The sequence below is a fragment of the Lissotriton helveticus genome, chromosome 5_1 (assembly GCF_964261635.1).
Source record: "Lissotriton helveticus chromosome 5_1, aLisHel1.1, whole genome shotgun sequence".
NCBI lineage: Eukaryota > Metazoa > Chordata > Amphibia > Caudata > Salamandridae > Lissotriton > Lissotriton helveticus.
This window is the reverse complement of record NC_136065.1, coordinates 398,939,020-399,083,198: the sequence shown is the minus strand read 5'-3', so window position 1 is coordinate 399,083,198 and position 144,179 is coordinate 398,939,020. Positions and strand designations below refer to the sequence as shown.

The 144,179-nt window shown below is 43.2% G+C and overlaps 1 protein-coding gene across 1 annotated transcript; it reads left to right on the top strand.

The window, feature by feature from the left end:
- Nucleotides 1–51,282: 51,282 nt before the first annotated feature.
- Nucleotides 51,283–133,917, top strand: LOC144752482 (claudin-16-like). Its single transcript, XM_078640400.1, has 6 exons — nt 51,283–51,413; nt 72,060–72,195; nt 124,477–124,603; nt 126,471–126,632; nt 129,661–129,725; nt 133,711–133,917. The coding sequence occupies exons 1-6, from the start codon at nt 51,283–51,285 to the stop codon at nt 133,915–133,917; spliced, it is 828 nt and encodes a 275-aa protein (XP_078496526.1).
- The last annotated feature ends 10,262 nt before the right edge of the window (nt 133,918–144,179 follow it).

Below are 144,179 nucleotides of genomic sequence, written 5' to 3'. Positions count from 1 at the left end.
GGTACCACCATGGTCCCCAACGGACATCACTGGGTGCCATGGGTGGGACCAGGGCACCCACACTGTAGTTCGGGCCCCAGGGGATAGTGTCCCCGGGGCTGAAATTGACTGGGGGTGGGGTCACGCGGCCCCTCTTCTCTATTATAAATAATAGACAAAAAAGAAAAGGGAATGGTAGGGCCTCAGGGGTTGGGGTCCCCAGGGTCCAAAATAGGCCTGGAAGGGGAGTCACACGCCCACCTCCATTTCAAAAAGGCTAGGCCCGGGGGGAAACATCCATTACAACGCAGTACAATGACCTACCTTTACAACACAATTGTTACAACGCAGCTGCCTTTACATCGCATGCCAACACAATGCATGTCATTACAATGCATGTCACTACAACGCATGCCACTACAATGCATACCATTACAACGCATGCCTTTATAACACATTAAACGTTACGTATTGGAGATTATTTTAGTATTAGGGTGGGGTTTTGGGGTACATGGGAATACTAATTTTTACTCCTCCACTATTCAACACTTACCCAACTGGTGCACTCACTGGAGTGAGAATGGTAATTTTTACCCCTACACTATCCAACACTTACCCTACTGTTGCCCTAAAAGTATTATGCGTTGTAATGGTATGCGTTGTAATGGAATGCATTGTGATGGTAGTTTTTAAAAATGTGTTGTAATTGCATGCATTGTAAAATCATGCGATGTAATGGTAGTTGGGATATAAAGACTGTGTTGTAAAAGCATGTGTTGTAACGTCATATATTCGGCCCGGGGAATGGGGTCCAGTGGTCCCCCTCCCCTAATAAAAAACATAATAAAAATATGCTCCCCCCGCCCCCTTTTCTGAAACACTCTGCAAAGGGGCCTCCTGCTGCACACCTTGCTGGGGGAAGTCCCTTGGCTGCTGAGGGTCCTTGGGGGCCAACAACCCTTCCTGTTACAGTCAAAAAGCCCCAGACAACAGGGTTTCTGAGAGCTCGTGGGAGGCCTGCCCCCTTTCTCCACCTCTCTTCAAATGCACCTCCTGGTGCACTACTGTTTGGGGGAAGAAGTCCTCTTGGCTGATGAGGGTCATTGCAGGTCAACAACACCTCTTGTTACCTCCAGTACATCCCACAGAGCGGGATAGCTCAGAGCTTGTGGGAGACCCGCCCCCTTTCTCCACCACTCTGCAAACATGTCTTCTGGTGCACTACTGGTTGGGGGATGAAGTCCCTTTGGCTACTGAGCATCCCTGGGGGACAACAATCCCTCCTGTTACTTACAGTAAGTTCCACACAGTGGGATTGCTGGGAGCTCATGGGAGGCCCCATCCCCTTATCACCACCACTCTGCAAACGTGCCTCCTGGCACTCTACTGGTTGGGGGTAAAGTCCCCTTGGCTGCTGAGGGTTCTTGGGGGCCAGAACCCCCTCCTGTTACCTCCAGTAAGTCCCACACAGCAGTATTGCTGAGAGCTCATCAGAAGCCCCGCCCTCTTTCTCCACCAATGCACCCAGTAGCTAAACAAACATAGAAATCCACTTAAAAACCCAAGGGTTACAAGGAAGTTGTAGTTAGGAAATAGTTTTTCAAAAGAACATGGAAATTCACAAAAAAAAACAAAGGTTACAAAGACATTATAGGTAGGAAATAGAATTATCAAAAACCATTGTAATTCACTGAAAAAATGAAAGGTTACTGGGACATTATAGTTGTCAGGGATCAAACAAGCACTCTTACCTGTAGGATGTTTGTTAGTAGTTTCCCAGAGACGCTATGAGCCAACTTCCCAATACCCTACCTTATAACCTGAGTTTTCAATAATTCACTAAGGCTACAGGGTGAGGTTTAGGGAGGAGGGCCGGATACAGGACACTGACGTCTCCTTGTTGTTGACCTGGGAGGCAACAAGATCAACATTTAGTACCCTATTCTTTAATCTCTAGTGATGCACTAAAACTAGTTTCTACAACAAGTGTTGTTCACCTTTAAGACAATCTTTTTTCTTAATATTTCCTACCTGCGATATTTAGGGAACATAGCGTAGTATCCTTGGAGTCTCGTGATGGCGACCAGTCGTTGTGGACGGGTTGATTGGTGTGTGGATGTTAATGTGCGATTTTGATGGTTTAGTTCTGTGAGGTAATTAGAATAAACATGAATAAGTTACTATATTTCTTATACCTATAAACAGCTTGTTTTCTTTACATTCACCTTAAGGTTCAACAATCACTTACTTGAATTTCCACTGACTGTCTCCTCCATCACATACTCTTTTTGAAGATTTTAAAGGTACATATGCACATATGAAATCTTGATCCTAAACAGTTATAACTATACAACTACTAGATTTCTGTATATTCTGTTTACATATTTTTCTTGGTTGCAGTCTTTTCTCCTTTTAACAATACTTCTTGCTAAAATGTAAATGTTCTAAGAATTTTCTTTAGTTCTGAGATGCTTTCTTGCGATGGATGCCTTATCTCTGAAATAACATCAAAAAGAAATTGTTCACGCAAGTGTAAGCATTAAGTCAAGAAAAAAAGGTCATCCTCCCCTGACAGGTCGGGATCTAAGAAGCCTGCTGATACATATGATAGCTCTTTAACTGGTGTGATGTTGAATGTCTCTGAGATGAATCTAAAGATCTGATTCCCATAATTTTGTAGCATAGGACATAACAGAAGCATATGTGTTAAATCACCTGTATCAGAGTTGCAGTTCCAGTACAGTGGGGATTGTGTTAGCTTTAGTTTAAATAGTCTTGCAGGGGTCCAGTATGTCCTGTTTATGATCATGAGTTTTGTTTGTGACAGAGTAGGGGAGATTTTGTGTTTGAAGGGCGTTGTATGTATTCGCTGCCAGTCCAAAGAAATTATTTTGCTGTTTGGTTCTGCCTCCAACGTTGTCACATTACTCAAATGTTGCTTACCCAGTAAGGAGAGCAGTAATTTGTATATCTTTGAGACTGTGTGACCAGTACTCATTAGTTGGGCGAGTCTTGAGGGGAGTGAGGGGGGGTTAACAATAGATTTAAGCTTTGAGATCTGGACTTTCAATTTCAGAAAGTCATAGAAGTCTAATTCAGTTAAACCTTTATAATTTTTAAGTATAGAGAAAGGTAAAGGTGCAGTCTTGGTATATAAGTCCTTGAAGAAGTTAATACCCTTGTGTGACCACTTTTTCCAAAAAATGGTTTCTTTATTTATTTTTACAGCGGGGTTGTACCAGATTGCTTGTAAATTAGAGGCACCCATTTTTGTTATAGAGAGTGTATCCAGACGCGTTAATGCATTTTTAGTGTTTGCTATGATGTATTTGGAGTGATCCAGTTTAGTGGTCTGCATTGTCATGATTGCTTGGAGGGGAATCCCTTTAATGAGGTTTATTTCTACATCCACCCGTTGGGGTTGTAATTTGGGTTATCTATATACCATGCAGTTCCTTGTTTGCAAAGATATGCTATTTGATAAATTCTGAAGATAGGTGGGCCTACCCCTGCATTATTTTTTCCTACCCTCAACTTACTTGTGGAGATCCTTGCTTTCCTCCACTGCCATATGAAATTGCCAATAGCTTTATCTACCTTTTTTAAAAAGTTATCCGAGAGCATCATGGGCAGCATGCTAATGGGATAATTTATGAGAGGCGAGATCATCATCTTAACCGTTTCGACTCCTCCACCACAATAAAAATTTGGGTGACCAACCTTGTAGGAGGTCAGAGATTTTTTTATATGTAATGGTTTCATTTTCTTCTAAAGTAGAGATGAGATCGTTCCTGAATTCTAGGCCCAGGTATTTTATTGAGCCCGGTTGCCATGACAGTCCTGACTCGCCTCAGATCTCCTTGGAGCCACAACCGTTGAGTAGTTTTACCTCAGTCTTGTCCCTGTTGAATGTGTAACCTGAGACTTCCGCATAATCGTGAATCGATTTCATAAGGGCTGGAATGGCTATGTTTGCCTCTTTGGACACCACCAGTATGTTGTCCGCATATGCTGCTACTTTAAATATATTCTTCCTGAATTCTATTCCCTGAATGTCCTTGTTGGCCCATAAGTGTTGGAGCAGAGCTTTAATGGCTAGTAGAAATAGAAACGGGATAATGGGCAACCCTGCCTGGTGCCCTGTTTTAAAGGGAAAAACTCAGAAAGAGCTCCTCCGGCTCTCACCCTAGCCCTTGGTTCATAGTATAGTGCCATGATCATCGTGATCAAATTCTCTCCAGGGTTGTATTTTCTAAGGGACGCTCTTAAGAATGACCAGTCGACTTTGTCAAACGCTTTTTCTGCGTCAAGCGTTATTGCGACTGTTGTGGACTTCATTAGTTTTGCTTTCTCGAATGCGTGACAGAAGATTCTGGTGTTGTCACTGGACAGCCTATGTTTTAGAAATCCAGTTTGTGATGAATGTATGAGTTTAGCAATATGTTTTTGTAATCTGGAGGATAAAATCATCGCATATAATTTGCAATCTAGGTTTATGAAAGAGATTGGCCTGTAGTTTTTTGTCAGTGTATTGTCCTTCCCATCTTTTGGAATAACGGTAATTATAGCTTCCGATGGAGTGCCAGTTATTTGTCCTGTGGTTGCGAACTGATGATAGAAGAGTAATAGAGGGTCAGAGAGCTGTCTTCAAAGGACTTATGAAAAGATGCATTTGTACCCGTCAGGTCCCGGGCCTTACCAGTTTTTTTTTAAGGTTTTTAATTGCCGTTTTAAGTTCATCCATCATAATTGGTCCATTAATGGAGTCTCTTTCTTGGACACTTAGTGACTTCAATCTTACCCTATCCAGATACTCTGGTATTTTATGGAATTTCACCTCAAGGTTACGACTATATACATTTTTGTAAAATCCCTTAAATGTTTCTACAATTTTATTAGGGTTTGTGTGGACCGATCCTTTTTCATCCTTGATTGCGTATCTCTGGGCTTTGAATTTTAAATAGGATACCACGATTTCCCGGCTTTGTTTGCTTCACATAGGCGAAGGCTTTTTTGTTTGTGTATCCAGATACCCGCTCTCTTGCTAATGATCTTGTAGTAGCCGTATTTTTTATTGAGGATTTCTGTCAGCGTCTCAGGGTCGTTATTAACGATATGTGCTTTTTCCAGTTTTGATATATCTTCCTCTAGTTTCTGTAATTCCGAGTTTGTCTCTTTATTTATTTTAGATTCTTACAGTAGATTTTAGAGCTTCCCATCTAATAAGGTGGGAGGTGTCATTCTCTTTGTTGTCAGTTAGGTAATTTGTGATAGCGTCTTCTATAGTTTTTTTGTATTCTGGGGAGGCTGGGACTTCATCATTGAATCTCCAGAGAGACTCTTTTTTTTGTGCGGATGAGTCTGTAAGGGTTAAAGTTATACATGAGTCATCGGAAACTACTCTTGGCTCAATGTTTGATTGATCAACCCTACTTATGTCGTTCCCTGAGATCAAGAAGTAATCTATCCGTGAGTATGAGTTGTGGGAAACGAGTAAAATGTGTACTCCCTCTCAGTGGGGTTCTGCAATCTCCAAGCATCAAGTAAGTTGAATCTTTTACATAGGTGAATAAGTGCCTTGTGTGATTTGTTTACTTTAAATTTACAGGAGGTGTTCCTGTCTAGGCAAAGGTCCATCAGCAGGTTAAAGTCTCCCGAAACTATGAAGAATGCAGAGTCCGGGATCGTGCTAAAGTTATTTTCTAGGTCCTCCCAGAACAAGCTATTTTTTTGCGATTATCCATCTTCCTTGATTATCAGTAGTGTGAGAAATTAATTCTAGTCTAGAGTTCTTTGCGATCATAGTTATTACCCTATTCTTCCCCACCGTGCTGGAACTAAGAACCTATGTGTATTGATTGCTTTTCAATAGAGTCTGATAATTTATTGTCCAGTTTTGTCCCCTGCAGGAGAACGATATCCGCTATTTGCTTGCCAATGTAGTCCATAATTTTCCTCCTTTTTACTGGGTGGTTTAGAGAGACTATTTTAATCTGTTTGATTCATGAATTCATTGTTGAGTGTCTGAGGTTTCATAGAGTATCTCGTCGGAATCTATCACAGGGTATCGAATGGTCTTCCTCATTTCTGATACCTGAAATACACCACGGGGTATTAGCATAGACTTCCACAATAAATAATCTAGTAGCAAGGAGGTAGAATCATGTATGAGTTCCCTTTTGAATAGGTGGACCCTTGGAGTCCATTGACCACCGAGCGGAGAAAGAAGGAAAGGAAAGAAGAGAAAGAGGAAAACGCGAGAAACAAACAGAGGAAAAGGAAGAAAATGTACAGGAGGAACCTGGCTAGCTTTTTTAAGAGGTGCAGACAATATCGCCTTAAATACCTCCCCTTGGAAGCCCAGACATAGGAGACTGTGGAAAGCACTTGATTCTACATCTAAAGTCGTTAGACCCCCCTGAGTTACCAGCCACAGAGGCTCCCATATCACGCCTCCTCATGGTCCCCATCACTTATGAATCCGACCCTTTGGTATTAAATCAAGGTTCCCTTTTGAAAGTAGCTGTCTCCACGTTTAGACTTTTCCTGTGACCCCGAGCTCTAGCTTCTCTCTTCTTATTCTCACTTCTTTCGTAACACTACTACTCTCTACCTACCTACTCTCACCTCTACCCCTTTTACTTTTGTCTCTATATCTCTCTAGACTCAAGCCATGCTAGAATATGGACTTTCGATAACACCCAGGACAATATGACATAGCGGTTCATATTGGAGAAATGCATTTTTCAAACTAACTTCTCTTCATCTGGGCTACCACGGATCTACCAGTGTCAAACATGCTAATACCTTGGTGACTTGGACATTATGGTTCGATTACTATCGAATGTGTACCCTCACTAAATGGATATTCATGCATCTTTCCGTCTACAATGTAACCCCTGAAACACCTTTCACTGTCCTCTAGCAATGGTGACATGGATGACTTGATGTACCTCAATTATTTGTACTGTCTTTTATTTATTTTGTGTTTGAAAAAGTAACCAATAAAATTCTTTGACTTTAAAAAAAAAAAAGAAATTGTTCACTTAGCTTTCTTTTCTTTTTTCTAGGATGACCTTTGCAGTTTGCAGTACATAAAATGGTGCAGTCTTGATTGGGCGGATGAAGAGGGGTAAGCACCTCAGTGCTGGTTGGGGGCCTGGCTGCCTTCTTCCCCTGGGTTTTATGTGATTGGTTCCAGGGTTTGATTGTCTTCATTGGCAGCCTTTAGGGCGATCCTACTCTGGTGCGTACATTTTCCCAGTCTTGCTCGTGTGGTCGTGGTTGCTGAGGAAAAGCATCAAGGATTAATGCTGATTAATGTGCTCTAAGAACAGCCCTGTAATGGTGAAAGCAATTTTTTTTACTACCCCTGAAAGAAATGTCTCCATAAGTAAGACGTAAAACATAAGCATAACACACATTGATACAAGGTTGTTAACACTTAATGTATTGCGTGAACACCATGATTATGCACCTTACTTTAATTATGAATACCTTATACGCTATGGTGTGCAGGATGCACGGGACAGGTGTGGGTTTTAATGTAAATGTAGTTGAGCTTATATAGCGCACAGCTACCACAGAGGGTTTCCCGGCGCTTGCTTAGGGAACCCGTCCTGGTATTCCCCTGTGAGATATCAGGTATCCACAAGGTGAAAGTCAGGCATCCCGCCGCGAGGGGCCGTTGTGGAGATTAAGCAAGCTATTGCCCAGAGTCACAGAGTGTGAACCCGAGAGTCGAGGAGGCACCGGGGCGAGAATTATCGAGTCCGTGGAATTTTTAGCCCAAGACCCGCCGAGGCGGGGAATTGAACCCTGGTCCAGGACCGATCTCAGCTTCCGGGTCTGCTGCCTCTAACCCCTGAGCCACACTTCTCCACACTTAATGCTTTTCCTTAATGTGGACATGTTTACCCGCTACTATTGTAATGGTCCCTACACTATGTTCTATGTCCTTTTTTCACTCGTGAGGGACAGGTGTAGCAGAATCATGACAATAGTTAGGCTCAGATTTCACTCGTACAAACCCAGTGAAATTCAGAAGGTATAGTTACCTGAGCTAACTATAACTTGCGATGATCTCACGTATTACATCATGCATGACATGGTCAGTGACATCACTGATGACATCACTGTTGACATTTATATATATATATATATATAAATATATATATATATATATATATATAGAGAGAGAGAGAGAGAGAGAGAGAGCGAGGAGAAAGAGAGAGGGAGTGCGAGAGAATATATATAAATTGTACCTATGGAAAACAGTGCTTTTGATGTTCCCTCACACCGGTTATAAAACAGTAGGCCAAAGGTCAAGTGGGTTCTAAATGTCACTTGTCCCTGAGGTGGCAATGTAGGATAAGTCCATGGCACACATTACTAATCATGTATTTCTCATATCATATTGAGTTTAGTATTTTTTAGACAGATTTGAGCATTCAAGGATCATCCATTTATTATTAATTGTTTGGCTGACACTACAGATATATCTGTCAATGTTTAAGACATTTGTTTTTCAAAGGGATAATGTAATAATATTTAAAATGTGTTTTGTGCAATAATGTGTATTTAAGGACACATTTTAATTGCAAAGTTCATTGTAAGGAAATTAAAAACAAGCATTCTAAAATGTGTTCTTCTTTTATGGTACCTTGCAAGTACAGGGTAGGTTTAACCCGACACCTATAAACAGAGAAGATGAAGTGCAATGTGAGACTGTGTAACTTTTTGCTGACAGGGTTCTGCACTTCCAACATTTACCTTCACAGACTGGGAAGGTTCCTTGGTAGATGTTTGCATTATTTGTATTTGTATTTTTTTATTAACTGTACAATTAATTAAACTCTTTACAGTAAAAAACAGTCAACAAGACTAAAACTAGTAAAAACTTCAGATTGTGTTTGGGCAATGTGACGCTCCCCCCACTCCCGAGGCCCGCTCAATCAACCGGCAGCCCTCAGTAGTCGGTAAAAACAGTTTGCTTATCGGGTCGTTTACCAAGGTGCCTCAATTAAAGTACATAAAATGGTGCAGTCTTGATTGGGCGGATGAAGAGGGGTAAGTGCCTCAGTGCTGGTTGGGGGCCTGGCTGCCTTCTTCCCCTGGATTTTATATGATTGGTTCCAGAGTTTGATTGTCTTCATTGGCAGCCTTTAGGGCGATCCTACTCTGGTGCGTACATTTTTCCAGTCTTGCTCGTGTGGTCGTGGTTGCTGAGGAAAAGCATCAAGGATTAATGCTGATTAATGTGCTCTAAGAACAGCCCTGTAATGGTGAAAGCAATTTTTTTTACTACCCCTGAAAGGAAGACAAAGAGCAGCATCGCTGCTAGAGAGTTTCCCCTGCTGTGCTGGGGAGCAATAAAAACGGGTGTGGTCATGACGAGCTCAGCTCGTCATGAGCACCTGAGAGGTATATGCCATGACAAGCTGAGCTCGTCATGAGCATGGAAGGGGCTAACCACCCACTTAACTTTTTTAATTGTTTTGGGCACATTATTAGGTGTTATGTGTGTAGATTCATCAAAGAAGAGGGAAGTAAAGAGGTGCACAAAAGAAGATGGTTTCTCATTTTAACTCCCATAGGAAGCTCTGCTATGTGCTACAGCAAAAACACTAAATGGAGTACACCAAACTCGGCATTAACTTTACAGATGGGCTTGCCTTTGATTTATTTCTTGTAAATCTGTTCATTAACTTTGAGAAATTATCACTACAAAAATGTTTTGAAGAGACTTTAAACAATAACATTTTAGACATATCTTGACCTATAGATTGCGAACAGTTTGCAAGCCAGGCTTCAAAGACTATTTGTGGACCCAAATTGAAAACCACAAAGGCTCCCTATTTACCTACAGACTATTTTTAGCCTTCAATAAGAAAATCAAGAACTACATTGAAAGAATATTTAGTACCAAAGTCAAGAGAGCACAGTTGTTATTCTGTCTGTGGCAGATTGGCTGCAGGGTCTGGAAGCATGTGCCTTCTGTAACCAATGACTGAAGCATCTGCATAAAGTCTCAGAAACTCTGTTTAAATACATTTGGTAAATGCAGGTATTTTGTCCTCATACAAAAATTGCTATCGAATACTAATTATAATTTAAGATAAATACAGTCACATTTTCCAAAACAGAAACATCTCATTACCATGAAAATAAATCTGTACAAAATCTTTTTGTTCTTTTTTGTAAATGCATGTTTGGTCCCAAACATAATGTTTCCTATATTGACAGGAGCTACCTTACAAGCAGAGATACCAGTACCTCTCATCTGAAGTGTCCATCATATGCAACAGAGTTCCATCTCTAAAATATCAAGGCTGGGCACCATCAGGCCATGGATGACCACAATCTGCCAAGAATTACCACAGTTATGCTATGGTCGGCATTATACTGGATAGGGGCATTCACTCCACCATGTCTTTTATACCCACAATATGGCATGTTTGGCATTACAATGGATGGGGTGATGCACACCATCACCTCTTGACTAACCGCAATGTACTAATAATTACCACCATTATGCTACAGGAGGCATTATGCCGGGAAGGTGGTGAAATCATATTAGTGATGACAACAATATGCCCTGGATTACCCCCATTATGCCCTGCAAGCATTATACCATTATATCAAGAGTGGGCGCCACAGTGCAGTGGATGCTCACAATAGCCCTGAAATTACCAGAATTAAGTCAGTGGTGGCCTCCCACCAAGCAAGCGATATCACAGACAGCACTGACAACAATATTGCAGGTGCAGCAAAAAGAGCATATCTACCATCTCTCTGACTGACATAAATAGACATAAAACACAGGGACACACTCTCCACAAATGCAGTCACAGATGTCCAAGTATAGGCACTCAAGCTCATAGATACAAGACAACCAGTGTTCCCCAGGCTCCACCACAGCAATGAAAGTGATAAAGGAAAGAAAAAGAACCTGAAGGAGTGAGATAAAGAGAGAGAGACTGTATGGTCATGCATTAAATAAGGACGGGGCTGAATCAATATTAGACAGCCCTGGTATTTGGCAGTCACGACATTTAGCAGCACTAATGGTGGACTTCAAATGAAATGTTTGGGCTATGGCTCATACTGTTTTACAAATTAGGAGCTGCCCTTCTCCTCCACTCACTCGTTATCCAGCAACTGGACGTATTGCCTTATTCTGGTACAACTCCTGTTTTCCAGCTCAATGGGGACTAGCTGCTCCAGTCCAGGTTGTTCTCTGCATTCTGGGATGAGTAAAACTAAGGCTACTCATCTTCTTAACTGTTTCTAGTGAGTGGTTTCAATACGAAGAGACATCTCACAAAATATGAGGATTGTCAGGTGAATTACTTATTATATCTCAAAGCAAACAGACAAAACACGTGTCGGCTGAAGAGAAACTATAAGAATAGAGAAAGAAAAACAAGAAACTCAAAATACTGTGTTAATATTTATGCATACAATGTGCAGATAAACATTTAGATACACTACAGACGTGTGCTGAGGACTTCCTTTGAGCTTCAAATATGGGTTACAACACATTCCATCAGAGGCAAAGCAGCGGAAACTTTCGTATGCAAATTTAGGGCTCTATTATGAGTCTGGTAGAGACTCGTGGGGGCGGGACGGTGCGGTCCCCAGGGCGCCTATTACGATTAGGACAGTCTGACCACCGTTATCTCGCAATATGCTTGGCTGGGTCACTGTGGTTAGAGGCACGGCCGTGGGAATGCCAAAAAAAGCTAGCAAGACAGGAGGAAACTCCTAATCTGGTGGGCGGCCTGACCACGGCATTGGCGGTGTGTTGGCATGGCGTACCCAGCACCGCACCATCAAAGTCATAATCAGGCGCATAGTATTGTAAGAAATATGCAATGTAGAAAACAGAGAATGCAGCATATCTTCATATGGCACTACGGAACGGGAAAAACATTTTTTAATGGATCAGATCTCCATTAATGGTTCGGGGAAACTTGGCAGCTACATTCATTGTGCTCACACAATCTGTGTGATAGACAATGCACGACTTGCAAACTTTCCAATACCATGCATTAGCTGCAAGATGATCTGCCAATTTCAGGGCTTACCAGTCATGTTGTGATTGTGAGTGGTGATCCAGGCACAGCACCAGTCTAGTGATGCCACTTAAAAAGATCACTACAAGTGGCCGGAGCTGGTGTACACGCACATTAAGCCAACAAAAGGAAGCCAGAGAAAGCAACAGCTAAATTGCCCCTTCACCTAGCTCTGCCACTGGGTTGATCCTCACTCAGTTGACATTTGCTTTCTTCCATCTACTAGTTCATCACTGAAATTTCAGTTTATCCAGCACTTTCCTCTTTATGCCCTCCCGTTCAAGTTCTCTTCTGTGTTAGCACATAACTACTAGAAAATCTTCCCTTCCTTCTTCCATTCTTCCAATCTCTTCCCTTATATCATTAGAAATAAATGAACAAATGTACTAAGATTTAGAGTACTGTAGAGCTGAAACTAAAGTTGCTGCACTGACTGTGTTATAAGGGGGAGAAAACAACTCCATATTTGTGAGAAATTGTTTTTTTGGTTGTAGGGGGTGTGAACCATTCTTAAGCAAAAGACACAGTCCTTACCAGGGTGAACCATGAAAGTCACTAAATTAACCTGTACTTAACCTTCTGATAGCTTTGCGCAGAAGCATTCAGACATAACTAGAACCAATGTGTGAAGTATTTATGAAGCCCTTAACACCTTAGGAGCTTCGTAAACAAACCTCCCCAGTGCTGCGCTGTCCATTATCCAGTGCTGAACTGGACGTCCAGCGGTCGCACGCAGCACTGGGGAGGTAGTGCTCGTGACGACCGTTGGACGTTCGCAGCACTGAAGGGGTTAAACAGCAATAAAGTGAAGCTACAAAAAAATATAATAACATTTAATAAATCATTTGACACCAAAACAACAAAAATCCAAATAGTAATACGTGATAGGTACAATTTAAAAGATTTTGGGTAAGTATATCGCCTAAAAGCACAAAGCGCCACTCATAGTTATATGGTCGTGCAAGACTGGGTGAAAGCCACAAGCTCAGGTCAGTGTGGGTGGGACAAAGGGATCAGGTTAGCCATGCTAAGAAAGGTATGTTTTTGTAGTCTGGCATGAAAAGTGCAGTTTGCGGTGCAGGCGAGTGTTGTGGATGGTTGTTGTTGTAGTCCAAAGATCCTATTGGGCTTCGCACTTGGGGCTCGATTAGGATCGCGGTTTTCCCACATCCTCCGGGCCGGCGGAAGCCAGCAGGATGCAGGAAAACCGCTGCGGAGGCACAAAAGACCCACCGCCAAATTAGGATGGCGGTGGGTCTTAAAATCCGTCCGCAGCTTTTCTGCCGCGGTCGCCTTCCGACCGCGGCGGAAAAGCTCTAACATGGCTGGCGGTGTCTATCAGACACCGCCAGCCATATTAGGATTGCGGAAATCATATGCTTTTCCACGGCGGCTTTTCCGCCATGGAAAAGCATACGGACATTGACTTCGGGGGGGCGTTGCGGGCCCCTTGGTGAAGGGGGGGTGGGGGTGCACATGGGGGTACCTATGGTACCCCCCTGCATTTGCGTGGACAAAGCGGCAGGCACCGCGCGGTGCCTGCTGCTTTGTGCACGCAAATGCCGTGCATGCATTTTTAACATTGCGGTGGGTGCAGCTTGAAGATGCACCCGCCGCAATGTTAAAGATTGAGGATGTGACCGCCAGGGTGGCGGTCACATCCTAATCTGCACGGAGGGACCGCCGCAGCCCCTGCGGACGGTCCCTCCTACTCTATGGTGGCGGACGGACTCAGGTCCGTCCGCCATCATAATCGGCCCCTAGGTTTTTACTGGAGTATAATGTTAGCTGTCAGCGCAGGCTGTCGATGCTGTAGTGCGAAATGCAGATCTCACATTTTCCTTCTTTGCTGCAGTATGAAGAGTCGGGTTAACCGGAGCTTCGCTTTGGCAGTCTTTGTAGACTGCAAGATCTTGGCATGAAAGGGCCCCTATCACTGTCACGAAAAGCCCAAAACCTCAGAATTTCTCCATTTTCTTCAGAGGAAGGCACTCTGATATCAACCAAGGGCACATGACCTGGAGGCACCTCTTGGGGATCAGGAGCTCACTTCAGCAGAGGCCAGCAGGGCTTATGCAGGTCCAGTTCCAGGTCCAGGGAGGTCTAGTGCAGCATGTCAGCTGGACATTTGCAGCGAGGCCTCTGGAGCTTGTTATGTCCCTGTAGCTCTGAACAAGGAGGTCAGTCAGCTGACCCTTAGAGTCACCTCGGGTAGCTTGGGGTGAAGAGAGCAGGTCCAGACTTCAATCTCAGACAGCAGGGCAGGCCTCAGGTAGCAGGACAGTCCTCTGGCAACAGGACAGTCCTTCAGTAGTATCTATATATCCAGGAGTGTACTAAAGAGGTTGTCTGGGGGTACAATGTCTATACCGGGTACTTTGAAGTGGAAGAAACTGCTATAGCCCCACTCCCCATCTAGTTCTGGAATATCCTTCCATCCCAGCCGTGGACCCTGGATGTCTGAAGTCAGAAAAAGCTTTGATGAACTTGTTTGTGTGTGTTCTGAGGCATCTCCTTTGAAGTACAAGTGTGGCAGGTGACAACTTCGTCTCTCCCATTAGGTCTGAATGACCCGTTCTGCCATTACCCAGGCCGCCGTTGTGATACTGTCTGGGAGGAATACAGAAAGGCCAGCTGCCATCTACACCTAGTTATATGAGCAAATCACAGATGCACCGTTTTTTCTATTTTTTGTTTCTATTTTGATTTTAAATGTGCACTTAATTTTTTCTACCTTTTGTTTTTGTGTGATATCTGTCAATACTGTTCGTGATGTCAATGTTTATGTTTTATGATTACATACAAAGTGCTACATCATAAGATTTGTGTCATAATGCAGCATACGTTAATGCGTTGGTACATGTATTTATCTGCTTCTTGGATATTGAGAGGTTTATGTAACTCTGCAGTTACATTTGATTTATTTTTTATTTTACAGATTGAGCCCGGTTCGAAGAGCCTCACGGCCCGAAATACATAGGGCAGTCCTTCAAACACCATATGGAATTTAATATGTCACAGATGAATTTGTATTTGAGAATTATGTTTTGTGTATAATATGAAATGAGTAAAAACAATCAGATGGTGGTTTAACACGTTACATTAGAGTTAGTGTTGTTGTTTAAATGCAATGTGAATTATTTCATGTATATGTAATATTTGATAAATTTTGTCACCACATGGTGGTTAGCAACAGTGTGCTTAGGCCAAGTGGTTTCACTTGATTTTGTCGAGAATTTGTTCCCACACAATAGGGACATTGTGTCTACCTAGGCAGCACGCTTTGATGAACATATGTTTAAAATTGATAAACGTTTATATATCTAGGTGTGCCCCTCCTCCCATTTAAACAATAGGACAAGAAAGTGCCAACTTTCTAAAAGTTTTGGCTACAGAGAGGGGTGCGGTCTTATTGCACTCAGCTAGAATGGGCCGGTAAATACTGAAAACTCAGAAAATCCAGCTGGCCGTTTTTAGTGCTGTTATTTATTTAAACAGACTAAGACCAAACTCTAGAATGATTTGGTCTACATATTTTAATAAATCAAATCTTAAAACAAATATCTCATTGAATCGTTTTGTTCAATTCACAAATGACAGATATAGACAACACTTTGTTTTTTTGAACATTCAAACTAACACAACAGTCTAACACAAAATCTCAAACAATTAATACAAATAATATGCGACTTTACAAACAATGAATACAAATGATTAGAAATTTTTCAGTCAGTATCAAAACAGTAACCTGCATTTCATTTCATAAAGTGTTAATAGAATACATTGGGGTTACTGGCCAGAGGGGACAAACATTTTAGTGCAACACTGGGTTTAAACATTGAAAAAACTCAGTTCCCTTTGTTGCTAATCTTATTTCATAAAACAACTCTTTCCCCAATGGAGAAGAAGTGCTGACGCGTTTCGAATCCCCCTTTGGTTTCTAGGATTCTTTTCAGGGCTAAGACTGGAAGGATTCTGTTATCTGCATGACTTAGAGCGCCTCCGCATTTATTTTAAAGAACGGTATCACGAATGAAATCCAGTTTTTTATAGAAAAACTGGGGGGTGTTTTCAAGAGTCTTCGTGTTTAATACCTTCTCACTGAAAAGCGTTCTGTTAATATCGAAAGCAGAGATGGGAGGAAACGTTTTTTTCTGTCATGACGAATTAGCCGTGAATTACAATGTTGAGCTTACTTACATAAGTTTGGTTTCAGGAACGCATAGCTGTTTTTTTTAGACAACGTTCATGCTGCCGTTAGTTTGCTGCCTACAGCTCCAGCGTGCAAGGGGCTCTGCCTGGTCAGCTGTTTATGCCTGCACACCACCAAGCCAGATCACATGTTGGGTACTTTCGGTGTGTTTTCAACTTTCTAAAAGTGGCATTTTCAGGATTGTTGTGAAGTGGTCAAGTCCCCTAGGCAACTTGGACTCTAGCGTGCACTGCTATATTTGATATACTTCAACATAAACTGTATATTACAATTCTTTTTAAATTCTTTCAAGAATTTTTACTTTTGAATTTTCAACATTTCATATCAAAACAATCCATAATATTGAACATTGTACAGAAACATAAATGTTTTTTACATGTAATAATATAATCAATTCATGCTGTCCGCAAATTCAGAAGAACTGCGCCCAATGCATTTCGGGACAATCTGTCCCTTCATCAGGGGAAAACCTGTTTATTGAAAGGAAAACTCATCAGCTGATGTGCAAAGAAATGAAACATAAAAATCTCAATGTGAGAACCCAAGTGATACCCCCTGCGTGTCAAAAGACAAAAACACACTTACATTCGTCCGGACAATAGACCGAGTGTCCTGGACAAACCTCTAGGTGACCTGTAAACACAATAATCCAACACTGTATCCTGTCATATATTCACTCGTAGATTCAAGTTCAACTGTTGTAAATGTTTGGGTAACCACATACCTTAAATAACCAAGTGAAAACTCAGGATCACCTAGGTCAATAGCCCTGTGGTATTTCGCCACTTTGATGTTGAAACCAAATGATGAAAAACTTTACTACAACTCCCACGAACTTAGCCCCCATGTTGAGTGTTCCCATCAAACAGTTAATAACTTCTTACCTTACAAAACCGGGTCAATCCTCTTGTACATAATGCCAACAACGGCGTAGAAAATTTGATCGATTTTGTTGCTGAAATACCATTTACACATCCCACAATTATATGTTGAAATCAACATACAATGCTCTGCGAACTCCGACAGGGGCCATCTTACTAGCATTTTGAAGTGGTTATTTTCCATGGTGCTTATGTCCGTTGACAAACAGGGATTACGTGGCTACTACGAGGTATGTGATACACAAGCACCTTGGGGTAAATGAAACTGTAGATTGAATGTCCAGGGCTAATGATTTAGAGAAATAATGGCGGGATGTTTGAATGTTATTTCAGCATCAAAATTGATCAAACTTACTACAGCATTGTTGGCATTACAAACAAGAGGATTGACGCGGTTTTGTAAGGTACGAAGGTATTAATGGGTTGATGGGAAAACTCAACATGGTGGCTAAGTTGGTGGGAGTTGTAGTAAAGTTTTTTCATCATTTGGTTGCAGCATCAAAGTGGCGAAATACCACAGGACTATTGACATAGGTGATCCTGAGGTTTTACTTGGTTATTTTAAGGTATGTGGTTACCCAAACATTTACAACACTTGAACTTGAATCTAAGGGTGAATATACGACAGGATACAGTGTTGGGTTATTATGTTTAGAGGTCACCTGGAGATTTGTCCAGGACACTCAATCTATTGTCTGGACGGATGTAAGCGTGTTCTTGTTTTTTGACTCGTCGGGGGCATCACTCTGATGCTATTGTGGCATAACACATGGTTATAGGTTTTTGGTACTACGTGATCACACTCTTTTTCGAAATTGAGTTCTCACATTGAGATTTTTATGTATCATTTATTTGCACATCAGCTGATAAGTTTTCCTTTCAATTAACCTGTTTTCCCCTGACGAAGGGACAGATTGTCCCGAAATGCAATGGGCGCTGTTCTTCTGAATTTGCTGACACCATGAATTGATTGTATTATTACATGTAAAAAACATTTATGTTTCTGTGCAATGTTCAATAATTTGGATTATTTTAATATGAAATGTTGAAAATGCAAAAGTAAAAATTCTTGAAAGAATTTGAAAAGAATTGTAATATAAAGTTTATTTTAAAGTACATCCAATATAGCATTGCACGTTAGAGTCCACGTTGCCTAGGGGACTTGGCCACTTCACATTTATCTGATCATATGCTAGGCAAGCATTTCAACAGCGTGGCACGCTGATCGGTTAATCAATCCAAACCAGGATTAACTGAATACATTTGAGTTCACAATCTATTGCTTCATTTACATACTTTCAGGATTGTGATTTATAATCCGACTTTACCATGAAAGAGGATTTTAAATTACAATTCTTTTGAGACCAAACTTGACTTTTCTACCTCTTAAGAATCGAACGTGAACACTTACTATATGTAATAAGGCAACCCTATGTTTTCCTAAGGGAGAGGGAGGCCTTGCAGTAGTGAAAAATGAATTTAAGAGTTTTTCAATACCAGTACATGTCCAACCTTTTGCACCCTACCCTGTCAGCTGTATAGGGCCTAGCTTAGGGGTTACTTTCAGTTATTTAAAAGAAAGGTTTAGGCCAGGCAAAAGGTTAATTTTGCCAAGTCAAATTGATAGTTTAGAATTGCTCAGAAGATGGAATGGCAGGCCTGAGATATGTTTTAAAGGGCTACTGGAGTGGTTGGCACAATAAGTGCTCCGGGCCCTCTAGTAGCATTTAATTTACAGGCCCTGGGTACATGTAGGACCACTTTACTAAGGACTTCTAAGTAAATGAAATGTGCCAATGGGATGTAAGCCAAGTATGCCATGTTTAGAGGAGACAGCACAAGCACTTGGTAAACAGTGGTAAAGTATGTAGAGTCCTAATGCTGACAAAAATAAATTCAGCAAAACAGGAGGGGAGAAAGCAAAATGTTTGGAAGTGACCTTGCAGAGATGACCAAGCCCAACAATATCTTCTTTTTTGGTTTCTGTCCCCCACCACTGGCAGTGGCATAACAAAAGTTGAGAGGGTACCCCTTGCACTGTACATCGAGGGCCCCCAGACCCAGACAGGAGTTCACCACGCTTACAAAGTTAACTGTGCTGAGGGGGCCCCCTGGAGCTTTCCCTCCTCGCACCGCAGGCGATGGGGAGGCTATCATTACTCCAGTGATAGCGCCTTTCTCCCCAGCATAGGGAGTTGGAGCACTTTACATCACACACGCATATAGAGATAAGGAATCATATGCAGCACACATCGAAACAGAAAGAAAATGAGGAGAAATACAGCATTTCTGCTCGTTTTGCCATTAGCAGGCTTTCCCTGGTCTTAATTTTGGTGCTGCCCCATATTTACACCACCCTTGTAAATATGGGGCAACATCCAAATCAATGGGTTTTGCAGTGGAAAGCCCATCACAACACCCATTGCCCACCCCTTTCACGCTAAGTGCAGCATAAAAGGGGGCCTTAACACAGCTTGTGAATAAGGCGAAGCCCCTATTGACACATGAATATCAGAAAAAGTGACATCCCTGGGGTGATAGGGGCTTGTAAATATGCCCCTTAGTTTGATACAGCAGATTCCAGTTTCCCCAAAAACTTGTGAACTTTTTTGTAACCCCTTTTCATGTGTTCATTTTTGTACCACCTTGCTACGTACAGCACTTAGGGATAAGTGCTGTAAAGAAATTGATATGTATATGAAAATATAGGGAGAGTTGGTAGCATTGACAAGTGCTGCGGGTTTGTGTTTTAAATGGGCATTCCAAAAGCTTGTCCACATAGTTGGGATATCTGAATGGTTTATGTAGATTTATATCTAATGAGTTGTTTACAAAGCTCCGAACCCTGAATATTTTGTATACAAAAAACACTCATTTAATAACGAAAAGGGTTTTGAGACATCCTAGTGAAGGCCAGGTTTTGCAGCACTGCCCTATAATTTAATATCTAACCGAGACCACATGGCTAATGCTTGAAGAACCAAGAACTTTCCTAACAATTTTATGCAAATGACGCACATAGATCCACAGACGACGAATGCATGAGTGCTTCTAAAGCAAGTGTTTTCCCGTTGCCACTTATTCTCAGGGCTTTATTGTAACTAACTTATTGGTAGTCATTTTTTAATCTGTGAAGGACTAGAGTTTGAGTGTAGTGTAGTGGGGAGGGTAAACATGTCGGGGGTGCCCACTGGGCCAAGCGCTTTGCGTGGACATAGGATAAGACACACTCTATACAGGTCTGGGCGGGGGAAGTCTTGAGCAACTTCCGCCCTTTTATTTTATATTCTCTGGCCACGCCTGGCCAGAGAGTGATACATAGTGTGGAAGCCCATCCGGGCTAAAGGTCCGGGGGTGCTGCATGACTTTGCAGCAACTAGACCGCTACATGTATCAGGCAAGATTTTAACCTGTAACTACGGGTCAAGCGGAAATCCCTGGAATGTATGCATTAGTTCTCTGGGAACCAACACCCAACGACAGAATGCAACGACTTTAGTAAAGTTTAATGACAGAATAAGACTTCAGATAGGTTTGAACATTCTGTGAAAATATTGTTGACACCTGTCTGGAGTGTCTGACAGTTAAATATACACCTGTTGGTATTTGGAGTAGGAGGCCCATATTGTAGTGCTAATTGTTCCTAGTGAATGAAAGAGTGGTGACACATATATATTGCACTGCTCTGCAAACACCATCACCTCAAAGTGCGTTTCGATTGAAGAACTTGCTGCATATGACTGCCAGTAAAGGTGTGCTGTGACTTCTTTCCTGAAACAGTGGCCTTTTATTTCAGTGCAGATGTCCACAGCATCAGGCCAACAGTTATGCTACACTGCGATAGGATTATTTATACAGTGTTCATGAGCCTGTAGGATTGGAACCACATAACTGCTAGATAGAAGAGAGAAATAAATAAAAAATAAAGGAACAATAGCATACAAAGGTGAGTCTTCAAGAGGTTTGTGAACTTTGTGAGAGAGCCTTCTATTCTCAGATTAGGGAAGAAAGTTCCATGCTTTGGCTCCTGCTACAGCTAAGCATTATAACCAGATCTAATATGTTTGGCGTTTGGTACAACTAGAAGTGTCAAATTGGCAGACAGTAGTAGGTGACCAGGAGAGAGCCAATGAAATTAGAAAGCTGTAAACCAAGGGATTCTGTTAAACTACTCTATGAACTATAGTCTTTTGCTTTAAATGTTACAAGTTTATAAGTAGGGATCTAGTGTACCATATGACGAGTGGATGAGCTATGATCTTATTTAGAAAGGCCAGTTAATAGGTGGGCTGATGTGGCTTGTATTAACTTTGAATGGTAAAAAACTCGTTCACAACCAAGTAGTTGGGATTACCACAAGCGAGACACGCCGTAACAAAGAACACTGACAATTGGTACACCAAGGTGGTGATCAACGACCAGCACAATTAACTTATATATACAGCATTTGCACCTTAACTGTCAAGAGATCAGCTTTGATCCATTTTGACTCATAAGTTACAGACTGACTTGATCGATGTTAGTCTTGGGGGTCTCTAGTTGGCAGAGGTTCAAATAGGGACCTTTGGTTCTAGTCAGGGCAAGGGGAATACACACTCTAGATAGCCCCTGCTCACCTCCTTGGCAGCTTAGCATGAGCAGACAGGCTTATCCCAAAGGCAATGTGTAAAGTATTTGTACCAACACTCACAGTAACACAGTGGTAACACCAGAAATGGACACAACACCAGTTTAGACAAATAGAGTATCTTTATCTAAACTTAACAAGACCAGAACGACAAAAAATCCAAAATACAAGTATTAAGAAAAATGACTTTCAAAAGGTTTTAGCAACTGAGTCAATAGAAAACTATGGATGCATAATTTCTTGCAAAGTACCTGTTGTTGCGACAACATTCACCAAGCCAAACAGCTGCAGCGATGAGAAGTGTAGAAAAACAAAGAGATGCATCATTCCTGAGACCTTTGTGGTGCGATGCGATGGTTCCGCTGTACACATGGGAGCGATGCATTAGGTCTGGTCTGCAGGGGGAATCGATGCGTCGATTCTGAGACGACTCCAATCCACGGGTGATGCGTGGAGAAAACTTGCCGTACAGGGACAATGTGTGGAAATCCGGGATGTGTCGCCGAGCGATGCGGCATCGGCGAGTGCTGCTGCATCAACCTTTTCGACCATGATCCCTCGATGCGTCAATTCTTGCCGAGGCAACAAGCGCTGCATTGGTTTTGGCACTGCGGGTGGATTCTTTTTGTACTGCGCCGTTGCGTTGGAAAAACTGTCGCAAGAAGAGCGATGCGTTGATTCCCTGGTCATTGCTTTGCTTTTCCAGCTCCCCGCAGCAGAAAAAAACTCTAGAAACGCAAGACAGTCACAGGTAGCTCTTGGCAGGTCAGAACTCCCAGCAAGGAAGTCCAGTGAAGCTGGGGGTGAAGTCTTTGTGTTCCAGAGACTTCAAAATGGGAGGCAAGCTCTACTCAAGCCCTCAGCGACTTTCGTCAAACAGGGGACACAGCACACTGAAAAGCCCTTCTCCTTTCCTGGCAGAAATCAGCAACTGCAGGCCAACCCTGGACACACAGCAAGGGCAGTACTTGTCCTCAGTTTCTCCAGCTCTTCTCCTTGGCAAAGGTTCATATTGATTCCAGAAGTAGTCTAAAGTTCAAGGGTTTTAGGTCTAATACTTATACCCCAAAATGTCTTTGTTCTCTTTGTGCAAGGGTCTCTGAGCCCAGTCCAAACCAGTTCTGGCCTCTCTGGTGCAGCTGCCTGGCAAGAGGTGGAAACAGCATTGTGTAAGGCAGACAGGCCCTATTCAGATGCAAGGGAAATCTCCTACCACCACTCTAAATGCAGACTGGGCCTATTCAGGTGCTAGTGAGAACTCCTCCCACTATTCTGAATGCAGCCCAGGTCTATTCAGTCCAGCCCTGACTCATTTAGGAAAGGCAGGACACACATCAATCCCTCATGGCTGTCTGAGAGAATGCACCTCCCCAGCCCCTGTCACTCCAAAACCAGACAGTCAATACACAAACAGGCAGAGGCACACAGAATGATTACTACAAGAAAACACCTACTTTCTAAAAGTGGTATTTTCAAACACAGAATGTAAAAATCCTCATGTTATGGAGCTGCAGGAACTTTTAATTTAGTGAGCAGAGTCCTATTCGTGAGCCCCATGTGGGTTGTTAATGGTCCCTAAAGCCAGGGGACATGAGTAACGGAATGAGAAGCTGCTTGCTACCATAAAATAAAGGATGTCTCCTTACCTGCAGTTGGAGTGCAGCTTTGTTCTTGCTGGTGCAACTTTGGGTGATTTATAAACACGGCGCGCTCCAGGCCGTGAAAGCGACGCACCCCCCACTGCAACATCAAAATGGGCCATGTGGGGCGAACCTTCTCCTCATGTTATGGCGCTGCAGGGACTTTTAATTTAGTGAGCAGAGTCCTATTCGTGAGCCCAATGTGGGTTGTTAATGGTCCCTAAAGTATTTGTTTTGTTTCAGGCCCACTGGAGGGCGCAAAGAGTGCGGAAAAAGGACCACAATTACCAGCATGCAATTGGAAGGATAAATACTAAAGGCACACCTGAGGCCGTGATTTCAAAATAAAGAGCACGCAGGGTAACATGGGACATGCACAGAACGTACCGATTCACTTCAAAGGCTTCTGATGAAGAGGACCGACTCCTCGAAACAGGTAAAGCCAGGGGACACGAGTAACGGAATGAGAAGCTGCTTGCTATCATAAAATAAAGGATGTCTCCTTACCTGCAGTTGGAATGCGGCTTTGTTCTTGCTGGTGCAACTTTGGGTGATATATATATATATATATATATCTATATCACGCCCCCCGTGAGTGCGGTAATTCTTTTTGGGAATACAAAGAATTTGAGCGTGTTTATATTTTGGTTTTTCCACTACCGCGACCGGCACCCGCCTGAGAGTGCACCGTAAGGAGGTGGAGACTGAGCGCGATATATATATATATTAAAGAAAGTTGTATAAGTCTTCACTAACATGTAGTCCTGCCGGGGCCTTAGTGTTGAGTTCAATTATATATCTAGATTCCAGTTGTCTTAACAATTTCTCCCTGTTTCCCCCTTGCCTGAGCGGTGAGATGCAGTCAATTACACAGTATTTGAGTTGGTCCAAATTATTCTGGTTTGTATCTCTAAAGTGCCTGGTGACAGGATATGTCGGGTCACTGTTGACAATTGCTCTGATATGTTGCAAGATTCGTGGGTGCGCTTGGAGCTTAGTACTCCCTACATATCTGAGCCCGCAGCTACAGGTAAGCATGTAAACTGCAAAATCAGTTCTGCAAGTGAGCCTTTTCCGAATGACTATGGGTTTGTTCCTGAATTTCGCCTTGATTTGGGTGGTGTTACGTCCAAACCTATACGCCCTACAGCTACTGCATTTGAAAAACCCTTTGACATCTGATAGACTTTTGGTTACATTGGTGATTTCAGGGTTGTTTCTGACTACTGCATTGTGTGTAGAGCTGGCTCTCCTGTAGGTGATATCAGGCCTAGGAGCTTCCATGGGTCCTAGCGTAGAATCCGTTTTAATGATACCCCAGTGTTTGTTAAAGATAGACTTCAGTGCCCGTGCTTCGGTGCTATGTGTGATAATGAGGCGCGTGGTCATCCAGCTTTCTGTCGTCAGTTCTGGTTGAGTGTCCCCTATCGTTGATTCTGTCGGTGGATGTTCCTAGTAATAGCTGCTCTCTGGGGAAAGAATTGGCTTTGGTGATGGCTGCAATAATGGTCTTTTCAGTGTAGTCTCTGACTTTGAATCTCATGTGAGACTCTTTTTGACACCTGATTAAGTCTGTGGTGTTGCTGCAGATTCTGCGCAAGCACAGTATTTCCCCATAAGGAATGCTTGCTTTAAATGTTTTGGGTGGAAGCTGGTGCCGTGAAGGGTGAAGTTACCTTCTGTGGTTTTCCTGTGAATGGTGGACTGTAGTGTGTTATCAGAGACATTTACTTTTACGTCTAGAAACGCCACTGATTCAGTGCTCATGGTTGCATTAATCTCCAAATTATAATCATTACAATTGATCGCATTGATGAATGATTTAACACTGTCCATAGAGCCATTCCAAACTACAAATACGTCATCTATATAGCGCATCCAACAGAGGACCAATCTTCCGATTTTGTGACCCGGAGGACCCGCTCCTCCCACCAGCCGACTTGAAGACATGCGTAACTGGGGGAGAAGCAAGCCCCTATGGCCACACCCCTAAGCTGTTGGTATATCTTGTTAAACATACAGAAGTTATGTTTCAGACACCACTCAATGAGTCTGGGCCACAAACAAAATAACGATTTATGTGAAGGAACTAAGGAACTGTAGGTGCATTTCCCTAAAATTATCGTCTCCTTATACTCTTTCCCATCTAATCATTTACATGTTGATTTGGAGCTCACTTCAAAATGTAAGCCCTGAAATAGGATTAAAGTGTCAGTGTAATGATGATTGCCATTAACTAAAGGGGGCATTCTTTCAATTTTACAAATTAAGAAAACCTAATTGTCCCGATTCCTGTTCCCATTAAGTAGTAAGAGTCTGGCAAACAAAGTTCTAAGTGTAAGGTGAAGAATAAAAACCACAAAGGAGGTGCTATATCATTTGCATCTAAGATGCCCACATAACACCCTCCCAGCAGGTAAAGAAATTCTAGTCCCATCACCAAGCAATGGATTGCATTTCTGTTAGGTGGGCACATTTGTAACATTGTTTGTTGCAGTTTATAAAGGCCTATTGAAAAATGTGCAGCTTCATGCAGTTTACAACGTGTTCCCATTTGTATAAGAAAATCCCTAGGCACCAATTTTTTTACTTCAAAAATTATAATATACATATATTAAGGCCTAGTAACCCAGAGAAAAATTAAACATGCTTTAGTATCAGTCAGTCAGTAACTTTTATTACGATCACAAGGATCCTGAAAAGTATACAGCATAACAGAGAACAGAACGTGCAGCAATGATAAAATAGACAATATAAAAAGTTTCTAAAACCATTACACAATTTACACATTTAAAAAAAAAAACTCCATGGGAAAAAAGTGCAATATGCAATAGCAGCCAATAACAAGTCTGTTTGAACAGAATTAAAGTGCTTAATGTTCTGGGTTACAGAACCAACAGATACAAGATCTTAAACAATTACAAAAGGGATCGGGATAAGACATTCCTTATGGGCAACAAAAAGCTTTAAGAACATAATTCCCTTAGCTTGATCCAGAGCGCATGTCAAAATTTAGAAAGGCCAAACACAAGGGGTTGTCTAGTATCAGTGCACAGAGTTTTTAACACCTCTAAGTAATGACCTCGTTCTACTAGAGTACATAACGGAACAATCCATTTTTTCCTCAGTAACCAGTAGGACAGGCAAAAGAAAAGTAAATGGACAAAAGATTCCGAACTTCCTCGGCATGTCGGACAGAGATCATCAAAGGTAATACTGCTCAACCATTTCGAACAAAATAGTTTGGTAGGAAGTGTTTTATAACGGAATTGCAAGAAAAGCTTCCGTGCAAAAGAAGGAACAATTTCATCAATGCTTGGTTTGAAGGATAAAAAGCAGTTAAATGTAAAAAAGTCTTTAGTGAGGCTAGATTCCGAAAGTAAAGCATCCTCTGCTAAGGTAGTTTCCCAGAACACTTCTTTCATTCTTGCTCTTGAGATTAGGCTCATACTTCCTGGGTTTGACCAACAAGCATCCATGCCCAGCTTCCCCAGGATTTTCTGTATGGCAATGAACCAGTTGATTTTCAATGCTTTGGGGGATTTCAGGAGATCTAGCAGAGTCTCTTGATATGTTCAAGCTCATCCACAGTCCATAGTCTAAACCAGAACATTAGCAATCTATAATTCGGGATGTATGACATCACAACGCATGCTTTCACAACGCATGCCTTTACAACGCGGTTTTCACAATGCATGCCTTTACAACGCATAGTGCTTTGGGGCGCTGGATAGTGAATTGTTTAATTTACTATTCCAACTCCAGTCCCAGTGGATAGTAGGGAGGTGTTGGATAGTAAATTAAACCTATTCCCTATCCTAGAGCGCCCCCCAGCGCAATACATTGTAATGGTTTGCGTTGTAAAAGTTGCGTCGTAATGGCACTGCGTAGTAAAAGTTGCGTTGTAAAGGTTGTCTTCCATAATTCGCCTTGTGTATCAATTCTCTATGTGCCAGATCCATATATAAAGGTTTCATTGGGGAACTTTGAGGTAAATCCACTAATGATCTTAAAAAATGATTTTCAACAACAATTAGCGGCGCTATATTTCCAGTCCCCCACAACTACTCACAATACATTATGCACCCCAATACCTTAGTGTTGGAAATCTCAAGTACTAGAGCAATTTGGCGTGAGACTGTTTTTCTATGAATCTTGCTAATGTGGGTTACACTGGACAATTTGGTTTAGTTTTGCCTTCTCCATACGAGCATCCCAGTGTACTGATGGGGACACTCGAATACCCAAGTAGTCAAAAACATCTACTTGTTCTAGTCTGGTATTGCCAGCACATATTGGTCTACTTGATACTTTCCTTCCCATTTTATTAAAAATTATATACTTAGTTTTTCCCTCATTTAAAAATAAACCCCTATTGTTACAAAAATGGATAAAATCATTTAAAAGTTGCTGGAGACCCTGGAGTGACTTTGAAATTAGATGGGTGGTGTCTGCTTTATTATCGCAATCTGTGTCTAAAACCAAAAACATAGGCCTACACGACTTTTACAATATTGTTAAAAACCAAAACATGAAAAATTCACATCTTTTATTCATCTAAGCATTCATACCTCAATGTACCATCAGCATTTAACAATCCTGGAGATATTAGCACATAAATCTTATTTTAATTCAAAACAAGACTGGATTTAAACTAGAACTTTATACAGAGGAACATTTTATTTCCTTGGCAGTATTTGCAGATAATTGCACATTAAACAATTCAACTATATCATATAGGATTACATCAAATATTTCACTGTACATCTAAATTTGAGATGAAAAGTAGGTGACTTAGATTATTGATAAATCTTCATGGGATCGAGTCTACATGCGTTTTGGCGACCCAAGCGCCTTCATCAGGAAAGCCACAATTGAAACAAAAATGTGTACTTTAAAATACATAACAATCGTCCTTGGCCTTTCAAATTAATTCTCAATGTTTATTTCAAAGAGAAGATAAAGAATTTAAGGGTGGATTACATATAAACAGAACCTTCACCAAATTTAAGTTTGCATGGGAATATTTAGAAGAATGAGACATCAGATGTGATAGGAACCTTCACCAGATGTGAATACAAAAATCGAAATATTTAAGGAGATGTAAAGTTTAAAAAGGGCTAGAAGAACGTAGAGAGATAGGTCCATATTTTCCCCCAAGGCCAACCCAATGGTAATCATCCAAATCAAAAGGTTGATGACGTTGGAGAAAATATTATCACACGTATAAAAAAAATAAACAAATGGATACGCCCAGGTCTTTGCAAATCAAATCAAAGGTGATGATTTTAATGCAATGTTTCTTACCAAGAGGGAGAATACTATGTCCAACTTGCATGGGATAAAGAGAGAGACTTGTAGCAGAAACTGTGGTTTGGACAAACCATTATAAAAAAAAGACAATATTTAGGGATTTCCAACCAAAGAAATATGGTGGGAAAAGATAGAAAATCCGTAGGTCCTTTCTACACAAACAGAATAAAATGCATAATCAATGTTCATTAGGTATGATGCAATTTGTGACCCCCCGTCATTGGTTGCAATCACAGGGATAGTGGCCTGCTAGGGCATTTCAAAACGTAAATTCTTTTGTTTTACAGCGGTCCCAGTTCCCAGGAACTCTGGCAGGTTTTGTTTTTTTTGCAAATCTTCAGTGATAGCAGGCAGTAGTCCCTGGGAAGGGAAAAGGATCTAAAGGTGACCCCCTTCCTTTTGCAAACAAGTTACCACCTCAGCTTGGTTGGCTAATCGCAAATTGAGAATAACTTCAAGGGTGCAGGGGTGTCCAAAGGACACCCTGTTGTACCCCTGAAATATGTATGGGTGCACATGTGGTGCACATACATGCCCTGGGGGCATGTATGTGCGTCACATGGCACTTTGAAAAATGCAAAAATTTGAATTTTTCAAGGAATTCGCAACTTACCACCAACTAGAAGTTGGTGGTAATTTGCGATTCCTTAAGGACATTTTACTAATTTTTTTGCTTCATACATTGCATTTAAGGAATCGCAAAATTTGCAATTCCTTAAATGCAATTGCAAAATAAGGAATCCCAAATTTTGTGATTCCTTGTTTTGCACCAGATTTTGCTTTATACATACCATTTCGGCCTTTGCAAATGCGAATTTGCTTGATACATATGGCCCTAAATCATTTAGTACATCTGAATCATACTTTGCAAAAATGTGAATTCTTTCCTCTGTAACTACCTTGTGCATGAACATGATCTACAGCTTCTGCATGCATTGCCCAATATAGAATAAAGTGTGACAAATGTAAGTTGTATAAATCCAACTTGTTGGGTCAAGTTTGGCTTTGCTGGGTAATACTAGTGTGAAAGCTGTCTCTAGGGCAGAGCTTAATTTGTGAAAAATAAAGTGTCAGGGCCCTTGTCAGGAGGCCACTGCAGCTTGCACCATCCATTGCTCCTGTCAGCACTGCCAGTGACAGTACCAGCACAACTACTAGCCATTGTCCTCCTACAAGTGTGAACATTCTGAATATACAAATCCTTGCGAATGGCTATGGCTGCTGGTACTTATCATTATAATGTATATTGAATTAATAAACAACTGCTGATGAATTAATAAACAACTGTTTTATGCTCATCTTTAAATAAGGCAAACAGCGCCACCATGTGGCACACTGTCATAAGTGCAAGTGTTCACAATTAAGTGCCGGTGCTGAGCACCGGGAAACCACAGGCTCAAATTAAGCACTTCTCTAGGGACACAGAACTATAGCTGGGTTAAGGAAAAGAAATGCAGAACTTCACAACCTTTCCACAAGTATAAATTGTAAAATTTACAATATTTTAGGATTAAAAAAACTGTGCAACTCTTGATTCCTTCCCTGACAGTGTGCTGCTCTGCAACATCACAGGACGCTGCTATTGTGCTTGAGTACTCCGATATGATGTGTGACAGCCACCCTGCACCTTCTACCCAACATATGCCTGGCCTGTGCATGACCCTTTAGATTCAATAGTGTTTTTTGGCAGGCTGATCTTGTTAGGTATTTATGGGTCACTAGGGGTCGGAGATATAACCCCCTTTCTTCCCGTTGCAACCCTTGGCTTCAGAGGTGAGAAAAGCGGCGTCAGGAGCTGAAGGTGAATTGAGCCCTTATGCGCACAGTTTACTTTCTGCAGCTCTCACAAGGACATTACACATTTCATTTGGTAAAACAAAAATAACTCAGAAGTTCACCTCTCTTTAGAATACACATTAAAAATAAATAAATAAAACAATACATATTTTTAAGTTTGTCTCCATGATTCATTATGGAGAGTATATGAAAAACAAGCTATGGCAAAGCCGATAGGTCTGGCCTTGGCCATTTGGTGAGATTATTTTTTTCATGATTGCAAAGATATGCCACAGAATAAAAAGAAAGAAAATGTGTTCTTGATTGTCATCTGGGCTGTTCCTTCCTCTTTTGCCTGAAGAAAGATTCACCAAAAGCAGGCAGATCCAAGTGATCCTGATGGGCTCCTTACCACCTTACTTATATAGCCTAAGTACTGTGCCTATACCATCTACTGCTTGTTTTTAGGTTGTGGCATACATTTGTTTTGCAAATCTACCTTAATGCATTTCTGTTTTGCATTTATAGAGCAAGCATTGCCAAAGCCAATATGTTTGCCTTTTGTACAATGTGCATGCACAGACACACAGATAATATCTAGGAACATACTGATGAGAATCACACATTCGTGTAAACAAGCAAACACAGCAATATACCCACAGATATCCATTCAGACATAGAAAACACAAGTTCAAACTCACACACACAGATCAGATGATAAACAGACACCCTTGCACACACACCTACAGATACCCAGGCACACTGTGTCCAGGTGATAATGAATGAGCCTCTGTTGCCCAAGGTAATAACAACCCTCACTAGTCCTAGGCATCTAGGCATTAATAAGCATCAATAGTGAAGACATAATGAACCTGAGAGTCTCTAGGCAGTAATATGCCTCGATGGCGTCCAACAGTAGTGGCACACAGTGGCCCTAGGCTGTAATGAACCACAGTGGCCTCAGATGGCAATGAATATCAATGCCAAAGGCTGTACATACAACAGTGGCTCAAAACAGGATTTTTTATCAATCAACCCAGGCAGGAATCTTGCAGAATATGCTTGCATTAACAAGTTTAACTTAAAATTGATAGAACTGAGGGTCTCTAGTTGGCAGAGGTAGGTACTTTTGTCCAAATTGGGACCCTCGCTTCTAGTCAGGATAAGGGGGATACACACTTTAGATAACCCCTGCTCACCCCCTGGGCAACTTGGCGCAAACAGACAGACTTATCCCATAGGCAATGTGAAAAGCATTTGTACTCACTACAGTGATGACACCACAAATGGGCACCACACCAGTTTAGGAAAAGAAAGTATCTTTATCTAAACTCAACAAGACCAAAACAATAAAAATCTAACATACATGTAATAAGAATATGACTTTTCAAATGTTTCAAGCAATTAGGTCCATAGAAAACTATGGATGTGCGATTATACACAAAGTACCTGAGGATGCGTCAAAATTCACAAGGCCAGACAGCCGCAGAGATGGGAAGCGTCAAGAAACAAAGAGATGCTTCATTTCCTGAGTCCTTTGGGAGGTGATGCGACAGTTCTGCTGCATGCAGGAGAAGTGTTATGTCGAATCTGGACGGTAGTGGGAAGTGATGCGTCAACTCCAAGACGATTCTGGTCTGCAGGTGATGCATCGGGGAAACTTGCCGCAGAGGTGCGGTGCATGGAAATCCGGGATGTGGCGGTGATCGATGCAGCGATGGCAAGCCCTGCCATGACAGGTGCTGCATCGTTTCGGCAGCAGTGCAGCAATGCGTAGAGATTCTACTTGCACGGCAGTGCAGCGTCCAGAAATACAGCCAAAAGAAGAGTGATGCATCGATTTTCTTAGTTCTTCAGGTTTCTTCCAGCTCCCAACAGCAGGAACAACCTCCAGAGGCCCAGAACTGGAAAAGGCACCTCCTGGCAGGTTAGAACTCTCAGCGGCAGAGTTCAGGGGAGCTGAGGGTGAAGTCTTTGTGTCCCTAAGGGGATCGGTTTCATTGCGGTGTTCATACCGCAATACCTTTACAAAGCGGGCATTACAACGCAAGTCATTACAATGACTTGCACTGGATGGCTCTCTAAGCGAAGGAATAGTATGATTTAGTATTCCAACACTTTCTCTACTGTAACATAGGCTGAATTTGGAATAGTAAATCATACTATTCCTAAGTCCAGCGCCCTCCAGCACAAGTCGTTGTAAAAACTTGCGTTGTAATGACTGCGAGGTAATGGTATCACGGTGTGAATTCCTCGATGTAACATTGCATATTCGTCCCTAAGACTACAGAATAGGAGGCCAGCACACACAGGCCCTTGGAGATTCTTCTTCACGCAGGTTCGCAGCAAATTTCCAGTCTTTGTCCTTTCCTTGGCAGAAACAGCAACTGCAGGCCAACCCCACACAACACACAGCAAAGGAGCAGCACCCCTCCTCACACCTCTTCAGCTCTACTCCTTGGCAAAGGTTCCTCTTGAGTATAGAAGTGATCTAAAGTTCTGGGGTTTAGGGTCTACTACATGTACCCCATTTTGTTTTTGTTCTCTTTGTACAAGGGTCTCTGAGCCCAGTCCAAACCAGCTCTGTCCTCACTGCTGCAGTATGACCACACGCGGTGGAGATAGCATTGTGCAAGGGAGACAGGCCTTATTCAGGTGCAAGCAGATCTCCTCCCACCACTCTAAATTCAGCCAAGCCCCATTCAACTTAGCGCTGAGTCATCCAGGACGGGCGAGGCACACCTTAACCTCCTCAGTGTCCGTCTACAGTGAATGCACCTCCCCAGCCCCTGTCACTCCAAAAACCAGACAGTCAATCCACTCCCAGGCAGAGGCACACAGAATGGTTAAACAAAAAAATGCCTACATTCTAAAAGTCCTCCTAAACATTGTGGTATTTCAAAATTATTTAAATTGTACAGAACCAGGAGTAAAGATTTTTGATGCACTATGATTTTTTATAATGTACAGAGTCTGTGTGTTTTGTTCCACGTTGTGCAATCTGTAAGTGTGTTTTCCCTGTATTATGGTAAATTGTTCTAATTATTGAATTTCTAAATAACTTGGATCCATAAAATAATAATGAAGACTCAGGAGCCAGGAAGCAGCCAGGCTCCTCTGACCAATCACAATGCTGCAATGCGGCATTGTGATTGGTAAGCAACCTGGCTCCCTTGACCAATCACAATGCTGCAATGCTGCGTTGTGATTGGCCTGAGCATTGTGGTTTGAAGCTCAGCCAGGAACAGGGAGCCTGGGCATGTTCTCCACACAGGCTCTAATGCAGCCTGCGTGGAGAACAGGGAAAGTGGGGATGACTGTTTGGCTGGCCAAACAGGCATTTGCACTTAGGAGTGGGCAAACCACCCCTCGCCTGCCCTGCTCCGAGAGCAGAGCAGCCCCACCCTCCCCGGCCGCAGGAACAAATACAATGATAATATCGTTCAGTTATTATCATTTTTTTCTTTATCTTTTATTTACACAGCTTAGCCCGTTCCATGCTGCCGTTGGCCGTTGGAAGCACTACCTCCCTAGTGCTGCCGTCGGCCAACGGCCGACGCAGCCCCACCCACCCTTTAGAATTCCCGCACCGCGGCGGAAAAACCGCTGCGGTTAAGGCGTTAAAAGCAGTGCGGCGACGCTCCTCTGCCATAGTGGAGAAGCCGCCACTGTCACTATTGTTTCTTTGGATCACTTTTTTGTGATTTTCCCTATGATTTATCAATATATTTTCTCTTTGAACTGACATTACTTACTGTGATGCCATCAGGATCAAGGTCACGTGGCTTCAATTCATAGAATTCAGGGTCGCAATCCAGAGCAGGTCACTTCCTCTGATGCCATTGAGGTCAAAGGGTGTTTGATATCACTTTCATAAGTCTTGGCATTTTTGTGACTAAAAGTCTGTGATTCTAAGGACTCAGGAGTATTCATCACCTTTCTTGTATATGTAAATACCGACCTGTTTTTCTTACAGAGGATATATTTTGCAGTTGGTGAATATAGGTATTGGATAAATTAAGGACGATCAGAACATAATGAAAATGCATTAAAATCTCATTGTATTCGGAAGCAAGTTTTGGATTTATGGACAACAAAAAAAAAAAAAATTTTGTTTCACAAAAGCCAAAAAATTAATGCAAGCTAGAAATAGTTCTTAAATTAAATAACGTGTTTTTTTCATTCCAAAGGAGTGATTTGCTCGCAGTGGGACCGGTTTCCATCAGATTAGGCAGACTCTATAGCCCCTCGTTTTCCGCATTTGTTCCGCACGACATTTGAAAGTGAAATATGTGATGCAAGTTAGTCACAGAGATGTGATTGACCCAGGTCTGCATGCATTCAGTTTGTAGCTTGTAAATACACACAGAAGCTCAACAGCCCAAATCAACAATGGCAAAAAAATTCATCACTGAAACTTCTCGGAGTAAACCCATGTTTTGGTCAGAATGAGGCCCTAACAGCAGTACCACCGGACTTTGCGTTCAAACATTTCAAAAGCCACGCGCTTTCTCGGGAGTTTGCATAGGTCCTGTGTTTTAGGGCTACTGTATTCAACAACAGACCTCTGAAAATTCAAAGTTCTAAATCTTGTCTTCGCTTCTGTCAAATGGGCAGCGAACTGCACCTGTTTTCCATCCTCTGCGGCGCGTTTGCAATGGCGGGCACTGTAGCGTCTCTCTGGACGGACTGCTGGCAGGTAAGGCGCACTTCTATGCCATGTTACGTAGAATGTCTATGTTTTGGCGCGTCACAGAACTACACTTGTAAACTCATACCAAGTTATAATGTAAGATATACTTATATCGTAGAGTTATTGTGCAAATAATCTCGCGTAAGTGTCTCAGGCTGCGTGTTGTATGCTCCGGTTACAAAAGTGATTTGGGATTAGTTGAATGAACTCAAAAGCCTAAATGTGCGAAGAACGGAGACATCGTGTCCTGCAAAATGGAGGCGTTTTGCGTGCAAAACTAAAGGGACAAAGAGATATAAGAAATGAGTAAATTAATAGTAATTGCGATTCAGCAGGTGAACTGCTCCTGCAGAATGCGTGTGTGTGTTGGGGGAGGGGGGGGGGGGGGCAATACGGCAAGCATCAGCTTAAATATAACGTATGCACCGAATTTTTCAATCAAAATCGACATTTTGCGGAGTCGTTTATTTGAGAACTATAAATGATAATACAACGTATTTGCCTATAACTATACTGAATGTTGAAGTAAAGGCGGCTCGGTACGAGTAGCCGACAAACTGGAGTGTGAATGACAGTGTTGGCTAACCCTGGGTTTGGTAAATACAAGTGGCTGTGTGAAGGGGCGTAACGCTGGCCCCTGCGGTGCAGGGGGGCCAATACTTCAAGGGCCCCCTAAAACTTCAGGTGTCCCTTTAGCCCAAATACAGTGAGATATGCTAGTTTCAAGGGCCCCTCGTCACATTCTGCAGTGGCGGGGGGTGGGGGGGGGGGATGGGGGGTCATAATTTCGCGTAACCCTAGGGGTCGAGTGTTGTATATACAGCAAGTCTTCTATTGCACGAATAAAATGGCTGAAACGTGGAAGGTTAATGACAATCACTTGATAACCTCTTCATCTCAAAGGAAATTTCATTTAACACTTTAGGAAGCTCATTATATAAAAACGAATGAAACAGGATGCAATCATGTATTGTACCCTGAAACAATGATATCAATATATTAACATATTTATATTATATGTTCGAACTACATGTTATATATTACATCTTATATTTCATGCATTGTGCAGTGTTATATGGACTTGTGTTAATTGTATAATTGCACTGTATTGAATTCCAAACTTTTTTCCTTTGCAAATAATTATTGGTAATTATCGAGAATTCTATAATTACAAATCGTAGTCTGCTGCACGGGGATTTACATTTAAAATCTGTACGTTCACACCCCTTTTAAATTATTTTGAAAGCATAAATGGTCATTACACGAATCTAATTTTAAACTAGCATGGAAATCACTTTTAAAGTTAACTGGAGAAGAAAACAAAATATCCATGTTCAGAGTCAAGTAGCACTCGCAGGGAAATATTGCTGGTTTGCGGTTCCAATCAGCTTCACATCACAAGACTTGATCGAGTATAAACACTTCTCACACCGCAAATATATATAGCTAATATATAAATTAAAAATCAATAGAATGCAATCTGCTGAATTGGTGAAAGTTCCTAAATGCAACGCTATTGCTCAGAAAGTGGCCCTGGAGCGGCTTCTTGACTCCAGCGTGAGGACAACTACCCCGAGCAGGTGTCCTCATACCCCATGTCCAATGCCCCCTTCCCCACACAGAAGCTTCCTTAGCATCCTCTTGGGCCTGCCTCTTAATTAATTGTTCTGGCTTTGAAGCCTTGGAGCACCAGGTGACTTGGGAGATGAGGTGGATCTGGCTGGCCACTGGGTCACATGAAGTACAACGAAACCAATCTTCATTTACTTTTAAATTCATCTTCATTCGAATTCAGCCTTTTATGCCATAAAGGCATCGAATTCTCCCTCCTCCCTCTTTGGTGGCCCATATTTTGTCAGATATCAAAAACCGACTGAGGGTAACCCCTCAAACAAGGGGACAGGGATGTCTAGACCAAATTTATAAGCGATACCTTCAAAGACAAGTCAATCTGTCTTTAGATGAATGCACCTGTACTTCATGTATCACTCAATGCCTATGTTTAATTCATATCAATCAATCAAAATAAACTTTATTCAGTTTTTCACAATTAAAAACCATAAAAGTATAATTCATATCATACTTATTCCAAAAGAGAGTCACCGTTCCTAAGTTGAGAGAGAAGGGAAGTAAGAGGTACCCTTGTTGTATGCTACTCTAATTGTGGGGGGCAGTGGGTCCTCATCTTGATGCCCTCCCACACCCCGAAGGATGTCATGCTTCATCATTGGGCTTTTGCTCCTCGTCGGGCCGGCTCTGCAATACCCTACGGGTCCCCCGAAGGGTCTCTTTTTCGGAGATTGTTTGATGAAGCCAAATGGGTGCGTGGGTGTAAGTGGCAGTGAAGTCCTGGAAGGTGTATTAAAAAATGGCTGGAGGGAGAGTGATACATTTTTATTAAGGTGATCCCTACTTCATTATTTAAACAAAGTGTATGGTGCTGGTTGAAGGCGTATTATGTCCCTTGGTAGCTGGGTAACTATATGTCCCTAGTGGGCATTTGTTCTGGTCAACATGTTTCGTGCTTTAATGGTTTCAGGGGGAGATCCAGGCCAGAGTGAGAAAGTTCTATCTACAGTGGGCCAAAAATTTCAGTGCCCCTGGATAATTGAAGGAGTAGAAATTCCCTTAGCAGGTAGGGTAAGATCCCATGAGATCAGTAAGGGTCACTTGAGAGGGTTCTCTCGGTGTATCTGGGCTGTGTCGCTTGTGTGCCTCTCGCTGCCTCCGCCACCAGAGACAACGAGAGGCACATAGGTGACCCTCACTGATCTCATGGGATCTTACCCTACCTACTAAGGGAAGTTCTGCTTCCTTCATTTAGTTACCCAGCTACCAAGGGACATAATACCCCTTAAAGCAGCAGCATACACTTTGTTTTAATAATGACAGAGGGATCACCTTAATAAAAATGAATCACTCTCCCTCCAGCCATTTTTTAATACACCTTCTAGGACTTCACTGCCACTTACACCCACGCACCCATACGGCCATTGTAAGAGTCAATGTTATGGGAGTTGCAGGATGTCGGGAACGAAGCAGCCTGACCCGCTCCTTTAGCGACCGAGTCAGGAGGATTAGTACCCGTGCAATGATCGGTGCGCTAAATTTACAGATTGCCTACCCATGAGGAGCCCCGGTCATAGGATTAACCCTATAAACCAATCCACACATAGAAGCAAGCAACTGTAGATATTCTGCCTCTCTATCAGGAATGACCCTGTCAAATCAAGAGATTCATCTAATGACTGTCCGGTTAATGATCTGTACATAAGGAATTGCCCACCCCGTCAACCCCCCTCTCACTGTCCTGAAGAAGATCTGCCATGTAAGGGGTAGTATCTCTACAATGAGGGTCGAAACGTCGACACCCATCAGCCGTAGCACTTGATCGGAGTGTGAATCTGTACACCTGTTATTCATGATGCTATACTAATGTTATATTGTATTTGATTTTTTGATTAATTCTGGTCAGGCTCCCCTGGGAAGCCATTCTCAATTGTTGGAAGCAATTTACAATTGGATTGTCACTTGAACCCACCCACACTTTCCTAACACTGCACCCCCCCTTCCTTTACAGTGGGCACTGTTAAGATGTGTATTAATTAATTATTTATATGTATATACACCCTAAAAATGAAAAAATACAGTGGAAAACGTATTTACACTATCTGAATAAACAATAGTGTTTTCACAAGTAATTTGGTTTAAGAAATTTCTTGAATCAATAATTAATTCCAATAGGTCTTGGACCACTCTTTTTATATCAATAGACATAGGCAGTAATGAGCATGAATAATCCAGGCAGCTAATGAAAATCAAAGGCTCAATGGAGCACTGAGCACCAATGGCTCAGGTTCCAATGAACGTCAGTGGTCACAAGCATTAAGAACACACAATGGCCCCAGGCAGTAATAATCAAAAACTATGACATATAGAAATGAGCACCGATTGCTGAGGCATTAATGAACCTCATTGCTCCCAACTAATCGTAAGCCTCAGTAACTTTAGGCCATGGGTACCCAACCATTTCTATAATGAGATCTACTTTTGTTCAATCAAAATCATCCCAAGCTAGTAATAGTAGTGATGTAATGGTGACCACCCCTTCTAAGATTGTCAGCCGTGATAACATCAGTGCATTAGGCAGGACTGCCATCATTAAAGTAAAAGGAGATTATCAATTTGGAATGCCCATATATGGGTAATGCATAAAAGCCAGAGCTGCGATCCCCCTGGCACCATCGTAATAATATGAGTAATACATCTCTCCATCTCAAATAATAGCATTGAATAAATTTTAAAAATTCAACAATTTTTCTCCAAACGGCTTATGAGTTATGAAAATACACACATTTTTGTCTCAAATGCATGCTTTTGTACTTTTAGTATACATATAATAATTCAACCAGACAAAAGCTTATGTAATAAAAGGCTGGATGCACCCTGGAGAGCTTCTCACAGGTACCTTGAGAGCTACTAGTTGGAGATATCTGCTTTAGGCAGTCATGAACATCAGTAGCACCTAGCAGTATTGAGACTCAGTTTAAAGTTTAAATCTTTATTTCGGCAAACAATGCCATAAAAGAATCAAGCACAAAAACATTACAATTATAAAACATTTTTAGACAATTATACAATTCTTACAAGGAAGAAAAAGAAAAAAAAGAAAAAGGAGAAATATTAAGCACATCCTTTGAAATATTACAAATGTCCCTCAATATGAGATTGTTATCTGTTGGTTCATTTTTGGAAATATACATTAATCATTTATAACTGTTGTCCCTTTCTTCTCCTTAAAAAGAATATCGAATGTAGAAAACGGCTAACACTAAATATTATTACTTGGTTAGAGTTTGTTTTTATTATTCTTAATGCCTGGTTACATGAATTTAGCCCTAGCAGTAAGCATAATGGTTTAATCCATCTTTTCCTGGCTATCGCGTAAGCAGGACAAATAAAAAGCATGTGGGCCTCGGTTTCAGGATGTTTACATTCGCACATGGTACATAGATCATCAGCTTCAAGGGAAGGATCAATTATCCTCCTAGACCATGTTGCTGTTCTGCTTTTAATTAGCAGGTTGCCATACCTAAATTTTAGAAAGAGGGTCTTGGCTAGGGGTGGTTCAATCTCATCGAGAAAGGTCTCGAAGAGAGGCTCATCCTTGAAGCTCAAGAATTTTGTTACCAGAGATCCAGCAACTGAAGCATTTGTTGCCCTGCTCACCATACAATTCCAGAATGCCCTTTTTAAGATTAATTTTGCATTGGGCGGTAAAAGTTCCGGGTTTTCCCAGAAATGAATTAGACCTATATCAGTAAGCCAAGTCTTAACATGCTTTATCCATGGGATAGTTAAGGAGTTGCATTATTCCATAATTTCTTTTAATCCATCCCTGTAATCCTGTAGTTCGGGCACTCTCCATAATCTGACCCATAGCATCAACGGGCGGATTATGGTATAATGGTCGGTTCTTTTGATATTCAGGTCCAGTTCAAGAGGTACTAATGGAGTTCCTCTTGGGACTCTTACCAAGCTCCTCATAAAGTTATTGTCCAAAAGACGAAAGGAGTCTCTCGACCCAGGCCCCCAGATTTCTGCGCCATAAAGCGCTGATGGTTGAACCTTAAATTTAAATAGTTCCATTACTGGGGAGACCGCTTTACTAGTACTCAAGCTTTGTTTTGCTAGGATTGGCTTAGCGTTCTGAGTAAACACTAGCTTACTTTTTTCCCTTTGAGCATTCCAGGTAAACTTTGAATCCAAAGTAACACCCAAATACATAAAGTGCGAAACCGATTCTAGTTTATATCCTTCCAAGGTTAGACATCCTTTAGCTGTTTTTTGTGGGTTAAGGGACATACATTTGGTCTTATTCCCATTTATCTCCAGGCCTTTCTTCCTGCAATAGCTGCTGAAAGAATTCAGTAAAGCTTGGAGGCCTCTTTTTGTTTGGGAAATCAAAATAGTGTCGTCGGCAAACAACAATGATGTCACCCTTTCGCCATTTAATTTAGGTGAATCATTTGTGCATCCTTCTAAAAATTTTGGAATATCATTCACAAAGAGTGAAAAAAGGGTGGGGGCCAAAACGCAACCTTGGCGGACTCCGCGCTCGATAGGGATATTTTGGGTTAATTCCCCATTTGGGCCCCATCGGATTTTCGCGAACTTCCTTTCGTGTAATTCTTTTATTTGTACCAGGAGGTTATTTGGCAATCCCATATCATGCAGTGTTTTCCATAAAAGATTGTGAGGCACTAGATCAAACGCTGCTCTCAAATCAACGAAAGCAATGTATAGATGACCCTTTTTGATGTGAACATATTTCCAGTAGAGACAACAAAATCTGAATATCTGGTCAATTGTGCTTACTTTACTACGGAACCCAGCTTGGAATTTTGTTAAAATTGTATTCTCGTCCATCCAGTCACAGACACGAGTTAATATGTGCCGTGAATACATTTTCTGAAGGATGTCCAGCAAGCTGATTGGCCGGTAGTTAGAGGGATTCTTCCGATCCCCTTTTTTATGGATTAAAACGATTTCTGCCCCGCGCCAACTTTCCGGGAATTCTAAGCAAAGGGATAGCGCATTACACAAGTAATTTATATACGGTGCCCAGGTAATTATGTCATGTTTGTACAGGTCACCAGGGATCTTGTCCAAACCTGGTGCTTTACCTGGTTTTACTAATTTGATTGCCGATTCTGTTTCGGCTATTGTAAAACCCATACACTCTGTAGGGTATTCAAGACATGGAACATCCACATCTGTTCCGGTGCCCTCATATTTTTTCTATAGGTTAGTAAAGTGGCTAACCCAAGTTAATTCGTCCAAATGGACGTCTTTGACCACTCTCCCTACGTGATTCCTATTGGCAACCAACCTCCAGAAGCCAACATTGTCATTGTTTTTAACAGCCAACAGCATGTCGGCCCATAATTCTTCTTCCCAGGCTTTTTTGGAGGCCTTTTGTACTTGCTTATAATTATTCCTAGCATTTTTTATCTCAAGTAAAATATTTGATTTTATGGCTGAGATAAGAACTTTTTTGGATTCCCTACAGTTTCCGTCATACCATGGTTTACTATGGGATAGATTCTGTATTTTTTGTTGGGCTTTTTTGGGCATTTTGGTGACAAGCATTTTTAGTTCGTTAAAAAAGTTTTTGTGCAAAGAAATAAAATGAGTGGGATTACCTTCTATATTGGTGAAACCTACAAGGGAATCTAAAGCCCCTGCAAGGAGTATATATATCTGTGCCAGAATCTCACCATGGTCCAATATAAATGGCCATTTGAGGGCTTGTCTGTTGTTGCTAACATGTTCTCTGTGTTACCAACATTATCTGCTGGCAAAGAACCCACATCACCCTGCAGTAATGGTTCTATTGATAGACTCAATGGAAAGTGGTCACTTTCTGTTCTATCCTGGACCTCGAAGTCTTGGATATAGGGCCAAGTAGAAATAGATACTATTATAAAGTCAAGATTACTCCTGCAGTTATTTCTACTGAAAGTTGGTTTTTTCAGGATATCGGACGAAAAACGTCCATTACAGGCCCTAAGAGAATGAGCCGCACATATATTCATTATCTGAACGGCCAAAGTTGAGCATTTGATTGGTTTGGCATTCTCTAGTGCGGGAATTTTATTTGCATTATCCTCATCTTCGAAAATATCACTAAGTCCCATTGCTGGTTCATAATTGTAGTTTAGATCACCCGCCAAAATGACATGTTCATCTTTTCTGTCTAACCCGCTTAAAAAAGTGTCTAATTTGGCTAAAGTTAGCGAAACTTTTGATAAGGGTGAAGGTCTATTATAGACATTTATTAAATATATTGTTTTCCCTTCACGAGTAGTAATCTTAAGCGCTAGTATGTCGGGTGAGTTTACATCTACCACCTCGATTTGAACCTTTAAATCAACTTTTACCCAAGTTAAGAGACCCCCCGACGGCCTTCCACTCCTAGATGGGGTGGCACCTATTCCAAATGTTTTATACCCTATTCTATGTGGTGTTACCACAGCCCAAGTTTCTTGTAACAAGCAATAATCGTTAGCATCAATAAATCCTGCCCATTCTGGATCCCTCAGATGTTTTGAGACACCGGCTATGTTCCAGGAGATCAACCTTAAGGGCTCTTGCACATTGGCCAAGATCATAGGTTGCCCTACCATGGTGCACTCCTCGAGCATTGATCGGCGTCTCAACATTACTTCTTCCACGGCACCCGATGCATCATGTCCCATTCCAACCTCCTCCCCGACATTTCCATCCGTCAGAGATACATTTAATATAGGTCTGGGCAAAACATTCAAACAACCCGGAACAGCCCCAACATCTATACCTTGGGTATTTCCCATGGGGCACGATTCGTCCACTTCCCCTGTAGGATGTACTGCATTTAAATTCCTTTCAAGACGGCCATCCCTCGGTATACTTATATGGGATTGGGGGTCAAAATTGTGTCCGTCTAATTGCAGAGTGTTATAACACGGGGTCAAGGCTGGTGTAGCCACAGCTACAGCCGAGTTGGTAAATATTGCTGATGTTGAACAACAATTGGCCCCTACGCTCACCATCCCTTCTATTCCAACCTGTTTGCTGTCTACTCTGGTGGAACTGGTGCCTCTTCCATAATTCCCACTGTTCATAAAGCGTCAATCACACTCATCAATTCCATTGAAGATGTCATATCTGTTAGTAATCTCCAAGGGCGTAAATGGGTGTAGATGATCCATTCTCCTATTATAGGAAAAGGTTGTCCTGTTTGGTACTTGGTTCCAGCCATAAGGGTCTGGGGCCAGCAGGGGGTACGATGGATAACGATTCATCCTTCCATCATGAGTAGTTGAGGGATAAACTTGTGTTTGCATGGGTAGAGAAGGATGGTACTGGGGCAATAGGGCCGCTGGTCTAGGATAGAAGTATGTTAGGGGTCTGGGAATAATATTGGTGTTGTTACCTGCCTGCCAGTTTAGTATAAAGTGGACTGCATTGGGGTCCCTAAAGTTCACCACCACCACGTCGCCCGTAAGATCCTTGTGTTTTCCACCCAACCAGTGTGATCGACGAACGTTTATAATGTCTCCATCTACACCGCTTGGAAGTGGGCGATTTAGCCTGAGCGAATGAATGATATTATTTTTTAATTGGGCATAGCCTTCCCGCTTGTTTTCCTCTAGTACTGGGACCCCTGTTAAGACAACTACAAAGGGAACTGCTTCCGGGGGTAGTTCTGGTGGAGGGGCCCTGTGTGATCTTCCCTGCTTATGCCTATAACCCTCAGTTTCCTGTGGTGGTTTTTTCGGCAACGTTCCTCCTGTCCCAATTGAAGGTTTAAGCGTGGTAGTGGCCAAGGTCGGGGCAGATTGTGGCTTTGGCAGGGTTGGCTGAGATCTCCCACCTTTGTTGTCTGCGGTTTTCGTTGTAGTTGGGGCCTTAGATGATGCAGAACTAGGGACAAGGGTATTAAGTTGGACAGGCAGTGGAATGGTTTGGATAACCGTATTTTGAGGTGGTAAGGTGGGAACGCCCCTCTTCCCTAGTTCCTTTTCCAGATTCCCAAGACGTTCTTCAACCTTGTCCAATCTTCCTAAAATCGCTGAAGAATAATTTTTTATTAGAATTTCAATGCTTTCGAAAGTTACAGGGGTTTGGGCTATTTGGGGCGTGGTAATGTCTGGACAGTTAGAAATGTGCAGGTCCCCCTTAGGCTTGGATATTGTGTTTAGGGACTGTGAAATACCTGTTGCAGCCTTGTCACACCCAGGAGTGATTTTTGTCTTTTTACCAAAGTCTGAATGGCTTAATTTTGGTTGCGAGAGTTCCCCCCTTTTCCGCCTTTTTTTTGTCGGAGGTGGACCATAATTTCTAGATAACGGAATTTTAGTTTTTGCCTTGTTCCGTTGAATAGTACAAGGTGGAGGTGCGGGAGTAATCTGGGCCTTCATTATTACAGACTTACTTATAGGTTGTGTTGGGGAAAGGACAATTAGGTCTGAATTGGTAGGAGTAACAGGAGTGGAAATACGGTCTCTGAATACTACAGGCAAGTCATCCGTTTGTAATTGAGTTTCATTGCTGTTTGGGCTCCCTCTGTCCATATGGACGATGGATGCAGATGACTGTGATACCGGCCTGATTTTCATACTTTCTACAGAACGACGGCGTTCTGCTCGTCGTTCTGCTAAAGTAATCTCCTTTGGGTCATCCCCCACTGGTTTAATGAAGTAATTATCCAAGGTGCCATTGGACGTCCCCCCTATCTTGTCAGACATATCTATATCTACACTTGAGGGTAAAAGTGACATTGGTATTAAATAATCAACAATGATAGAATACTCAGAATAAACTTGGTGACAACTTACGCATTGATATAAAAATGTTCATAGGGATATGCCCAGTCCGGTCTCCTCAGGCCTCTGAGGGCCACAGAGGGCCCGCCCTTTGCCCGGGCTTAGCCCCGGGCGCTCCCGCGCGCTCCCGCGCAGTGTGGAACTCTAATACTTATAGGCTAGGGGCCATGGGACCACGAGCGTGGAGGTGGAGGTGGGGCGGGGCGGTCAGGGAGAGCGGGGCCAGGTGACTCGGCCACTGACACCGGGACTCCTGGGAAGGCGAGTCCCGGTTCACGCTCGCAGCCCTGCAGCCACAAGCACGCCCCACAGGAACAGCTGGTGCAAAAAGGTCAGGAAAGTCAGGCGAGTACAAACGAAGCAGGACCCGAGGAGCGGGTACCGCGAGGCGTGGGTTTTTGAACCTTACTCCTTGTAAGTAGCAGCAGCGCCGAGTTGATTGTGGCAAAGGGCGTCCCACGCAGCAACAGAATCCTTGGCCTTTTCAATGAGTGGAGGTGGGGCGGGGCGGTCAGGGAGAGCGGGGCCAGGTGACTCGGCCACTGACACCGGGACTCCTGGGAAGGCGAGTCCCGGTTCACGCTCGCAGCCCTGCAGCCACAAGCACGCCCCACAGGAACAGCTGGTGCAAAAAGGTCAGGAAAGTCAGGCGAGTACAAACGAAGCGGGACCCGCGGAGCGGGTCCCGCGAGGCGTGGGTTTTTGAACCTTACTCCTTGTAAGTAGCAGCAGCGCCGAGTTGATTGTGGCAAAGGGCGTCCCACGCAGCAACAGAATCCTTGGCCTTTTCAATGAGTGGAGGTGGGGCGGGGCGGTCAGGGAGAGCGGGGCCAGGTGACTCGGCCACTGACACCGGGACTCCTGGGAAGGCGAGTCCCGGTTCACGCTCGCAGCCCTGCAGCCACAAGCACGCCCCACAGGAACAGCTGGTGCAAAAAGGTCAGGAAAGTCAGGCGAGTACAAACGAAGCGGGACCCGCGGAGCGGGTACCGCAGGGCGTGGGTTTTTGAACCTTACTCCTTGTAAGTAGCAGCAGCGCCGAGTTGATTGTGGCAAAGGGCGTCCTCAAGACTCAATGGCCTGAGTTAGTAATGACCATCTTTGACCGCAGAAGGCACCAAGCATCAATGGTTTTAAGCAGCAAAGAGCCTCACTTGTCCCTGGCTACAACAAGTATCAGTATTGGCCAAAGGCTGTCATGTACATTAATAGCTCTAGGCAACAAAAAAGCTTAATGGTGCCAAAAAATAATAAGGTCCAAAAGCCAGAGATATTAATGATCACCAATGTCCTCAGGCAGTAATGATCATCATGATTTTGTGTGTGTGTGTATGTATGTACATGTGTTTATCGGTTAGAGTGGCCCTACAATAGTCAAAATCTTTGTGGTGGTAAATAGACATAATATCGAATTCAAAATATAGAATAGCCATAATATCAAAGTCAAAATATAGAATGGACAAAATATCGAATGGACAGAATATAGTGGTGCAAAATATCAAATTGAAGGTAAGTAATATAATCTCGATTTTTAAAATATAGAAAGTCAAAATATCGAAGTGTATAATATAGGTATTAAAATATATAGAATTTTTAATAATATCAACATTTTTAAAGTGTTTTGCATGTTAGTATATGTGTGAAAATTGTATATCATTTTTGTAATTTATTTTAAGAAATGAATTTTATGTTATTTATTTTTGCATTATTTATTTCTGTAGCGGGTTGTGGGTTTATAGGGGACTAGGGTGGGAAGTAATTTAATTGTAATTAAATATTTTTATTTATTTATTGGTATTCATTTTGAATTAATTGTTAATTAATTTCTAATTGGTAATTACTTTTTATTAATTGATTAATTGATAATTATGTTACTTGTATTAATTTATTTTCTGTAGCAGGTTGTGGGTTTATAGGGGAATAGAGTGGGAAGTAATTTAATTGTAATTAAGTAAATATTTCTTTATTTATTTATGGGTATTGATTTTTAATTTATTGTTAATTAATTATAAATTGGTAATTACTTTTTATTAATTGTTATTTATTTGTATTACTTCATTAATTGATAATGACGATAATTGTATTAATTTATTTTCTGTAGTCGATTGTGGGTTTATAGGGGAATAGGATGGGGAGTAATTTAATTGTAATTAATTACATATTAAAAATACTTTTTGTGTATTGATAATTAATTTACTGTTAACTAATCATTAATTGATATTAATTTTTATTATTAATTCGTTTTTGTTATTGAAAATTAATTAGTTGTTAATTAATTGCGAATAGGTAGTTAATTTTAATAACTAATATTTATTTGTATTTTTAATTGATTAATTATTACATAATATTAAATTGGTAATTACTTTTAATTAATTTTTTATTGGTATTCATATTTAAATAAGTTTTATTAATATATTAAATCATTACTTTCCCTACTGGTGCACTCTCTGGAGTTGGAATAGTAATTTTTACCCCTAGGCTATGCAACGCTTTCCCTACTGTTGCACTCTCTGGAGTGGGAATAGTAATTTTTACCCTCCCACTATCCAACGTTTTCCCTACTGTTGCACTCTCTGGAGTGGGAATAGTAATTTTTACTCTCCCGCAATCCAACGCTTACCCTACTGTTGCACTCAGTGGAGTGGGAATAGTAATTTTTACCCTCCCGCTATCCAACGCTTTCCCTACTGTTGCACTCACTGGCGTGGGAGTAGTAATTTTTACCCTCCCGCTATCCAACGCTTTCCCTACTGTTGCACTTACTGGAGTGGGAATAGTAATTTTTACCCTCCCGCTATCCAACGCTTTCCCTACTGTTGCACTCACTGGAGTGGGAATAGTAATTTTTACCCCTATGCTGTCCAACGCTTTCCCTACTGTTGCACTCACTGGAGTGGGAATAGTACTTTTTACCCCTACGCTATCCAACGTTTTCCCTACTCTTGCACTCACTAGGTGGTAATAGTAACTTTTACCCCCCCGCTATCCTACGGTAAAAATATTGTATATTTTTTATTAATATTACGTTAATATATATATAGATTTTCCTTTTGCTGGGCTGACCTCTGAGCAAGTTGACAGCCGTCAACGAAACACGCCAGGACTACCCAATATATATATATATATATATATATATATATATATATATATATATATATATATATATATATATATATATATATATATATATATATATATATATATATATATATATATATATATATATATATATATGTATATATGAAAAAATACAAACAGTTCCCAAAACTTGCTCTGTAATCGTGATCAAGAGAGGGACACAGACTTTAATTAGGTGCATGCTTTCTCTCTTTATTGTTCCTTAAAACAGACGCTTCGGCATGGTGGCATGACACGTTTCGCCCAACAGGTGGGCTTGTTCACATGTAAATATATATATATATATATATATATGTTTTAAAAAATATATATATATTTTTATAACTTAAATTATTTATTTATTAATTTTAAGATTATTTAAGTATTTTTAAGTATGTTTTAGTTAATGATATTTATTATTTCATTAATTTTAAATTACTTTTAAAACATTTTAAAAAATTCGATATGTTGACTAACTATAGTTTTTAAAACGAGATTTTTGATTCAATATTTTTGTACTTTCCTGTTTGTAGATAAGAATTCGATATTTTTGCATTTTATATTTTTACATTGATATTTTGGTAATTCTATATTTTTCTATTCGATATTATGTCAGTGATCCCTTTGTGATGATAGAGCACGCAAACACTGGTGTTACCCATTACCAGCCTGCAGAGTGCGGACAGCGTGCAGCTCAGAAACTATGAGCTACTTCCACTGTTTTGTGTTTCAAAGCAGAGTTGTGTTCATCTCAAGCAATAACACGTAGGGCTATTGAGTTATTGGATATGCTTTAGAGTTAGATTTCTTTGAAAACAGGTTCATAGCCCCATTTGCACCTGTAGACAGGAATAGAAAGTGACCATGATATGGCTCTGAAGATGCATTTTGACTGTGATCATGTCATGGACCCACAGCCACTCCAGCTGAATGCCTAGGTGTGCCAAAGATAAGATGTCAAGCACTGTGCCCATGCTAGTGAGGAGTCCATGTGTCCTCATCTGTCATCAACAATATATGCACAGAACAATAAGAAAATAAGAATGTGCCTATCGCATCTATACATCAATTAAGAAAAAACAGCATTGACACTGTATTAGTGCACACTCACTAAAAATCTTACTATATTATATAGGTCTAACTGTATGGTGGTACACTGAAAGTCTGCTGCTAAAGGTGCCTTGATAGTCCTCTGAGCCTCTCCTACGAGGATTGAAACAGAAGGCCAATAGATTGAACAATGAGTTGTGGCAGTGCACTATCAAAATAATGGTATTGTAGTATGACTGTTAGAAAGTATAAATTCCTGCCACAGGATGAGTTTCTGTCTATTTAATATTCCGTTCATTCCCATGTTGAAGCTCAAAACACCATGCAGGCAATATGTGTTTCAACTTTTTCAAGGCTCCCAAAAAAATAACCAAATAATTTATAATACATGCTACAATTGATTAAAAGGTTCCATAACAAGATGAGGGAGAATAACGTAAAACAAAAAAGAGTAGAATACCATGTGCTGTGCACAAGTAGCACATTATTGCATATTAAGGATCTCCAGGGAATAATCTGCAGATAGTACTCATACAATTGCTCTTCCATTGACTGACAGTTTCCATCAACCAACTGTTGGCAAATGTGGGCTGAAAAGTACGAGGGGATCACCATTCACACCTCTATATTTGCATAATTTAATAATTTGCCATGAATGGTGCAATCATAATTTAGCGAAACCTATATTAAGCATGGGCAGAAATAGTCCCTGCTACTTCTATTGCTAAACTTCCTAACTTCCATGCCATTTATTATCCTTTTCTGGTACAGTTGGATCAGATGCACGTCTTCGAAACAAATGAAGCGAAGAGAGGTCTGAGTGTACTCTTATTCAGCACATATAGTGCAGCGGATTAGAGTAGAGGTAGTAGCATGCCCCCCACTACTTCTGAAGTGGTTGCAGTAATCCTCTAGTGCAGTGGTTCCCAAACTGTGCGCCGTGGCTCCCTGGGAGCCCCGAAACCTAGCCAGGGGAGCCAACACCACACACTTTAATGCATTTAATGTTGAAGGGTCTGTTGGCTTCAGTTAAACTAAGTAGACTTAAACGCATGATGTTGATGATTCTAAGGTATGTTACGTAGATTTATACCATGCAGCATTTACCTGAGGGTGTCTTGGCGCTAATAGAGGGCAAAGTAACAGAATATGCTGAGAGATTACAGGTTAAAAAGCCAGGTCTTGAGGAGCTTTCTAAAAGTCAGCAAAGAGTGTGCAGATCTAATGTGTAGTGGAAGTGTGTTCCAGAGTTTAGACGCTCCTACTTGGAAGTAACTACCTTCCAATGTAGCTTTCTTGAACCTGGAAGGAGTAACGGAGTATGAACACAAAGATCTGAGGTTCCTCTTTGGGGCGTGGTCAAGCTGCTGACCGTGATGGCCATGTAGGCTTGGAACTCTGCCACTGTTTCCCTTTGTTGGACCTGTCGTGGTGGCATGATCATGCTTCTTGACTCCTCCGATACCGTGAGAGGTGTGGGTGGCATTGATGCGGTGTATAGTGGGGAAGCCAGGTTGATCGCGGCTCGTGGTGCGGATTGGCGACGATGGTCCTGGATTGCTGCGGTGTGGCCTGCTGCCACGAGGAAAGCCGAGGCCTCGAGTGGCATGCTGGCTGGAGCGGGAGTGTGGGATTATGGACTGCTGAGAGCAGCTGCCGGACAGAGGACAAGTTGTGGTAAGCGGTTGCAGTGGGGGGGGCTTGGATGCTGACTCCATCGGTGACGGGGCCGCTGGCACTCCCCAGAAGCCCCACGGCAACAGGGGCCATAGGCAGGCTTGGGGATCGGTCACCTGGCTGCGTACAGTGCCGCCTGCAGTAGCCCTCCCCCCTGCAGCCACACCGTATCTGTCTGGTCCCCAGCCCGCATTGGCATTACAGTGCCGAGGCCTTTTCTTTTCACAGCTGGCCCCTTTCTCCCTGTATGTCAGACTGGGCCTTGCTGGGGAGCGGGGCCACTTGGAGCAGTGGCCAGGCGGCGCTCACAGCTTGGGGGTCATTCCACATACCAGCTGCACTGTGGGCTGTTGCCCTCAATCCTGACCCCACGGCGGCGGTGCCCGCCGGCGGCGACCAACCCGATGTGAGCGACTGAGCCCCTCTGGCCCCTGCCAGCCACCACGCATCAATGATATTTAGCCTCGGCCCCTAACTACGTGTGAGACAATTGTTGGGCATGGTTGTGGCTGAGGACTTTCCAGCTATTGGGGCACAACCGCAGCATCTTTCTTCCTTGTGACCCTAGCGGAAATATATGTCCTGCGGCCTTGCATGGTACTAGGCTGCTGCGCGACTAATCCACCACTTGGGGAGCCAATCCACTCCGAGTACTGGGTGTCAGTCGTGGCGGCCCCTGCCACACCTGAGTTTGCGGTACATCAACGGTGAGGGGAATGGGGCGCAAGGGCCCCAAGCAAAGCACCCTGCCTTTCAAGCCACCTGGTCCTGGCACTTCTGCACAGCAACCCTCCATGGGGCATGGTGGTGAGATGCCCATGGTTGACCCAGCGGGGCCCGACAACTTGCTGGTGGAACTGAGGGCTGGGTTCAGAGCCCTGGACACTAGATTCGATGCCCTTGACAGGAGGGTGGAATCCATGGGGGCCAGGCTGGATGCGTAGGAGGGTCTTCTTACAGTAACAGATGGTCGAATCTCAAATCTGGAGGACAGCGCAGCCCAGACAACTAAGTAGCTTGAAATGGTGGAGAAGCTCCTTAAGTCAGTGGCCATTAAGAACTAGGACTTAGAAGCTCGTGGGCGGAGGAACAGCATCCATATTATGGGGGTGCCGGAATCCACCAACACAGGCATCTGGCACTTTGCCGCTGCTGATCAGTGCCAAAGTGCAAGTGCTCCCTCTATGAATTCTGAATATGAATTGGTGTTTCTCTGATTGGCTCGTTTGACTTACTACTAAGTCTGTAGTACAGTGCACTTTGTGTGCCCAGAGCCTGTAATTAAAATGCTGCTAGTGGGCGTGCAGAACTGATTGTGCCACCCACACAAGCAGCCTTTCAAAGGGTTCTCAGACCTGCCACTGCAGTGGCTGTGTGCAGTATCTACTGCCATGTTGACCTGCCAAGTGCACCCATTTGTCAGGCCCTAACTTTGTCCTTTCTTACATGTGAGTCACCCCTAAGGTAGGCCCAAGGTACCCCTGTGGTCAGGATGCAGTGTATGTGAAAGGTGGGACATGTCCTCCTGATGTGTGTAACGTGTTCTGTTAGTGGACTACAGTGAATTTTGTTTTTCACTATTGAAAGGCTATCTGTCCCATAGGATAGAATGGGAGATTATAAATATAACTTCCCAATGGAACACGATAGGAAGATAAAGGTTAGTATGCCTGAACTTAGAATATAAAGATGCATCTTTTAGTAAGGATGATTTTTACTTTCTGTGTTTGAACATACCACTTTTAGAAAGTGGGGATTTTCGTGCTTAGCTACCCTGTGTGACTCTGCAGGGTTGTGGATTGACTGTCTGGCTTTGGAGTGACAGGGGATGGGCATGTGCATTCACCGTAGACAGCCACTGGATGGATGAGTCAGGGCTGGACTGGAGATTTCCTTTCACCTGAATGGGCCTGGTCTGCCTTACACAATGCTGTCTCCACCTCCTGCCGGGAAGCTGGACTAGAGAGGACAGAACTGGTTTTGACTGAGCACTGAGCCTCTCTGCCACAAGAGAACAAAGAGAAATGGAATATGATTTGTGAGAAGTTGGCCTGGCATATGCTGTCCACTATTCTAGTGGGCACCTTGCACCAGTCCAAATGACCCTTATTAATGGTAGGTTTAAGACAACCTTTATAGAAAGCTATCCTAGTGGTAGCTGTGGAGAGCAGCCTTCAGGCTAAGTCTTGAAGGAATGTGAAGCAGCTTGTTTTATCAGTCTATAATCTTGTGATTGACCAAATGAAAAGAGAACCACACCAGGTATATATATATATATATAAAATATATTTATTTATTATAAACACACCCCTCTAGTCTCTTTATGAGGCTAGAGGCAAAAGTACTTACAGAAAACTTAAGTAGCACACAGTAAATTAGCACAGTATACGTTTTGCCCTAGTGGCCTCACAAACCATATACTAAGAAAGTGGTATAAGAACCGCTGTGAACATAGAGACAAGGCCTAGGGCCTGTAGAACCGCTGGGGCAACTAGGAACCACCCAAGGTAGGGACACAGGAGACCCACAGGGGACACGTGCAGTGTCTAAACACAGCCGCAAATCACCATTGACTTCTATGGAGAAAGTTGCGGTTAGAGTTTTAAAAATTAAGGACACTTAGGAGTGGACTAGGAACAAACTCCTTCAGTACTGGACAGTTTGAGAGTCAAGACCCATGAGAGCACCGAAGTACTCGTGTTACCTCACCCAGGGAAGCCGGGTGTATAGGTGTCTTTTCGTGTCTGGTTTCGTCGTCGTTTCCTATTGATAGCTGCAAAGACGTGCTGCAGGCGACCAGATGAAAAGTGTCTGGGTGAATCCAAGGGTGGATCGAAGATCTGAAGAACCTGAAAGCAAAGGGGACAGAGTCTGGGTCACTAGCCAGTGACCAGGAAGGTGACAAGAAGATGCCAGCCGATGTCGGGTGATTTCAGGTGATGGAGGTGAAGCTTCACTCTTCAGCCACGAGGTCCAGGAGGCGTTGACAACAACCAGGAGCTGGATTGAAGCTGTCCAAAGTCAGATGTCGAGTGCTGAAGCATCGGTATCCGGATTGGACCCAACAAGCCTTGACAACAGCTACCCTCTCAAGATGCAAAGATTGGCTTCAGTGCAGACCGGCAAGGTCTGAGGGACTCACCCTTTGGAGGGGAGTCAGGCACATCTGGAGCAACCGGGGAAGCCCAAGAAACAAAAGTTTCCTTCTTGGGCACTCACCAGTCGACGCACCAGGGATCTCAAACGGGCCTCGAGCAGAAATGCCAGAAGCGGGCCCATGGAACACTCGTGGAGTGTAGGCCCACAAGCGTCAATGCAAAAGGTGCTCAGGGCTTGGACTACACGTAACCCATGGTACAACTTTGGGAAAGCTTGAGAAGTCGATGCACTAGCAAATGTGCTGTATGTCCAGGAGTTCCGGTCCCATGTCTCTCGTGATGGCTAGAGGTCTCAGCTCTGCTGAGATCTCGTTTCGGCCTCGGAGATGTCTGGAAGTCTGTGTTCTGTGTTGCAGATTCTCCGGGATACGGCGGGAGCCTCGAAAATGCAAACCAGCAAGATGCTTCTTTGGTGCCTGATTGAACAGGGGAGTCACTCCTTGACCCCAAGGGAGATTTCTTCCAGCTTCTAGTCGATATAGAATGTCGAAGGTCCAAGATATATGTTGCAGAGTTTCGTCCAGGGTAATCTAAAATTCTAGGGACTGGGTTCCTATACTTATACTAAGTTTAGGGGTTGGACTAACTCTAAGGTCCCATCTATGGGATGACCTGTGGAGGGGTTGGTTACACCCCTTCCCCTTTGTCCAGTTTTGCACCAGAGCTGGAGCTGAGTGCCCCAGCAACCGGTTTGAACTGAGGTATGCACAGGGACACCTTGTGTGCCCCAGGCACTGTCTGAAAACCATTCACTGAATGCACCCGCCCTAGTACACTAAAGCCTGTCTGGGGAGTTGGTTACACCTCCCTGGGCAGGAAACCTATTGTCCAGGCTTCCCCTGCTGGAGTTTCATCCAGCAGCAGGAGGTTAGACGCGTATCTGTGGCAGCAGCATCCATTTTGTGATGCTGGGGCTCTGCTTAACTTTTACCCGTTAGACCAGTGTGTACATGTCTTCTCCCTCTAGAAGGGTGGAATACTACCCCCACCACCAGAACTGGCAGAGGGTAGTATTCCAAAGTGTTTGGCACCAAACACAACATGTTTAGATGCAGCCATTCCAAAGTTGGCATTAACCACGAGGTTATAATGCACCTAACAGTATATGGTATGGCTGTATCACAGAACAGCTATATGGAAGGGATTCCGAAAGCTGCAGAGGGGCTCATCTCATGCTTGGGCACCCTCTCACACAAAACTAAGAACTCTGCCTTTAGGATTGTCAAGGCCTGCCATAGGAGTGACTTATAGGTTTATATGTGTCTGTATATATAGGTAGATATAGGTATACTATATCTTAGTAAGAGGTACAAGTACCACCAAACCCAGACTGCCATAGCAGACCTGTGGTGCCCTTTTGGAAGGCTTCCCAGGGGTGGCATAATACATGCTTCAGCCCCTGGTAGGCCTCTGGGGTACCTTTGCCCTTGGTACCTAAGGTGTTATATACTAGGGACTCACAAGGGTAACTCAATAACCAATCAGGAGTGCACCTTATGTACATGCAGTCAATTTAGAGAGGGAACAGCTAGGCTGGAGTCCTGGTTAGGAGGGCCCCAGCCAGACTAAAGTAGATAAATCAGTGAAACACAGAAAAAAGGGGGGGTAACCATAGGAAGCAGATCTTACTCTCCTACATAAATATTGGGGCCCAGACCCCAGAACTTTAGAATACTTCTGGACTCAAGAGGAACCTCTGCCAAGGAGAAGGGCTGGGAAAGCTGAAGGAGAAGTACTGCCCGCCATCGTGCCGCTGAAGTGAGTGAAGCAGTGCCTGCCCGCGGCTGGAGAAATCGCTGCACACTGAAATGCGTGCACCGATCTATGAAGTCCGAGATCACCACACCAATTCTTTGTGGGACCGCGGCTGGGGAGACCAATGTAGCGCCGTTGCCGCCACATAGAGAACCAGCACCAAGTTCACAAGAATGCCTGGGTAAGAATGCCTGGGCCGCAGTAAGGAACTGACGCATCAACTCCCCGCACAGTAAGAAACCGACGTATCACCTCCCCTTCAGTAAAGAATCAACGCATCACCTCCCCTGCGTGGCAGTAAGGAACGGACGCATCACCTGCCCAGAAGTAAGAAACGGACGCATCACCTTCCCTGGGCGTAAGTACCCAACACATCACCTTCCCTGCTGCTGTTTTTGTTTATGATTGTGACACATCCGAGGTACTTTGTGTTGAAAGTGTTGCATCTATAGTTTGCTATGGACAGAACTGTTCTTACCTTCTAAGAAGTACATTTTGAATACTATACTGGGGATTTTTGTCGTTTTGGTCTTGTTTGGTTTAGATAAAGTTGACATATTTTTCTAAACTGGTGTGGTGTCCATTTGTAGTGTTTTCACTGTATTACTGTGTGTGTGCACAAATGGTTTACACACTACCTTTGAGATAAACCTGTTTGCTCATGCTAAGCTACCAAGGGGATGAGCAGGGGTTATTTAAGAAGTGTATCCCCCTTACCCTGACTAGGAAGAAGGGTCCCTACTTGGACAAGGGTGCAAGCCATTGTCAACTAGAGACCCCCATTTCTAACAAGTAATAATTAATTACTAATTAATTACAAATTGTTAGTTAATTATGTAATTGATGATTAATTAAGCAATTTGTTTAATACTGATTTATTTTTGTTACTTTTTATGTGTGGGCTGCTGGGTTTGCAGGGGTATAGGGGGAAATTTTTTAAGTAATAAATAATTATCAATTCATTAATAACTTAATTATTTACTTTATTGTGACTTATGTAAATTGTTTAACACTTATTTATTTTAGTATTTAATAATTGTGTAATTGTTCTACTGTTTTTTATGTATTCTATGGATTTTAGTTTGTATCTGTGTATTTCAGATGCACGTACACATTTTAGTTTTTTACTTGTTTTGAATGACTAGGGTGGCAAAAAATAAATACATATGTTTTATAATAATTGATATTTATATGTATTTTATTCAGTGGCAATTCATTATGTACATTTTATTAAAATGTGTCATATTTGACACATTTTTAATTTATTTTTTGACAAGTGTTTGTGAAATTTGTTTGTCTATGATATTTGTTTTTTTAAATTGTCTTTTATGTATGAATTGGAATTAAATCTATTACCAATTATTCTATTTTATTTTTGGTAGTTAGGGAAGTTGAATTTATTATATGTAATTTGTTTTTTCCTTTCTTTCTTTTTTATTTATATATTTATTGTTGTTATTTTTGTATACATATATATGTTTTTTACTGTCAATTAAGAATGTTTTTATTAAGGACCCCATTACGATGCCGGTTGGACGAGCGTCCGATCAGCATCGTGTCGGAAACGGGACTGTCTTACAAGGAGTCGGCGGTCCTGCTTCCCGAATTAGGATGCGACTGCCTTGATGGTGGTCGGGAAATGCATATTTTCTATTGCGGCTTGTGCTGCAAGCTGCAGCACATTCTGCAATAGTAAAATTACACTTTTTAAACATCCATGCATGGAAGTTTGCGGGGGCACCACAGTGGAGGCCGCGGGAGGACGGGGGCCTTTCTAGGGGCCCTTAAAAGCCGTGTCTGACTGCCTTTCTATGGCAGTCAGCCCACCATAGAAAGGCTGTTGGAAATGCGCATCATAATCCCTATAGCGGTGCCTGAGCAGACACCGCCTCCAATTTGGTGATTACAATCACCAAACCACCCAGACGGACTCCTTGAGCCAGTCCGAGGTGGAGCGGATTCCTCCCACAGGCATCAGTCAGACCGCCCGTATCATAACACGGCGGTCGGACTGCTGCCTCAGATGTCGGGCGAAACGCCACGACGAGCTGTCGGATGGCCTTCTACTTGACATTTTAATGGGGCCTGTAGCATCGTGCTACAAGTTAAACACAGACACTGCTGGTGGTATAACTGGAGCTTTATTCTATGCTTCCAACACCTTTCCTATCCCTACGCTAACTGTCCGGTTCCTGTCCCCCCGGCTCCTCCTGTTCCTGCTTGTTCTGCCTGGTTTTTCAGATTAGATAGGACCAGCTCATCAGAGCATCACTAACTCAGCCAGAACGTTACCACCTCCCCCTCCCTAGGGCCTATTTACAATAGGTAACAACATATATCTACCACCTAAGGACAGGGAATTCCTAAGATACATACCCAGACCTCTTATAATATCAATATCGGCGATCTCGCGGTCCCAGGCGAACCCAGACAACCTACCCAGACGGCAGCATCAGCGGCGATCTCGCGGTCTCATACAGACCCAGACAACCTACCCAGACGGCAGCATAAGCGGCGATCTCGCGGTCTCATACAGACCCAGACAACCTACCCAGACGGCAGCATCAGCGGCGATCTCGCGGTCTCATACAGACCCAGACAACCTACCCAGACGGCAGCATATCCTATGATTACCATTACATAAAGGGATCAGTCTCACTATTCATCAGGGGTATAGTACTACAATATTCTGGATCACACAATAGTTGCCAAATTAGGTGATGTACACCTTATCCTTCAATCCAAGAGCTCCTCTCTCCCTTATTCAGTTATCACTTACCTGATCAGGGGTAGCATCTGTTCACAGTAACATCTGACTAGAAGAACAGGTTACCTTTTCATACAAGAATAAGAAGCACACTAGTTCACTATGCAAAGGTTATTATCAAATATAAGCTCTCCTCTACCCCCTTGCTCAGACCCACATGGACGGGAGATGCATCCGTTCACCTGCACCTGACTAGAAGAAAGGTTAGCCTCACTAAGAATAACACTTTCTGCACAATGGTTCACTAAGAACTGGGGTATCTTTATTTCTCATTACAATAAACAACATTAGCAACACATAATAGACACATACACAGATCTGCAGGGTCTCTGTGAAGACCACATCCACATCTAACTAACAGGAACTGTAAATAGACTGCACACCGCTGAAAGGAAAAGGATTAGTAATAATGTTTCATGGGCACTAACATAACAGGACAGAAATCACCTGATTAGTATGGAGTCTTGTTCTAGCTGTCATCTGGATTCCTCCCTCGTCTGTGATTCTCCTCTGCACTCTTGGACATGCATCTGCGCTGATCACTCTGCACTGGACACCTCTCCCCCACGAACTGTCTCCGCCTTCCAGCTTCAGTCTAATTGTTTCTGCCGCTCTGATAACCGTTCGCTCCACTAGCTTCTTCATTCTGTCTGATTATCTCTGTTCAAATGTCCAATTCACTCCAGCTGCTCTCACAGATTAGTATAACTTCAGTCTCTTCCAAAAGGCACCACCTCAGACTCCAGCTGATCACAACTCCTCCGGATAAGTAACTACTTCTAACTGCTGTCTTCAGCTCCAAACATTGCTTCATCTCTCTCTGTTCAGAACACCATCTACTCACAACTGCTTCTAGTTTCTCTCTCTCTGGTTCCAGCTCACTGGCTGTCTGTCTTCCCTCTATTCCAAGCATCCACTGTCTCTTCTCCCCTGCTCCATCTCCTCTCCTTCTGCACTCTAACGCTCTCCGTTCCAATCCACGACTGCACTCCTTCCAACCCAAAGTCCTTCTCCCTGACTCCGCCTCTGCACTTCACTAATATGGAATGCTGTCTCCTCATGGAAAGTTCCAGGCATCAGCCTGCCGCCCTCCAAATTCTTGCACCTCCCCGTACCAAGGACACATCCCCAGCCGGCCGGCCCGATGTTGTGTCTTCAGCACGAAGAGAAATACAATCCTTCGACAAGGGCCGGCCTGAACCGGTTCTCTCCAAGCGAACAACACCTCATAACTAAAACATTACCTTTACCCTGCAAGCATCTCAGTCTGCAGGGACAGAAAGCAAAATGGAGTCTCTCTAGTTCTGGGCCTTGTAGGCCTGAGAAGGATGAAATAACACTTAGCTCTATCAGGGTACCTACACAAACCATACCAATATGTAATATGAAGTCAAGACAACAGGATCCACCCTCTACTATAGGTAGAATCATAAAAGGACACAGAATTATGTCAAAGCCAATAGGCAATAGATGGATTAGAGTCAACAATAAGGGATCTATCATCATATTAAGCAGCTATCCTCTAGTTTATGCTTCTAGGTATGGCAAAAAGGCCTTAAAAGGACCAACACAAGGCAAGAATAGAGATTCAGGATGGTAGCAAGCTTAAAGTCACCATCACTCATAAATAGAGCCCAAAAATCGAGCAGAACATTGCACCCTTGACTTTAACTTGCTAACATCTATAAACAACAACAACCAAATAAACAAACATCGACATGATCTATCAACAAAATCAAAAACAAAAAGACTCCCTAAAATGAATGACAACCAAGGAAATACCACCTAAAGCTTGATATAGGGAACAAATCAAAATATCTGATAACCACAGAAACTAACCTAAGCACCCTTGAACTAAATATGTCTCAACTTCTAGTACTAACTCATGAAATCTATTAATGTAGGGACATGTCTGTGAAGTAAAAATAACAAAGGGTCTAAATGAGGCCTACCTACTTCGGTCAACTTAAGAAACTAACCTAAGCACCCTTGAACTAAATGTGCCTCAACTTCTAGTAATAACTCATGAAGTCTATTGATGTAGTGACATGTCCGTGAAGTAAAAACAACAAAGGGCCTAAACGAGGCCTACCTACTTCGGTCAACTTAAGAAAGGATTTGGTAAAATCTTGACAAATAAACATAACAAAGGGTCCTCAATGTCTGGGCAACTATTACTAGTAAATCTAGGACATGACCTAACTAAATGACACACCTCCCGGGACAACTTAAAGTCTAGGGTGACCACCCTTGGAACTAATCCCACTGCTCCAATTAAAAGTTGATGGATCAAAGTAAAAGTGTAATAACAGGAAAACAAGGATAACCCCATTCCTACAAAATAGCTGGTGTAGCACTATGCATATCAAGCAAGAAATCAGAAACAGTGATCTAGTTGTGGTGCATATACTCTTCTAAAAGATAATTCAGACATAGTCTGTCCAGAAATCCCTATAGCTAAAATAGCTGAATCAGAAACTTAAACTTGAAAAACTAAGTGATAGGAGACCATGCCAAAGTCAATAGGCAAAGGTCATAAGTCATCTAACTCAGGAAACAGTGTGCACCTAATCCCTCTGCATCAATCTGTGGAACACATGTGTGCACCATCATGCAGAACACTACTTTCCCTTCATTGGCAAAACTGTTTTACAGAAAACAGGAAAACTATCCAATAGGTGAAAGATAAACAAGTGTAAAGTCAATCTGTAATAGCATAGCATACTAAGATCAAAATATCATGTATCACAGGGCATCAGATTACTAAAGCAGCTCACTAATTATATACTGCACCCTATGACTTTCAAACAAAATCATTTGCATAATCATTAAACCAAAGGCCAAATTATGAATGTGGCACTGCATCTTTCAAACTGAAAAATCAAAAGCATAAACAGGACTGCAAATTTAACATTATCATTGGGGCCTGTTTGTGGTAACTGCAAAAAGTGGCATCATGTCCATCTGAAATAGAAACATGGGAAAAAATGCAAGACTCAAGAATGCAGGCCAAGGAATTACATTATAGACTCCTTTCATAAAGGAACATCATTATAACCAAATACCAATGGGGTTTTTTTTTTTAGATCATCACTTTACTATTGGCTTTGTCACCCGAAAAAATTTTTTAGGGGGGAATCCAAACATGATTATCAAAAGTTCAGTTAATGTACAAGTTCTCTTCTGTAGGAATCCATCGTTGGTTTCTCCTTAGGAAAACAGTTCATTCTTGTAGGCCATAATTCTCCATCTTCATCTGTATCCGGTGCCAAGGAAGCACACCCTCCAGTCTGGTCAGCCTGGTACGTCTGCTTCTAATCCTGGATTCAGCCTCGGGGGGGGGGGGGGGTTGGGAAGGGCGACACTCATCCGAAAATAACAAAGCCCATCACTCCAAAATAAGAAAGTCACACTCATACAGGGCCCCCATAGATCAGCAATCTGGAACGAAAAACACGTATCATCAATCTTGCAAAAACAGATTTTCCATTCAAAAAAGCACCCCAAGTGCTTTTCATTTCTGTAAGAAGAAAACCCTCCTAATTCCTGAAAAGAACTCTATTCTTTAAATTTGTTTGGGCAAAATCCCAAATTTTTTTTTTACACAAGTCAGAAGGGCTGGGGCCTAGTCGCTCCTCACTCCTTTGAGAAACAGCCCCTCCCTTCAGAGCCATCCGCGCTCAGGGGCTGGCTCAATTCCAATCATAACAAAATAGGAGACAGCTCTCTCTCCTCTGCTTCCCTAAAATTGGGTAATGGCCAAAGGGAGCCTTCACTCGCATAAGGCCCCCACCATCTGGTCTGAGGACGGGCCTGAGTTATCTCGTTCAAGGTTACAACAACAATTTCTGCTTTGTGGAGTTTCTCACACATTTTTAAATGAAACTCCCTGCAGCTGGCATTTTATTTTTCTATAGCCATGTGAAAAGTTAACCAACATTCAAAAGACGGCATTCTGCACTAAAGCAATTTTAAACTGATGTAAGGGATGTGAGTGTATTAAAGTCAAAATCAAAATAGAACCTCATATCCACCCTTGACTGTATACACGAACATCAAAATGTTTCAGAAACATAATCACATAGGCAAAATAAGTTTGTCATAACTGTTCACTATTTGCTGAAAGGGAAAAAATATTAGAACAACAATGCATGCAGACACATTTCATTTTTTATAACATGTGAAACACCATCAAATTAAACAAGGGGCAACATATAATTTTGCATTGCATAACCAAGAATTCATAATTAAGTGTGCAAACTTTTCCATTCTACCTATAAAAAGGGCCAGATTCATCATTTCATTTAAAAGCACACGGTTGCATTTCACCAATTAAAGCACATTCTACATTGAAATAATTTCATTTCCACAACCGAAGATTGCACCATCTGTGCACAGCTGAAATCCACCAAAACACCCCCTCGCATTCCGACAGGTTGATGTACACCTCCGAGTCAAACTCATTAAATCATGTGTACAAAGGGAAGACACACAGAAACCCGTGGATGCATTCCAAACAGTACGTAAAAATGAACACTGCTGTCTCAATTCAAGATATTAACCCTTTGGCAGCTGAAACCTAAGCCTTCCCCGAGCGCTGCAGACACAAGGGAAAGTCCCAGGACTAATCTCTCACGTTCTCACATAACAGTCGAGCTCCTTTCAAAAACACATTTTCTCCCCCAACAGACAGAAAGGATCCAACCCTTCCCTGCTCAATGGAACAAGTCATTCATAAACCATATTCAGAAGGCGCTATCCACAAGCAACTACAAGCTACTCACAAATTTGAAGCACAAAGCGCTATTCACAAATAATTCAACTAGTCACTCACAAAGAGCTATGCACATGGATTCAACAAGCTATTCACAAATCTGAAGCACAAAGCGCTATGCACATGGTCTTAAGAAGCCACTCATACATGTTAAGCACAAGGCGCTATTCACAAGAAACACAATGATAACACGCTATTCACAGGCCAAATATACAAGGCACTACAGACCATATTTACAAGGCGCTACAGACCACATTTACAAGATTCAAAAGCCTCAATCACAAGGCGCTATTTACAAGATTTTCAGCAAGTTATATCACAGAATACATTTCACACTTCACAGCATAAGTAAATGCAGCAAGCAATGTGATAAGCAATGTACAAGCCTTTTTCATACACAAATGTACAATCTCATCAACACCAAAATGTAATTGGCTCCCTCACACACAGTCACCCTACCAGCCTGACAGTTCAAACACCAAGATGAAAAGCATTTCTCCTACACTGCATAAGTCAGATGCCATGATGTACTGCAATCTCCTTACACTCGAACTGTTCAAGCCAATAGGTCAGGGACCACACCTCACCATGCAATTCACAGACCGTTCACAGAAGTCAAATTTGAAAGGGTTTTAAGTCCAACTACATAACAGGGGTCACTCCCCGCATCTTGTGCGAAAACTGCCCGACTACGCCAAATGTTCTGCCTGGTTTTTCAGATTAGATAGGACCAGCTCATCAGAGCATCACTAACTCAGCCAGAACGTTACCACCTCCCCCTCCCTAGGGCCTATTTACAATAGGTAACAACATATATCTACCACCTAAGGACAGGGAATTCCTAAGATACATACCCAGACCTCTTATAATATCAATATCGGCGATCTCGCGGTCCCAGACGAACCCAGACAACCTACCCAGACTGCAGCATCAGCGGCGATCTCGCGGTCTCATACAGACCCAGACAACCTACCCAGACGGCAGCATCAGCGGCGATCTCGCGGTCTCATACAGACCCAGACAACCTACCCAGACGGCAGCATCAGTGGCGATCTCGCGGTCTCATACAGACCCAGACAACCTACCCAGACGGCAGCATCAGCGGCGATCTCGCGGTCTCATACAGACCCAGACAACCTACCCAGACGGCAGCATATCCCATGATTACCATTACATAAAGGGATCAGTCTCACTATTCATCAGGGGTATAGTACTACAATATTCTGGATCACACAATAGTTGCCAAATTAGGTGATGTACACCTTATCCTTCAATCCAAGAGCTCCCTTCTCCCTTATTCAGTTATCACTTACCTGATCAGGGGTAGCATCTGTTCACAGTAATATCTGACTAGAAGAACAGGTTACCTTTTCATATAAGAATAAGAAGCACACTAGTTCACTATGCAAAGGTTATTATCAAATATAAGCTCTCCTCTACCCCCTTGCTCAGACCCACATGGACGGGAGATGCATCCGTTCACCTGCACCTGACTAGAAGAAAGGTTAGCCTCACTAAGAATAACAATTTCTGCACAATGGTTCACTAAGAACTGGGGTATCTTTATTTCTCATTACAATAAACAACATTAGCAACACATAATAGACACATACACAGATCTGCAGGGTCTCTGTGAAGACCACATCCACATCTAACTAACAGGAACTGTAAATAGACTGCACACCGCTGAAAGGAAAAGGATTAGTAATAATGTTTCATGGGCACTAACATAACAGGACAGAAATCACCTGATTAGTATGGAGTCTTGTTCTAGCTGTCATCTGGATTCCTCCCTCGTCTGTGATTCTCCTCTGCACTCTTGGACATGCATCTGCGCTGATCACTCTGCACTGGAGACCTCTCCCCCACGAACTGTCTCCGCCTTCCAGCTTCAGTCTAATTGTTTCTGCCGCTCTGATAACCGTTCGCTCCACTAGCTTCTTCATTCTGTCTGATTATCTCTGTTCAAATGTCCAATTCACTCCAGCTGCTCTCACAGATTAGTATAACTTCAGTCTCTTCCAAAAGGCACCACCTCAGACTCCAGCTGATCACAACTCCTCCGGATAAGTAACTACTTCTAACTGCTGTCTTCAGCTCCAAACATTGCTTCATCTCTCTCTGTTCAGAACACCATCTACTCACAACTGCTTCTAGTTTCTCTCTCTCTGGTTCCAGCTCACTGGCTGTCTGTCTTCCCTCTGTTCCAAGCATCCACTGTCTTTTCTCCCCTGCTCCATCTCCTCTCCTTCTGCACTCTAACGCTCTCCGTTCCAATCCACGACTGGACTCCTTCCAACCCAAAGTCCTTCTCCCTGACTCCGCCTCTGCACTTCACTAATATGGAATGCTGTCTCCTCATGGAAAGTTCCAGGCATCAGCCTGCCGCCCTCCAAATTCTTGCACCTCCCCGTACCAAGGACACATCCCCAGCCGGCCGGCCCGATGTTGTGTCTTCAGCACGAAGAGAAATACAATCCTTCGACAAGGGCCGGCCTGAACCGGTTCTCTCCAAGCGAACAACACCTCATAACTAAAACATTACCTTTACCCTGCAAGCATCTCAGTCTGCAGGGACAGAAAGCAAAATGGAGTCTCTCTAGTTCTGGGCCTTGTAGGCCTGAGAAGGATGAAATAACACTTAGCTCTATCAGAGTACCTACACAAACCATACCAATATGTAATATGAAGTCAAGACAACAGGATCCACCCTCTACTATAGGTAGAATCATAAAAGGACACAGAATTATGTCAAAGCCAATAGGCAATAGATGGATTAGAGTCAACAATAAGGGATCTATCATCATATTAAGCAGCTATCCTCTAGTTTATGCTTCTAGGTATGGCAAAAAGGCCTTAAAAGGACCAACACAAGGCAAGAATAGAGATTCAGGATGGTAGCAAGCTTAAAGTCACCATCACTCATAAATAGAGCCCAAAAATCGAGCAGAACACTGCTCCTCCCATAACTCCGCCCCCAACCACTAGACTACATCACACAATTCTACATCTCCCCCTTTCTTAACAAAGTGAGCTTAATGTCCTCAGTGTTCGCAGTTCTTCAATCCACCACACGGGTTGGCGGACAGCCTGTTCTTCAAGCCTCAGTAGTGTCGAATCAGTGGTGAGCTTGGCTTTGGTCAATCTTTCCGTTGTCTTGATCAGGGCATTCTTGACCACGTTGCGTGTAAACTGTTTACTCTCACAGTCTGCAGTCCTCATGTTCCTTCCGGTGGTGTAACTACGGTTGGTTCAGATGCTCGATCTCTTTCATGAGTGGATAATGTTCTGGTCCTCTTCCGAGCACCCGCATCTACTCTTACTTCCTTTTGTCCTGTACGGCCGAGGGCAACACTGCCCTCCAATTCAGGGTCATGTATACCAGACAGTACAGTGCTATCTGATGAGACTGTCTTGGCTTGGTTCGGTAACTCATTCGCCGCATCTACTTTTATTTCCTTTTGTCTAGTCCGGTCGAGAGCAACACTGCTCTCCAATTCAGGGTCATGTATGCCAGACAGTACGGTGTTATCTGATGAGACTGTCTTGGTTTGGTTCGATAACTCATTCACAGCCTCGGGTTGTCTGGCGAACTCGTGAGCTATCTGTGCATAGGCATGTTTCTCTCTCATCTGATAATCTCTCTCTACTAACACGTCCGGCTTTCCTTGCGGAGGGACTGGCTGGTCCCTTCCCACCCTTTCCATTCGGTGACTAAGGTCCACTGTCTCTGTTTTCCTTTTGTAGGTCCTTTGAGTCAGCCTCGCGGACCCCTTCAGGGGTGACGGTGTCTGATCTGTGTCTGGATATACTTGTGACTGACATGACAGGTTGTCCTGTGGAGTGACTGAGTATCCAGAGACCTTTGTGTGTGACATGTTGCTCTTGACGGGAAGGATGTCTTTTGGTTCCGTGGTGCGTTCGGGTGGTTGACACCATGTCTGTTGTCGGGACCATGACTCGGTCGACTCACGGGATTGAACAGGCGTGCTTTCTGGTTCAGAGGAGTCTCTTGTCGACTTCCAGGATCGGACAGAGGCGCTCTCTGAATCAGAGGAGTTCCTGGCCATACCCCTTTTAAAGGATCGGACAGACGCGCTCCCCGAACCAGACTCGGTCAACTCACGGGATTGAACAGGCGTGCTTTCTGGTTCAGGGAAGTCTCTTGTCGACTTCCAGGATCGGACAGAGGCGCTCTCTGAATCAGAGGAGTTCCTGGCCATACCCCTTTTAAAGGATCGGACAGACGCGCTCTCCGAACCAGAGGAGTTCCGGGCCATGTCCTTTTTAAAGCGTTCCTTAGAGAGGGTATCAGGTAATGGACTTCTGCAATGGGTAGGCCGTGACACGTTGTTCCTTGACTCAGGGTTGTCTTTAAGACGCTTCTCCGAGCGCCTTCGTTGACTTGTCTTTGACGTTGTTTTATTTGAGAAGTTGTTCAATAACCACGTGCTCGTTCTTTGTGTTTGGTCTTGGGGTTTTCCATCTTTGCCTTTCTCACATATCAACGACTTCTTCTCAGTTTCTTCATTGTCCTGGGTGCCATTGATGCGTTGGTCTTCTCCTGTTCGTTGTTGGGGAGGACCAGTTCGTCTTATGCAACCTATTTCTTCTTCCCACTTGTTTGGTGCTCGGACACCCATGATATGGGTGTGATGTGTTCTCCTGCTGGATGTTCCCTCAGACTCATCTTCACGACTTGACGAAGAGTGTCTGGGTGTTTCCTCAGACTCATCTTCACGACTTGACGAAGAGTGTTCCTGCGCCGAATTCCTATAGTTTGTCTTCCTTACTCTCTTGTTGTGTAGGTTGCCATCTTGTCCAGGGGTGCGATCTGTCCCACTTGACGCTCCCTCCTCGTCGGACTTTGAATGACACCTTGAGGGTGACAAACTCCTTGAGGTTGTCCTTTGACTGATTAACTCGGAGTGCTCCTTGTTACTGTGTCTCTCCCGTTGTCTTTTCACTGGTCTGCCTTCCCTCTCTCTCCTTTTTGTTTTGTGTATTTTCCGAGTTTCATCAGTCCAGGCGTCTTGATATTTTGCCTTCAGAGGTAGGTCCTTTGATTTGTCTCTTGTCTTGACGTGTGTTCCAATTTCAGCCTTCCTAATGATTTCTTCTAACGACCAATTTCCTCGCAAGATCTTGAGCTTTGTGTCGGGGTTTGCGCAGCCTTCAATTATCCGGAGTCGAACTGCGTCTTCATTCGTAAAGGTGTTGAAATGGCAGCCTTGTACCAGGTTTTGCAACCGAATGATGAAAGTTGGCAATGGTTCACCTGGTTCCTGCCGAGCTGTGTTGAAAACGATGCGATCGTGATCCACCTCTGCTTGTGCGGAGAGACGGGCACATAGCTTCTCTAGGAGTCTTTCATAGATTTCTGTGTCTTCTTTGGAGAATGTTCTGATTGGGCATCGGCCTTCATGACCCACCAGATGGAGGAGTAGCATCAGGCATTTTCTCTCTCTTTGTTCACCATTGGCGTCCAGGAAGTCACCCAATGTCGCCAGCCATTGGTTCCGTTCGAGACACAGACTCCAAGTATCATACTGCATTCCTTGGGGTGGTGCTTTGATGCAAGGGTTGCGTCGTTGTGCTACTTCTTCCCTCGCCATGAGAGGAGGATTCTGATTGATTGTATTCGGCTTCTCGTCGTTTTAGTTGATCCTCTTTAGTCGAGGCCTTCGGTCTGGTCATCTGCTGGGGCGTTACTAATCCTTGCAAACACCACCGTATGCGCCAGTGACTAGAACTTGGATTTCCTGCGTTCTGAAATGTCCACCAGCCAGCTGCACTGTGCTAGACACAGGGCTCCTTCTCTTTCGAGTCGCATGCTAGTGGCAGATGGTTACCGACTCTTCCGCGGTGAGGCTGGGCGCATTTGACATCTTTGTTCGTTCGGGCGTTCCCCTTATCCTGGTGCAAGTCCCCAGTCACTTCAGTGTGTATTGTGCTTATTTCTGGGGCTGTCCTTCGCAGTCTTGCCCTCTTCTAAATCTCATGCAATTCTGTCCTGCAGCTCTTCTCCCTTTGTCTTTTCGGTGTGTGTTCACGATCACCTTTACCTATTGCTCGTATTTGCCTACGCTTGTTTGCTTACTGCACCTCATGCAGGTGTTCGTGCTTGCTCGGTGTCAGTCTCTTTCGTTCACTCGTGCTTGTTTCCTTGTTGCACCTCTTGCACTCGCTCGTGTTTCGTCAATGCTTGTTTATTTGCTCTTATCAAAGCTTGTTTGTTTCTTCTCGCCAAAGATTGTTTATTTTCTCTCGCCAATGTTTGTTTGTTCCTTCTTGCCAATGCTTGTTTATTTGCTCTCGTCAATGCTTGTGTGTCTCTTCTCGCCAATGCTTGTTTATTTGCTCTCGCCATTGCTTGTTTGTTCCTTCTTGCCAATGCTTGCTTATTTGCTCGTGTCAATGCTTGTTTGTCTCTTCTCGCCAATGCTTGTTTATTTGCTCTCGTCAATGCTTGTTTACTCCTTCTTGCCAATGCTTGTTTAGTTACTCTTAGCAATGCTTGTTTAATTATGCTCGCCAGTGCTTGTTTATTTCTTCTTTCCAATGCTTGTTTATTTCTTTATGCCTGACTTCAAGATGGCCGCCTACAGTTTGCACAGGGAAGGTGTCCCAAAAGTTGCCTGACTCAAAGATGGCCGCCGTGGTTATCTGCAGGCACTACTTTCTCTCTCTTCATTCGCACCCCGTTTCTTAACACAGGACTCACCGGCAGTCGTTTTCAGGAGCAGCACCCTCCAGATTCGGCTCCCTCTGGTCACTGCTACAGTCAGTTGAGGTTGGGGTGGGCTCCTGCCTTACTTTGCAGGGTCCTTCGGCGGCGGCGTGCCAAAACTCACGCATCCGGCGTGAGGTTTTCCGACGTCGGAACTCACACGGGCTCCAATTTCACCGCGCTCAGCAGCGCGTGGCAGCAGACCTTCGTGGGGGCAGTCGACACCAGGATTCACTCTTCTTCGGCCACAGCAGTCATCAGGTGAGGTTGGGGTGGGCTCCCGCCTTGCTCTGCAGGTTTTCGCGCTTCTTTCCGACCACCTGCAAAAACTCACGCATCGGGCGTGAGGTTTTCCGCCGTCGGGAAATGCACAAGCCCCGATCTCGGCGCTCTCAACAGCGCTTGACAGCGGCGCCTCCCAGACGACGTTCGCTGTTCTGGGGCACTTCTTGCTCAGTTTTTTGAGCGCCACACAGGGTCGGAGTGGGCTCCCGATCTCTGCAATCGCGCCACTCACCCAGGGCACACACTTCCAGCGTGAGATGCGCGATCGGCTCCTCTTCTCAGCTGGGCTTCACTCGGCGGCGTTTTCTTCGACGCTGCCTAGGGACAGGTGTTTACTTAGGGGCTGCAGGCAGGGGATTCAACATCCCACCCTCGTCGCCAGTTGTAGCATCGTGCTACAAGTAAAACACAGACACTGCTGGTGGTATAACTGGAGCTTTATTCTATGCTTCCAACACCTTTCCTATCCCTACTCTAACTGTCCGGTTCCTGTCCCCCCGGCTCCTCCTGTTCCTGCTCCTCCCATAACTCCGCCCCCAACCACTAGACTACCTCACACAATTCTACAGGGCCCTAAGAGTTTGATATTCTTTTCACATTAATATGGTTATCCATATATTGAATGCATTTACAGTGAAATACTTTCCCTACTGTTTTTTAGACTGGAGTGAGAACAGTAAATGTAACCTTTCCAAAGTCAAATTCTTTCCCTGCTGGTGCCCTGAGTGGAGCAGGAATAGTAAATATAACTCTCTTCAAAGTCCAATGCTTTCCCTGCTGTTTAACTGATGCACTGCCTGGAAAAGGAATAGTAAATTTAACCTCTTCGAAGTCCAACACTTTCCCTACTGTTGCACTGTTGCATTGTTTGGGGTGGGAAAAATATAAATTAACCTATAATATTTAATTTCGGCATCATAAAAGTAGCACAGAGATAAATACATTTAAAACATTCTGTCACACAAAACAATTCAGATTAATAAAACATCTGTAAAAGGTGACATAAAAGTGTAATTTTGAGAAGCAGCAAAACCACTGCAGTAAAATTATGACATCAAGCACACAAAAAACACAACAGCCCAATCTCATCCTTAGGACTCCTTAGCCATTTTGCTCATTCTAGTTCTCCATAGGCAAAGGTGGAATCTGGAAACAGCAAACACAATTAATTCCTTAGTGCCACATCTGAGGAGTCTATAAACTTCCTAGAAATGAACGATATCCATGAGGTTGCAAGCTGGAACCCTCCTTCTTCTTCGTGGCAAGTCACAGCCTGGACAGAAGAAGTGGAAATGTTCCTCTGTTTCCTGAAGGTGAGGGCAAAAAGGGCACAGAGATAATGAAGATCTTGTTTCATCCTATTTGCATGTAAAGGATCTTAACGGTAAATAGTCAACCCTAAACTTTATGTTCAGTCTTTTAGCTTGTGGTGGCCTAATCCTGTCCAGATATGGCTCAAAGTTAGGGGTGCATATTTGTTGGAAGACTTTTTCAGTAATACACCCCACTTTTTGGTCATTCCAAGCTTGCAGCAGCAAGGCTTCCCAAAAAGCTTGCTTCAACTTGGTGGCTATAGCTTTCTTCATTGTAATTGGGTAAAGCCACACTTCCTCCATTTTGATGATTTCACAGAGATGTTTTACCTTCTTGAGCCATGGGGTACATATGATTTTATCAATTGAATTTGCTCCACTAGAGCATCTCTGAAAGTCACCAATTAAGGTGTCGTCCCAGTAAAGTAAATACTTTAGAAGCACCACAAGGTCTATCTTATTTAGTGTCAGATCAAAGCGTAGAGGTGTAAGATGAAAACTTGGGGGCAGGCTAAACAGTGACCTAATACATTTATTTCGATTTGAGTAGGTGAGGACATGTTGCACAGGCCCAGACCTCCGCTCCATATGTGGCCCCTGCCAATGGAATGACTATATATACCTTGAGGACTGGTGGTACAGCTCCACTCAAAGTGTCCTTGTATTTCCTTGCTTTGGCTGACACCCTTTCTAGTAGGATAGCTCTGCTTTTTCTATCTGGGGAGCACAGGAGTGATTATCGACCCATTTTATGCCCAGAAAACCAAAACCTTTCACTTGTTCCAAGGGTACCCCCTTTGCCAGCATCCTATCTCTAAAGGATCAATAGGGATTCAGTGCCATGATACCCCTTGCAGTGCAAAAAGAAATAAAGTGGTTCAAAAGGGATTGAAGACCTAGTGGGGTTCTAGAAAAATAGAGGGTATCATCCATAAATATGAGAATTGGAGTGCTAATTCCAGCATATTTTGGCGCATCATGGTTGCAGTTTGCCAACCACTTTACTGCTCCGTTAATATATAACCTGAATAGCGTGGCAGTAAGCATACACCCTTATCTTACTCCACATTTAATAGATATCCTATCAGTCTGATCCCCACCCAAATTCCACCTAACCTGTGAAAAGGTCTCACGGTGCTATATTTTTAAAGTTCTGAGGAGATAATACAGGATGCCATATTCTTCTATCATCCATCAAAGAAAATCCCTGGGCATCAGATCAAAAGCAGCCCCCAGATCCATAAAGGTCACATATAAATGGTCCGGCTTCAAGACAACATATTTTCAACATATTTTCCTGAAATGGAACACCTGGTCCAAAGTGCTGACTTTACATCCAAAGCCTGCTTGACTATCTGATAGGACGCGGTGATCTGTCATCCTTTACAGAACTGTCAATACTACCTGTCTACAGAAGATCCTCTGACTATTGTTGATTAAACTGATCAGCCTGTAGTTGGAAGGGGCACCCTGTCCTCCCTTCTTGTTGATGGGTACAATAAAGGCACCTCTACAGTGTCCCCCCTCTTATAAAGGTATTTCCCAGGGTGTTCAGGTATGGAACCCAGATTTGAGGTTGTGACAAATATAAATCTCCAGGGACGCCATCAGGGCCAGACACTTACTCCCTCTTCATTAGATGCAGTGTCTGCTCTGTTTCTTCTAAACCATAATCTAGTGCGATCTTCTCCTCATTCACAGTCTCTTTTTTCCATGTAGGCTATCAAAGAGTAGAAATAGTAAACCTAACCCCTCCGAAGTCCAACACTTTCCCTACTGTTACGCTGTTTGGATTGGGAAGAGTAAATTTAACCCCTCCAAAGTACAACACTCTCCCTACTGTTGCACTGACTGGAGTGGGAATAGTAAACCTAACCCCTCTAAAGTTTAACGCTTTTCCTGAACTGAAGAAGAAATAGTAAATTTAGCCTCCCTAAAGTCCAAAACTTCCCTACTGTTGAATAATCTGGAGTGGGAATATTATTGCTAATATTCCCAGACTCCACTACTTTTGCTAATACCGGTTAAATACATTTTATAGTATTTTTAGTAAATGTATATTTAGAATCTTTTTTTTATATGTTGGCTAAATGAATTAATAGATTTTGTAACTAAATTATTAATATTTTTATTTCTGTATATATGTATTACTCTCGACATTCTTTGTCTCTGCTCGTGCAAACAGGAGTGATGAAGTTCAACATAACTTTACTGTTCACATTGTGAACATAGGTCTAGCCCGTGTGGGCATACTGCTCTTTCAATGCCCCCATGGTGAGGAGAAAAATTTAAAAAAAGCAGCCTTTGCTCAGGAATGAAGCGGGGTTGCTGCTGTCCTGTAAAAAATATGCTATTTGATACCTGTGCACCCCGTGTGACCACTTAATCCAATATTGTGTGTTTTACAAAAATGACAGTTTAGCCCAAGTGGGCTGGTGCGATCACATATTTGTTACTGCCGGTATGGACTCGTTTGAATATTCTTGCTTATGGCTCAGATCTACTAATAGTCCAACCCAAGTGGGTGCTCCAATAGCGTTCATGCTCTAGTGAAAAAGTGCTCTTACATCCGTTCATTCCTTGATTCATTCACGTAAAAAAAATTAAATATTCTTGTCAATCTTGCATTCCACTCTCCTTTTCTACCTTGCCGCTGATCTGTAAATGTGAAACAATATAATACAGAGTGAAACATCCAAATTACAATAAAAATCACTTATTTACATACACTAATGATTATTTACAAAAGGAACAAGGTTAAGAAACATTTAAAAGATGTCATACAAGAAATAGCCCCTAGCACACTGGCGTAACGAAAAGTGAGGGGGCCTCCCTGCACGGTACTTAGAGGGGCCCCCTCCGGGCTCAATCAGAAGCTCTCCGGCCACAGTGCAGTGCTAAGGGGGCCCCTTGGAGCTGAGGTCCCCCCACACCGCGGGGGCTGCGTGGGCCTGTGTTACGCCCCTGCCCTAGCAAAATTATGTTGTGGTATTGATTGGCACTTTGAGGACTCTTTGCTAGCCCAAGTGAGTTGCTAATCCTCGGGTTGCATAGTGTGGTATTTTATGATAATTTTGGGTTCTAATCTCCTGAGTTCCTGCAACCTGTTACCCCCTCTTATTCTGGGTGGAATGTTATCAAGTCCACAAAATGTGAAAAGTGCATTGTTGCGGTTGTGATGAGAAGCAAAATGTCTTGCAACTGGGTATTGCCTGTCGTTATTCTATATCACCCCAAGGTGTTCGAAGACTCTCTTCTTGGCCTTGTGTAGTGTACTGCCTATGTAATACTTTTCACAGGGACACCTCAGGGCATACACTACAAATTCCATGTTGCATGAGTATGTTTTAAGATTTTAAAAGGTTTGCAGTGTTGTGACAGTTCAACTTGCTTGACGTTTGCACTGTATTTGCAGGCCTTACATTTCCCACAGGTAAAAAAACCCTGTATGTTACTCTTTTTGATGTTGGACGGAGTGACTGCTCTGCAAAGTGAATCTTTCAGAGATTTAGCTTTACGGTACGTGATCTGTGGGAATTCGTCTAAGGAACCCGTGAGATCTCTGTGGGTCTTAAGGACCCCCCAGAATTTCTTCAAGGCTTCTCCGACACTCCATGACTACCAGTTAAAATTTGTTATAAACCGTACAGTGTCCTTTTTTCTTATAGTGTTGGATGTGTCTTTCTCTTTGATCAGGTCAGTCCTTTCTCTAAGTGCCACTTTAGAAAGGGCTTCTTTGATACACTTCAGGTTATAGCCTCTGTCTTTGAATCTTTTACACATAACTTCACTCTCTATTTTGTAATCCTCCTCTGAGCTGCAGTTGTGTTTGGCTAACAAAAACTCACCCATGGGGATACTTTTGATGAGACTTTCTGGCTGACAGCTGTGTGCGTGAAGCAGGCTATTTCCTGCTGTCTTTTTTCTGAACAAATAAATAGTTAATTTGTTTTCTTGATTTTCACTAGGAGGTCAAGGAATTCAATTGTTTCATTATCAATGTGACTGGTAAAGATGAGGTTCAGATTATTTTTGTTAAATCCGCTTACTGATGTCTCCTAATGAGGTCTGGTCGATACCACCCCATGCCGTCCCTCACTTGCATGGTGGTGCTTCTCGGCAGCAGGGCCGCCGCCAAATATCACTGCTCCAAGGTTCACCCTCCTGTAAGAAGGGTAGTTCTCCAGTTTAGGTGGAAAGCAACTCCTGTTAGAGCACTCTCAACACCAGTGACACTCACCTCAAATGTCTGTTTTGCTATCAAAGTTTTTAAGCATAGGATTAGCACAGTGCCAGCCACGCAGATATAGAAAAGGACAAAGTCTTTTGCCATTTCTACAGCAAAGTCTTTAACCCCTTCGACGCTCATGACGAGCTCAGCTCGTCATGAGTTACGCCTGTCGTACGCTCATGACGAGCTGAGCTCGTCATGATACGCGGGTTTTCGCAAATGTCAGCGCACAGCGGGAAAACCCGCAGTGCGCATGTAGTTTAGCATAGGACTAGCACAGTGCTGTCCTTGCCGAGCTGTAAAATGACAAAAGCCATTTATCTCTCCAGGCACAGTATTACAGCTTTGAGTTGGTAAAATACCAACTCAAGACAACCTGAAATGAGTAAAAGCAACCCCTGACACAGTGTTTCGCTCTAATTAGAACTCTTCAGAGAGGTATAGCTTTGTCCAGACACAAGGAAGCACCCAGTATAAGTAAAAACAAACCCCTTTCAGGCATAGAGTGACGCATAAATTATGCAAAAAAGAAGGAGAGAACTCAGGGTAGTTCTCCAGTTTAGGTGGAAAGCAGCTCCTGTTAGAACACTCTCAACACCAGCGACACTCTAGATCTGCTCACCTCAAATGTTTGTTCTTCTATCAAAGTTATTTATATATATATATATATATATATATATTCATATATATTCACTGAAAATACAAAGGTTACAGGGACATTATAGTTAGGCTCAGATTTCACTTGCTCAAAACCAGTAAAATTCAGCAGTTTTGATTACCTGAGCTGACAATAACTTACGCCCCACAATGCACTGCTTATGACCTCACATATTACATCACTCATGGCATGAATAGTGACATCACTGATGACATCATCCAGTCAATTATTAGAAGGGGAGTGGAGCTGCCCAGCCCCATCCCCAGGCCAATATATGCCCAGGGGACCACATCCCTCATAGACTGGCCAAATATTAGAAGGGAAGGGGGCCACAAGATTTTGGCTCCAGGGACCCCATTTCCCAGGCTCGGCAATAAAAGACTGGGTGCCCTGGTGCCCACTCATGGCACCGACTGAACACTGTTGGGGACAGTGGCGGGACCCCCAATGCCACCATGGTCCCTGCCAGCTTCCCATATTCAGAGTGAGACAGCATTGCTCCCACATGCAAGGAGCAGCCAAATAAACTACTCCCTGCGTGTAGGAGCAATTTTCTCATCTGTTTTCCTGCCCGCTGTAAACAGATTAAAGATATGCTCCCAGCGAGTGGGATGAGTTTCCTGCCTATACAGTCATTATATACAAGCAACAGGCATAGGGATACGATAGTTGCAGTGGATCAATTATTAGGAGCCAGACCCTTATATTCTTTTCAGCACCACAAAATGCTCACAGAGGTGACCAAATTCTGTTTAGAGGAAAACATCTTCCTGTTCAACAATGTCATGAACAAGCAAACCCAGGGAACGGCCATGGGCACCTGTTTCACCCCCAGCTACACCAATATGGTGATATGCTGGTGGGAGGAACAGGTGTCCATGGATGCCAACCTGTAAAAATATCTGGAGAATGTCATAAAATGGCAGTGATACATAGACAATGTATTTAGGAATTGAGGTGGGAAAAGGAAAGCGGTGGATGACTACTGTAAATGATTAATGAGAACAATCCATTCTGAAAAAGTTACACACCATAGAGAGCTACATAGGAAATAGAGCAAATATCACATATCACAAGATTAGACATCAGGGACATGCTAGTCTGCAGCCACTTCCAAATAAAGACACCAATAACTTGGCAAGGAGGGGAACTCATGGGCTTCTAACCATGTACTCAATGCAAAGCATGCAAACAGAGCTGCATCAAAACCACATAGTCAGTCCCTTTCCAAAAGAAACCCTATAAGATTAGGAAACATACCACATGTAAAACAGACCACGTGATATATTACACTGAGTGTCCGTGCCCAAAAAGGTAGCATAATTTTTCAAGTGAAAATGAGAGCAATCGCAATGATCCCAAGTATCCAGTGGCTCAACATTTTCAAGTAAAACATATGAAGGTTTGGTATAGACAAAGTAAGGAAACATAAGAGAGGGCGATGAGTGTCGCAGACTATGCATATTGGAATCCGAGTATATTATCAATTTGGAAATGGTTGAACCAATAGGGCTGAGCATTAGTGAAGAGCTAGCTATACACATAGATGTATAGCGGATGCATTCTCTTCAGTGTTTGTCTCCCGGCTACGAACCCCTAGCATAGGCTGACGAGCAGCTTTAATGCATTTCTTTTGAAATTTGTATCGTAATGTACTTTATATATTTTCTTTCTGGGAATATTGCTTATCTGTACTCATTCTTATAAGTGTTATAACACTTTAGCATTAAGATGTTCTTTTTTAATATTTAAAAATGAGTATCTCTGCCCACTAGGGCTTCAACCAATTAAATTTATGATGCAATTTGGTTATTTTGTGCGAGACAAGAGATGATTTAGAAAAGATGTCTAACAAAAGGAATAGTTCTTTGGACAATTCCTCCCCCAGTGTTAAACTTTGTTTCAAAACCCACAATTGTGTTACATCTTTTCCTATAAGGACACAGATTATATTTTATGCCTTCACAATAATCTAATATTAAGTTATGCATGAATTGAGATTCTGCCCACTACGGCCCCAATCATGGAAATTTAACAATGTACTTTGATATATATTATTTGCAAAGCAAGAAATAGAACGTGCTTGAAAAGAAGTTTAACATGATCAGTAATCAATTATTACATCTTCACCCCAGTGTGAGATGTGAATTTAAATGCACAACAGTGTAAGATATTTTTATATATATATACACACACACACGCACACACACGCACACACACACACACACACACACACACACACACACATATATATATACATTCATACATATACATATATTTATATATATATATTACATTTCTTTTGTGGCAGGGACCCTGCCCTTGGTTACATACAAGAGAAAGCCATGCTCAGAAGGATATGTAATAGGTTTTTATTTTGTCACATGCACTTTCTCTTTTTAAAACTGTATGATGTAAAACCACACTCATCCATGAGCAAGGCTCGAGGTTATGAGCTGAAATCCATTTGGTCCATTTTTGCCATAAATAATAAAAGAAAACTAAACTATATCACTTGTGGCCATCAGTGTTCATTCCTGGTGAGGAGAGCGAACAGTTTTAGATATATATCAATAGCTATATATCTATAATATAGCATAGAAAGGCGAGGAAAGTCAAGTGCAGTTTCACATGCAAATCAAATGTGCCTCAAATTCTGCCCCTAACTTTTTGATATCTAAAAAAGCATGCTTGCGGCAAACACTACTGTCCTCATCAGAGTATGTTGGTTGTGCCTCTGCTGCCTCTGCTGCCATGTACATGACTACCACTCACATCAGGATTATCAGTGATGCAAAAACACTTCATCACCGATGTCCCTCTCCACCTCCCCAGACCAGATATTTCAGATGCAATAACCTGCTGTAAACTCTGGGTGCAAAATGGGCCAAAAGTAGTGAACATTCACAGAAATCTGGGCTGAAAAGCCATCTTCTCTAGGCACTCCCCATTTGTGACTGTCTCACTTTTAATGATCTTGTACTTCCACAGCCTAGAATAACATTTACAATTCCTAGTGCTAGATAACAGGTATTTGGACAAAATATCGAGTTTTTAATATTGTGACACAAGAATATCGCACAAAAACTCAGTGATGTAGAAAATATCCAAAGGACATAATATACATCTTTGTGTTGTTTTTAATATCATTGACTAAAAACATTGTTGTAATATCATTTAAAAAATATTTTTGTGATGTTAGTGTTATTTTTTGTTTAATATTTTTGATGTGTTGTTTATTCTTTTGGTTTGTTTTATTAAATCGAATAGTGCAATTAAATATGTAATGTTTATTTTTGTATAATATATATTTTAAACTTTTTATGGAATTTTCGATTCTTAATTATATTATTTAGTAGAGGAATGGTAGGTTTATTGGGGGAAAAGGTGGGGACATTTCTAAATACATATGTATTGAAGTTTGAACTAAAAGTAATATACTTAATAATAATTAATTAATTAATTTAATATGTAATATATTGGTTTGTTTATTAATTTATTTAGATAATATTTATTTCTAATTTTATTTCTATATTTTGTATTGTATTTGGGTGTTTAAGTATTATATATAAATAATTATAATGTAATACTTTTGTTAATTTTGGTTTCAGGTTAATTTAAAAGGACATACCTGGGCCGTTTCCCCTCACCATGGTTTAGTAGGCCCTGTTCCCAATAGCTCTAAAAACAGACCTACCACAAAGGCGTCCAAATCTGGTCCCTCCTCTCCCTCCTCTAGGCCTCGCTGCCTGATGTTATCGCATCAAGTGATTTTCAAGGTCTTTGCATTTCAGAAGCATTGTATGACGATGTGTTTTATGGTGTCCAATAGAGTTTGTCAGGAGGGCCACCTGCTGTGTCAGGGTTTAGCAGGTAGTGTCTAGGTCAAGTGTCCATGTGCCGATGAAGTCCACATCCTGTTGGAGAGTAGTGAATTTGGAGGTAACTTCGGATCAGAGGGCTTCTAAAGAAGTATTCAGATCAGCCTTAAGTTCTTCACGCAGTTCCTTTTTGAAGCAGAGAAGAGAGGACAGGAGGTCCTTCTTAGTCTAGGCCTTGTTGTCTTCTCTATTGAAGGAGTGGCAGGAGCTCCGTGACTTGACTGGCTCGAAATAACTCAAGACCCTGTTTGGGATCTTTTGGGAGCCATTTAAGATGGGGCCGCCGAGCGGTATGCAAGGGTGAGTGCGCAATGTCACCAGGTCTATTTAAATGTCTCATGGTAGTGCAAGCAAGACCCTAGAGTTCTCATGGTTCAGCCGTGTATCCCAAAAACTAGTAAGAAGGCTAGTAGTTCAATACAGTACCCTCTGCTGATTGCAAGGCGGGGGACTGGTCCAAAAGAGAAGCGTCAAGCAATGGTCTCTGCAATAGGTAAAAAATGGCAAAGTATAATGCCCAAGGAGTGCACCATATACAGGGTGTTGGGGCATGAGTCCATTGGGTCATGTGGTTTCCCCAAGACCAATAGGCTAGAAGACCTCCAGCATTTGCCAAGTTGTGCTCCCAGTATGCCCCGATGTTACAGGTAGGAGTAGTGTGCAGCCTGAGCCAAGGACCAAACAAGTGGCTTGGGAGCTCCCAGCAGTGCTTTAGGGCAGTAAAAGTAAATGTGATGAGCTATCAGTTTATGGAATGAAGCTATTCCAATGAAGAAGCTGATATATACTGCTCATCATCCACTTGGAGCATTTTCCAGGAGCCAGGGAGTGATATAACCAGGTACTGGCCATGGACCTGGGAGTGGCATGTGGCGGTATTAGAGTGACGTGAACCCCGGCCTGATGGCCTCATGGCATGGCCGCCAGTTTGCAGGAGCACGTGTGCACCAGTCTTCTGGGGTCTCATTAAGCTCCCAGCGGGAGTCCTGGGGGACAGTCAATCCCTTCCCCAGTCTCTTCAAGAGGTGGGGGCAATTCAAGTGAGGAGTGTGAAATCACACAACCCTCTACTCTAACCAGAGGCTGTGACACTCATGTCACAGTCCAGGTATTGCTCACAGCGCTCAGTGGCACATGTTGATGAGGGGCTAAAAGATGGCAGCTGAGCACTCACTACGGCAATTTATGCTCTTCGGTTACTTTCTGTGGTTACAGGCTCATCAGAGAGGGCAGCTGCTTAAGGGCTTGGCTTGGTAGGCTGCCTTGTACATCTGAGCCCCCCCAGTGGGCATGCACGCATCGGGGTACATTGGTCATGGCTGGGTCTAGACCCTCACGGCGTTATATGTAGTGGAGGCAAAGGGGACGGTGGGGAGAAGCTTGGCACTCACCAAAGCATTAACTGGTTACTGGCTCCAGCATGCTCTTTGAAGGGTTTCGGGTAGGGTGAACTCCCCAGGTCCCATCAGGCCACCCTGTCACAGCCGGGCCCCACAACGGGTGCGCATTGAGTCCCCGGTGTTGCGGGCTCCGGTGCTGTAGTGGTTGCGCTCAATGAGAGGGTGCTGCCTTTGCCTGGGAGTATCCAGCCACGAGGCTGTCCCTGTCATCTGTGGCCCAGATGGTGCGCCTCAGTAGTCTCTGTAGTGGTGCATGGCACGTCACCACCCCTGCACAAGTCCTGGAGTAGCCTGTGGCTCACCTGCAGTCAGCGTCCATACAAGTATTCCATGGTGCGCTCAAGGGTGACACTTTGCCTCCATCTCGTCACTCCCCCTTCTCCTTGTTGTCCGTGTGAGTTGGGGAGGTGAAAGGACACACTAGGGTGCCATTATCTCAATTTGAAAAAGAAAGGTAGTGGAACTCATTATCACATCTGTGCGGCCATTTTGGATGGCCATGCCGCCCCAAATGTATATTTTAAATATATTAAAAATAATATTATGTACAAACAAATGTAAATATTATAACACATTTAAGTGATTTTTCATAAAGAAATGATTACTATTACAATTATTTTTTTATAAATGTAAATTTAATTTGTATTTTTTTCAAATTGTATATATTTAGAAAAATGTGTAGGTACTTTTTTAGCATGTATTTTTTAAAATGTGAATAATATATGTAATACTTTTATGGTTTTATAATTATAGAAATTGTAGTTATTTTCTGATAAAATAGTTAATATGATGCCTTCAATAAGTTAAACCGTCTATAAAATGTTTAGGAATATTAAATTAGATTGGAGTGGGAATAGTAGGTTTGACTCCTGCAGCTTCCAACCCATTACCCAAAGTGGTTTAGATTGGAACATAAATATTAAATGTAACCCTTCAGTCCCACCAGATGTGGCGGAAATCTCCTAACAGACACAGCCCCTCCAACAGCGGTCCGAGGAGGCCGGGAATATGCGATGTAACTTGGATGGGTACAAGTACCAGTCCATGAGGGTCTTAAGATGGGCCTCCCGCAAGTCTACTGAGTGGTTGTGTGCCGCTATGTCTCGCCAGAGGCCCGATCATTCCTCATCGGTAATGTCCCTTCCGAGATTTTCCTCCCAGTGCCCCATATAGCGGGGACGAGGTGCCACAGCAGTGGTAAGCAGCAGATTATAAAGGAAGGAAATAGCCCCTTTCATAGTGTTGGTTCGCAGGATGAAGGCCTCAAATGGGGATGGAGGTCTCGTGGCTGCGGTGCCAACCCCGGGTGAGGTAGCCCAGTGGAGGAGCTGGATGTGGTGAAACCGCTTAGAGGCCGGGACCCCATAGTCTCTCATACAGTTGGCAAAAGTGAGCGGCGCAGAACCGTGGAATAAGTGTGTTAGGGCCCTACAGCCCCCCTCTCTCCACAGTTGAAAGGGGCCGTCCTGCATCGCTGGCGGAAAGGCCGGGTTGAAGTGTATCGGTGTAAAGGGGGAAGGAAACGTAGTCCACCGATCGTCACCAGAGACTGTGTCCCAGACTTTCAGGACAGTGCCAGTGGGTGTACTGATGTAAGTGTTTTTGGGCCTATCCACCTTAGGTTTCCAAGCCAGGTCCCATACGGACCTCCCTGCAACACTCCTGTCCATGTGCAGCCAGTGTTTTTCCGAGAGTTGCTGGGACCATTCCACCAGAACCCGTAGTTGCGCAGCTTTATAGTACAGGTGCATATCGGGGAAGCCCACCCCCCCCTCCTTCCGCAGTCGTCGTAGAGTAGTGAAGGAAAACCGCGCTCGCCCCCCCTGCCAGATGAAGCGCAGCATCAAGGACTTAAGGCGCCGGAAGAAGTCCAGATCTATCGGAATAGGAAGAGCTTGGAAGAGGTATAAAAATTTGGGGAGGAGGACCATCTTTAGAGCATGAATTCTACCCAGCCACGAGATACACTTTGGTTTCCAACGCTCCAAGTCCGCCCGAACCGATGCCAGCAACGGGGGGTAGTTCGCGGAGAACAGTTTCCCTATGGAAGGCGTCAGCTGAACTCCTAGATACAAGATAGAGGCGGTCGCCCAAGATAGAGGTGTTAGGAGTCGCACACGTTCCACTTCAGCAGATGTAAGATTTATCAAAGTTGACTTTGAAACCGGCCACCCTCTCAAAGTGAGACAGGACTGTTTGGATGTGCGGGAGTGAGTGAGCTGGGTCTCCAATGGATAACAAAACATCATCCGCAAACAGGGAGATTTTGTGCTGCTCACCGGTAAATGGGAGACCCCGGATCTCCTCATGCCCCCTCACTGCCAGCGCCAGTGGCTCAATGCTCAGCGCGAAGAGCAGGGGGGAGAGGGGACATCCCTGTCTGGTACCGCGGGAGTGTGAGAAAAAGGTGGACAGGTGTCCATTAATCATCACTCTAGAGCGGGGATCGCTATAGTTTGCCCGTATCATTGTGATAAATTTATCCGAAAAGCCAAAGGCGACTAGGGTGTGGAACAGAAATCCCCAATCCACGCGGTCAAAGGCCTTTTCCGCGTCAAGGCCCACTAGCACTGCTGGTATGCGAAACCTATCGGCCTTTTCTATTAGGTGGATCACACGTCTCAGGTTATCGTGGGTCTGTCGTCCCTTGATGAAGCCGGATTGGTCCGGATGAACCAGGACCGGCATCAAGTCCTGGAGCCTACGCGCAATGATAGAAGAGTATAATTTGGCATCAATATTGAGGAGGGCTATCGGGCGATATGAAGAGCATTGGGACGGGTCCTTCCCCGATTTAGGAATAACGGAGATCACCGCCTCAGCCATAGATCCCGAAGTTCTACCAGTCTCTGCCATTGCATGAAAGAGGGAGACTAAATAGTCACATACCTCTGCCGCGAACGTCTGGTAGAAAAGGGCGGTATAGCCATCTGGTCCCGGTGCTTTATGGAGTTTCAGGGCTTTGATAGCATCCAGCACTTCTGTTCTGGAGATAGGGGCAGCCAAGAGATCATTCCGTTCCTTAGAAACCTGGGGTATGGGAAGATCTGCCAGATAACTCTTCTGAGCATCATGATCGAGGGTATCTCCTGCGTAAAGAGTGGCATAAAAGCGGCCTAAAAGGGCCGCTTTATCCTCATCCCTGTGTTGCAGATCTCCAGCCGAGTCCCGCATACCCCCGATGTAATCCCTCTCTCTCTTGTCCCGAAGTTGGCAGGCCAAGTGCCTTCCCACTTTGTTCCCCTGAGAGTACGAGAGACGCCGTAGCCGTAGCAGGGTGAATTCTGCCCGGTTATTGTAGTGGGCCTTCAGTTTTCCCCTGACTGCTGTTAGCGGGCGAAGGGTCAGTCTAGACGGGTTCAATTTGTGCGCTTGTTCCAAAGTGGCAAGCTCCGCTTCCAACCCCTCCCGTTCCCTCCTCCTCAGTTTGTTAAGGTTAGCGTTGAGAGCTAGGCAGGTGCCCCGCAGTGCGGCTTTGCATGCGTCCCAGGTAGTGAATACGGACGTATCCGAAACGGGATTGAGGGACAAGAATTCCCGAATTGTCTTCCGCAGTTCCCTACAGGAAGCGTCGTCTCGGACTAGCGCGGCCGGAAAGTACCATTTGCGCAGTCCGTCACCTTTCGCCGACCAGTGTAATCCGAGGACTAGCAAGCTATGGTCAGACACAGGAGCAGGAAAATACTGGAGTCGCGGACATCTCCCCTGAGGGCTTGGCTCAAAAAAATGTGGTCTAGGCGGGAATAGGAATGGTGGACATGAGAAAAGAAGGTGTAATCCCGGGATTGGGGGTGCAGAGAGCGCCAGCCATCAATCAAGCCCAACTCACCCACCAGTCGCTGCGTTTCGGTAGAGAACAGACCGGCATCAGATCTCTGAGTACGAGAGCTGTCCAGGTCCCTGTCCCAAATCAAATTAAAGTCTCCCAGAAGAAACAAGTGCCCCTCAACAAAGTCCCCAACTCTACGTATCAGGTCCTGGAGAAAGCTATTTTGCCCCGTATTGGGGACGTACACCACCACAAAAGTGCACAGCCTACCATGCGGCATCACCTTGACCATCAACCAGCGGCCTTCCTTATCGCAACTCATCCCTATAGGCTGAAAGTGAAGGGAAGCTCGGAATAAGAGGGCTACCCCCCTGTGTTTAGTGGAGGCAGAGGATCTGTAAATGAGGGGGAAATGACTATGCCGGAGGCGAAGCTCATCCTTGCGCGCCAGATGGGTCTCCTGGAGGCCCACCACATCAAGTTGATGATCATGCAAGTATTTCCAAATTTTCTGGCGCTTTTTCAGAGAGTTCAGACCTTTCACATTCCAAGTACCAATACTAAGTGGCATTGCTACACATGGATTCCACTCTCGCGACCCCCACCTTGTCAATAGGCCCCAGCGTCCCTCCCACCTCCCTTGATCGAACCCCCCACTGCTCCCCATCCCCAAATCCCTTCCTGCTAGCATGCCACATCCCCCTCCTGAGCAACCTCCAGATCCAATCCCCAGGCTTCACCGGAGGTCCTGCCAACAGTAGCACCAGATCGGCACCATCAGAATTAGGAGCAGAGGCAACACCACGGCCGAGGTCCAAGCCAATAGAACGCATACATGGCACAAATTCAGAAGTAACAGTCACATCAAACCACGCATTCCGGTCACCACCACCCCCTAATGCAGCCCCACCACCTTCCCCATGTCCCCCCCACCCCACTCCCTCGACATACCATTCCGGATCCCACCCCTCCCAAAAAGCTGCAAGGATCCCTATCAAGTCGTAAGCAATGAAAAAAAGTAAAACAAACAGTAACAGCAAACATAACTGTCCCCTTATGTGGACATTCGTAGTCACCCCTAAGGGGCGGGGGAAAGGGCACCAGTAGGTGTGCCCTCCGAGGGCCGGACCGGGGTGTCTTCCTAAAAGAACAAAATTACCCACAGTACCTGATGGAGAAGGGCCCCTCCGGCGCCATGCAAGTCCCGATGCAAGGCTCAAGCTGCCCCGGAGCTAGCCTGTGAGGATGGCACAGTGACAGATGTGACAGATGCAACCGCTGCCCCCCTCTCCAGCAAGCTGGTCGTACGATCAGGCCTCCTCAGGTCCGTCTCCCGCCCAACTCTATGCCAGGACGGGGCCCGCGCCTCCGCTGCGACGGGGAGCTCCCGGCACTGGGAGAGGGGGCCACATCATCAAGGCCCAGGAGATCCCTCGCCGCCTGAAGAGATCGGACCTGTACCAATCTGTTCTGCCACCTAAAGATGAGACGAAAGGGGTGGCCCCAGGAGTAGGACACATTCTGTTCTCGTAAAAAGGTGGTTACAGGGTGAAACTCGCGTCTCTTTTGGAGCGTCGAAGCCGCCAAGTCCTGGAACAGCTGGGGGCGGTGGTCTCGAAATTGCAGAGAGGGGGTCTCCAGTGCTTTCCGGAGAATGCGCTCCTTCAGTTGGAAGTTGTGGACGCAGACTAAAATATCGGGGGGGGGCCCCCACCGCGTCTAGGCAGGCCGACCCTGTGGACCCTGTCCATCCTGATGTCCCTCCCATCCTCGTCATTTAGGATCTGCAGGAAGAGGCCTCCTACATATTCCCTTAGATCACCAGCTTCCCCGTCCCATGGCACAGCTCGGATGCGGATGTTGTTCCGGCGGGAACGGTTCTCCAAGTCCTCCGCATGCGCCTGGAGGTCCAGATTCTGTTCCGTGAGTCGGATCACATCTTGTTGCAGTTGGTGCACATCGTTCGCCACGCTCAGGTCATGATACTCCAGAGTAGCTACCCGCTCTCCTATGCCATCCACATCTCTCCGCACCTCGCGAAGGTCCGAAGCCAGCTAAGAGCGGAGTTCAGAGATATCCTCTTTAATGGAAGCGAAAAGTTCCGTCATAAAGGCCTTAGTTGCAGGAGCCTCACCGTCCTGTGGCTTAGGTGATACGCTGGGCCCAGGAGACGCCGGTTGCTGGGTCCCCTTCTGAGGAGCATCCTTACCAGGCTTCCCTTTACGCTGTGATGCAGACATTGTGGTGCCGCCGGACCTCCGACCCCCAGCGGTGAAAGAGGGCCCCGGAGCGCCGGAACGGTACCCCACGGGTCTCCTTGTAAATACCGTCGCTGCTGCAGCGGATAAAGGGCCGGCAGAGCCCCAGCCCAGGGATCGACCTCTCTGCGATTACAGCTGCGGCCTCACCGGGCCTGTCTCCAACGGCCAGACCTCTCACCTTCACAGCTCAGCCTCCGGCCCCTGCGCGAGATGTAAGTCCTCCTTGCGGAACCTGCCTGCCAATACGCAGCCTCCGACAGGGCCACCTCCACGAAGAGACCCCTAGCGCCTCTCCACGCGACTCCTGCAGGTGAGGGGCTCTGGATAGGCAGTCCCACCGGTCACCGTGGCCGGAAGCCAAGCCACTGGGCTGTAGCAGGTCGTAGGGGGGGGGGGCAAGCGGGGACAGAGCTCTATGGCGTTGCGAATTCCCTCACCCCAAGCGAGCCCTGCAGGTCCCAGCTCGAAGTTGAAGGCCACGAGTGCGGGGCCCCGCTTTGCCAAAGTCACGTTCCTCCTTATCAATTCAGCTCCCAACCAGGCCCAGGGGGAGACCGCTGCAGGAGCCCCAGGTCGCTCTTGGCGCGTGCAGGGCTCGGGGCGCGCTCCAAAGTTGTCGATGCACTCTGTAGGGTGTGCTGGGTGCTGGCGTGCGGGTACCCCCTCCAACCGCTAGTGCGCCAAAATGCCTCGTGGGGCAGACCTCGCGTCGACTAGGCCTCAAATCCCTGGCCTCGAGTGAATCCGGCGATCAGTCCTGCCGTGCGCCGCCAGCCGTGCCACTCAAATCGCCATGGTCGCGGGAGTGTCGGCAGCAGCGCCCCGGCACCGTCGTCCCCCGCTACCGTGCAGCAAATCCTTCAGCGTCCCCTGGGGCGGGCCCCGCTGCGACCAGGCCGCAAATCCCCGGCCTCGGGTGAATTAGCTAGCCGGGACCCACCTCTCGCAGCCGTCCGTGCTCCCCAGACCGTCCCTGCCGCAGGGGTCCCGGAGCTAGCGCTAACCTTCTGCCAGTCTTCGCAGTGGCCTGCAGGTCCTTCAGCGCACCACGGGGCAAGGGTCGCGGATCCCGGCGGCGGAGCCCCCGACGCCTCTCTCTTCCGCCCGCCAAGGGCCTCCGCGCATAGGGGTCCAAAGCCGCCGCTCCCGGCACCTCCGCACTCCGGGCAGCTAGAGACACCGGAAGAGTGTTGCACGGGTCCAGATCACCTCACGGGGCTCCCTGGCCAGTCCGACGGCAAGCTGTGCTCTCGGGGAGGACGCTGGTCAATGCTATTTCTCCGTGGCGCCGGAGGGACCTGGAAAAGCGTCCTACTCCGTCGCCATCTTGGACACGCCCCGCTTTGTTCTTTTTTAAGGATTTCTAAGAATTGGCATGAGGACTTCAGCCTAAAGTGGTTTGGAACACATTGTACAACCCTTCCATTGCATTGTCTGTTTTTGCTTATTGGGCTTTGCTGGCGTTGTAGACATTCCACCATGAGATTGGAAACATGTGTTGGCGCCTTTGGCTTGAACGGTGCATTCTGCCAATTCCAGTGTCATGAAAATAGTCCATTAGGGGACTTAAGGCCAGATGTACGACTTGTTTTTGCGTGCGCATACGGGTTTGCGACCCGTTTGCACATGAAAAAACCTACATGGCCATGTACAAACACTATTTTGCGACTCGCAAAAAATTGCGACTCGCTATTAGGAAGTAGTGTTCACTTCCCAATAGCGACTCTCTAGCCATGTATGAATGTTTTGCAACCACAATTCACCGCAAAACACTCGCAATTTACGGCCCTCTTCAAGAGGGTGGTAATGGAGTCGCAAAGGGGAAGGGGTCACCAGGGGACCCCTATCCCTTTGTGACTGGCTTAAAAATATTTTTTAAAGGTTGGCAGTGGTCACAATGACCACTATCTGCCTTTAAAAAATTAAACAAAAACGTTTCTTCTTTTAAAAAATGCATCCCATTTTTCTGTAAGGAAAACGCTTTGCGTTTAAAAAAAGAAAAAAAAAACTTTATTGACAAGCAGCCCCAGACATGGGAGGGCCAGCCATTCCCAATGGGGTCGCAAATTGCGAGTGGCTCATTAATATTCATGAGCTTCGCATGTTGCGACCCCATTGGGATTTGCAATCAGCGTCTCTGACACTGCTGTACATTCCAAATTGTGAGTCACAATTTGCGACTTGCAATTGAGCGCAAATTGCGAGCAGAAATTTGGAATGGTTGTACATCTGGCCCTTAGTGTTTTGTTTGTGGGTTTGGCAGTGAGATGATTTTATTAGGAAGTTGTAGTGGTTAGCTACTTCTGTGACAGGTACATTTGCTAGGGCTATTATTTATTTTAATTGGTTGTTTATTGCATATTCTACATGTAATGCAGATTTTTGTAGATGTCTCCAAATGCTATGGTTGTAATGGTAATAGCAACCTTGTATGATGCTTGAGTCATTACTCGCTTGAAGTCTATTATGATTTTTTGGGGGGCAGTAGGTGTTGGTTCTTATTTTTATTTGGCTTAGTAGTTCATAGTATGCAGCATTTTTCATGTTGGGAAACAGAGTATAAACTAGAGGCATGTTATTGTTATTCACCATGGGGCCTATTAGGATGACGGGCGGACTATGTCCGCCCGCCATCCTGTCGGACAACGGGACCGCCCGCCATAAGGGCGGGGGTCCCGTCCTTGGAATTAGGATGCACCCGCCACAGTGGCGGGTGCATCCTGCATTTTTAGCATTGAGGCGGGCGGTACTAAAAGCACCGCCCGCCGCAATGCTAAAAAAGCATGTTGTGCGTTAAAAAGCACAACATGACAGGCACTGCACAGTGCTTGCCATGTTGCACTTTGAAATGCGGGGGGGTACCATAGGTACCCCCCATGTGCACCCCCCACCCCCTGGAGTCCCAGGGGCCCCAACAGGCCCCCGCAGTTAGTCTCCGTCCATCCTAATATGGCTGGTGGTGTCTGATAGACACCGCCACCATATTAGACCTTTTCCGCCCCGGTCACAAGACGACTGAGGCGGGAAAGCGGCGGGCGGTCTTTCCGTCTGCCGCGGACCCCCCAGCCATCCTAATGTGGTGGGGGTCATTTCTGTGCAGATGGCGGGCGGATAGCCCCCGCCAGGCCGGCGGTGGCTACCGCCAGCCTGGCGGAGGCAATCCACCCGCCATCCTAATGGGCCCCCATGTTTGGTGAGGTACAGTGTGAATGATGAAGGGCATTACTTAAAAGTGCCATCCATCACCCTTGTTAGGGATTGGCTTAGTCTGAGGAAGAATTTCTATGTTGCATATACTAATATTCTTTTAGCATTTTTAATGTATAGGGAGAAGGGTTCTTTAGTATGAGTAGTGATTTAGATTTTGAGGGATGTTAGGGATGCTATGTCTTGGTATGTTCTGGGAGCAGTAGTGATTTCTCCTGATGCCGTTTTGGGTTATACTAATAATCTTTTTTATTTTGGGATCCCAGGAATTTGCCTCATTTGTTGGACGCTAATTAAGGATTATGTTTTTCTGTGACATATATTTTGTTATGTATGAAAATTATTTATTTTAAGATTAAATCATTATATATTATTGTTTTGGAATATTTTTCAGTTTACTACTTCAATATTATTTTTATATGTTAAATTGGTTAAAATATGTGTGTACAGTAAGCATGGTTTTAATATTTGATTTTGTGTTTATTTGATTAGTGTAGTGTTTCAAATACTGAGCTAATTTAAGGGCTTTTAACAATAAATATTTGTTTAAAATGATTTGGTTTAATTGTTTGTAATTTATTTAAATAATATTTTTGTAGTTAATATTGCTGACTTCAATATTGTTTTCGTTTTGTAATATATTATAGATAATGTTTTAATAATATTCTGTTTTACTATATTTTTGTATTCAATATTATGGTACTTTAGATATTCTTAATGGCATTATTTTTGCTATCTATATTTTTGTATTTCTTGCTTATGTATATGGTGATGATGTTTTTGTAAAGGTAATTTTTTGGGTGATATGGGAGTAAATCAATATTTTGGTCATTGATATTGTGTCAAATAACCAAATTACTGCATCAATAAAACCATCTGGATACTCATGCCCAGTTTCATCCCACCTCCAGAAAGCCTTTTGGAAACATTATAAAATCCAAGGGTACAATGCCCAAGAGAAGATGAGAGCCCAATTTAGAGCAGACATGGTAATCTCCATCAACATACCCAACAAAGTACAAATCCTGGAGGGATTTCTGACAAAAACTACCCTGGTTTGTGGGCAATGGTTGGAGTAGGACATATTCAGCTGGATAGTCTAAAGGGGTTTAAACTTTATAATCATGGGTTGTGGTGAAAGGCGCTCACCAACAACAACTCTGAGAAACAAGAAACTAAGGGCCTTTTCATGGAGCGGGCCGAGCAGGTAAGAGCGGTGGGGCGGGGTTGGGGAGGGATTCGACAGACGATCACGAGGGGAAAATAAATAAATAATTAATTTCTATTTGTCAAGCTCATTAAAGATGCTCCTCTCCAATTAAGGGACATATTAGGGGATTCTCACCCCAACCAATCGTTCGTAGGAAATTGCTTCCTTTTTCAAATAAACTTGGTGCAGCTTAACCGTAGTTGTTTAAAAATACTGGCTGCTCTGGAATCTTCTTTTCTCTATTCAAGAGTAGTATTGATGTAATTTCGAAAGCTGTTTAAAAGAGTCATTCGGCACTGAAAAGTCTGTGAACATAAGTGTGTTTCTATAAGTAAGTTCCCTGTGAACTCTTGCTAAGGTTGCCTTGATTGACCTGTTCACATAGACATACGGGGTGCTCTTGTTCTTTTGTAAATATTGAGGGAGCTTGGTGTTTACTTTTCTTTATCTGACATCAAAGTGAGAGAATTAATGTGACAATCCATCCTGCTGAATGCCTAGGTGAGAGGACAGGCAGTAGGATATTATTATTTGTAGCAAGCAGCAAAAATGTGCTGATATTTCAGAATACATCACAATGAGAAAAGTACAAAGGAAGCTCATTTCATTTGTAATTCTTAAGTGTGGTGGAACCAAATATTTTATTATGATCAAAGCACATCAATACACTAGGTGATGATGTTTCCACACATTATCATTGGTGTGCAGTAAAACTGTATGTCTGTGTAAATGTAATGGCCATTTTAATTGAAAATGTGCTGTCTGCATTGGAAATGCACCACCATACCATGCATACACCACACCATGCCACTCCACTTTACACTACTCCACTCTACACCACTTCACTCGGCAACACTCTGCTCCACTATATGCCCTTATAATCTATGCCATGCACTCAACTCTACTCTTAGACACTCCACTGTAAGACACTCTACGACACATCTTGCCACTCCATTCCATGCCCCTCCACTCTATGCCCACCACTCCACAAAACTTATGCCACTTCACTCCAATCTACCCCAACTCTACTACAATCTACCCCAATCCATTCCAATATACCCCACTCAACTTCACTACAGTCTACCTGAAACCACTCCACTCCACCCACTCTACTCCACTCTAATCTACTCCATTCAAATCTACCCCACCCTAATCTATCTGATGCAATCTACCTCATTCCACTACAATCTACCCCACGTCACTCTATCCAAATCAACTTCAATCTACACTACTACATTCTACCACACTCCAATCTACCACACCTCAACTCAATCTATCCAAACCCACTCTAATCCACTCCACCCCATTCCAATATACCCCAATTCAGTCCAGTCTACCCCACTCCAGTCCAATCTACCCAACTCGAATCTATCCCATGCCAATCAACCTCAGTCTACTCCCACTCCATTCCAATCTACCCTTCTCTAATACACCCAATCAACTCTTCTCCAAAGTACCCCACTTCACCCTAATCTACCCCTCCACTCTAATCACCACTCTAATTTGTCCAACTTCACTCCAATCTACCCACTCCAATCTACCACAATCTACCTCACTCCAATCCAACCAATCTGCCACTACTGCACTCCACACCAATCTACTACACACCAATCTCCACTCCACTCTACTCTATACAACTCCACTCCACTTCACTCTACCCACCTACTCCACTCCATTCTACCCTACTTCACTCTACCCTAGTCTAATCCACCCAATTTACCCCACTCTAACCCACTCCAATGTAGACAACTCCACTCCAATCTATCCCAATCTACCACAATCCACTCTTCCCAATCTGCCCTACTTCGCTCCAATCTCTCCCACTCCAATCAACCACACTCCACTCCAATGTAACCCTGTCCACCCCAATCCACCCCACTACAGTCTAGCCCAATCTACTCCACTTCAATCTACTTAACCCCCCTCTACCCCACTTGGCAGGACTCCACCCCACTCCAGTCTATCCCAACACATTCCAATCTACTTAACCCCCCTCTACCCCACTTGGCAGGACTCCACCCCACTCCAGTCTACCCCAACCCATTCCAATCTACCCCACTCCACTCTAACCCAATCCACTCTATTCTACCTTACTCCACTCCATTCCAAATGAGGGGGAGGGGTAGGTGCTGCAATTATCTATCTACCCGTCACCCTTGTACAATTTTGGATGCTCCAAATGTTCCTCAGGGCAAAATTCTGGTTATCATGCTTCACTTTAATTCTTCTACCAGTTATTTAGGAACTCTTCTTTATTTGCCTCCATAGCCTAAAACCCAATTTCTTTAAGCAATTGCTGACTTTTTTAGCACCTTTCATTTTAATATCCGCCAACTTTATGATTATGGGTGATCTCAATTTTAATTTAGATGATCTTGCTAGAAAGGACACTATTGCCCTGGTTGAATCACCAATCCTGCATCTTCCTACTCATAGATCTAGCCCCTGGCGGCTAAATCCCGTTTCCACTAATAACAACAAAATTGGTACCTAATAACAACAAAATTGGTACCTCTACTCCCCTCCCTCAAATTTGGTTTGACCATTTAGCGGTTCAGTTAGTAATTCCTCTTTCTGGAAATAATTTGTTTCCTCACTCGAAACATCAGCACCATCTCTACAGGCCATGGGACAAAGTTAACAATTTAAATCGTACCCAGGCACTGAAAAGGTCAATTTTCTCATTCACAGCAAACATCTCTTCATCTGTGGAGATAGAAGCCTATTCTACACCTGAAAGGGGAGAGGGCCAAAATAGTTTAAACTCCGATACCCCAGGCCCTCTAAGGTAAACCAAATGATCACACACAAGGGGTATATAGAGTGCACAACTACAACAAAGGAAAATTCTCCAATTTGGAAAAACTGCCCTCACTCACATACCGAAGTATGTGACATGCTTCATCATAGGGCCTGCTACAAATGCCCTGGTGTAGCCACATCCAGGGCAGAGCATTAGGGAAGGGGAAAAAATAATAAATTCCACGTTACAAGACGTACAACACAATCAGTCAATACGTACAACGAATAACATACATGAGTGATAGAACGTGCAAGTGAACACCTCGTGGATCTGCTGTTAGTGCGACGAAAGAAGTGCAGTAAGGATGTGTTTAAAACTGATTAAGGGTGCCAGTAGAAAGAATTACTTTATTAAACCCAATTTTGATACCCTTATCAGGATTAAAAATAATGAAAGAGGATGGGAAAATGTCTTTTTGAGAAAATGAGGTTCCTCAAGACTTCCCTCCTACCACTGCTAAAGCCAACATGTTTCGACCGCTTCAGTTGTGCCCCGAGAGGTCACTTCGGTCTTCCTCAGGACTGTCGCAGTCAAATCCACTTAATTCCCATGCCGTATTTCGGTCACTGGGTTTCCCGAATGGAGTAGGTCTCGTGAATCCGTACTCTTCCGGGTCTTCCAATCATTCAGTGGAGAAAAAGACCCCAAAGTTAAGGGGAGAGCATTCACTGGAAAAGAGTAAAGAATAATGAGAAGGGTGCGGGTGCTAGCCCCCCATTTTTATACTCAATTCCTCCCTAACATTTCTGTTTTTCTAACTCGGGTATTTCTCAAACTCAAGGAGCTGTGCTTCAACAACGTTCCACAATCGGACTCAATCGTATATTATTTCAGCCTAGATGTCTTGCTAAACATTCCAGGAGACTATCTTTGATCACTGATCTTGAATAAAAAGTGTTTGCTAGACGATATGGTCATGAACCAAGCAACACACTCACGTGCCCCAAGCCAAGCCTGGGACCCCCATGAGCCCACACACACTCCACCAAAGAACCATTCATAACTTAGGCACGTAGTTAAATATCATCAACTGAGGTTTCAAAACTACAACTAAACAAGACTTACCGAGTTTATGAACTACACAAACTCGAACTGGTGTCCGTCAGGGGGGTCTGCCCGTGAACACAATCTAAAAGGAATAGAGCGTACAGGGTATTTAGCATCATCCCTTCTGCCGATAGGGCGTCGTTCAAATCACGAGCAAGGGCGTCGGACTTTTCAACCCTCACCCGTTCTCCTTACCGTTCAGTTAGGCTAGCCCTGCCCAAAGTAATCCTGTACCTTTAGGCACCGCGTAGATAGAAGGCGTGGTTTCCCTTCGTGTATTTACCGGTACATCATTGCCTGTTCCGCCCCCTCCGTACGACGTCACGAGCGTCATAGCGTCATGGCGTCGGGTGTAGCGAAACAACGGGACAGTCGGGAGGTGTAGTGTCGACCGGGTCGCTCGTCTAAGTGCAGCATTACCCACAGGTTACGGGGGTTTACATGCGCAACAGACGTCAACAAAACCAAACTGATATTCTAAAAACGATCCCACTCCAGTGTGATACGGCGGGAAGGCATGTTTCCTACCAACAGGCGATACACGAATAAATGTTGGACGGGCCTATCAGCAACAGTTGACAGTCACTGCCCCCGATCCCAAACATCCACGTCCGCAATCGGAGTAGTAGTGCAAGAAATTGCAAAAATAAGGGTGTTGTAAGAACACTATTATAAGGTATCAATGGTCCCGGGTATGTTGTAAGAGAGTAATGTATGGTATACATCCATCATAATACTTCACCGGGGCGGAACATCCATCCCCAATAAGGGGGTAGTAGTGGCTAAGGTGACCCCATGATTTAAGGTACATCCTTCATAATGCTTCACCAGGGCAGAACAACCATCCCCATTGAGGGGGTAGTGATGGCTAAGGTGACCCCCTAGTTTAAGGTAATGAGTGACCCCCAAATCCCAACCAGAATTCCTACCCATCATATAAATGTATCCTATGTGTCGTCAAAAGTATGTTAGTTTCTTAGGGGCGACCACCAGATGTAATGAGTGGATAATATGAATAGACATCATTGCTGAAAGGGTGATCAGAAATGACCATGGCCATAATGGATGAATTGATCTATTTAATTATAATTGTCTTCCCAGTGTCTGCCAGGGGATATCATTATTTAATCCCACTTTATGGCTTCTCAAACGGTAAACCCATCGTTGTTCTCGCTGCAGTAACACCCTTTGATCATCTATTTGGTGTCTGCTGGGTTTAACCTTCTCTATCACGGTCCATCTTAGATCTTCTATACTGTGTCCTTTATCAAAAAAACTGGGCCGTGAGTTTCGTGTTTGTTTTGCCACATCTTATAGTACTCCGGTGTTCCGTGATTCTGGTTCTTATCTTTCTACTGGTCATTCCTACATACATTTTTTGGCAGGGACAGGTTAGCAGATAAATCACTCCCTGGAAATTACAATTGGTGTGAGATCTCTGTTCCCAGGGAGTGTGGAGCCCTAAATCAATTGAAGTGGAGTTGTTCGTCAAGTGGCAGACACTGCATGCACCACAGCGTGTGTGTCCGATTAATTTCGGTAGACCTGTTGCAGCGGTGTTCTCTCTTGCTAGTCCCAGGTCCCTGGGTCTAGTATGTATAAGAAGATCCCTCAAGTTCTGACTGCGTCTATAAGAGAACAGGGGTATCTCGACTTTCATGCCCCCTGTGTTGAGTATCTTCCAATTCCTTAAGACCAACTTTTTGATCTGATGTGATGCCGTAATAAAGGTGGATACAAAAAATGGTTTTTTGGTTTGGGGTCTCATGTTTTTGGACAATAGTGCCTCACGGTTGCCATTGAACGCTCTTTTCCGTGCTCTTTTGATGACTCGGGTAGGGTACCCCCTCTGTTGTAATCTCGTGGTAAGATTTTTTGCTTCCTCAGTGAAATCATCTTTATCGGTACAATTGCGCCGAATCCGGAAGAATTGTCCAACTGGTAAATTCTCCCGTAAGGAGCGCGGATGGAAGCTCTCGAAAGCCAATAGGGCGTTCTTGTCCTTGGGTTTATGGAAGACCTTAGTTTTCAGGGTGCCTCCACTAGGTTCAATCACTAGGTCCAGGAAAGGGAGGTTGGTCTTAGTGATGGTCGAAGTGACATGGAGGAACGGATTCTGGGCATTAAGCCAGTCGAGAAAAAGATCAACCGATGTTCTCTCACCCCTCCATATCACTAAGACTTCATCAATATAACGTCTCCACAACCTCAAGTTGTTCGTCCATGGCCCACTGGTGTTCAGCACTGTAAGTTCTTCAAAAGCCCCAACATAAAGTCCGGCAAGGCTGGGGGTAAAAACACCCACCATGGAAGTGCCATGGGTTTGGAGATATTGTACCCCCTCAAATTCAAAAAAGTTTTTAGTGAGGGCTATTTCGGCCAGATGTAAAATGAAGGCCCATGGGGTTTGGTATGGCCAGTCTCTTTCGAAAAGTAAGGATTCAAGGACCCTCAATGTCTCACGTTGTGGAATGTTCGTATAGAGGCCTAGACAACACAGCGCCATATAAACACATTATCTCACACCATTTGGCACCTTATGCAAATTTGAATTAAAAATGATTCAAGATCGCAAAGTACCACTGTAAAGTCTTAGAAAGACAATGCTGTCATTCATACAACCCCTGCACTGAAGCAGCCTAAAGAATGGAAATATAAAATACCAATATATGATTTAAGCAGCCAGCTCCTCTTACTATTCTCACAAAATTGAACCTTCCCCCGATTCTTTCCTTGAAATATTTACCTTAAAGACCTCCTGTCTCCCAAAACATGCAATACTGCTATCACACCTTCACAACAGCCTTGTCTTGATCTATTGTCCTTCTTCTCTTACAAAATGTTCACTATTCTGACTGGTTCTCCTTGCTAACCGTCCCTGAAATCAGTGCCTGCGACCCTAAACAAGAACCCTGTTTCTGGTGATAGCCTAGTCTCAAACTTTCACATTGTGTCCAATCACGAGGACCTCATGCTACTAAAGTCTACTAAATTAGTTGCCCTCTGGACCAGTGCCACACTTCATTAGCCACCCCTTGCTTTGTTTGTGCCAGCTCTCACTCATATATGCAACCTTTCCATTTTGTCAGCTTTGGTACTGCATATTTGAAAGTGGGGTCAGGTGGCTCCCCTCCTTAAGAAAGCCTTTGCAGACCCTGAGATCCTAAGCAATTACTGACCTACCTCCTTTTGCCTGCCAAGTTTCTTGAAAGAGTCATCAATATGCAAGTATCATGCAACCTAGAGGATAATGACAAATTGCACTACTCACAGTCATTTGTCTGACAATTACATAGTACAGAAACAGACTCAGTGTCAGGAATTGGCGACCTCAGAATTGTTCATGACCAAGGACACTCTGCTGCCTTGATTTTATTAGACCTATTGGCAGCTTTAGACACCATGGGGCCGATTCCGATCCTGGAAAAACGCTGTACAAATCGTGGTATGGAGCGTTTTCCCCATACAACTCGTACTTGCAAGGAGGCCCCTACAACCTAGGAAGTACGATCCTTACAAATAGACGCACTCCATACAAATTGTAAAAAAGACCATACAACTCGTATATACAAGCGATTCCGATTCGGATTGCTCTGTACGCGACGTTCTCATGTATACCCGGCAGCAGTTTACAACCCGGCAAGTACGAATCGTACACACGGCACTCGGTACGGCTCTTTTTTACAAGAGCCAAAAAGTGCCGGAAAAACCTTGTACGCCCCGAAAACAGTATGAGACAGACCCCCTCATGTACGCGTCGTACACCCCATGAATACAGGGGTACGGTGCGTATGTACGGTGCGTACGGATGACACGGAAAGTGGGGTACGGTGCGTACATACGCGATGAAGGGGTACTGGTCGTGTGCGCACCGTACAAGCACCGTACTCCAAAATCGCGTACGTACCCCAAAATCGCGTATGTACGCACCGTACCCCAAAATCGCGTATGTACCCCAAAATCGCGTATGTACGCACCGTACCCCAAAATCACGTACGTACGGTGCGTACATGCGCGATGTTGGGGTACGCACCATACACACGCCTCGCATGTGGGGGGACCCCTGTATGCCTCATACCCCTATACGACCCGTACCCCGGTATGAGTCTTACCCCCAGAACGAGTCATACCAGGGTACGAGGCGTATAGGGGTTCGCTTCGTTGCCCGGTACGAGTCATTCCCCGTATACAGGCCATTTTCCATACAAATCGTATTCTGACAACCCGGTACGAATCGTACTTGACGGGTTGGACAGCCTTTTTACAAATTGTATGGTCTTTTTTACAAGTCCGTGTCGTACAGCTTTTCCCGATCCGATTTGTAAGGATCGGGCCGATCTGTATGTATTTTTCCCGTACAAATCGTACTACACGGGTTGGAAGGGACTTTTACAATTTGTATGGAAAAAAATACAAATCCTATTTGTATGGAAAATAAAAATCCAGGATCAGAATCGGCCCCCATGTCTCATTCCTGCTTGACCGGCATCCTTAGCAAGGATGGTATTTACAGCACCATTGATTATATTTTAGTTTCATGCCCCTTGATGGATCTAATAGGCTCCTTTTGTGTTACCCCGAGTGGTCTGAGTGATCATAATCCCCTTCTCATGGATATTAAAATCCCGGCCCTTGTAAACGTGACACCATTTGCACTTATCTCTAACTCCAACATAGCCACTAAAGATCAGGGCCGAAGGCTAAGATGGGAGGTAATTACTCCAGTTGACTTTCTTGATAAATTATACAGCAGCCAATCAGAGGATTTGAGGTTATGTTTAAGCACAGACTCTGAGCCTATGGTAACCCTATGTGCTTTTGACAGCATAACAAAACAGGTAGCGACCAATTTGGCTTGTCATAGTAAACCAAGGTCTAAGAAATATAAAAACTGGTTTGACCAAGCTTGTATAGCCGCCCACACTGCACTCCTGGGGGTGTTGAAGGAGCCTATAAGGGACACTAATATGATTGCAGAGGCCAGAGGGTCCTATAAAAATGCAATCAAAACAAGGAAGAACCAGTTAAAAGAGATGGCCTGGGACGAACTCAGCCAAGCGAGTGTCTTGACAAGTAGCACCCAATTTAGGAGAGTGATCAACAGCCCATTATTTGATGAGTTGGACAATACTGTTAAAGACTCTCTCATCCCCCCAGAAAGGTGGGTGGAACACTTTAGTGGTCTATACACCGAGGTTAGCCACTCGTCGCCTACTCCTCATGGGGAAAACATTCAGGCCCCAAAAATTATATTTACAGAGGAGGAAGTAATGGAGGCGATTGTGTCTACATCAAAGGGGAAAGCACCAGGCCCTGATGGTGTGCCGGCTGATTTTTATAGGGCAGACCCCGCTGTATGGGCGAGGATTCTAACCTTTGTTTTTAATGCTGCAGTTACAGCTGGTTTTCCAATGTCTTGGGCTAAAGCAGTCATAATTCCAATATTTAAAAAGGGCTCAAGAGAGGATCCGGCCTGTTATAGGCCAATTTCACTCTTGGACTCTGCTGCCAAGATTATGGGGAAGGCCGTCCTAGCCCGCCTTACAGACTGGCTGGACAAGAACTGCATTGTCTCGGACCCTCAGACAGGGAAAGGGCACGACGGGCCAATGTCTCAACCTACATCTTGTTATAGGGAAGTACACGGTCGCTAAGCAGGGGGACATCCATCTAGCTTTTATGGATTTGTCCACTGCCTTCGACCTTGTAAATAGGCAAAAGCTCTGGGCTTCCCTTTACAGTATTGGACTGGAACTTGCTCTGATATCTTTCCTGGCAGCTATCCATGAAAATACTTCGGCAGCGGTCTGTTATAATGAGAATGGTAGCCTAACAGAAGCATGGACAGTCAAGCGAGGGGTGCGACAGGGCTGCATTCTTGCCCCCTGCTGTTTACACTTTATATTAACAACTTGGGAGACGCTTTAATTTCATCTTGTAAGGACGTCCCAAGAGCTGGCTCAAAAATGATCCCTGCATTATTGTATGCAGATAATGCAGGCTTGGTGGCAAGGACAGCACGAGGGCTACAATCTCTTTTAGATTGTTTTATTGATTTTATGGACTCTCTTGATTTAATAACTAATTTGAAAAAGTCACACTCCATGTCAATAGGTGGGGGACGGGCCAAAAAGGCAAAGTTTTATTGTAAAGGTGCTCTCGAAAGTCCCGGCCTTCTCATACCTAGGGGTTCTTTTTGACGAAAGAAGATCATGGGTCACGCAGCGTGCGCATAAAAAGAATACTCTTGCCAGGGCGCCTGGAGCTTTGTTAGGCTTCGCAAGATGGTTAGGTTCTAAGCCACTCCCAGCCCTCATGAAAATGTATAACGCCAAGTGTGTCCCAATGGTGTTATATGGGAGTGAGGTATGGAGCTACACAGACGTTAATGACATTCTGTGATGTATTTCTATGGGTACTGTATCGATCCCCCTATTCCTGACCCTGGTTTGGTTAATAATTAACTAGCAGCCATCTAACGGCGCAAAAACCTGTTATCTGATTAAGCCACACCACGGCACAGAAGCGCGTTATCTGATTAAGTCATAACGCATGCCATCTAATTAGGCAAGCGATATTCCTCCAGCCCCCTGATAGGCATACGGAGTTCTCAAAACAAATCAAACCTACAGCGACCTGGGAAAATCCCCGCAGCCATTGTTTTGATTTCATCGAGAACTTCAGTAAAGAATGTGCGAACGAACCCGTTCGTATGACATACTTATTGACGTATTTATGTCCATCCTTACGTCAATCTCGGCACCTTTCAGGTATAAATATTACCGACATTGCCTTAAGCAAACACACGCGGTGGTGACGAGATCGGAGCAGCAAGACTTGCCGAGGAGCCCAGCTGAGAGCGAAGCCCACAGACGCTGCCCCGCCTTTCTGATGCGCTGAGAAGGAAACGCTGTCTTTTCTCCTGCCGAGAAATCCAGCTCCGGCGCTTCCAAGCCGCCCTCGCAGGCAGCTGGAATATCAAGACCTGGGATAAGAGATACCAGCCCTCCAACCTTCTAGATCCCAGGTACAGAACTGAATAACCCCTTGCAGAGAATTCTTGAGTCAGTCCCTTGGCAAAACAAACTTAACTTAAACTGCTACTTATCTACTCCCGCCCATGTATTAGGCTTAGGTCAGGTACACTGGGGTAGGCGTGGTTAGAAGCACCAGTTGAGTACGATTAGTCAAATGTATATATGTATGTATCTATTTTATCCATTTTAAAGTATCATATGGCTCAGAAACCATATCAATGCTTTTACAGTATTATTTTATAATTCTGTCTTTACTGTATGCACTTTACTTAACTATAAGTATTGCAATAATAGCGATCCATTTCTCTTGTACGAGAAAAGAGACTGATCAATAAATAACATCTTTTATTGAACACGCCCTTCTCTTCCTTTTCTCTACAATCTGGTGAAACTAAGAATGCACTGAACTGACTGAGTAAAATAAGTTGTCTTTTGTTTTCACACGACTCTAGAGATACACTCTTGATTAGGGGAGAGCAAAGTTGTCATGTTCTATGGTTGTCAGAAACTAAATCCCTTCTTGTCTATCCAGGGAGGTTAAAATCCTCCTCGCCTATTCGAGAAAGTTTCTAGTGAACTCTGAGCTAGCTGGCAAACACAAAACTTTAAGTCTAATATCGTCGGTAGAAGACCTAGTTAACCTCTGCCCTAGGTCTATACTATTGAAGATATTATTCCAATGCGCAGAGCCTATTGGGATAATAGGAACTACACTACATGGCGCCCAACCGTTTGGATAGGCGATAAAACTAACGCAAGACATTAGAGTAACTCAGTCGTGCTTTTTCACACAGAGCCCCTTTTTTCCCATAATACTCCAAAGACGTCTGGAGTGGGTAAAAGGTTAATATCCGCCAAACCTCGCAGGAGGAGACTCCTATGTATGGTTCTTGGTTTATTCAACGTTGAAGGATACACTGTTCCAAAATATTGTGCATCTAATCTTTGTTTCCGTGGAAACCTGATCTGCAAACAAACAAAATAACCTTTCTAACAGTAACATGTCGGACAGTGAAATACTCATCCCGGTCAACATAAGGAAATCTATAACTTTAAAACTTATAGAAAATGGACTGACATCGAGAGGTGGTACAGTCATATTCGTAATTGAGGCACACGAATATCGGCAGACAGAGGTATTCTATTCATGGATAAACTTTCCAGCAGCAAACGCTGTAACAAAGGACTTCCACTATTACAAAATAGAGGAACCTCCTAATGAGTACACTCCTTTCGAGGAGGTGGAAATACCACTCAAATTCCAAGAGCACCTGCTCTTGTTTAATGGCGCCCTAAAACATAATAATCACATCACCAGGCTCGGTCCACTAGGTAGACCAGGAGCGACGTGGCCGGTCCTAGCCGGATACACACCACATCCAGACATTGAAGAAATGCCTGCAGCAGACCTTTTAGCACAGCTAAAACAGCTAATTAAAATACATAGACAATTAGTCCAATATGTAATGCGGACTTCAACAGTCCAACCAGCAATAAAAATTCCACAGCTGACCCCTCATCAGGGGAACACAAATAAAATTACACCACAGAACATACAGTCCTGTCTAGGTAAAGTACCCGCAAAACGGGAACAAATTCCTTTCTGGCTAGCACAAAAAATCACTCAAATAGAGGCGGTGTTTCCAGATACCACCCCTGTTGAGAAACATAGGATTCTGACTATCTGTCTTCCAATGGGAATCGCACCACATGTGGAGGACTGTGACACTTGGGGTACAGTCTTTGCTTCCATTTACACAAAAACACATGGGTTACCATCCATGTCAGTAATACCAGATGTGCTAAAACAAATTCAAGACGAATACGGTCCAGAACCCGCTTTAACTCTCGGTATGAAATTACTGAAAGACTTCAAGCAGGTCTCGGCAATATTATTAGCCAACATAAAGGGAGAAGCAGCAAATGTGGCGATCCGCCAGAGGTTAAAAGAGACAAATATAGCAGACCAACCATCTGAAATTGCCAGAATTATAGAAAAATCCTATGAAGAACTAGGAAGAGATAGTTTGGGTGGAATACCAGTGAAACCCCAACTAATTGAAAGTCCTGAAAAGGTACTTATTAAAAATAATCTAAACACTCAAAAAAAGAGCTGGGATGGAAATAAACAATCCAATCCAAAAGAAAAAAGATTCCAGTCCAGAGGAAGGTCTCCTCGGCGGAGAGAAAGATCTCCGGACCAAGGACGCAAGTCTCCCCAAAGGGAGGCCTCTGTGAAAAAATACAACCTAAGAAATAGGGATAATATAAAAAAAACTGATAGATATCAAGATATTGATACACGTCCCTCTCAATCTTTTCAGACTTCCTCGCAGAAATCGGAAAGAAGAGGACGATCAGAACACAGGGAAGAGCACGTCAAGTCCAAAGACAAGGAACCTGCTCATCAAAATAAAAAATTACAATTTCCAAAGAAGAAGGTAGCCAGTATTAAAGTAATAAATCATGCCGAGAATACTGAGGACACAGCTGAAAAACGGAGAATGGGCTCAGACAATGCTAGACAGCGCAGCAGAAGTAAGCATAGCTCGCAAAGTCCTTATGAATCATCTGGAGACAGTGGATACAAATGAATACATTCAAGTGTAAACTGCAGATACCAGAGTTAGCAAACCTCATAAAATATATGAAATAACATTGCGTATAGAGGGGGATAAGACTAGAAAACTAAGGGGTCTATTTTGGGATAATCTCTCCAAGGGCTATGACATCCTTCTAGCTGAAAGAGACTGGCCACCCGAGTTTATCAGGGAGTGCCCACATGGCGAAGAAATAATTATGCCTGCCTTCTCAAATCATATTCCAATTCATAAAAAATATACACTTGCAAGAAAGTGGGCAGTAGCTCAAGCCCCTGCCTTATATAAAAATCATGTGGGATGGGATGAGGACTCTCCTCCTCACAAAATCCAGTTAAAATCACAACCTACTGCACAGAGGCAGTACCCAAAAACAGGTAAAAGAGATCCTAGATCAACTTGACTACCAGGGGGTGATTGAAACGTGCACCTCACAAATGAATAATCCTTTGTTTCCTGTCTCCAAACCAGACAATTCATATCGTCTTGTTTTGGATTACAGACATCTTAACTCATGTTGCAAAACCTTTGCAGTACAAAACTCGCATAGTGCTGCACTAATGAATAACATAGTGCGCAAAAAATACAAAACAACATTAGACATCTCTAATGGATTCTTTTGTCAAAATATATCACCAGAGAGCAGATATTTGACGGCGTTCTCAATAAATGGCGCGCAAAAAAAATTCTGTCGTTTGCCCCAGGGGTTCAAGAACAGCCCAGGATTATTCTCAGCAAGAGTAACAGAATTACTACAAACATATGATGACGAGGCATTATCTTATGTCGACGACATCTATCTAACAGATGATGACTTGGATACTCACTTGAAGCGAGTGAACACCATAATACTTGGGTTCGCAGCAGAGGGTTACAAATTCAACTTTAAAAAGTCAAGAATTGCCCATCTAACAGTCCTGTTTTTAGGATATGAACTATCAAGTGAAGGCAAAAGCCTGGCTGACAATTTCCTAGAGAAATGTGCTGTAATCCAAGCACCTAAAACATTAAAAAACTTACAATCAATTCTAGGCTTCCTAAATTTCGGAAGAACTTACATTATAAATTATGCAGAGAGAGTTAAACCTCTCTATGATCTAATAAAACCAGATTTTAAAAGAATCAATTGGACTCAAAAACACACAGAAATTTTGAGATCTTTACAAACAGACATGTTAGTTAAAACAAAATTACAAACACGTAATAACACACGCAACCTTGTGATTCGAGTCATCCCAGAAAGATGCGGATTCACATACCTGACCTCTAATGAGGGAGAAAAGGTACCAATTGCATACAAATCACACTTGTACACAGAAGCTGAAAAAACGTTCAGCATTAAAGAAAACATTGTTCATGCGGTTCAAACGGCTGTAGCAAGAGAAAAAGACCAAGCTGACGGTAGACGTATTACAGTCAGAACAGCAGAATCAGCTTTTGAGGCATTAACAACCCCATGTAATTTACCGACAACGGCATTGAATCCAGAGTGGATACAATGGGTAAATTCTCTTGCTACAGACAAAGTAAAATAAGATTTTGATCCGGAATTGAAGGAAATAAAATATCTAGAATATGAAAGAGAATATCCTCTGCCAATCGACATTCTGCCCTTACGACAATACGCCTGTGTAATCTATACAGACGGACATGCTCAACCCTCAGTTTGGGGAGAGCAAGCATACAACGCCACATGTGAAGTTACAAAAGAAGTGTGGCGCGGAGGTAAACTAAGACCTCTATTGACAAAAACACACTCAGTGGAGAATAATTCAGAACAACAAACTGAAATTATAGCGTTAAAAATGGCGCTAGATAATGCCGATCGCGAATTCCCGACACTTATAGTGTGCGATTCGCATTACTGCGTCAACTCATACAATAACGATTTACAGAAATGGATTCAGAATGGTTACAAAGATGACACAGGTGCCACAATAAAGCAGAAAGCGCTTTGGGAACAAGTAGTTCTTTTAAAGAAAGAACTACCAAAAACTCACGTGATACATTCAGTGAGTCATCGGCGTGATGGCGTTCACGTTGCAGGGAATTCATTGGCTGAGACAGCCCCAGCGGTTGCAACTAAATCGGCTTCCGTAGCTACAAAAAAGCGTACAGTAAAATACATTGACGGTGAAACAGTGCTGGCGGTGAGAACGTCATCAAAAGGCGACTGCTCAGCACTACCGATCAATTACCCACTCAACTATACATACATAATCGATGCAAACTCCGTTCCTTTTACTCGTATCCCTGGAGTGGGGGACAGAGTAATTCCAAACATGGACAGGAGAAGCTTGTTAATCGCAGACGCACATATGGGTGAGGGTCTTAGACACCTCAAGCTAAAAGATTCCCTAGAAGAATTACAATCAGTGTACTGGTGGCCAGGCATGAGTCTGCATCATCACATTTTTGCAAAAAACTGCCTAGGCTGTAACAGAGATCGCAGTGGCGAGCGAGGAGGACTATTGCCATGGCATTTCGCTCCAGATAAACAACAACAATAAGAAAGTACCCGTCATAAAAAAAAAAAGCGTCATATTAACATAAAAAGACTAATTTTCACTTATAATGTAGACCCCAGCGCTCGGCTGACGTCTGGACTGTTATAAAAAGATTTGCGAGTCTATAATGGCATATACGCTAGGAGCATGCTACGTTTTGACTAATATTTTCCCTTTAGCCCTCAAGCTTATGGGGAAGCATGGCCAAATGAGCATTGCATAGCGGGACTCTTCTCACTTCCTTCCTGAGGGATACAGGATGGTGTAAAGAAAAAACCAAGGCATAAAGCTATCTATAATGGAAAAGGTATTAGGTTCGGGAGCTGGGTGGGTCAAACATTTAATTTCATTCATTGTTATCAACTAATTCCCCCATACATTTCGCAGAAATACTGAACGAAATCTTAAATATTTCTGATACCAGTGGTGTCTCAAGTGTATTTAAGACAGTGTTTTCAGGAGCTTTAACACCATTCAAAGCCATCCTGGGTATTTTTCCAGACTTTGTCCATTCCATTTTTGGCGGACTTCCTCTCCTTTTGGGACTAGTGGCAGGCATCCTATTTTTGATCCTGTTATTTCGCTATGGCAAACCATGTCACAGACAAAACACCTGCGACAAGGGAAGAAACGATCCTAGCCATTGGCTACCGGGACCGCATAACTGAAGTCCTTGGACTAGCACGGCTTCGGGACCTGAACATGACTTGGTTTCTTTCATTTAGACCGATGTGGCAATGTTGTGTTATGCCTGTATTAAGGTGCTTGCTATGTGGCGAAGAATGCGTGTTGGACACCTGTCTGACACTACAATCGGATGTGCCAATGGACGCAGAAACCTTGTTGGGTCCGGTAACGGCTCATGCATTGTGCTGTCCCCAGCGGCTACCTATCCTGATGACGGCATTCGTGGAGACTTCACCACTGCGATTGAGGGGTAGTGAAGTACGAGATGAAAGCAGCATCGATCAGGTACGACCTTCAGTCAGCTATGCTGATCAAAACATCAATGGAGGCAATCATGCTCATGAATGCATGATAACAACTTTTTCCGAGTTAGTGGAACTTTCGCAAGAAGCTGTTGACAGTTTTTTCAACAGTCTGAATGATATGATGTTTTCACCCGAGCTGAAAGAATGACTTTGAGCAAGCTAGCACACGGAGTTCCCTACATCCTGAATTTGGCCTTCAACTTTTAAAAAGCGATATGGGAATTTTTTCTCATCAGTTTTTCGTATCCCTGGAGTGGGGGACAGAGTAATTCCAAACATGGACAGGAGAAGCTTGTTAATCGCAGACGCACATATGGGTGAGGGTCTTAGACACCTCAAGCTAAAAGATTCCCTAGAAGAATTACAATCAGTGTACTGGTGGCCAGGCATGAGTCTGCATCATCACATTTTTGCAAAAAACTGCCTAGGCTGTAACAGAGATCGCAGTGGCGAGCGAGGAGGACTATTGCCATGGCATTTCGCTCCAGATAAACAACAACAATAAGAAAGTACCCGTCATAAAAAAAAAAAAAAAACGTCATATTAACATAAAAAGACTAATTTTCACTTATAATGTAGACCCCAGCGCTCGGCTGACGTCTGGACTGTTATAAAAAGATTTGCGAGTCTATAATGGCATATACGCTAGGAGCATGCTACGTTTTGACTAATATTTTCCCTTTAGCCCTCAAGCTTATGGGGAAGCATGGCCAAATGAGCATTGCATAGCGGGACTCTTCTCACTTCCTTCCTGAGGGATACGGGATGGTGTAAAGAAAAAACCAAGGCATAAAGCTATCTATAATGGAAAAGGTATTAGGTTCGGGAGCTGGGTGGGTCAAACATTTAATAAGTGTCCAACGTAGTCTAAATGACCTGCCAAGAAATTCTCTGAAAGGATTCAGTCCGTATGAACTATTGTTCGGGACTAGAATGATGATCCAAGATCTTGATAGTCAGACTTCAGTGGTTAAAGATAAATGCTTTGATATCAAAGATCGTTTGGCTATTTTACAGGACTTAAATGAAACAAGGAAAGACCTGAGCAACATAAAGTTGAAACAACCACTGAAGAGAAACCACCTGTCCCAGCAAGGCCTGTCTGGATTCCAAAGTCGAGGATCTAGTCAGAGAAAAGATCGCGGTAAAGAAGGAATTTGGGCCTTCTTACAGAAAAGCAGTTCCTGTCTTGTCTGTCAACAGGACAAGATCAGTAGTACTACCGCCCCTTGCTGGTAAAAAGGAGAACAGAGTTGTATCAATCGACCTGGTAAAACCACAATCATGTGGCCGATAACAAACAGTAGGCCAAGTGGACTCCCAAGAAGTAGTAGAACACCAATGTTTGCTACAAATCCAGAGGTTCAAACTAAGAGGCTAATCACATTCGAAATGCCTACAGAACATCAACAAGGACTATGCAATAAAGCAATGGAACTTAAGCCTCTAAAAACCCAAATAAAAACATTTAGTCGAGACACACCAACCTACAATGAAGTAACATATGACTATGCTGATGAAACAAAGGAAACTTCTAGAACAAAAAGTAATCCAGAAGCAATTGGAACAATTGACAGAACAGCATCCGGCTACTTCATCAACTTCGATGATTCATCTGAAGAACTGAGTGAATCTAAGAAACAGCCATCAACAAAAACTTTTAAAGATAAAGCTAAGGAACTTTTTCAACAACTGAAAGAAACCTATCTGATTTCTCCATGGATTGAATTTTGGTTGGCCTTAGGTGCATTTATCCTCATACTGTGGCTCATCATGGTACTATGCTTGGGACATTTCATTGAGGGAAAATATGCAACAATGGACACAGCAAGCCAGAAAATCAACTTGGTCCTTAAACCACACACATCTTCACACGTCGAGAAAAGAGAACTTTCTTCAGTCAACTTCACAGCCAATCCTATACCAGGCGGTGTAGCATGGGACAAAACTGATTATGAAATCTATGGTCCGGTTGAAATCCTGAAGTATCCACACCAATTCAAGATCTCATTGAGTGACTTTGTTAAACCAAGCACATTTGCTGATGATTGGGACTTTGAAAGTATTAATGATATGATGTCTGACCTAGTGATGTCTGCTAAATTTACAGAACATGATTATTTGCAGGGTTCGTCTAATTATGATCAGATGTTCTGCTACAACCACTATGGTAACCATTATCTACATAAATCTGCACAACCTAGAAATGTTTTAAATTATAACCAATGGGAACATTGTGCTACTCCTCCAAAAGGTAGCTCGAAAACATTTTATGATAAATATTCATACTTTTCAGGGTTTAACACAAGTAAAGCAGAAACATTTTATTTCAAATTGTCAAATAAGACAGGTATGAAGACCATGCTTACAAACACAAAATTGATATATTCAGATTCATTTTTTGAGCAAATGAATACATTTGGTTTTGATTTCTGGAACAATAATATTGAAGCAAAAACTGTTTGGGGTACAAGAGATTGGCAAGTACAAGGTCTAGAATCATTGTTTAGAGCCTGCATGATCCCAGAACAAATTATATTTTTGAATGACACTATTCAACAAACTACCTGTCTTGGCTTAGCCAAAATCAAAGATTTAAACAAACCGTCTATTCCAAAGCCAACAGTGAACAGTAATAGCTCTATTGATGTTGAGATAGACGTAAACCATATATTAAACCAAAACAGAACACATCCTGAATGGAAAAAATGGTTGATCTGGCCCACAGATACAAATAACTGTCAAGACAGATTCCTGAACAAAATACAGGGGTTCACATTGACCAGGCCAGACCCTAGATATTCCCAAAGACAACATCCAGGGATAGTAACCACCTACAGTGTGGGCAAGCTCTGCCTTCAATGGCTACAAACATCCACACTGGCAGAAATTAAGCAACACCTAACTTTACTTACAGAAGGTGCTGACTTGCGTGATTTCATTATGGGACCACGCAAACAGCGTCAAAAACGTTTCATAGCGGCCTCTATATATGCAGCATATAACGAAGCCTGGAAAGAAACTCAAATTGAGACAGCAGAGAAAATACGGGGAATTGACCATATTAATTTGGAAAAATCACTTTCTGTGGTGGACAATGGGTTAATGACTCTGTCCTCCAGAATATATTCTCTGGACAGCATTGTGTCTTCAGCAATCGATATAATATCGCAAGACTTACTGTTGTTACAACACGGTCAGTCCCAATTGCGTTCTATTGTACAGCTTGGCTGGACGTTACAAAATCTGCGTTCAGGCTATGTGCCTTGGCGTTTAATCAACACAACGTCATTATTTAATATCTTTAACCTTACTGATAAACAAATCAGTTTGGCACAGAAGGGTGCTGACTATACAATTCTGAGCATTGAAAAACTTGAGAGATTACCATTGACAATGTCAGAACGACCTGTCATTGAATGGATAATACATGGGATAATAAATATTCCGATAACTACTTTCCAGTTTCAATACTGCCAAAAATATATACAGGCAGGCCAGTATGAAAGGTTGGGTAAAGGGTACATTAAGTCAACATGGAACTTGCCCTATACACACGCATGTGTCAGTAGTAAAGGCCAGAGTGTGTTTCTTAGTGGCAATAATTGTGCAAGGTCACTAAGCGGTACACTTCTCTGTCATGGTATTAGCTTGCATGGAGCCTGTGAAGGGACTTCAAATAACCTTTCATGTTACCAGCTAGGCACACCTGCAACACAAACAGAACCATTCTTTAGGAGGCTCTCGAACGGGAGTTACATTCTAATAGTAGATCGCAGATGTTGTAGTTTGCTGCCCGGAAAACCTTATCTCATAACCGTGACTAGGAAGGTCATGTGCTGTGAACGAGTATTGTTCCCAAACGATTCTCCAGACAGGGAGGCAAGGTTATGGCCCAACTTAAAAATTGCTTCTATTCGAATTGATACTTTAAGCAGAATGAAGACAGTGCTCCTACAGACGCCGACCAGGCTAACGTCATCAAAAGAAACGTATGATCTCCAAGTTGCAAGGCCAACGGCAAAGATTCATTCATTGTTATCAACTAATTCCCCCATACATTTCGCAGAAATACTGAACGAAATCTTAAATATTTCTGATACCAGTGGTGTCTCAAGTGTATTTAAGACAGTGTTTTCAGGAGCTTTAACACCATTCAAAGCCATCCTGGGTATTTTTCCAGACTTTATCCATTCCATTTTTGGCGGACTTCCTCTCCTTTTGGCACTAGTGGCAGGCATCCTATTTTTGATCCTGTTATTTCGCTATGGCAAACCATGTCACAGACAAAACACCTGCGACAAGGGAAGAAACGATCCTAGCCATTGGCTACCGGGACCGCATAACTGAAGTCCTTGGACTAGCACGGCTTCGGGACCTGAACATGACTTGGTTTCTTTCATTTAGACCGATGTGGCAACGTTGTGTTATGCCTGTATTAAGGTGCTTGCTATGTGGCGAAGAATGCGTGTTGGACACCTGTCTGACACTACAATCGGATGTGCCAATGGACGCAGAAACCTTGTTGGGTCCGGTAACGGCTCATGCATTGTGCTGTCCCCAGCGGCTACCTATCCTGATGACGGCATTCGTGGAGACTTCACCACTGCGATTGAGGGGTAGTGAAGTACGAGATGAAAGCAGCATCGATCAGGTACGACCTTCAGTCAGCTATGCTGATCAAAACATCAATGGAGGCAATCATGCTCATGAATGCATGATAACAACTTTTTCCGAGTTAGTGGAACTTTCGCAAGAAGCTGTTGACAGTTTTTTCAACAGTCTGAATGATATGATGTTTTCACCCGAGCTGAAAGAATGACTTTGAGCAAGCTAGCACACGGAGTTCCCTACATCCTGAATTTGGCCTTCAACTTTTAAAAAGCGATATGGGAATTTTTTCTCATCAGTTTTTCAGACAGCGGGAACCTTTGTCCCCAATCCAAAAATATTTACAATTTTTTTGGGACACTTATCTTCTGCTTAAAGTAGAAACTATTCTTAGAGAACTGAATTTCTATTTTAGGTACTCTAGAGACATTAGCTACCCTCTAGCATGTTCATACAAATTTTATGTTGTGATGAAATGGTCTCGCACTTTTCTTCTGTATTAAGAGCCATTTCATGTGTAGTTTTCGCATTTTATTCATGCTGAGTTTAAAATATGCGTTATAGATTTAACATTATTATACTGCTTGAGCGCATATAGCACATATAATTATCTTTCGTATATTTCATATTTACAGTTTTCAGAATGCATATGAATGTATTTTGGGGTGGTACAGTATACACATGCACTACTAGTTTTTTACTATGCCTAGATTTGTAAATATGGACATAGTCTACGTGGAGTGGGTGTGATGTATTTCTATGGGTACTGTATCGATCCCCCTATTCCTGACCCTGGTTTGGTTAATAATTAACTAGCAGCCATCTAACGGCGCAAAAACCTGTTATCTGATTAAGCCACACCACGGCACAGAAGCGTGTTATCTGATTAAGTCATAACGCATGCCATCTAATTAGGCAAGCAATATTCCTCCAGCCCCCTGATAGGCATACGGAGTTCTCAAAACAAATCAAACCTACAGCGACCTGGGAAAATCCCCGCAGTCATTGTTTTGATTTCATCGAGAACTTCAGTAAAGAATGTGCGAACGAACCCGTTCGTATGACATCCTTATTGACGTATTTATGTCCATCCTTACGTCAATCTCGGCACCTTTCAGGTATAAATATTACCGACATTGCCTTAAGCAAACACACGCGGTGGTGACGAGATCGGAGCAGCGAGACTTGCCGAGGAGCCCAGCTGAGAGCGAAGCCCACAGACGCTGCCCCGCCTTTCTGACGCGCTGAGAAGGAAACGCTGTCTTTTCTCCTGCCGAGAAATCCAGCTCCGGCGCTTCCAAGCCGCCCTCGCAGGCAGCTGGAATATCAAGACCTGGGATAAGAGATACCAGCCCTCCAACCTTCTAGATCCCAGGTACAGAACTGAATAACCCCTTGCAGAGAATTCTTGAGTCAGTCCCTTGGCAAAACAAACTTAACTTAAACTGCTACTTATCTACTCCCGCCCACGTATTAGGCTTAGGTCAGGTACACTGGGGTAGGCGTGGTTAGAAGCACCAGTTGAGTACGATTAGTCAAATGTATATATGTATGTATCTATTTTATCCATTTTAAAGTACCATATGGCTCAGAAACCATATCAATGCTTTTACAGTATTATTTTATAATTCTGTCTTTACTGTATGCACTTTACTTAACTATAAGTATTGCAATAATAGCGATCCATTTCTCTTGTACGAGAAAAGAGACTGATCAATAAATAACATCTTTTATTGAACACGCCCGTCTCTTCCTTTTCTCTACAATCTGGTGAAACTAAGAATGCACTGAACTGACTGAGTAAAATAAGTTGTCTTTTGTTTTCACACGACTCTAGAGATACACTCTTGATTAGGGGAGAGCAAAGTTGTCATGTTCTATGGTTGTCAGAAACTAAATCCCTTCTTGTCTATCCAGGGAGGTTAAAATCCTCCTCGCCTATTCGAGAAAGTTTCTAGTGAACTCTGAGCTAGCTGGCAAACACAAAACTTTAAGTCTAATATCGTCGGTAGAAGACCTAGTTAACCTCTGCCCTAGGTCTATACTATTGAAGATATTATTCCAATGCGCAGAGCCTATTGGGATAATAGGAACTACACTACAATTCAAACATTAGAAAATGTTTTTTTTCTTCGTAAGTTGTTGTCGCTCCCAGCCTCTGCTGCAACTTTTAATATTCACGAGGACATTGGTGCTGGTTTTATTTCAGATCAGATTGCTGTGGCCCCACTACTATGTTGGTTAAGAACTTGGGCACAGCAGCCACCCAACCTAAACCAATTGATCATTCAGGACTGTATGTCTTTAGACAGAGCCCTCGATATTCCGTGGATCCGCTATATTAAGACCCAAATGGACTCACTGGGCAGACCTGATTTGTTTCTGAACCCCAGAGTGCTTGGCAAGACGGCTATTAAAGCCGTGAAGTCTCAGTTCTTGAGTAGGGTCATGCTGATGAGGGAAGAAGGGGAACTGGCAAAACCTTCAGTCAGGTGTTTTGTAATGCTGAGCTTAGGTAGAGAAATTCAGCCATACCTGACTTATATAAACAAACCATACCATCTGTTCTTGTTAATAAGGTTTAAGTATAATATGCTCCCATGGCTATTGTCGTTCCCAAAATGTTTCTCTAAGGAGGAGTCTTTGGGACCCTGTCCTTGTGACAATTTCTCTGACCAGGACACCCTCCACATGGTCTTTTTCTGCGTCATTTATGTTTCTCTACGTAAGAAATTTATTTTGCCATTGTTGAGGGTCTGTAACTTTGAGCAAGTTAGGCCGGCTCTAGCCTACTTGCAAACGCTTGGGTCCTCAGCTGTGTGTTTTGGGGTAGCTATTTATATCCCAGGGGCCGTCAGGCGAAGGAACAAAGCAAAGTTATAGCGATGACTGTCCTCTCCCTTTTTAATCATGTTATGAAACAGTGATTTGTGAACCAGAAAACCTGTGGTGTGACAATCTAGTTTATGAAATATTGATCTTTTTATTGGAAAAATTATTATGTGACAAACTTTTTAAATTTATTTATTTGCACGCCAAGTGTTTTTTTTTCGTGATGGAGGAATATGATATATTTGGTTTATGAATTATCCGAATTGTTGTTTATTTGTAATGTGTTATTGATACCATGAAATTTTGTCCTGTGCTTTGATGGTTTTCAATTTTAACCGAATAAAGCTCAATTTTGACTTTGACCTCTTAGGTTGATTAACTCCTTCCCCTAAAATAGTACCTGATCTATTTTTCTTTCTTGCGGTAGATTTGATTCCTCACTGCTGTTCTATCGTCTTCGAGCCCCACTCTCTTTAATATTTACCTATCCCCTCTGGTTAATCTTATTAGGCCTTTCAGACTGGAAACTATATCATAACCAGGTCATTATCTCTATTTCAAATAACCATGATCTGGTTCCATCAAACCATTGCTCTTAGACCTGGATGCAACACAACTGTCTCAAAGTTAACAGGGATAAGACCTAACTCCTCTTATTTGTCAACCAGCGCCCTGACTGGTCCTCTTTATGGTGTCCTTCTGAAGTAGTCCACCCATCAGACTCTATTTTATCTGCCAAAAATCTTGCCATCATTGTTGACCATAATCTTTCATTAACCCTTCAGGTTAGTCATGTTGCCAAGACGTGTTTCAAGCTCCTTAGAATGCAGAGGATGATTGTACCTCTTCAAATCAAATCAAAGTAAACTTTATTCGGTGTATTTCAACCATAAAAGTACAATAAAATACATACAATACATACATCAAATTACATTTTAAATCCAGAAAGTGAGAGGGCTATGTACATTGCATACAATAGTTCTTTCATTGATCCAAACATAATCTTAATTTAAGAACCAAGTTTAAAAATTCAAGAACTTGAAGGACACCATTACTGTGTAACAATTGTAAGTATAAAAAGGCTGGTCGTATCTGGTTAAAATTCATTTTTTTTAAAAGAGAGATTAAAAAGCGTTTGCGTGGGAATTCATAGTATTTACATAAAAACGTGAAATGCATCATGTCCTGTGGAGACTTTCCGTCGCAGCCACAGGACGAGGGAATTTTACAGAAGCTCTCCTTTTTAGGTCTGATAAGCAGATGTTGGAACTGATTGAATCTAAATCTTGTAAGCAGGAACTTATCGTGAGTGCTGAAAGTGCCGAGTAAATAAGGCTCTGTTGTCAGACATGTCTTAACCATGATAAATTTCCTCACACTTACTTTTTTTTAACTCAGCACCCTCCCTCTCTGCCTTCTTATGTTGATGGAACAACTGCTTGACTTGATCAATGTCTGCCTTCCCAATTCCTGACGGGTATTCAAACAATTCAGGGCGGCCCAACTCAGTAAAACATGTTTTTAAATACTTAAGCCAGGGAGTGCATAGAGCGTTTTCAAGAGCCAAAAAATCATTAACTATCAAATGTGTCAGGGGGATTTCCTTACATAACCACATTTTCAGCCAACATAACAGAGGTCGTAGGGACAGGATATCGCTCAAATAGCCCACTCCTAGTTTCTCATGTACCATAAAATTAGAAGTGCTGGCCGAAACACATAAGAGCCGTTTATAGAACAAATTTTCTGTGGTTTGAAGTTGTTCCCCAGCCATATAGCCCCAGAGCTCACTCCCATATGCAGCCGTTGCTACAGATTTTGCATCATATAATTTAATCATAGCAGCCGTCGTTTTTTTACCGAGCTTTGACGCAAAGTAAAAAATGGAGGCTTTGACCTTAGACACATCGCATTTCTTTTTAGCAATTTGCGGGGCCCAAGATAGCTTAGAGTCAAAGAGTACTCCTAAATAAGAGAATGTACTAGAGAATGGTATAACTGCCTTGTCTAGTTTGAAGGTGTATTGTCTCCTTGGCTGTTTCCCCACCTGCATAATGAAAGATTTGGAGTTATTTACTAACAAATCTCTATCTTCCATAAACTTTTTAAAAGCATTAAGAAGCAATTGAAGGCCTTTTTCTGTTCTTGCTAACAGCACAGCATCATCTGCATATAGCAGAACAGGGATGCTTCTATTCCCCACTCTTGGGCTATCAGATTTCACCTCCCTTAGAACGCCATCCAACTCATTTATATAAAAATTAAAAAGGAAGGGGGCTAAAATACAGCCTTGCCGTACCCCCTTCCCTGTTCTAAAATCATCAGTTACGGATAAGTCTTGGGAATACCTAATATTTGCGCTGGTGTTATTATGGAGGTCAGCCAGAAAGTTTATGATATCATTGTCCACTCCTTTGGCCCTCATGGACCCCCACAGCTTCCCCCTGTTAACACAATCGAAAGCTGAGGATAGGTCCATGAAGGCCAAGTGGACTGTACCCTTTTGAACTTTAGTAAATTTACTTAATATTAGGAAGAGGTTCAAGCACTGAGTTGTGGTCGAGCGGCCGTTACAAAAACCATATTGGGCAGTGGACAGAATATCATTGTCCCTTGTCCAATCGGTAAGTCGCCGCAGTACTATTCTCCCCACAAGTTTTGCCATAGAATTAATCAGGGAAATAGGCCTGTAACAAAGGGGACTATCCCTATCGCCCTTTTTAAATATGGGCACAATGGTTGAGAGCCCCCATGAAGGCGGGCTCCCACCTTTGCAGCTGCGTTGATGACCGCTGCAATAATCGGTGCCCAGAAATTGGGATCTGATTTAAAAAGGTCCGGGGGTATCCCATCCGGGCCTGGTGATTTGCCCGCTGTGAGCCCCTCTATTCCCACCAGGACCTCTCCTATACTAACATTCAAACATGTACCCCCGGAAGTACGACCATAGGGTACCACATTAGTTTCACTTCTCCCATACAGTTGTTCTAAGTGTGCAACCCATTCCTCTTTAGTGATGACACATTCTAGCCCTTCCCCTGAGTCTTTCACCAGAAAAGGTTTCTTGAGCATCGCCCAAAACCTAGCACTATTTTTCAGTGTTTCTGGTTCCAGAATCTCAGCCCAGGCCTCATTCTTCAGTGCCTCCTTTCTTGTTGCAATAACTGATTTATACTCCTTACGTGATCTCTGAACTAATTCCTTGTTACGAGGTTTTAACATCAAGGCTGTTCTAAGATCACGAGCCGCTTTAGAGCATTCCTTGCTAAACCACCTCGGGCCATCGGTCCCTTTGCGTGTTACGGGTTCTGTCAGCGATATAGCTATTTTATCAGTTAGGCTGTTAAAATCAGATAGGACCTGAAGTGGGTCAGGGTCAGCCTCAGTACATCTAGTGATAATATCACTACAGTTAGTTTGGATATTCTGGTATATAAGGGCCGGAGTGCACATGGACCATTTTAAGCGGCGTCTACCATCAGTTACTGTGAGCCTACCCTTACCTAGATTTCGTCTTTCTGTAGCCACCCAGGGCCCCCTTAGGTGAATGGTCAAAGGGTTATGGTCACTGAGAGGATTAGTGTCAATGGAAAAGGAACGCACGAACTCCTGCATGGGGACAGTTAACAACATGTAATCAATAATTGTTCCCTTCCCGTGCCCTTTAAAGGTTGGTGTAAGAAAGCGCTTTGAGGGATCACATAATGCCATTGCAATGGTGAGACCATGTTCATTAAGTAAATTATTAAAAATTCCCCCCTCAACGGTGTGTTCCAGGTGTAGTCCATTTATTCTGGGAGAATACAATTCCATGAGATTTTTCCCTGGAAGGTCACCACAAGGGTGAATGTTAAAATCACCCATTATCAGCAAATTGTGAGAACAGTCCCTCATTGACGTGTCAATATACTCACTTAAGGTTTCTAAATTGCCAAGACTTGTAGCATTATTAATAGAATTATAAAAATTGATCAGACCAACCTTACAGTTGCCCGCAGATAAAACTAGACCTTGAATGTCAAGGTTACTAGAGGGCCTGCTAGCAATTGTACATCTCAATGCTACCGATATAAACATTACCATACCCCCCTTTGATCTCCCCCGAATTGCAGGTACAGCAGGTACAAAATATGCCTTATAGCCTTCAATATACATATCACATTTTACAGACCAAGTTTCTTGTAAGCAGATAATTTGAAAGCCCCTAATATAAGCTAACCAGCTTTCATCCTGCATTTTGTTTTCTAAGCCCGCCACATTCCAGCATATAACATTATTATTTGGTGTAGTAGGTAAAATCACCTCTAACTGTTGAACTGCAGGCGACTGAACGGTACTCTGACCTTCCGGGTCCCTCAGTCAATCGCAGGCTTCCAGCCCTGAGAGCAAGTTAAAACGGTTATGTAGGGGAACATTATAACTTTTGTTGTTCTGCTTATCGGCATTAAAGTTTCCTGTTGGTATCTGCCAGCTGTCAACATTTAATGCCGGTGTTTGCCACCCATTCAGCCCGCTAGTGTTGTGATTATACATGTATGGTGTTACTGGACTTGGAATCTGAACTTGTGATAAAGGTCTGAACCGATGGGGGTTATTAAGAGGTTTTTTAGGTAGGTTCTGATCGGGTGCATAAAAGTATCCCACAGGACGCACACAGACACTATTTGCATTATAGACAAGTGAAGATGCACGTAGCAAGACTGTGGCGACATGTTGGGGGTGCTGAAAGTTGACTATCACGCAGTCCCCCGTAGTTGATTTCCTTGAAGGACCGACCCAATTTACTCTTTCAGTGGATATAATTTGATCGTAAAAATGAGATGGGTAACCACAGTTTTTGTTTAGCCATCCCACCGTTTTATTTTTTAGGGAGTCTTGGGGTTCTCCATGAGATTGAGCTGATACTTCCTCATGGGGCGGAACATTGGTTAGTACCACCACATATGGGACACACTCAGGAGGGAGATTCACATTCCTGAGTCTGGCCCTCTGTGGGACCGGTACACGATTGCCTAAAGAGGCAGGGGCCTGCTGAATAGTCTGGTTTGATGGGGCTGTGCGAACCTCCGCCACAGAGCCTACCCTATTTACAGAGTTTAAGTGCCGATTCTGTTGCACGCTCTGGCTCCTGGCTTCAGTCTCCTTCCCTCTCCCAGCAGCGGTAGTTTTAGTGATTGTTACACCTGGAGCAAGGGTCATATGTCCCATCACTAAAGTGCCCAATCTTTCTACTTCGGACGCTACTTTTTCCAATTTGGCCATAATTGGGGTAATTAAATCTACAATTTTGGCCTCCAGTTTACACACTAATGTATTTATTAGTGCTTCTAGGTTAGTGTCAGACAGAATCACACTACCTTCGGTATTACTAGCCACATTATTAGGTTCGTCCAGAGCCTGGTTTATTACACTATTAATAATAGTGGCTTTGGAATTATTTGGTTGTTTAGTGTGAGTTTTAGTTTTTATAGACTTTCCCCTACGACACCCCTGAGTCTTTCTGCACTTCCGCACAGGTCTTTGAGAGGAATGGGCCTCCAGTGACTCTTCTGCTGAGGAGTCTTCCTCCGTTGTAACAAGCATGTCCACGCACTTCTCAGGGTGCACCTGTGCCTGTGCCACTGTGATATGGCCCTCTGTACTGAGTGCGGCATTTTCTACAGTGCCCTCGGGGACTTCTATCGTTTCATTAGATACAGAGTCCAAAACAGGGGGAAGACTTTTACTACCCAATGAGACCCTGCGCTCTTTATTGATTTGCTTTACTTTTTTTACCATAAAATTATCTATGGTGCGCAGACCCGATGCCGCTGGGTCCACGATAGTTGCAGGCATGTTAACAGGAGGCTGAGAAGTTGTATTAACCCACTCGCAATCAGCAGTTACCCAACAGTGTTAATAAGAAGTAAAGTACACCGATCAATGTCTTACGTGTGGGCTTTAAGGCTCTGTGATCAAAGAGCCAGAGTCCGTGGCCCGTCCCGTCCTCTTCCGACCACTGAGGGCCACAGAGGGCCCGCCCTTGTCCCGGGCTTCTCCCTGGCGCCTCCCGCGCGCTCCCGCGTCGCGGAGAGGCGGGTGCGGTCTTATAGAGAGAGAGGTGTGGGCGCGGCTTGCTCCCGGGCCAGGTGGTGCTGCTCGAGGCTCCTGGGGCTTGGAGTCCGCCTTGATTGACTTGCACGACTCCTACAAGCCCCAAGACTTCTCCCCACAAATGTCCGGTCCTTTTTGCTGCTCCGATATCACAGCCCCCTCTCACCCTCACGCTGCGGCTCCCGCGGAGCGGGAGCGGCGAGGTCCGTTTTACAGCTGGGAGGTGGGGCGCGGCTTGCTCCCGGGCCAGGTGGTGCTGCTCGAGGCTCCTGGGGCTTGGAGTCCGCCTTGATTGACTTGCACGACTCCTACAAGCCCCAAGACTTCTCCCCACAAATGTCCGGTCCTTTTTGCTGCTCCGATATCACAGCCCCCTCTCACCCTCACGCTGCGGCTCTCTTCTCCCCTTAGGCCAAACAGTTGTATATTTACCTGTGACATCCTCTAAAGATTACGGCAGCTCCATCTATCTGGGGCCTCTTGACTTTCTCTTATATCATAGTCTGATAAGTGAAACCTCTGGAGCAAGGCTTATTTTAAATATACTAAGTTGTGCTCCTATGAGCTGTCGCCTTTGAGAGCTTCTTTGAATTCCCATTAAACAGTATAGCGAATTTAATGGTTTTTGCCTGGTCCGTAGAACAGTCTGCAAGTCTGGTCCTAGCTATCTGAAGACCTAATTTCGGCTTTATCCCGTCTCTTGATGTCTTCCCTCTTTCTCTTCCAAACTGATTCTGGTTCCTCATAATAATCTCTTGCCATCTACTTTGAGGAAGAAACCGGAAACCTTCCTTTTAAAGTAGTGAGTTCCTTTTCCTTTGTATTTTGCTGTAAATTCAGCCTTCCCAATTTAGGACCATGCTGCCCCAATGGGATAATCGCCATGCTTTATACAATTATTAATAACATGCCAACCATCATCTAACATATCCTGTGTGTGGTAATGAGGAGTGATTTTGATAGAAGAGTTATGGGTTTCATGACAGGGTCCTAAATTACATTTGAGTAACTAAACACAATTTGTATATTTCTTTCAAGGTTTCGTTTCATAACCATAACTGCACTTTATGTATGTTTCTAAAAGGATAGATGCTGTTAAAATTAATGTTATGCATTATTTGTATCTTATACGTTTTTATTAGATTAACAGCAAAGGGTCTGTAGTGCTGAGTACCCGATGCAAAGGACTTTGGCGTGAGTGCGTCTGGGACAAATTCGTGAAGATTTGGACTTGTGATGTGTTCAGCTCTTACTTGAATCCACACCCAGGTAATTCATCCAATACAACATTTATTCTTCTTTTCTTCTTGATTATAGAGAAATCTATAGCCCTGACTTGGGGTGGTAATTTGTATGTGGCTCTCAGAATATAAACAGGCTCAGTAAAAATCTAATTACGCAAGTGACATTTTTTGAAATTTTGCATCATGCACTTAAGTATCATTTTCAGCCACGGGAGATTGGTTCATGCAGAAAATGTGTTGATTAACGAACGTTTTCTGGTAGTGTTTTACCAGTATCTCATTTGACCCTTTTAAATAAGGTATTTCCACGACTGTAATTTTCATTTGCAATTGTGCATATCTCAGTTTGTATAATGTTTCATACTTTTCCGAAGACTTCGGGCCATTTGTACGAACACGTTTTCCCCTAGACACAGAATGGGTAAAACACTTTGATACATCTGGCCCTTCATGACTTATTCTGAAAAAGATTGCAGTTTCAAACATGCCTACATTTGAACTGCCTCCTTCCAGTGTCGTGCTTTGCAACCTGTAGACAGGGGGAAGGGAAGAGGAAATTCTCCTGCATGGGAACAAACTCAGTTGTACATGATGTGAGCATTCATTCCACACTGGGTTAGTCCCCATTAAATCTAAATAAGTCTTTTTTTAGATCAACTTTCTGCTAACAGTGAACTCTGAACAAATATATAAATAAGTGATAATGTGCGAGATTAATACAACACAAGCAGTACTGTTACTGAGGGACCCTCAGAGTGCACTAAAGGACTATTTCTAGCTTCCTTTTCCCCCACATAGTTCAAAAACAGTATTTAGATTTTTGTGCAATGATTTATAATATATTTCCATATTTTATTCTTCAGATATTTATACAGAAATATTGTGTCCTAAATATCGTTAAGAAAAGTATAGTCCCACTGGGTGTAGAGTTTTTACACAATAGTTATGAAAATATATTTATGCCTGTCGATATTCTGTTAATATTAATCTGGCACCACACCCCCAGTATTGATCAGTAGAATCACTTCTAAGAAGTATGATTGATTTGTATATGTACCAAACACCAAGCACATGTCCGCATATCGCAGCCCTACCAGTAGGCCGGGGTGGGCTGATTTAGGCTGTGTCAAAGCGTGGGAGCATTGTAACGATGGTCCAATGATGGTTCAAGGGAATTGGTGTCTTTCTCACAGAAGCTCAATCCATGGGTTAGACAAGGCTGGAGATAATGTGTTTCAGCCTTGCAGGGTAAGACTAGGGTCAGGGCTGTCCTGTTCCATGGACAATGAGCATGTTTGGGAACAGTTGAAGTGGGGCTCACTATCCTTCCTAGTCATTGCGCAAGACTGTGGAAGAATCCTGAAACTTTTTGAGCATTCTCAAGTAATACTGATCTCCAAACTACAGTTTGACTTTAATTCCAGTTTTATTCATGAAATTAGTAATTCATTTTTATTTAGAAAATTTGCATACGTATAAATGAACTGTCTGCTAAAGTGATCTACTTTCATTCTGGCCAGGAATGAAGGTTAGATCTTGCAAGTGCATGTGAAGATAGCCTCAATGAAAAGATAAAATGTACTTTGTCATAACATGCCGTTTTGACAGTTGTAACTGCCATACCTAGTTTGTGTATGGTGATGTTTTCCTGCATGACAAAACAGCAACATTTCCATAAAAAAAAGATAAAATCGAATTTTTTATCAAGTGTTTATTCAAATGCTTATTTCATTAGAAAGATTCAATAGTAGGAAACATTTGGGAAATTTTAATAGCTCACATAAATATAATGAATTTTGCGTTGTTCCGGCATTTTTACAAGGTTATCCTGTCGGGTTTACATATGCATGCTCAAAAAATGATCTTAATGTATGTTTTTGTCTTCATTCCAGGCTCAATAATTCTAACCAGATCTCTGATAATCACATCAAGCATAGTTAGTGTGATGGCGTTCGTCTTCCTGCTTTTGGGATTCAAACATTTCAGCGTATGCCATGACTCGCTGACGAAGCAACAATATCTTCAACTGTCTGCTGCCTTTTATTTCCTTGTTGGTATGTTTTTATATGTTACAGTTCTAATAACATTCCATAACTACAGATCTTTTTATCAAAGTAATGTTAAATACCTAAAAGGATTAATGATTGAAATTCTGGCATTTTGAATGAGGGACATTGCGTCAGTTCGTGTCCATGAACCACATGAAAGAAGACTTATTCCTAGTTTTTCAGCGGGCCAGCTATAGAAATGTAATTTTACATTTGATAGACTTCAGTGGCAAGAAAATTGCATCAATGCTCTGAAATGTTTCTTAGTCAATTGTCATCTACGAAATTAAGTTCAATACTATTATGTACAGAGGTTCAAAAAACTTATATAAATATTCTGAAAAATTGTCATTCTATCACCAACATAAAATATATCCAGAAGTTCCTTGACTTGTAATTTTCTTCTAGTCTAGTAAAGTTGTTTTCTTTGATTCCATAGTGAAATAGTATTGGATGTATACATTGATGCTCATGTGTGCTTAAGTTTTTTTGTGGGCAAGAAAGGGGGTGTGCGACCCTTTTCCAAATTGTAAACAGTAGAGGGCAGGATAGAGGCATTTCCTTCATCTTCGAGAGTTGCAAAGAAAATATCAATAGTTTGTCTCCTCAGTGGCAGTCACAAAGTATTGGAAGGGCAACTGATACAAAAAGGGAAGCTGATCCACAATGTATTCAAGCCGCCTAAGCTCAGTATACTAATTTGCTGATGGGTGCAAAACAAAAGCATGTGAATCAAGCCCAAAATATGGTGGACAGCAGGAGCTATGTTATGTGTAAGAAAATGGATGACTAGTTGGGGAAGTTGTGAGTGAGTCCTTCCCAAGTAATAAGTCCCAACTTATGTTAGGTCCAACACACAGGTTCAATAAAAAATAATAACCATCGGATGAGGTCCCAATTAAGCAATTAATTCAAACTTCTCCGTCTCCGAAGTCCTCTTGTTGAGTGGATACTTTTCTCAACTTTGCCTGGTCAATGTTTCTACTTTCGGACTTGATCTCTTTTTTTGGTGTTAAAAAGCTTCTAGTGGAGCAAGCCTGAAAGTCTTCTCAAAATCCACGTTTTTCCCACAAGGTCCTACTTAAGCTCCAGAGGTTTTGGAAGTCCAAACATTATTTAAGTCCCACCTTTTCAGACTTTCTGGAGCAGTTCCTCTTGGTCACTTCTAAGGCACCCATGACCTCAAGGGCAGCACTTAGGAGCCGACCATAACTCACTTTTGCAAAGACCATCAGCAGGGTCCAGTCCAGGTCCATGTGCTACTGGCCAGCTAGTCACTCCAGGCAAAAAGCCACTAACAGATTTTGTGTCTCTGTCGACACACAGGAGGTCAGCCACCTGATCCCTGGAGTCCACTTGTCACCCTGGGTATTAGTTAGAGGTCCAGCCTTTCAAGTCTCCACCCAGTTCATAGACAGTAGATCCATTCCTCTTCAGTTCTTCTGCAGACCCTGATGTGTCTGAAGAGCTGTAGGTGAGATGCCACTTTTGCAGGATCTTCTTGCCAGTGTATGGGGATGACTCGTGGACAGTCCCAGGGGCAAACCTTTCCACTTGTGCAGCACATCCTTGTTGCATTACTGCAAACTATCCCAGAGGGCACTATTCTGAGTATAATCCCTTCTCCCCTTGGAGATTTCAGGTGTCCTAGCCAAGAGTGTGTTTTGCGAATGACCTGAATCGCCCCACTCATCACCCCCATCAAACAGGTTGTGGAACCAGCTCCCCCTCCCACTGGGCTGGTCCCAAGCTGGGTACAGATGTGCCAGGGAACAAAGACTTCTCCTTCCCAAATCTCCCTTTCCACTTAACTATGAGTGGGCTGGCCTCACTCACCCTGGCCCCTTTCAAGCTAACAAAATTCCTGAACCCTCCACAGCTACCCTTCCTGAGCTGAGAGAAGTCACATACCTCACACCCAGGTCTTCAGTCCAAAAGGCCTAAGCCATTGCTTCTTCTCTGGGGGCAGTTTTCACACCTCATTAAGGGGAAGCACTGACAGGGGCAAGCTGGTGGCAGCCTAATGGTACTCAGCCTACTGGAGGTTCGGGCAGGCAAGGTCTAATTTTTTAAAGGGTTACTTTACCTAATATTTTTATTCTGAAGCTTAGTTTTGCTCATAGGACAGCTACAGCCCCTCACAGTAAAATAGCTTTTGGGGGCCAGTCACTGTGGGCCTATAACGACGCTAAATTCTTGCATGAACCTCTATTAAATACTAGGCAACCCTACTTTTAGAACCACAAGTCCTACATGGGGGTGACATACCTATTGTTTAATAGTGGGCTCTTGTCTATCAAAATAGGTTATCTGACTAGTTTGCCTCAGCGTTTAAAAGTTCAGTAGTCAATCTACACAGATGATTCCTTTGTCAGCCTTGTGGATGACGTATGTGCTGCAGTCCATTAGTGACGTTTAACTTCCCATGCCATTGGTGAATTTTCCAGGACAGTATATGGTCTTACTGGCAAGTACAACAAATTAAAATTGGTGATTAGCTGATGTAACAATGTTTATGGTAGTCTGAGCACACACCGTGGGGCCTGGACAGCAAAGCCTGAGTGCACAGAGTTCAAACACCAGCAATACCAGTCAGGAAAAAAATTGGGTCACTTGGACAACAGGCATACAATCCATAGCTTGCAATCTAAATGCAAATATAATACTACAGCCATCCCCCACTCTAGAGGAGGACCGAAAATGATTACATATGTGTTCTGACGAACTAAAACACAACTGTGCAATATTTTATTTTAGCATACTCCCTTGACTCCAATTATGAGTACTGTAACACACTATTACATATTAAATTTTGAGATTTTGTTGTGCTCTTCAAATAATGCATTCAATGACATTTTTGGTGAAATAATGTAGATCTTTTTTTAGCAACATTTTGTGTGTTTAAGTGAATGGATGCAAGTCTACATTCTTTAAAACATAGTTATCATTATTTCTTAAAATATCTTTTGTACTTATATATATCATATTATTGAAAATGTTGACATTGTGAAATTATTCCAACATTTTCTTTCAGGTATTTCATCATGTGCTGGCATTGTTAGATACTGTGTGTATGTTTACCATGTTCACCAGTACGAGGTAAGGTAATTCTTTATCTTTAAAACCATATTATAGTATTTATTACTCTTTTTCAAATGGGAAAATATCAAATTGTTTGATATTATGCTGAATTTTATTTGTAATCACTTCTAGAACACTATTCTTATATTTTTAAACGTTACAACCAAATTTACTTTCCTTGCACCACATAAAGGAATTCCTTGCTGGGTTAAGCACATTAATGTGTACGGAGATCACCACAAGTGTGGAGTTCTATGCACCTATAAATCACACACCCCACACACATATATACACACACACACACCAAATGGTGGAAAAGTGGATATATTTCAAGGCCTGGCTAGCCTTGAAAATTTGTGAACTCCTTCATACATAACGATTGTCGGCATTCACAAACTCCTCTGATTTCCCTTCCTTCCTTGGAAAGGATCAAGTTTTAACTCTAGCCATGGGCTAATGTAAATCCCTTTCCAGTGAAACAAGGGGAATAGATCACTCTTAGATTTGGAGGGCTATGGGAGAATGGGATTCTTCATGGATAAAAAGTAAAACAAAAACATGAGTGTTCTTATAGATGGTCCTATTGCACCTGTGCAGAGATCTCCACTAAGGAGAACTCCACTTAGCAGGAATAAAATCCACTAGGAATATAACACGATCTTCCCAAAAGTACAGCTAGAAACTGTCGCCTGGTACAGCTTTCTAGGTGTACTCCGAGGGCAGAAAGTAGGAAACTTATGTGCAGGTAGAGACCTTAGTCAGTACTTTTCGAACTGTGTTTTTGAATCTGGTTATCGCTTAAGAACTATAGACTAAACCCAATTATGAAACCACATGATGCTGATGATTGAGTAGGGTGGATACGTATACAACATATTATCGCTATGTACTGCCATACCGCAAATCAAGTTATGCACTGAGTCTGCATCATGACAATGCTGAAGCAATAGTTGCTTTCCAGTGCTATGGTATCACATGGGAAAGTATTTCTTCCTCAGTGTTTCCATGCTTCATATGGGTCTGTAGACACCAGAAGAATTTCTGTTCATTGTTTCACTTGCCTTATAGAGCATCTCTTGGGTATCCAGATACTCAGGTAAGGCGGGGAAACAAGCACAGCACTTTGCAAACACTATCCTCGCATTCTCGTTCAATTTGTAGTCCCTGCAGACCCACACTGACAGCTATTCGGCAAACGGAAAAAATGATGGATGAAAGGCTGAACAATGCAAGCATTCACCCCCATGCACAAACGACCGGGTTTAATCCATTGTTCTGTTGCTCACTGATGCAGCGGGGCTAACATAAAACTCTATATCACTAATACAGGATGAAGACTCTTATTATTTACTCATCGTTGGGGCCCATAACACCGAGAGTCACACTCACATTCACACAGTTTCCTGAATCAGTGATAAGTTAGACGAGCTGCAAGACATGCGGGGTACCTTATTAATCTATACAAGAACTATATATATCTTATAGATTAAACTTCCTTAGCTGTCAGTTCCAAACAAGACATCGAGGTACTCCGCTATTTGGTTGATGGACCAACTAGTAGGTATCAGTTGATGGCGATTACAACCAGCCCAATCACAGTTTAAAACCTTCAACAATTTATTTGTCATGACTTTTAATCTAATAACCACAGACTCAAATGTATATTTCATAATATTTTCTCTAGATTCATTTAAAGAGAATTCTAAATTGCATAAAGTTTATTAAACAATTACAATCTAAGCATTATTTCAACACTTTATAAGCATAGGAAATTAGAAAACGGCAAATACTCGTTACCCCTTGGCCATAAGGCGATGATGAAAAATGGTTCACCAGACCATGAACTGCAGGACACAGGATAGGTTTCCAAGCTATCTGTCTGTCCCTCTAATCTACTCAGACATCTCCCTCCGGAAATACAATTTCAGCGCTGGTTGTGTTCATTCCCTCATCAAAGTTTAAAGTCCAAAAATGTCAAAGTCTCTTGCCCCATAAGAAGAAAGTTTGTCTCATCCAACAGCATGTCGTGCTGAGCAAAGGTGCGGAAAAGAAGCATGCAAAGAATAGAATTTTAGAATGTTTTTATCATAAGCACCAGCACTCTTTATACCCTTCACTAACTTTCTATTCCCAACATTGAAACATTTAGGGGCTACATCCAATCCTGATTGGTCTAAAGGAGGGGTGGTGATGATCACCTCATGCCCTCCTTGCTCAAACCAGTTCGTAAAAATCCTTACTCATACGAGGGGTTCACATGATTTCATCGAATGTTCACATTTATACTTTATTACACTATTTGTATCTTTCTCTTGCAGTCTAGTCATTTTTATCCTCTGAAACTCAGTTCCTTCATCCGTTCCCATGCTTTTGAAATGATTTCTTTGGCACAACTCCCGTTGCAGGCCAGGCTGGCCTTGACATCTCTCACTCCGGGCATAGGCCATACACTTGTGACTGAGCATCCATTTTTATTCACGCTCGGGCCATCTATGCACCATCGCATTTAAAATCAGCCACATCCAGACAAGGCCGTCGAAGCCCAAATGGGAACTAATACGAAAGTAAACACAACAGATATTAGATATAGAATATAAGCCTTTCTGTTTACCGTCCACCATTCTAATTACCCGTGTTAGAAATTACCGAGCAGAAGCAACATTTAAAGCAATTTTACTTACTATCTGCATTCTGTGCCACAATACAATTATACCACATACACGAATACATGCAATTTACTTTTTATTTTTACGTAATCACAAACCTATGTTAGTTCGACTCATTAATTAGATTTTCGCAAATAGCAGTTAGTTTCCCACGTGTAGTGTCTAAATGTAAAAGGTGCATTTGTTGATTAGTTTACATGCTTCACAGAATTAATATTATTAAAGTTATGAGGTAATTGACTTCGAAGGGGTACCAAAAATGTTTGCATTTCCCCTTCTCCATCATCACCACGCCACCCCAGTTTGGACCAGCCCATATGCAAATCAGTCTTGACCCTGTTCTTCATGGGAACAGACGAGGCCGAACTGCCAGGTCAGGTCTTCCCTGGACTGGAAACAAGCACCCTGGGACCGATTTCAGGGTTTTACCACTCATCAGCCAGGCTAGTTTGAATCCAGTGGCACAGCAAGCGCGGGAGCCACATCTGGGCATACCCTTCCCATGTAGGACGACAATGGAAAATGGAACAAAGGATGGACGGACACAGGTCTCAGATAGCCTGTCTGTACAGTACCAACTCTATGCTTCATGGGGAGCAGAGAGCATGGTTTGTGCCAGGATGGAATGTGAAGGCACAGATGTTGTTAGGAGTGGGTGGTAAGAGTCAGGTATTTTTCTCATATTTGTGTTAGAGGGCAGAATTGAAGAGGTGGGGGTTGATGGAGAGTGACAGGACAACATCTGTCTCTTTTTAATTGTTGAAGGAAGGGGAGGGTAAATGCAGAAAACGGAGAGGTTATGTGGCAGGACATCATTTTCTTTTAATACTTGGATGGAGAGGGAAGACTAATGCTGAGGGCGGGAGAGTGGGTGGCAGCATTTCCAGGTATGTGATTTTTAATTTTTAATGTGGAACATGAGAGATGACCAGCGAGTGGTTGGGATGGTGACAGGATTCCAGGAATAATATGGTGTAAAATTCAGAGGCAGGTGAGGGCATATTTAGTATGGATCCCACATGATTCCTTCCACCTCTGCACAGTTACCAAGAGGGGGAGAGATAAAGGCATGGTCCATAACATTAAATTATACATTTATAACAGTGAATAGAGGGAACGTTTTTTCGCCTTGGAATTCTGGACAACACCAGCTTCACGCCCCTCTATTTGATGTCACTCACAGCCCCATGGTGTAAAACATCCTTGTTAATCACAGTTACATATCTCTGATTCTCCATTCTTTCACTGTACACTAGAATACGGAATCTATTGAATGATTTACATGTAGCAATAATATATTTTAGATAATTAAGTGTGACGTGTCTTGTATTTTACAGGTATCTCTCAAAATCCCAGGGTTTCCAAGCTTTGAATATGGTTACTCTCTGTGGATGGCAGTCGGAGGTAGTCTGGGGGCTATAGCAACTGCAATATTATCCTGCTATGAAGTCGTTCATAAAAAGAAGCCTAAAGGAACTGTAAACAATGAACTCATTGAAAGTGAACATGCCTTGGTACCTGACACTCTGAGAACATATGTCTAAAGAAGAATATATTCTGTAAACCCTTGTATAAACATGAGTGCTGAAAAACTAATTTTAGATTATGTAATTTATTCTTAAATGCTTTTAGAGTTCGTCACAAATATTTTTAAAAATGCAATTAGAAAGCTATCTTTTATTGAATCACTTAACATAAAGTAATCGTACAATACAGTTTTGCATAAGGAAAACAGTGATTGAATAAGAATTGTGAACAATTAAATTCGCTGTAATTTGTAAAGATATTCATTGCATATATTGAAATATATTGTTGTTTTAGCTTTTTTAGCGTTCATAATCGTTCAGTATTGTGCCCTCATAATTTCTGTAAATTAAACCACAATCTAGGATTTATTTTTAGATGGACAGTCACTTTCGTCCCAACAATGTATTGCCTGGTTATTGAACAGTGTTTACAATTTTGTCACATGTATGAAATTACACCATGTACTATCTTACACAAGTTTTCTACTTTTATGCAGCTTTTATAATAATTTTATATTATTACAAAAACGTGTTTAATATTTTATTGCAATCAGTGTTTTATACACTGAGAATACGTGGAATGTTAAAAACAATGCAAGTCATAAAAATGGAGCATATTTTGCCTAATTGAGAATAAAGAAATATATGAGAGTAAAGGTTGGTCCATTAATATTAAGTAGCTTTGAATTACATTTTCTGAAGAAAAAATATGGACACAAAAAGAGCCTGATGTACTAAGATTGTGTTTCAAAGCAGTCTTTATTATGAGTATAGTGACTGCTTTGCAATCCCACCTTTATTTTGCACGATGACTGTCAAATCACAAATGGCTATTTACAGGGAGCCGTCAAAACTCCTGACTCGTTAATATTTATGAGGAAGAAGTCCTTCGCAAAATATTTATGAGGAAGAAGTCCTTCGCGAATCCCTGTGAAGGCAGCAAATGCAGGGATGGAAACCTGCAAGAGACAGCAGACATCACTTCCTGTATGTATGTATGTATATGCAGCCATGGCCCGTGCAGGTAAGAGCGGTGGGGCCCGGTGGAGGAGATTTCGTCAGACGATGACGATGAAAAATTAAATAAATAATTAATCTTCCCTTGCCATTGACTGTCGAAATTCCCCCCCCCACCCCCCCCCCCCCCCCCCCCTTCACAGGGCCTCGACGCTGTTACCTGCACAGGCCGCAGCTGTGTATATGGAATTTCTATTTCACAAACCTAACCAGAAGGCTGCGAAGCACTATACAGTGTCGTAGACAAACATAAAGTCAACAAGTAATAGGAGAGGTGGCTGGGCCCTAGAGGGTTAATGCTTTGTGACATATCGTTCTTTAAAGAGGTGAGTCTTCAACTCTTTCCTAAATTGGAGCAGTGTTGGGGCAATCCTGCTGGATGAGGATGTTGTTCCAGATCCTGGGTGCCTAATGGATAAGACCTGCTGCCTTATTTAAAATTTTTCACAAATCTTAATCTGCAATCTGATGATGTCCTGGCTGAGAGTGGCCGAGATCCACCAGAGCAGGTTGTCTGCAAGATAATCAGGGGTACTGGCTGTGGTGTGTAAATGATGTGCTGTTTTTTAAGATGGTGCAACCTGGCAAGGGAATCCAATGGAGTTCTGTTTTGATGGGGGAGATGTGATGATATTTCTTCAGCCTCCTGATGAGAAGTGCTGTGGCATCTAGGATACCTATAACAGGTGTCAGTGTGTAGTCTGGGACGTCATGGAGCAGTCGTTGCCACCATACAGATGCAAGCAAATGAGTGCTTGCACAGAAGTTCTGAAGTCGCTTACACATTCACTGAATGCTCACTTTTTAAAAGCCACCCATTGGTCACTGCCTAACCACCTCCCACACCCGATGCTAAGCATGCATATTTACCTTGCAGAAGCAGCGGGCAGTTTCCACTGTGCAAATGGGATACCATCCCATATACAGAGTCAATTTCATATCCATGGTTTGCATCAGAAATTTTGATCAGGAAGTATAAATGCATTCCATTGTGATTTGGTAGGAGGAGGGAGGGGCCACTACATGTCCCTTCTCCCACTGAATCGTAATAGGTTGCAAAGGCCATTTTCCAAGCCAAAAATACATTTTCAGCTTCCATGTAGCCATTGTCAATTGCGACATGACTTTTTAATGTCTAAAATCTGTGATTTGTTCAAATCACAAGCTTTACAGCCAGAAAAATGCTTAGTATATCATGCCCAAAATTCTTCAAAGACCCATTCTACACCAAAGACAGTCTAAGACTGTTTCAATCAATCAATCAATCAATACATCAATCAAGTGTCTTGTAAAGCACAACTACTCACCTGTAAGGGTCTCAAGGCGCTGGTGGGGGGAGGGAGAGGCTGCTGATCCGTCAAAGGCGCTGTGGGTCAGTCGAAGAGGCAGGTCTGCTGCTTACATTCTTGTGGATGGCAAACACTGATTGAATAGGCAGAAACTGAACTGATGATCAAGGCAGATCATACTGTGGGGTTGCATGAGAGCTGCTCAGAAATCATTGTTATACCTGACGCCAAATTAGTGTTACTAAGACGTTGCTTTTCGCATTTAATTTTTACCCATGTTTTACTTAGCCTGCCCTGTGCTCTCACTTCTGAAGTTTTCAGCCTCGCTCTCATGCTTGCCACGTCTGAGGGAGCTTTATCAAATGATTAGCTCAGCTTCTGGAAGTTCACATTTCTTGTATCTCTTTCAAGGTCTCTTTTCATTTTTCTCACAAGAAAACATTGCATCTGTTAATCTGAGTTTTTGTTTCTCTCAATCAGTCAGTCAGTCAGTCAGTCAAATTAACTTTATTCGATTTGATAAAATCATACAAAGAACATAAAAACAGTATTATTTACAGTTAAAAAAGAATTAAACAATTTCATTTATCAGCAAGTTAATTTGATTAAATAAATGCATTTGAAATATTTAAGATCTCTCAATCAGGAAATTGTAAGCACGCTACTCACCCGTGAGGGTCTCAAGGTGCTGAGGGGAGGTCCGCAGATCTGTTTAGCTGAAGAGCCAGGTCTTGAGGGTCTTCCTGAAGGTGTTCAGGGAGGGGGTGCGTCTGATCTCTGCCGTTGGCTCATTCCAGGTCTTGGCTGCAATGTGAGAGAAGGATATTCCACCTGCTCTGGGTTTGTGGATCTGCGGGGTTTTGGCCAGTGCGAGGTTAGAAGATCGGAGGTTTCTTTTGGGTATGTGGAAGTTGATTCTGTCGTTGAGGTATTTGGGTCTGTTGTTGTGTAGGCATTTGTAGGTGTGAGTGAGGATTTTGAAAGTGACTCTTTTCTCCACGGGGAGCCAGTGGAGACTTCGTACGTGTTGACTGATGTGTTCATTTCGGGGATGCCAAGGACGAGTCTGGCGGCGTTGTTCTGTACTGTCTGGACGTTGCCGAGGAGGGATTTCTTGATGCCGGTGTAGAGTGCATTCCCATAGTCCAGTCTGCTGGTGATGAGTGCATGGGTGACTGTCTTCCTTGACTCAGGAGGAAACCACTTGAAAGTCTTGCGGAGGATGTGGAGGGTGTTGAAGCAGCTGGAGGTGACGGCATTGACCTGTCGGTTTATGGTGAGTGATGAGTCGAGTACGATGCTGCGGTTCTTGGCATGGTCTGAGGGTGTAGGTGGGCTTTCGAGGGCGGTTGGCCACCAGGTGCTGTCCCATGCAGAAGGGGTGGTTCTGAGGATGATGACTTCTGTTTTCTCGGTGTTGAGCTTCAGGCAGCTGTTGATCATCCAGACTGCAACGTCTTGCATTCCTTTCTGGAAGTTGAGTTTGGCAGTGGTGGAGTCTTTGGTGAGGGAGAGGATGAGCTGGGTGTCGTCGGCGTAGGATACGATGTTCAGGCCATGTTATCGGACGATGGCTGCGAGCGGGGGCCATGTAGATGTTGAAGAGGGTGGGGCTCAGTGATGAACCCTGTGGGACTCCACAGATGATTTCCGTGGGGTCGGAGAGGAAGTGTGGGAGTCTGATAATTTTGCTTCTTCCAGTGAGGAATGATCGGATCCAGACCAGTGCTGTTCTTTGTATGCCTGCGTTGTGTAGTCGGAGACAGAAGCAAAACACAAAGAAATCAAAAGTTATGCAAACTAGGGAGGGGATAGCACGAGATGCTTATTGATATAGAGGGCACATGCTGCAGCTTTACATAACAATATTGCACTTTACTTGTTTGGTAAGATAAACTTGTGCAGACTTCAGTAGGCGTGCAAGTATTTTCAACTTTCCTCCGACACCTCATTTGCTCATTCAAACCTCATCCAAATCCTGTATCTGGAGGATGAGTGAAGATTTATTATCTGTCTTCAACTCACTCCAAAGCATTAAGAAGTCCATTGATTCTTTCAGTTATGATAATAGAGTTTCTTGCTTTCCTCTATAGGTGCTTTGGGACATGTTTGAAGCAACACTAAGTAGCATTATGATACGTATCATGGCAAACACGAAGATGTCCAATAATATAACATTGGATTGGCTGGGAAGAGCAATCAAATAACTAGAAACCTGTTATATTATATCAAAATGTAAGGAAATAGTAAACAATATGTGTAATCTTAACTAACAGTATAATAGAATCCTTAGGCAATGTGTTTCACTACATAATCAGAAATTCAGAAAACTATGTAGACTGAACAAAGCTGGTAAAATTACCCCTGTGTTTCCCCAGGTGCTAAAAAATCTGCCTACCACCAGCGCATTCACCCTGCTACCATGTTGCAATGGGGCCCGCGCTGCAGGGGCGATTGTTTATGTGCAGGAAGGGACACCTTCCTGCACATATACAATCATTCATGGCAATTTGCTCTTTCTAAGTGTGCAGCAGAATACAATACACAGGGAAAGAGCAAAATATGAGGAAAAATGTATTATTTCTCTTCGTATTGCCGTACTAAGACAAGGTATTCCCTGGCGTTAGTTTCTGGCGCTGCCTCAGCCTTGTAAATCTGAGGCAGCATGACAAAGCACTTGTGGATTTTTACCATCATTATTTTTCCATGTATTTCTAAAATATACCTATTCACCCTACTATAATGCATAACATCTCTGGAAAAAATTGACTTTACATTAATATCAGAAGTGCCGAATTATAAATTAAACGAACTGATAAAACCCGAAGAAATTTAAAAGGCCATATTTTCCATGCCCAAAAGCAAGGCACCAGGGCTTGGTGACTTCCGTGGTCTCTTTTATAAATACTTCATGAGGGCAATGCAGTAGCTCTGTTTGAACTCTTCCAAACCTTTTCTTCTACTGAGAATTGCAGTTGATGCTATAATTGTAGTGATCCATAAAGATGACAAGGAGTCACTTCTCCCTAAATATTTCTGGCCACAATCTCTGATAAATGTAGCCTGCAAAATGTATGCCAAGATGCGTGCCTGTTGGTTACAAAAATGATTACCGATATTATTCATACATCACAGAGTGGCTTTATTAGGGCTAGTTACTCTAGCAATAAAATTCTGTTATTCTGGCTCATTACTAAAAAGTCAAAACATGTTATCTCGCCTTAGTGCGACACCACTAGATGTGGAAAAGTCATAAAGTATGGTATTGTGTGATGTCTTTTCGTATTCGTTCAGTAGTATGGAAATTCCAATTCAGCGAATGTTTTGGAAGTATAGTGATAGCGAACACAATGTCGCTTAGCCATGATGAGGAAAAATGGAATTCTATCAGATGGCTACAATTTGAGGCAGGGACTGAAACAAGGATTTCCATTATATCCAATCCATTTCTATTAGCCGTGAAACCACTCTTGGCCTCCATTACAACAGATAATTACCTAGTGGGAATCAAGGGCCATATGTATCAACATTCCGTTTTGCGATTCCTAAATAGCGATTTTTAAGGAATCGCTATTTAGAAATCGCAAAATGGTATGTATGTAGAAAATCGCTTCTTTTTAGCGATTCCTTAAAATTCCTTAATTGCGATTAGCAAATTGCTAATCGCAATTAAGGAATAATTTCCCATTCATATCTATGGGCCAGGAGGCCCATAGGAATGAAGGGGAAATGTGCGATTAGCAATTTGCTAATCGCAAATTGAGAATATTTTCAAGGGTGCAGGGGTGTCCAAAGGACACCCTGCTGCACCCCTGAAAATGACATGTGTGCGCATATGGCGCACAAACATGCCCTAAGGGCACGTATGAGCGTCACATGGCACCTTTTGACTTTAAAAAAAATGCTTTTTTAAAAGAATTCGCAACTTACCACCAACTAGAAGTTGGTGGTAATTTGCGATTCCTTAAGGGCATTTTGGAATTTTTTATTCCTTGATACATTGCATTTAAGGAATCGCAAAATTTGTAATTCCTTAAATGCAATCGCAAAATAAGGAATGGCAAATTTTGCGATTCCTTATTTTGCACCAAAATTGTTTCATACATACCATTTAGCAAAAATGGGTTCGCAAACGCCGGAATTTTGCGAATTTCGGCATTTGCGAACCCATTTGGCCTTGATACATATGGCCCCAAGTCAAGTAACCGGACGCACAAAGCAGCAGCATAGGCAGGACCTGCTAATATTTATGGGAAAAGACACTATCCTAATTCCAGAACTACACAAGATTCTCAAAGATTATGCAATAGTTTCAGGATATGCACTTAATAAGGACAAGACTGAAGTGTGCCCCCTCTTATACACCAGACATTCTCTAGAACAAGGCTGAGGTATCAATCATCGTCTGGGAAACATTTAGGGATCTGTTCGAACAATGACATTCAAGAAGTAGCAGCCATATATAATGAAAAGATTCTGTTGGCCAGGAAAGAGTACCTATTGAGCTTCTGATCTTCTACATAAGTTTCCTGGTGTGGCATACTTGAAACTATATAAATTAAGGTTTTCCAAATAGTTAGCTGTCTACTATGGCCCCAATGCGTCTGTCCACTGATTGTTTGAAAAACATAGAGTTGGCAAGAAATAAGAATAATTTAAATAAATTAAACTTCAGCAATCACAGAGAAGGGTAAATCTGGCTAATATTTATTAATACCTAACATCATATCTAGTAAGACTGGGAGCTCTTTGGTTTCACTCGTGTTAGCTAGCCTCTCGTGATGGGAGACCTACTGGAACCGTATCACATTGTTACTTTCCAACTGATAAATTTATGGATAGATAAAAACAATAATCTTGCTTCATACTTCAAGACACAGCTCAAGTTTTACCGCCACTAAATAAAAAATGTAAACATAAAAACATAAACTTTATCTTTAATTTCTTGTCACTTTGACAAACTTGAAATAGCAGGTTTAATGTTGAAACAGCTATAATATATGATTTGAGCTAGCAAGGAGCACCTAGGGCATACCTGGAATTACAAACTATCCGATTAGGATGGCGGTGAATCTGCATCCTCCGGGTCGGCGGAAGCCACCGCCGGCCTGGAGGATGCGGATTCACCGCCGCGGACATTGGAAACACCCACCGCCACATTAGGATGGTGGTGGGATCAGCGGCGGACGGCAAGTCCGTCCGACTCTGATCCGCGGTGTATGCTGGCGGTGTCTGCATTGCACAGCCAGCCATATTAGGATGCAGGCGGAAACATGCTTTTCCATGGTGACTTTTCCGCCGTGGAAAAGCATGTGGTCTTTTGTGTTTGGGGGCCCGTTGCGGGTCCCCAGGGTGTCGGGGGGTGGGGGGTGCACATGGGGGGTACCTATGGTACCCCCCACCATTTACATGCACAAAGCGGCAGGCACCGAGCGGTGCCTGCCGCTTTGTGCATGTAAATGTAAAGCATACATTTTTAACCTTGCGGCGGGTGCTGCTTCAAGCAGCACCCGCCGCAAGGTAAAAGATACGGGATGTGACCGCCAGGGTGGCGGTCACATCCTAATTGCACTGGAGGGACCGCCGCTGCCCCTGTGGACGGTCCCTCCACCTCTGGGGTGGCGGACAGACGCAGATCCGTCCGCCATCCTAATAGGCCCCTATATTTAAAATGTGGGTCTATACTTTACTTATATGAATTCGTGAAGTTAATTATTAAAACTAAGGGGCCTTCTAAAACTCGAGTTGTCTCATCTTCTGCTTTAACATTATATACAATGGCACGAGGTGTGTAAAATGTATAAACTCTTCGACTTAAAAATGTAACAATAAAATAGAAAAAGACAGAGCAAATGGGAAATGGAATGTGATCCCTCAAACAGGAGATCCTTAACTGAAGAGCAATGGTCCCCAGTATGAAAATTTCTAGCTCTGGCCTAAACCAGATTATTGGCAGATCATTCTGCATGTCCTCCTAACTACATACACTGTTCCGAGTCAAGCTAGACTCCTGCTGATACTGCTAAACAGAAAGGTGTGATCTCCATCACATGATGTTTTAATGTAAACTGATTTAGGAATATATGCATGATTACATAAAAATATGTTATAGTCTTCTTTAGATTCTGGCTCTATGAGAGCATGCTTATGTATAAACTCTGCCCAAACACCATTACAGTTAACACACAATAAACTGTCACTGTTAGAAATGTGGTTTATTATATGCTGTAGTTGTGTGACCACACTGTGTAATAAACTCACAAATGCACCTTGGGTTGAGCTGTGGCTTCGAGCAGTCAAGCTTTGTCAAAGGAACAAGTTCTCAGCATTTAGAGGTACCAAAACAGTTGAATAAGAAAAGAAAGACAGCACAGAGGAAACCTAACACCAATTTTCAAAAATAGCTCTTGTTTATTTGAATTGTTATATAACAAAAGGAACAAAATCCATCAGAAAGGTGCGAAGATATAAATTAGTAAGCAAATAATAAATCACTTATTTTAATTCAAATCACAAACAAGCATTGACAACTACCATGGCTGTCAGTTACTTATAAAACTTTTGAAAAATATAAACTACTAATCTGGTCCTCATTGGGTTTACCAATTCCAACAAGGAGCTAGTCACAGTGGCCAAGGAGGCTTACTTCGGTAGGTACCTCCCAGTCAAAGTAGTCTCCAGTCCAGTTCCAGGTTCTATGGGCGAATAGCCACAGACTTCAATGGAGTGGTACTGGTGCAAGGGGTATAGGTTGCTGATGAGCCTGAAGGATGCTCAGAATGCTGATCGGGTGACTGGGGTCTTCCTGAGGCTACTCATTTATCCACAGTCATGGTGGATCAATTTTGGCCAGAGGAGTCAAAGTCCCTCGAAGTCTTTTTGAGGTCCAGCCAAACAAAAGTTGGCACTAGTCTACTGGTTGCTGGTTACCAGAGGTTCCCTTTTAAATGTTGATAACTCCTGACTTAGGGATCAAATTGCACTCTGATGATTTTCCTGGGTCTAGCAAACTCTAATGCAACTTTTGATGGTTTGGACTCCCATGGTGCTCTTTGGCAGTCAGCGGCGGTCAGGCAATCTTGGCTACCAACTCACCAAGGCAGGCTTCATCAGCTTTTTTGGCACTGTAGCTGTAACAGAACATAAGCAAACTGACTTCTGTCTGAGGCTTCGGGTGACTTTTCTTTGGGCAGGGCACCACAAGAATACTCTTTGCTAGCCCATGGAGCAGCAGGTGCAGCCTTCCTTGGTGCAGCCTCTCTTTGCTGGGTCCAGGAAACAGCAGGGCAGTCCTTCTTCAGTACAATGTTCAGTACAGACGTGATCTGAGGTCTGGGCACCAGAAGTACCATTTCTATGCCCAGAACCTGTCCTTGGGCGATGCCAATGGGCTGCCAGGTTCCCTCTCACCTGATGATGACTTACTGCAATGTGAATCATGTACCTTTCCCGAAATTTAATATTCTTCCTACTCCCAAAATGGCAGGCTCCCTCTCTTTGTGTGCAGAGCTTAGTAGCACATCTTAGAGCTGTGGCTCCCTAAGGGGTTAATATGCCCCAGGGCAAATTGGTTTGGCAACTGTTTCCCCCTCCATGTTCCCTGTTGCCAACTTGTCTACTAGAAAAAAAGAGCCACTCCTTTCGTGCATGGCCACCATTTGCTGTTCAAAGGTGGCTTCCCCTTTGAAACTCACCTTTTCTATTGTCACTCTGTTGGAACTTCCCACCAGGGAGAGGGTACACCTCTTTTAACAGCAGACCCTTTGTGTTTTTCCTGGAAGACGTTCACACCTCCCACTAGGAGAGCAGAAGGCTGTCTTGTGGCAAGCAACTGTAAATGGTCACAGCAAAATTTTAGGCAACAGAGTGTCAACTTTCTAAAGTAGCCATATACTCAAAAGTAACATTAAATTCAACTGGCATCAAGTCAGGTTTAATGTAACAATTCTTTTGATACCGTGAAGTACCAACTTT

What these genes read in the sequence shown, in the direction of transcription:
- LOC144752482 (XM_078640400.1), top strand. Translation starts at nt 51,283, where the DNA reads ATGGTCCTGGATTGCTGCGGTGTGGCCTGCTGCCACGAGGAAAGCCGA. An exon ending in TGTTCCTCTGTTTCCTGAAG is followed by an intron (nt 72,196 to 124,476) that starts GTGAGGGCAAAA and finishes CGTTTTTATTAG; the next exon opens with ATTAACAGCAAAGGGTCTGT. An exon ending in ACCATGTTCACCAGTACGAG is followed by an intron (nt 129,726 to 133,710) that starts GTAAGGTAATTC and finishes TGTATTTTACAG; the next exon opens with GTATCTCTCAAAATCCCAGG.